Source organism: Artemia sp. Qi Xiang Cuo, chromosome 6 (assembly GCF_049724085.1).
Source record: "Artemia sp. Qi Xiang Cuo chromosome 6, ASM4972408v1, whole genome shotgun sequence".
Lineage (NCBI taxonomy): Eukaryota > Metazoa > Arthropoda > Branchiopoda > Anostraca > Artemiidae > Artemia > Artemia sp. Qi Xiang Cuo.
Genome location: NC_142799.1, coordinates 15,161,343 through 15,282,151, shown reverse-complemented (window position 1 = coordinate 15,282,151; position 120,809 = coordinate 15,161,343). Strand labels below are relative to the sequence as shown.

Here is a 120,809-nt window from a genome sequence, read left to right as displayed (position 1 = left end):
CCTGTAAAGCTCTTTTAAAAGATACAGAAACTACATATTTAACACAAAAATTTCGTTTTTAACGACCACCAAGTAAAGAAAAATCACACGGAATTGGGCAACTGAGTCTCTCAATCCCCTTAAAGATCTTTTAAAAGATACAAAAACTACTTATTTAACACAAACATATATAATGTAATTTCCATCAAGTAAATAAAAATCACACGGAATTAGGCAACTGAGTCTCTCAATCCCCGTAAAGCTCTTTTAAAAGATAAAAAAAATACTTATTTAACACAAAAATTTCGTTTTTAATGACCAACAAGTAAAGAAAAATCACACGGAATTAGGCAACTGAGTCTCTCAATCCCCCTAAACAACTTTAAAAAAGAAACAAAAAATAATTATTTAAAAAAAAAATTTTCAATTTAAAATTAATTACACAAAAACAAGGTTTTCCACTAAATTTTAAAAAACTGTAATTGATTCTTTTTTTTTTTTTTTTTTTTTTTTTTAAGAGGGGGAAAAAACACCAAAAATTTAATTTATTTTAATTAAAAAAAAACCGTGGTTTTAATCTTAAAATAAAACTATATTAAATATCTTTCAATATCATATCTTCAAAAATCTTCAACTTGTTATTTTTTTTTTGCCAGAATAAAAATAAATTAATATATAATTTAATTTTTAAATAAATCAAATTAGGAAAATAAAATTAAAATTTTTTTATAAAATAAAAGCTAAATTAAAAAAAAAAATAAAATAAATTAAATAATTTTTTTTTTTTTTTTTTTAAACTGAAATTAATTAGCGAAATAAAAAATAACATAAATTATTCCCAAAATTAAGGGGGCTGTCCCCCACCACATTGCATCGCTCTTTACGCTAAATTTTGACCTTGTCTCACAAATTTTTTTTTTTAAACAATAAAAAACTTTAGTGTAAAGAGCGAATCCTTATGATTTCAAATATATCAGTTTCATTCAGTCTAACTATACCGGTTAAAAGTTACGCGCATGAGAAAAATTTGCCTTGTTTTCGAAAAAGGGGGGAAAACACCCTCTAAAACTCATAGAACTTTAATGAAAATAAAATCATCAGAGAACCCTACTATAGAAGTTAAAAGCTCCTATCTGATCTTTATAAAAAATCACACCGTAATTTAAGAGGTGCCTGGATTTTTTTACAAAAAAATTCCTAAAAAAAAAGACCACTGATCTTGATAAAAAGGAAGCTTTTTTAACAATTAAAATATTTTTAAAATAGTTAACCAAAACTTGTACGGAAAGAATTTATTCATTAAATTATGTAAAAGACAATTTTTTTTTTTTTTTTTTTTTTCATACTGGGCTGGTATTATTTTCAAAAACACCCCTAAAAAAAAAGGGTCATTTATATTGATAAATAGGAAGCTTTTGTAACAATTAATACATTAAAAAATCAACATTTTATTCTAATCCCAAATTGCCGATCGAAAGCTGAGCACTTTTTTCAAAAAACATCTAAAAGACCCATTGATCTCGATAAAAAAAAAATCACACCGTAAATTTCAACCTATAAGAGAATTAGAGGTTTTTTCAGCTCCTAAAAACAACAGGCTTCTAAGTACATAAGTACCCTTAGTTCTAGTGTAAGGAAAGAATTTCTTCCTTAACTTAATGACAAGACAATTTCTTTTTAATATAATAATGAGAATATTTTTTACTCACCAAAAATTGCTTAGAATTATCCATTTTTCTATGTAAATGCTTTTTACAAAAAATGCCTGTAATGCTATCTCGAATATAATCAATACATTAAAAAATCAACATTTTATTCTAATCCCAAATTGCCGATCGAAAGCTAAGTACTTTTTATCGGTTTTCTGGTTTACCACTAAAAAAAGACACTGAACTTTTGAAATTGCGTAAATCCTCTTGACAAAGAGTGTAATGACCGAGTGTAATGACCTGTTTACCTACCAGAAAAACCGGAAGGAACGTAAAGGCCGCAAAGTAGTACCTTGGTATATACTAACGTTGAATTTCGTACTATTGAATAATTGCTCCTTTGTGGTTTCCTTTAGAATTGATTGGTGTGGTATGGTGCGTGCTATAGATATCCAAAGAGGTTGTCTCTACTGCCCAGATGTCGTCACCAAGAAAAATGTTTTTGGTAAAGTTTTATGACTACTGAATATTTCTAATATAATTCACTTGAATAACTAGTTAAGGCTCTAGTCTGTGGTCTTAGAAATCAAGTAGGGTAAATTCTGCTAATTAGGTCAGGAATGGAGGGACAACTATTCTAAGTTTTATTTGACCAGTCAAAAGTATTTCAAATAGAATGCGAAAAGGTAAATTAAAGGCTTCCAAAGTGAGCTGAAAACTCAGAATAACCACAATTGATTAGACACAAATTTATCAGTTCAACTCGAAACAAGGTATTTATTAATTATTTCTCTTAGTAAGAAAAAGTGCTCCTTGGACCTTAGGTTAACCTTAACTTCAACAGGGAATACCTTTGACTGAATTTCCCTAGACTGGAAAGAACTTTAAATTCTTAGCTTGACTAGTAATACTTCCCTTTTCTCTAGCCCCTCTGTATAGACAAAACGGTTACCTAGCTGTATAGACAGCAGAGAAAGGATTGAGGAGGCAAAAGAACGAGCTGGAAAGGGGGGTAACCCTTTTGCTCAGAATCCAAACTCCACCGCATAGACACCAGAGAGGGAATCTAGGAGGTAACGAAAAATCAGAGCCCAGGAAATCCCAATTTATATGTGTAAGATTTATTATAAATACTAGGCTCAAGTTCCAAGAGACACTACGGTGAGAAGAATGAGGGGTAAAATTCTATTAGCTTTCTGTTCCTTGTTGCAAGTTACCCGTCACGCTAGCAACTGGTTATTCTAAGTTAATAACAGTAATTTCAAGTTTCTGGAAATGAGCTCACTCGAGTTCTTAAGAAAGGGACGAATCTTAAGATTAATTAATTCTATATTGATCTTTCAATAATGCTATAGTTTTGACTGACCCTGCCCTAACTAACTAAAAGGGATAAGAGAAAATTAGAAAACCCACAACTAATCAAAGTAAAATTTAACAAGGACCTTGAGCTGTCTAAAGAGTTATCACATCTACTGCTGTGATCAGAATAGACTTTAATGTAATACGGTAATCAAACAGAATATCCAAAAGCTACTTTAAATTATCCGAGAGACTGAATGCTCTAATAAATCAAATGGGTAAGTCCTTCAAAAGGGAATATACAGTTCTGACTAAAGTTAGGGCCAAAAGCGAACTCAAACGATTTAGTTGACAATTTAGTTGAACACAGAAATAGGATATCTCGGTTTAAACAAAGTGACAAAAAGGTTTATATTATTATTTTAACTTTACATTTAAAGGAATTGACAAGGCAAGTGGTTGCCATAATCAGTTGAAGAAAGGTTACTTACCAAAGTTCTTCTCCTTTCTAATCTGATCTCCTCCAAAGACAACCCCTTTTTCTTTTAAATCTCTACGTTTTACTTGTTTAGTGTTTAATTGTGATTTGTTCAGAGACTAGTTTTGTTCCGTCCCTTCTCTAAACTTGTAGCCATTTGTAGCCATGTAAACTTGTTTGTAGCAATGAACCTTGCAAATTTGTAGCCATGTAAACTTGTAGCCATTTGTAAACTTGTAGCAAATTGTAGCAAATTGTGATTTGTTCCGGAAAATCAGCCAAATTTTCTCAGGCACGTAACTTTTGATGGGTAAGATTAAACTTAATGAAACTTAAATATTTGAAATCAGAATTAAAATCTGATTCTTTTGATGTATCTACTGGTATCAAAATTCCGTTTTTTAGAGTTTCGGTTACCATTGAGCCGGGTCGCTCCTTACTTACAGTTCGTTACCACGAACTGTTTGATTATTTTTTTTTAAAATTCCAAAAAACAACTTTTTGTAAGTAAAGTAAAGAGCCGAGTAAAATTTAAGATCAGCAGAAATGAATTTGCTTAATAACTTAAACAAAAAACGGTCAGATATTACTGTTATAGAATAAATGAAACCCAAAACGGAGAGAAATTAAATAAACGATTGTAGCAAACATAAATATAACACGTACTGACATAGATACATAAATAAATCTTGAAACGAATAAAAATTGAACTGAATGTTCAAGTCAAACTTAAAACAAAGAAAAATTAAAACAAACAGGAGATTGACTACTGCCCCTTTCCCCCTACCCTAACCGCACAAGTCTAAAGCCTGATGGGTTATTTGCGTTTTATTGAAAACTATATATATCTTAAACAATGGTGTTTCTGGCCTCTCTTGCACCCAGGACAAAGTCTTGATTAGCATCCCCTCTTTTCTTCCACAAAATTTTGAGGCCGAAATTTAGCAGAATTTTCATTTATTAATAAATATTTACAATTTATAAAATAATTAATAATTTGTTTTTTTAATTTATTATTTAAATAATCTAATTATTACTAATTATTCTATTTTAATTATTATATTTTTATTTTTATTTTATTAAATAATTTATAGTATATTAGTTATTTGTTTTTATTAACTGCGGACTCCACTATTAATATAGTTTGAAAAATTACAAAATGATTATAACGGTTAAACTATTTGCTTGAAATTTTGCGCCTCTAAACTTTCTTTGCCCGGGGAAAGTGCTTCCTCTGTCCCTCCCCTAAAATCGCCTCTGATCTTAACCAGTGTGTTTTGTTTTTCAAAACACCGACAACAAACAAACAAAACATCATTATAATAATCAATATGGCTGGTTCGAACTAATAAACATACTTTGAATATTTAATATATGATTATATTAATTCCTGGAAACTCAGCCATTCAATATTTAACTTCGCTGTAATTTATACTTCAATTTTAAATGTCAAAACATAAAATTAAATATCTTTAATACAATTCGTATTATTCTATGGTTATTTGTGAACTTCTTTACACGAAATCAAGCTGCAATTTAGCTTGTTGCAAACCATTTCTGAGCTGCACACGTGTTATTTTAAAAGAATTTATTGTTTCTTTACTTAGGAGGAAAGTTCAATTCCAAGCAGTATCCTTGGGAACAGGGACCATATTTACAAGGAGACATCAAATTGACTGAGGAGCAGGCAAAGAACGGACTCCTTAATGAACGCTACAGATGGGTTGATGCTACGGTTCCTTATGTCATAAGTGGTGACTATAGTAAGTCCTTTTATCTCAGAAACATCTTGAAATAGCATAGATTTTAAAGTAAATACTTTTTAAAGGATCTTAAGGACCTGAAAATAAAGTATATTGCAAATGTTTTCACTTTTCTTACTTTAATAAATAAAAAAATTATTAAAACTCTAAGGAATAAATATCAGTATATGTATATTAAACTGACAATCCACGATCATTTGTTGTTGTTTTTTTCATTAGAGTACAAATTATATTCTGGTCTTGAGAAGAAATGGCGGATTTCAGTCTTATAGGACTGAAATCCAAGACCAGAATCTCATGTTAATTTTTGCTATTGTTAATTTTGAGTTTGACTCGGTTATTTATTGTAATTTCTGTTCGTTTTTGGTTTCATTTATTTATTAATAGTGATTTGTGGCAGTTTTACACTTGGAAGATTATTTGACTTTATTTCTGCAAATTTTTGGTTTAATGGAGCTCTGTACTTTTTTTTGAAAAACTTGTTTTGCGGAAAAAAGTTTTTAAATTAGTTTTTGTTCGGTTTTTGTTTACATAGTCTTTTTCATAAGAAAAAATTAAAAATTTTATACCTTTTGGTTTTCTTTTGTAAGAATCCATAATTTGGCTTGCTATTTGTATGTTGGAGAAACTTTTTTTTACAATTTTTAATCTTGGCACAAACAGTAATGTTTAACTTAATTCTATACTTCCTCAAGTTAACCTTAAAAACAAAATTTAATACCATTCCCAAAAAATTCTATCTATGCTCTTTGACAGCCTGGAAGAGCTTACACTCTTTCATTTATTTAAGTTGTAAGAACAGAAGTAGCGATAGTAGTAGCCCGGAACCCCCATTCATTCTCGATATAGTAATGAGATGTATTTCTGGCAACCATGCACACAGTGCCTTTGGATTTAGTTTTAAATAATATTGGGCCAATTGCATAATTGTGGGGGTTGACATACAATATCCGTAGAGATATAGTTACTGGACCTTTCTACTATGCTGAACGAAATGGCATTCTCAAATTTTTGACTGAATGTGTATGGGAAACAATTGGGCTTGGAAGGAGGGCTGTTTGCCCTCCTATCTCTTTTGGCTCATTAAAAATTTTAATTTCTGATCAAATGATCTCCTTTAAAAAAAAAAATAATGACATTTTTACCTAATATAGAACTTCGCTGCCAATGATATAACTTATGTGCCCTTTTGAAAACGTGCATGCATATAGTTTTTTCGTTTCATTAAAACTCACCCTAAAAGATCTCTGAAAGTTTCACCTTAATAAACTCAGCGTCATTAGTTACAGTAACTGTAGTGGTAATATAAATAGTATACATGTAGTTTCTTCTGGCTAGTTCATAATTCGCCAGTACTTACCCTTAAAGGTCTAACTTAATAATATAAGCCATTCTTGAGATGTTGCTTTGTCACCCTTTTGAAAATCAATATGATAATTGTTCTTTTTAATTTAGTTATACATCTGTCTTAATATTCCTTGAAAACGTCACCTTCATACTCTTGGCTTGCGTAGTAGCAATAACTATAGTAGCAATAGTAGCAGTATGCACATATTGGTTTCTTCAACATCCCCTTCCCCACACGCTGAAAGTTTCAACTTAATACCATCAACCACCCCTGAAGAATTTCTGATACGTCCTCTTGACAACCTGTGTGAGAACAGTGTGTTTTAAATTAGTTCAATATAGTTTCAATATTTCCCAAACTTTTCCCCTTAATACCCTTAGTAGCAGCAGTAATAGTACCAGTAGTGATAGTACTAGTAATAGAGGCTGGTTGCCCTAAATTCGCTTTTTACCCTTGAAAAGGGCAGTAAAATTTCCAACTTCAAATCAAATGAGCTCCATCCAAAGTTTAAACGATCACTTGTTCCATAAAAACCTTATATATCCCGAATACCAACTTACAACCTTGCTCCTGGGATCTGGAGGGTTGTTTTCGCCCTGCAGTCATTGTTATATGCTCTTTGGGCTTTTGTGAACAAAAAATCTATTTAACAATTTCGATAGGATTTGTCTAAGGAAAAAAGGGTGTTGGGGGGGGGGGCTAGTGAACCTCCATGATTTTTGACTCTTAAAGGTAAACTAGAACTATATATTTTCCATCAAAAGAACCTCCTCTAAACCTTAGAAGATCATCCCTTCCATAAAAACCTTATATGCCCTCGGGAAATAAGTTACAGCCCTTGCCCCAGACTCTGGGGGTTATTTCAACTCCAAATTCCTTGTTATGTGATCTTTTGACTTTTGTTAACAAATACCTCTCTAAACATTTCTATCGGATGTATTTAAGGAAGAGGACGTGAAGAGGGGGGCATAGTTGCCCTCCGATCACTTTGACTCTTAAAAAGGGCAAATGGACTTTTCATTTCTGATCCAGTGAGTCCCCTCCAAAGTTTATACGATCACCAATTCCATAAAAATCTTATATGTCCCCTTTTATAGCCCCCTCGGGGTATATCCTACAACCCTTACCCTGAGGGCTTGGAGAGGAGGTTGTCATCCTCAAAGACATAATTAATTGACCTTTCAACTATGCTGAAGAAAATGGATATCCCAAGATTTTGATTGGATGTGTTTGGGGAAATGAAGAGCGTTGGAGGGGGGATGGTTGGCCTTTAATTTCTTCCGACTATTAAAAGGGCACTAGAAATTCTGATTACCAGCCCAATGAGCCCCCTCCGAAGCTTATGCAACTATCCTTTCTATAAAAACCTTATATGCCCCCAGGTATAACTTAGAATCCTGGCCCGGTGGGCTGCGGGGGGAGGGGGGTATCTTCCTCAAAGACAGAATTTCCAGACCTTTCAACTACACTGAATAAAATGACTGTCTAAAAAATTTGATTAGATATGTTTGGGGAAATGATGGGCGTGAGGAAGGGGGGCTGGTTGCCCTACAATTACTTTCGACTATTAAAAAGGGCACTAGTCCTTTCAATTTTCAATCGAATGAGCCCTTTTTGAAGTTTCTACAACAAACCCTTCTATACGAAATATCCTGGTCTATAAAAAAAAAAAAATAATAATACATTGTGCCCACGTCGCTCTTTACTTAGGCAGCGCTATTGCGCTGTCTATGATAAACTGCAAACTAAACAAAAGGTATACGAAAATAGAAATCCATTCAAATGGTGATAAAGACGTGTCTTCAAAAGTGGAATTCAAGAGAGCAAAGGGAAACATGAAGAAAAAAGACATGAGGGCATGAATGAACTAGGTTCTGGAAACTAAATGTTCTCATTTAAAACACAATTGGAGCAAAGGTAAAAAAAAAACTTATTTGTGAAGAGAATAAGAAAGAAACAGAAAGATGGAGAAAAGAAACGAGGTTGCAGTTAATGAAATTAAGCAAATTAATTAATTAAATTAATTAAGTTAATCATAAAATGTAAAAACAAATGTCTTTTTTAGCCCCTGAGCAGCTGGCCATAATCGAGGCATCCTTTGAAGAATACCACACCAAAACATGCGTCAAATTTGTACCTCGGACCGATGAGCGAGACTACATCGATATTAAAAGTGACCAGACAGGTTGCTGGTCATACGTAAGTTGTGCTTCATAATTACTTAATAGTAACTTTTTTTTTAATGTTACCCAGAACAAGTGTAACCATAATATTTTCCAGTAAAACCCTCCTCCTTATTCTGTTATTATTTTTTTATCTTATGTGACTACATAAAAAAGCATGATTTACTAAAAACATATTTCAAATAAAATAGTTGATTCGGGTGATTTTTCAGTACTTCCCCAGCTTGTTCATTTAAAACCTGATTATCTCTATTTTTCAGAATACAAAATTCCAAATTTCTACCAAATTGAAAATCCTATTTGTGCCAAACTCTGGCAGTTAGCTGCATAAAGTATTTTTCAGTAGGTTGCATCAAGACATGGCTAATTGTAGACAGAGAAAAGCCAAGACAGAGAGTCCAAGTAATTGAGAGGCACTTGCCTAGCGTAAGGAGAGGCATGATCTGATTCAAGAACTGCCTACTTACTGGGATACTAGGCTGTTTGAAAGCCACTTATATGACCATAAATATATATTTTTTTTTTTAAATATGTGTTTCAAGCATACTTCCCTTTCAGTTTATTTTTCTTGAAAAAAAGGCAAGTCATTTTTTTCTAAATATATTACTTTGCAACCAACAAGTCAGTGCAACGCTAAATCACTGGAGGCAGACAAAATGATAAACGTTCCTCTTAAATCCTAGTATGCTTAATGCTCTTTCTTTGGTGACTCCACATGAAAACACGTGAAGTTTAAATAGGGTTCACAAAAACTAAACACACAAAAAATGCGTGTTTTGCGCAAAAATTTTAAGACGTAATACGAAAAAGGTTAAAAAGTATCTTCATTTTAGGGTAGTAGGAGACCAAAACCCTGAGGACATTATTGTTGTGTGATTTTTGTGAATAATTCAATTTCTGTTTTGTCTCTAAAAGGTTAGGTGACAACAAATATCTAAATGTATTTCACCTCAGTTCTATGGTCACAAAAACAGATTGCTGACTTCTAAAACACTATCCAAAGAGCTAACTTTCCCTTAGTTTGGCAAAAGGGACACTTTGTGGGGATGTTTTCCACCTTGCTTTTCTCGCTCCTGTTCACTGCTAGGGCTTTCTTCTCACACATAAAGTCATATTTGTGTTTTGTTTTTCTTCTCTTTCAGTGATAATTTGTGCATTTTGAACCAATTAGTTGTTTTATGTCTTCACTATTTGGAACTTTCATAATATAGGTTGGACGAATTGGGTTCAAACAAGTGGTGAATCTTCAAACACCGGAATGTGAATTCTGTGGAAGCTGTGTCCGATACACTGGGACTCCAATCCACGAGCTTATGCATGCCATTGGTTTCCATCATGAGCAGACCCGATGGGATAGAGACGACTATGTAACAATTTTTGAAGAAAATATTGATCCAGGTATATAAGTGCTTGCTTAGTTTGGAAGCAGAGCCGTTCCTAGGGTGAAAACCGGGTTAGCTGCCCAGGGTACTGCAACGGGGGGGGGGATGTTGGCGTGGCGATTGCCCACTTTTACCGAATTTTTCACTTTGATTCGGCTTTTTTTGCTTGTATTTGAGTCCGGGGGAGGGGGCGCTGTAATTGTTTTTTCCCCAGGCACCATCAACCCTAGGAACGGCTCTGCTTGAAAACTATACCTCGCTCTTTTTAGATGCTGCTAAAAAGTTTTCCAGGTTTTCTTCTTATTAACTGTGCTTCAGCAAACCTTTAAAAGTTTTTGAAAAAAATTCAATTGAGTTTAATGTAAACTTTTTTTTTTACCAACCATATTCCTTTTCTAAGAATGGATTCCACGAAATGCCTATCGACATTGTATTCTTGTAGATCACTTTAGCTAGGTAGAATCCAATAATACTACAATCAGGAATGTACAAAAGATAATTAAAGCTTGTAGGCGTCTTAAAGCAATTGGTATTGCATGGAGATTATGCATTTGCGTCTCCAAGTAACGAAACAGCAAGAAGGGGAAAAAAGCTTACCATGCTTTAAAAAATTGGTTTTACACGCCCCGGCATGCAGGCAAAGGACAACTCTTTTAGACTTGCTCTCCTTTGTAGATATCTCAAGAGTTTTGTGACTTCTTCGACTGTCTTCTTCGACTGTCTTCTTGTGACTGTCGGTATTTTCTTGTGAACCACTTGTTTAAATGTGTTTTCAAGTCTGCTTCCCATCCGGATACTTTTGATCTCATCACAAAATGAATCTTTGCATGTGTACCTGTCCAGGTTTTCTGCGATACACGGCATCCAATTCGTTGTAGAGCCAGAATTGCATGATTTAGCAAAGGAAACACTGACGTTTTGTTACTTATTTGTTTGCTTAGTCTTTGCTAGAATAGAATTCCAAGTCAAGGAATCCAGTAGTATCAATTTTGAGGGGAGATCTTTTGCCCCCCCCCCCCCGCCTAAGATTAAAAAATTGGAAAAAATATTCTAAGGCCTAGATTTCGGAAAATACATTTTGTCCCCCTCCCTAATTGTAGGACCTTATAGGCAAGGTTTTTTTCATTTGATCTATTTATATTTCAAACCCACAGTTATAGATAAAGGCCATCCAAAATCACATCATATTGTTTGCAATAAATAAGTTCAGGGTGTCCTTTGTTTGAAACTACAATGTTGCATGAAAAATGATAGCAAATAATGTAGCTCGAATACAAAAACTAAAATAAAATATAGACATTTCATAAACATCACAAATAGACACAACAGGGTTGATAGTACATTTCGCTCCCATTCACTTTTTTTAATCAAAGTTACGTCATTTACGTTCTGAATTTAACTAAAGTAACTAATATATGAGGAGTTTTATACCAATGTATAATTCGATACAATCCTTACATAACCAATAGATACAAGAGGGTCAATGGTACATTTCACTCTCATTCACTTTTATTAATCAAACTTACGTCATTTACGTTCTAGATTTAACCAAAATAACTTATAATTAAGGAATTATATACTAATGCATAACCCTGATACAACCCTCACATATCCAATAGATATAACAGGGTAGGTGGTACATTTCGCTCTCATTCTTTTTTTTAACCAAAATTTACGTCAATTACGCCCTGGATTTAGCCGAAGCAACTAATATCTTAGTAATTCTATGCTAACGTATAACCCTGTTTTTACATGTAGTGTCACCTTGCTGCACAGTGAAGAAGTCAAATTAAACGGCCTAGTATGGAAACCAAATATTCCACACTCTTCGTCCATGTCGTCTTCGAAAAGTTGTAACGCAATAATATACAGCAAACCTATTTATCAGTTATAATTATTAGCCCTTATAATTTGTCTTTTTAGATATGCTCCATAACTTTGACAAGTATGATGAAACTTATATTACTGCTTATGGACAACCATATGACTGGAGCAGCGTGATGCATTATTCTGAGTACTCCTTCAGCATCAATGGAGAACCTACTATACTTTCAAAGGTAAAAATGTTGTCTGTAGCGTTGAGTGTCTCTGCCAACATTTTAAAACTTTTATTTAACTGTGTTTGTTTAAAGGATAAGAACTAATATCTTTAAAAACTCAAATACCGGTGCAAAGGTACGGTATTCGTGTACATGTGCAAGTATAATGTATGGGAATTGATAGTTGGAAGGAGAGGCAGGCGCGGTCTTAGAACGGATCTTACAAAACCAGTTTTTTAAAAAAAATAAGAAATGTTTTAAATTTTTAGAACTGGCTTATCTCTTATTTGGTAATTGGGCTCACATCTTATTTCGAATAGACTTGTCGTTAGGTGATCCCTCTCTTATTTGTAGCTATTTTTATTTGTTTTAAGTTTGGTTCGATAATCCAGTTGAATTTAGATTACTGTTAGGTCTTATTATATAGGCATGTTGTACCTTCGTTCATCTGGGTACACGCAAGAATTTTTATCTCTGTGATTTTAGGACTAAGGTGTCCCAAAACCACTCCAACACCCTGCCACTCCTGTTTACATCATTTGAGCAGAAGGTTACCCATGTTTCATCATGATGGAGTGATATGAGGTAAAAAGAAAAGAAAAATATGTTCTTTGTCCTTCCGACTCACTAGCCAACCTTTTAGCAGAAAATTAGGTAGGATGGGCCTTGTTTAAAGCAGAAACCTAAGAGGATATTGTGCATAATTGGACGCACAATGAAACCTTTTGGCGCTTTCAATACAACCTCCTCCAATCGCCACCTTAGCAAAAGAAGGTTTTGTGTAGATTCGTTACGCCGATCGGCCTGAAGTTTAGAGTACGTGACCGTTAGGGCAATGGAACATGAGAATGATGATTTTTCATCATTCTCATGAGATTGGTTAGTGGCAATAGAAAAAAAAATGAAACTTCGATCAGTTTATTGCAAGTATCTGAAATTTTTGCTGCGTCTACCATTATACGAACGTAACACTTGTCTCCTGAGCTCGTATAATTTGCGTGACCCGACTGAAGTACTGCCAGATCTGGAAAATCAGTCTAGAACAAGATCATTCGAAAAATTATCCGAGTTATTGCCGTTGCACACCCTTTGCGACTGTGCTGATTAGTTAGTGTGGTATTATAGTGTGTATGATTTTGATTGTTGTAGTTTCTTTGCTTTTTTCCTTTTTCTCTCTTTGTACTCCGCTTGTCATTTTTTGTTCATGAGCGGGCATAAATAAATTATTATTATTATTATTATTATTTATTCATGGTGCATTTTAAAAGTATCAAAATGAATTTGTTGTTTAGAAATAGAAATTAAAGCTAGTTTAAAGAAAAAACAGTGCATCTTAAAAATGTCTTCATGTAGCATCTCATCATTTTTCTAAACAAAACAATTTTATTTGGCCATAGCATTTTAAAAGTCTTGACAGGTATGACAACAACAGCGCTTGATCAATGATGAAAAACAAATCATGACTCCGACAAGGTGAAGCCATGTAATGGGTGCTGCTGCAGGGTGCCCAAGCAATGTAAACATAGTCGCTGTTCGTAGCTTCATTCGTGCTTGTTTTAGGTTTTAATATCGCTCATTTCTTTTTTTTAATGTTTAATTTGAAAATCATTTCGTAAATTATACCACAAAAAATAACAATTGGTGGCTTGATTTAGTGACTAGGATACCAAACTAAATTATTTGCGTTGATGAGCTATTGTTTAATATATTATAAACCTTTTTGTCAGTAGTTACTATCAAAAATCATTATATTTTGATAGGCCTTCATAGTTAAAAAAAAAACGAAAACAAAAAACTCTGGCTTTCACTATTCAAGTGTTGTATAACTCTGAAACGTAGACTATCGGAAAAGTTAAAAAGATAATTCATTTTATAGAGCAATAAATAAAAAAAGCATGTTTTTTTAAACTGAAAGTAAGGAGCGAAATTAAAACTTAAAACGAACAGAAATTATTCCATATATGAAAGGGGCTGTCCCCTCCTCAACGCCTCGCTCTTTACGCTAAAGTTCTCACGACTCTTATTTTTCTTAAAACAATGAAAAACTTTAGTGTAAAGAGCGAGGCGTTGAGGAGGGGACAGCCCCTTTCATATATGGAATAATTTCTGTTCGTTTTAAGTTTTAATGTCGCTCCTTACTTTCAGTTAAAAAAACTTGTTTTTTTTTTATTTAATTTCTGATCGTTTTTTAGTTAATGCAGCTTTTATTTTGGCTCACTGTCATTGAATAAGTAAACAAAATTTGCATAAAAATTTTACTTTTCTTTTGCTAAATAGATGTCTCTAAATTTGGTTATGACGCAATTTACAAATTAACTTACATAACTAACTTCTATATTCGTATATTTTTCTTCTGGCAAAAAAAATACAAAGTTGCAGATTTTTGCAGATATGAGCTTGAAACCTATGTAATAGGGTTTTCTGATACGCTGAATCTGACAGTGTGATCTCAGGCTCGTAGCCTTTGATGAGTAATACTAAACTTAATAAAATTTATATATTTAGAATCAGCATTATGAACCCATTCTTTTTATATATTTACTGACATCAAAATTCCGTTTTAATGTTTCGATTCCTATTGAGCCGCATCGCTTGTTTTTTTTATTGTTTTGTATTACGTATATGTTATTACGTATATAAGGGGGTTCGCCCCCTAGTCAATACCACGCTCTTTACGTTAAAAGTTAAAAAAAAATTTGATTCACAAACCCCTGAATCACAAAGGCCGTTTAATTAGAATAGATAGCTCTTTTGAAAGCACTAAAAAAACTGTAGCGTAAAGAGCAAGGTATTGACTTGGGGGAGAACCCCTCATATACGTTATAATTTCTGTTCGTTTTAAGTTCTAATGTTGCTTCTTACTTTCAGTTGAAAAAACTTTTTTTTTATTTAATTTCTGATCGTTTTTTAAATAATGCTTGAAAATCCGGTGCCCCCTTCATAGAAATGTCCCTTACCCCAAAGAAACATCCTCCACGGAAAGATTTTTCAGAGTAACCCTCTCCTCAACCCCCCCCCCCCCCCAGAAAAAATCCTTTCTGAAAATGTCTGTATACTTCCCAATAACCAATAAATAATGCTGGCAAGTCCGGCGCCCCCTTCATGGCAATTTTCCTTCCCCCATTACCACTTCCTTCATGGACCGATCTTCCAACATAACCACCGACCCAACCACCCCCCCCCACTACCAGAAAAAAAACCTCCTGAAAACTTCTGTATACTTCCCAATAACCAATACTATATGTTAACATTGGGTAAAGTTGATAACTTTTAGCCCTCCCCCTGGGGACTTCGGGGGATTAAGTCATCCTAAAAGACATATTTATCATATTTTTGACCATGCTGAACAAAATGGCTATCTCAAAATTTTGATCGGGTGACTTTGGGAAAAATCTCTAGCCTCTTGCTAAATAAGCAGTTTTTTCCGGTATTTTTGGGCCTTGCTTCTAAAAACTTTTAATGCCGTAACATCTTGCGATATTCAATTTAGTCTTTTGCAAAACTGGACTGAATTGGGTCTTATTTTCTCTTATTTTTTGCCTTCATTCATTTATTCCTGTCTTGTTTCCTTTTATTTCTTTTTCTTCTTTGTTGGCTTCAAGAAAAAAAATGGTTCAGTTTTGCTATCACCCAACTTGTTGAAAGGGTAATTTTACACAACCCACCAAAATGAAGTTGGGTTGTGTTTTTTTAGCCAAGTTAACCACACAACTCGTATAAAGGTTTGTTTTACACCACGAACCAAAGTGAGGTTGGGCTGGGTGTATTTTGGCTCGAAAAACAGTGTTTTCTTAGGAGCGGAAAATTTGATAAAAAGCCTACAGAAAATAAACGAAAAATATTCAAGGCTCTCGAAGCGTATCGCTAGCATGGGTGCCCATAGGGGGGGGGGGGCTCAATTATTACAGCTCAATTCTTTCAATAGTTTCTAATCTCTGGAACAAAGAGATGTCAATACATTTTACAATTTGATAATTCATTACGGCCAATATAAAAAGCGAAGGTATTCTCAAGTTAGGCTTATTTGAAATAGCCGGTTTATATTTGATTTATAGGACCAAAGGGGATTTCAACTTTTACCCAAAAAATGAGTTAAGAAAAAGAAGTAGACTTGTTAAGCATAATAATAAGGTATTCTTACACTAGCCTATTCCAATATTTCTTATCTTTACTGAAATTTTAAAGAAGACGTCCGTAGCATTTGCAAAAAAACTTAACTATCTAAAAAAAGAGATTATTGGAGTATTTTTTCTTTTGCAATGTTCACTAATTTGAAAAAGAAAGTCCAACGTAAATATTGGTTTGCGCTGACTTTCTCGATTTTTTAAAATTTAACCTAAATTACCCCATCATTTTTAACTTCTTCTTAGGACCATTTGAGATGGAAGTTTGTTTTTGTTTTCTACTACTACTATAGGAATTAGAGCTAAAGGAATTAGAGAGAGATAGACACCTTAGAGTTTATTCCACGTTACAAGATTTTAAATAATTTTTTCTAATAAAGGAAAAATAGTTTATTCATCGTGTATATGAAGGTCGTCTATAAACATATGTTTTAACGCAGAGGTTTTCGCATTACATATTGTTGGAATTAGAATCAGGCAAGGATTTATAACATGTATAACTAGACCTCTTGTATGTGTAAGCCCTCTCCATAGACGCTGGAAGGGGAACCAGGGTGGCAATATCCTGTGGTAAACAGGGAGAGATAAAAAATATATATAGAAATAGTAAAAAAATATTTTCATTGAAATTTTTTTTTTCGCTTTATTTTTCTTGAACTCTGGATTAAATTTCCAAAAATTTCCAAAATTTCCAAAAATAGAAGCAAGTCTTGCAGAGTAAAATAACAAATAATAAATCCTGGATTTATTACAGATAGTAATTCTCAACCTTTGTTTTCAAATATTTGTTTTATTATCTAAGTAAACAAGACGAAAAGTATAAACTGATTTTTTCCATTAATTTAGTATATTATTGCTGTGATCGACATACAATGTACAGGCTTTATTGGCTAACAGTTCTTAACTTGGCGTTTTCTCTCCCATTTGGTAAGCCTTTCAGTCACTTTTAGAGGCTCAGTCGACTTGAATTCTAATGTTACTTTTAGGCCTACTTTTTCTATTTACAATACCACTTCTTCTGCCGCTGCTAGTTGAAGTTGTAATACTACTATTTGTAAGATAAAAGAAAAACAATAACTTCCTTATCTATATAGTTTTACTAGGAAGCAAGAAATATTATCCATTGTTGTCATGTCAGGGTCATCTAACCAAGAAGTGATATTCTATTGCAACAAAACTTGACAACTGAAAGCTGAAAAACTAGGGGCCAGTGGTCCTGGAGAAACTGGAAAAACTGGGGCCAGTGGTCCTTCCATACCCCTAGTCCAGAAATTTAAAATGCTGATTTTCATTACGCAGGACCAAATTACAATTTTCAGGGGAGGTGGACCTTTGTCTAGTTTTTGTTGATAAAAAAAAGTTTAGCTAATAATTCTCATACCAAGGATCCTTTTGGGCCATGGAACCATCTAAAATGCCGTTTTATCTTGTAATTTAAACGCTTTATATTTCTTTTATTGCAACTTCATTACGGACGTGACTTGTCATGAAAACTTGTCATGGGGACATTTTAGCATGGAAAGCAACTGTCATCGAGGAATTGGTGTTCACATGAGCTAAGGATGGTAGAGCTAAGGAAGGGAGGAATTTTCTTCGATGGAGTAGAGAAGTTTTGGTGATTCATATGGTGATGACAGTACATAAATTCTGTAAAAGTCATTATTGTGACGATAACGATTGTAACCATATTATCTTTGACGTTATTGAACTAAACATCAATATGAGAAGGGACATATTTAGTCAGCTATAGTTGAAAATCTATTAATATATCCACTCATTTTTCAGAATTGGAAGGAGAAAAGGGATCACTATGACGTTCAAGTCAAAGAAAATGGAGTCACAAATTCTGAAATCAAGAATTTTTAAAAACAGAGTAAGAAGTTTCGAACACAAGTAAAATACGAACACAAAAAGAGACATCTATTAATCACAGAGTGGCTTGAATATGGCATACCACTTACTTGTAACACGACACAAGCTCAGTCGCCATCCTCAATTGCACGATCTGGTAGACTAGAACCACTGCGAGACGATGCAGGGAAGTGTCTGACTATTTTATATGAGCTAGAAGCAATTGTGACATTCAATTGAAAAAACGTTGAACTAGCTCTTTCTTAAAATTAAATAAAAAAAACAAGTTTTTTTAACTGAAAGTAAGGAACGACGTTAAAACTTAAAACGAACAGAAATTATTCCGTATATGAAGGGGGCTGTCCTCACCTCAATGCCTCGCTCTTTACGCCAAAGTTTTTTATTGTTTAAAAAAATAAAGAGTTGTGAGAAAGTCTAATTTAAGATTAGATAGTGAGGCGCTGTAGCGGGGACAGCCCCTATCATAATATGTCTCATTTCTTTTCTTGGTAAGTGTTAAAGTCGTTCCTTACTTTCAGTTAAAAAAACGTGTTTTTTTTATTTAATTTTTGAACGTTTTCGAATTAATGCAGGTTTTGATTTTGGCTCACCGTACATGAATAATTAAAACAAAATTTGCATATTATATTTGGTTAAATGGCTTTCTCGAAACTTGTTTAATTTTATTTACGAACGTTTTCATTAGTAATAAATATACGTAACTTAGAATTAACTTACATAACGAACTTCTATATTCATAAATTTTTAACACGTATATTAGGGGGTTCTCCCCCTAGTCAATACCCTGATCTTTAAACTATAATTTGAATTTTTTTTTCCAGTTCTTTAAAAATGACCTCTTAATCACAATCAGTTGATCAGTTGAAAAACTTGTTTTTTTTTATTTAATTCCTGATCTTTCTCTTTAATAATGCTGGGAAATCCGGCGCCCCCTTCATAGCAATGTCCCTTCCCCCCTGAAAACGTCCATCATGGACAGATCCTTCCCTATAGCCCCCCACCCTCGCCGTCCCCCCCCTCCCCGCCAAAATCTCCGCTGAAAAAGTCTGTCTACTTCCCAAGAACCAATAATATATGTTAACATTGAGTAAAGTTCATAACTTTCAGCCCTCCCCCTGGGGACTTTGGGGGATCAAGTCATCCTAAAAGACATTTTTATCATATTTTCGACCATGCTGAACAAAATGGCTATCTCAAAATTTTGATCGGGTGACTTTGGGAAAAAAATGAGCGTGGGAGGGGGCCTAGGTGCCCTCCATTCTTTTTCGTCACTTAAAAAGGGCACTAGAACTTTTAATTTCCGTTCCAATGAGCCCTCCCACGATATTCTAGGACCACTGGGTCGATACGATCACCCCTGGGGAAAAAAAAAAAAAAAAAAAAAAAAACAAACACACAAACAAATAAACACGCATCCGTGATCTTTCTTCTGGCAAAAAATAGAAAATTCTACATTTTTGTAGATAGGAGCTTGAAACCTCTACTGTAGGGTTCTCTGATACGCTGACTATGATGGTGTGATTTTCATTCAGGTTATATAACTGTTAGGGGGTCTTTCCCCCTTTTTTCGAAAATCAGCCAAATTTTCTCAGGCACGTAACTTTTGATGGGTAAGATTAAACTTAATGAAACTTATATATTTGAAATCAGAATTAAAATCTGATTCTTTTGATGTATCTATTGGTATCAAAATCCCGTTTTTTAGAGTTTCGGTTACCATCGAGCCGGGTCGCTCCTTACTTACAGTTCGTTACCACGAACTGTTTGATTATTTTTTTTTAAAATTCCAAAAAACAACTTTTTGTAAGTAAAGTAAAGAGCCGAGTAAAATTTAAGATCAGCAGAAATGAATTTGCTTAATAACTTAAACAAAAAACGGTCAGATATTACTGTTATAGAATAAATGAAACCCAAAACGGAGAGAAATTAAATAAACGATTGTAGCAAACATAAATATAACACGTACTGACATAGATACATAAATAAATCTTGAAACGAATAAAAATTGAACTGAATGTTCAAGTCAAACTTAAAACAAAGAAAAATTAAAACAAACAGGAGATTGACTACTGCCCCTTTCCCCCTACCCTAACCGCACAAGTCTAAAGCCTGATGGGTTATTTGCGTTTTATTGAAAACTATATATATCTTAAACAATGGTGTTTCTGGCCTCTCTTGCACCCAGGACAAAGTCTTGATTAGCATCCCCTCTTTTCTTCCACAAAATTTTGAGGCCGAAATTTAGCAGAATTTTCATTTATTAATAAATATTTACAATTTATAAAATAATTAATAATTTGTTTTTTTAATTTATTATTTAAATAATCTAATTATTACTAATTATTCTATTTTAATTATTATATTTTTATTTTTATTTTATTAAATAATTTATAGTATATTAGTTATTTGTTTTTATTAACTGCGGACTCCACTATTAATATAGTTTGAAAAATTACAAAATGATTATAACGGTTAAACTATTTGCTTGAAATTTTGCGCCTCTAAACTTTCTTTGCCCGGGGAAAGTGCTTCCTCTGTCCCTCCCCTAAAATCGCCTCTGATCTTAACCAGTGTGTTTTGTTTTTCAAAACACCGACAACAAACAAACAAAACATCATTATAATAATCAATATGGCTGGTTCGAACTAATAAACATACTTTGAATATTTAATATATGATTATATTAATTCCTGGAAACTCAGCCATTCAATATTTAACTTCGCTGTAATTTATACTTCAATTTTAAATGTCAAAACATAAAATTAAATATCTTTAATACAATTCGTATTATTCTATGGCTATTTGTTAACTTCTTTACACGAAACCAAGCTGCAATTTAGCTTGCTGCACACCGTTTCTGAGCTGCACATATCCTATTATTTTTAAATTTCAATGTGTGTTTACTTAGGAGGAAAGTTCAATTCCAAGCAGTATCCTTGGGAACAGGGACCATATTTACAAGGAGACATCAAATTGACTGAGGAGCAGGCAAAGAACGGACTCCTTAATGAACGCTACAGATGGGTTGATGCTACGGTTCCTTATGTCATAAGTGGTGACTATAGTAAGTCCTTTTATCTCAGAAACATCTTGAAATAGCATAGATTTTAAAGTAAATACTTTTTAAAGGATCTTAAGGACCTGAAAATAAAGTATATTGCAAATGTTTTCACTTTTTTACTTTAATAAATAAAAAAATTATTAAAACTCTAAGGAATAAATACCAGTATATGTATATTAAACTGACAATCCACGGTCATTTGTTTTTGTTTTTTTCATTAGAGTACAAATTATATTCTGGTCTTGAGAAGAAATGGCGGATTTCAGTCTTATAGGACTGAAATCCAAGACCAGAATCTCATGTTAATTTTTGCTATTGTTAATTTTGAGTTTGACTCGGTTATTTATTGTAATTTCTGTTCGTTTTTGGTTTCATTTATTTATTAATAGTGATTTGTGGCAGTTTTACACTTGGAAGATTATTTGACTTTATTTCTGCAAATTTTTGGTTTAATGGAGCTCTTTACTTTTTTTTGAAAAACTTGTTTTGAGGAAAAAAGTTTTTAAATTAGTTTTTGTTCGGTTTTTGTTTACATAGTCTTTTTCATAAGAAAAAATTAAAAATTTTATACCTTTTGGTTTTCTTTTGTAAGAATCCATAATTTGGCTTGCTATTTGTATGTTGGAGAAACTTTTTTTTACAATTTTTAATCTTGGCACAAACAGTAATGTTTAACTTAATTCTATACTTCCTCAAGTTAACCTTAAAAACAAAATTTAATACCATTCCCAAAAAATTCTATCTATGCTCTTTGACAGCCTGGAAGAGCTTACACTCTTTCATTTATTTAAGTTGTAAGAACAGAAGTAGCGATAGTAGTAGCCCGGAACCCCCATTCATTCTCGATATAGTAATGAGATGTATTTCTGGCAACCATGCACACAGTGCCTTTGGATTTAGTTTTAAATAATATTGGGCCAATTGCATAATTGTGGGGGTTGACATACAATATCCGTAGAGATATAGTTACTGGACCTTTCTACTATGCTGAACGAAATGGCATTCTCAAATTTTTGACTGAATGTGTATGGGAAACAATTGGGCTTGGAAGGAGGGCTGTTTGCCCTCCTATCTCTTTTGGCTCATTAAAAATTTTAATTTCTGATCAAATGATCTCCTTTAAAAAAAAAATAATGACATTTTTACCTAATATAGAACTTCGCTGCCAATGATATAACTTATGTGCCCTTTTGAAAACGTGCATGCATATAGTTTTTTCGTTTCATTAAAACTCACCCTAAAAGATCTCTGAAAGTTTCACCTTAATAAACTCAGCGTCATTAGTTACAGTAACTGTAGTGGTAATATAAATAGTATACATGTAGTTTCTTCTGGCTAGTTCATAATTCGCCAGTACTTACCCTTAAAGGTCTAACTTAATAATATAAGCCATTCTTGAGATGTTGCTTTGTCACCCTTTTGAAAATCAATATGATAATTGTTCTTTTTAATTTAGTTATACATCTGTCTTAATATTCCTTGAAAACGTCACCTTCATACTCTTGGCTTGCGTAGTAGCAATAACTATAGTAGCAATAGTAGCAGTATGCACATATTGGTTTCTTCAACATCCCCTTCCCCACACGCTGAAAGTTTCAACTTAATACCATCAACCACCCCTGAAGAATTTCTGATACGTCCTCTTGACAACCTGTGTGAGAACAGTGTGTTTTAAATTAGTTCAATATAGTTTCAATATTTCCCAAACTTTTCCCCTTAATACCCTTAGTAGCAGCAGTAATAGTACCAGTAGTGATAGTACTAGTAATAGAGGCTGGTTGCCCTAAATTCGCTTTTTACCCTTGAAAAGGGCAGTAAAATTTCCAACTTCAAATCAAATGAGCTCCATCCAAAGTTTAAACGATCACTTGTTCCATAAAAACCTTATATATCCCGAATACCAACTTACAACCTTGCTCCTGGGATCTGGAGGGTTGTTTTCGCCCTGCAGTCATTGTTATATGCTCTTTGGGCTTTTGTGAACAAAAAATCTATTTAACAATTTCGATCGGATTTGTCTAAGGAAAAAAGGGTGTTGGGGGGGGGGGGCTAGTGAACCGCCATGATTTTTGACTCTTAAAGGTAAACGAGAACAATATATTTTCCATCAAAAGAACCTCCTCTAAACCTTAGAAGATCATCCCTTCCATAAAAACCTTATATGCCCTCGGGAAATAAGTTACAGCCCTTGCCCCAGACTCTGGGGGTTATTTCAACTCCAAATTCCTTGTTATGTGATCTTTTGACTTTTGTTAACAAATACCTCTCTAAACATTTCTATCGGATGTATTTAAGGAAGAGGACGTGAAGAGGGGGGCATAGTTGCCCTCCGATCACTTTGACTCTTAAAAAGGGCAAATGGACTTTTCATTTCTGATCCAGTGAGTCCCCTCCAAAGTTTATACGATCACCAATTCCATAAAAATCTTATATGTCCCCTTTTATAGCCCCCTCGGGGTATATCCTACAACCCTTACCCTGAGGGCTTGGAGAGGAGGTTGTCATCCTCAAAGACATAATTAATTGACCTTTCAACTATGCTGAAGAAAATGGATATCCCAAGATTTTGATTGGATGTGTTTGGGGAAATGAAGAGCGTTGGAGGGGGGATGGTTGGCCTTTAATTTCTTCCGACTATTAAAAGGGCACTAGAAATTCTGATTACCAGCCCAATGAGCCCCCTCCGAAGCTTATGCAACTATCCTTTCTATAAAAACCTTATATGCCCCCAGGTATAACTTATAATCCGTGCCCTGCGGGCTGCGGGGGGAGGGGGGTATCTTCCTCAAAGACAGAATTTCCAGACCTTTCAACTACACTGAATAAAATGACTGTCTAAAAAATTTGATTAGATATGTTTGGGGAAATTATGGGCGTGAGGAAGGGGGGCTGGTTGCCCTACAATTACTTTCGACTATTAAAAAGGGCACTAGTCCTTTCAATTTTCAATCGAATGAGCCCTTTTTGAAGTTTCTACAACAAACCCTTCTATACGAAATATCCTGGTCTATAAAAAAAAAAAATAATAATACATTGTGCCCACGTCGCTCTTTACTTAGGCAGCGCTATTGCGCTGTCTATGATAAACTGCAAACTAAACAAAAGGTATACGAAAATAGAAATCCATTCAAATGGTGATAAAGACGTGTCTTCAAAAGTGGAATTCAAGAGAGCAAAGGGAAACATGAAGAAAAAAGACATGAGGGCATGAATGAACTAGGTTCTGGAAACTAAATGTTCTCATTTAAAACACAATTGGAGCAAAGGTAAAAAAAAAACTTATTTGTGAAGAGAATAAGAAAGAAACAGAAAGATGGAGAAAAGAAACGAGGTTGCAGTTAATGAAATTAAGCAAATTAATTAATTAAATTAATTAAGTTAATCATAAAATGTAAAAACAAATGTCTTTTTTAGCCCCTGAGCAGCTGGCCATAATCGAGGCATCCTTTGAAGAATACCACACCAAAACATGCGTCAAATTTGTACCTCGGACCGATGAGCGAGACTACATCGATATTAAAAGTGACCAGACAGGTTGCTGGTCATACGTAAGTTGTGCTTCATAATTACTTAATAGTAACTTTTTTTTTAATGTTACCCAGAACAAGTGTAACCATAATATTTTCCAGTAAAACCCTCCTCCTTATTCTGTTATTATTTTTTTATCTTATGTGACTACATAAAAAAGCATGATTTACTAAAAACATATTTCAAATAAAATAGTTGATTCGGGTGATTTTTCAGTACTTCCCCAGCTTGTTCATTTAAAACCTGATTATCTCTATTTTTCAGAATACAAAATTCCAAATTTCTACCAAATTGAAAATCCTATTTGTGCCAAACTCTGGCAGTTAGCTGCATAAAGTATTTTTCAGTAGGTTGCATCAAGACATGGCTAATTGTAGACAGAGAAAAGCCAAGACAGAGAGTCCAAGTAATTGAGAGGCACTTGCCTAGCGTAAGGAGAGGCATGATCTGATTCAAGAACTGCCTACTTACTGGGATACTAGGCTGTTTGAAAGCCACTTATATGACCATAAATATATATTTTTTTTTTTTAAATATGTGTTTCAAGCATACTTCCCTTTCAGTTTATTTTTCTTGAAAAAAAGGCAAGTCATTTTTTTCTAAATATATTACTTTGCAACCAACAAGTCAGTGCAACGCTAAATCACTGGAGGCAGACAAAATGATAAACGTTCCTCTTAAATCCTAGTATGCTTAATGCTCTTTCTTTGGTGACTCCACATGAAAACACGTGAAGTTTAAATAGGGTTCACAAAAACTAAACACACAAAAAATGCGTGTTTTGCGCAAAAATTTTAAGACGTAATACGAAAAAGGTTAAAAAGTATCTTCATTTTAGGGTAGTAGGAGACCAAAACCCTGAGGAAATTATTGTTGTGTGATTTTTGTGAATAATTCAATTTCTGTTTTGTCTCTAAAAGGTTAGGTGACAACAAATATCTAAATGTATTTCACCTCAGTTCTATGGTCACAAAAACAGATTGCTGACTTCTAAAACACTATCCAAAGAGCTAACTTTCCCTTAGTTTGGCAAAAGGGACACTTTGTGGGGATGTTTTCCACCTTGCTTTTCTCGCTCCTGTTCACTGCTAGGGCTTTCTTCTCACACATAAAGTCATATTTGTGTTTTGTTTTTCTTCTCTTTCAGTGATAATTTGTGCATTTTGAACCAATTAGTTGTTTTATGTCTTCACTATTTGGAACTTTCATAATATAGGTTGGACGAATTGGGTTCAAACAAGTGGTGAATCTTCAAACACCGGAATGTGAATTCTGTGGAAGCTGTGTCCGATACACTGGGACTCCAATCCACGAGCTTATGCATGCCATTGGTTTCCATCATGAGCAGACCCGATGGGATAGAGACGACTATGTAACAATTTTTGAAGAAAATATTGATCCAGGTATATAAGTGCTTGCTTAGTTTGGAAGCAGAGCCGTTCCTAGGGTGAAAACCCGGTTAGCTGCCCAGGGTACTGCAAAGGGGGGGGGATGTTGGGGTGGCGCTTGCCCACTTTTACCGAATTTTTCACTTTGATTCGGCTTTTTTTGCTTGTATTTGAGTCAGGGGGAGGGGGCGCTGTAATTGTTTTTTCCCCAGGCACCATCAACCCTAGGAACGGCTCTGCTTGAAAACTATACCTCGCTCTTTTTAGATGCTGCTAAAAAGTTTTCCAGGTTTTCTTCTTATTAACTGTGCTTCAGCAAACCTTTAAAAGTTTTTGAAAAAAATTCAATTGAGTTTAATGTAAACTTTTTTTTTTACCAACCATATTCCTTTTCTAAGAATGGATTCCACGAAATGCCTATCGACATTGTATTCTTGTAGATCACTTTAGCTAGGTAGAATCCAATAATACTACAATCAGGAATGTACAAAAGATAATTAAAGCTTGTAGGCGTCTTAAAGCAATTGGTATTGCATGGAGATTATGCATTTGCGTCTCCAAGTAACGAAACAGCAAGAAGGGGAAAAAAGCTTACCATGCTTTAAAAAATTGGTTTTACACGCCCCGGCACGCAGGCAAGGGACAACTCTTTTAGACTTGCTCTCCTTTGTAGATATCTCAAGAGTTTTGTGACTTCTTCGACTGTCTTCTTCGACTGTCTTCTTGTGACTGTCGGTATTTTCTTGTGAACCACTTGTTTAAATGTGTTTTCAAGTCTGCTTCCCATCCGGATACTTTTGATCTCATCACAAAATGAATCTTTGCATGTGTACCTGTCCAGGTTTTCTGCGATACACGGCATCCAATTCGTTGTAGAGCCAGAATTGCATGATTTAGCAAAGGAAACACTGACGTTTTGTTACTTATTTGTTTGCTTAGTCTTTGCTAGAATAGAATTCCAAGTCAAGGAATCCAGTAGTATCAATTTTGAGGGGAGATCTTTTGCCCCCCCCCCCGCCTAAGATTAAAAATTGGAAAAAATATTCTAAGGCCTAGATTTCGGAAAATACATTTTGTCCCCCTCCCTAATTGTAGGACCTTATAGGCAAGGTTTTTTTCATTTGATCTATTTATATTTCAAACCCACAGTTATAGATAAAGGCCATCCAAAATCACATCATATTGTTTGCAATAAATAAGTTCAGGGTGTCCTTTGTTTGAAACTACAATGTTGCATGAAAAATGATAGCAAATAATGTAGCTCGAATACAAAAACTAAAATAAAATATAGACATTTCATAAACATCACAAATAGACACAACAGGGTTGATAGTACATTTCGCTCCCATTCACTTTTTTTAATCAAAGTTACGTCATTTACGTTCTGAATTTAACTAAAGTAACTAATATATGAGGAGTTTTATACCAATGTATAATTCGATACAATCCTTACATAACCAATAGATACAAGAGGGTCAATGGTACATTTCACTCTCATTCACTTTTATTAATCAAACTTACGTCATTTACGTTCTAGATTTAACCAAAATAACTTATAATTAAGGAATTATATACTAATGCATAACCCTGATACAACCCTCACATATCCAATAGATATAACAGGGTAGGTGGTACATTTCGCTCTCATTCTTTTTTTTAACCAAAATTTACGTCAATTACGCCCTGGATTTAGCCGAAGCAACTAATATCTTAGTAATTCTATGCTAACGTATAACCCTGTTTTTACATGTAGTGTCACCTTGCTGCACAGTGAAGAAGTCAAATTAAACGGCCTAGTATGGAAACCAAATATTCCACACTCTTCGTCCATGTCGTCTTCGAAAAGTTGTAACGCAATAATATACAGCAAACCTATTTATCAGTTATAATTATTAGCCCTTATAATTTGTCTTTTTAGATATGCTCCATAACTTTGACAAGTATGATGAAACTTATATTACTGCTTATGGACAACCATATGACTGGAGCAGCGTGATGCATTATTCTGAGTACTCCTTCAGCATCAATGGAGAACCTACTATACTTTCAAAGGTAAAAATGTTGTCTGTAGCGTTGAGTGTCTCTGCCAACATTTTAAAACTTTTATTTAACTGTGTTTGTTTAAAGGATAAGAACTAATATCTTTAAAAACTCAAATACCGGTGCAAAGGTACGGTATTCGTGTACATGTGCAAGTATAATGTATGGCAATTGATAGTGGGAAAGAGAGGCAGGCGCGGTCCTGGAATGAATCTTACAAAACCAGATTTTTTATATAAGAAATGTTTTCACTTGTTAGAACTGGCATGTCTCTTATTTGGTAATCGGGCTTAGATCTTATTTCGAATGGACTTATCGGTGGGTGATCCCTCTTTTATTTATAGTTATTTTTATTTGTTTTAAGTTTGGTTTGATAATTCAGTTGAATTTCTGTTAGGGCTCATTTAGGTGTCATAATTTAGGCATGTTGTACCTTGGTTCATCTGGGTGCACGCAACAATTTTTATCTCTGTGGTTTAGGACTAAGCTGTCCCAAACCCCCTTCCGACACCTTGTCCCTCCCGTTTACATCTTTTGAGCAGAAAGTTAGCCATGTTTTATCATAATGGAATGATTTGAGGTAAAAAAAAAAGAAAAATATGTTCTTTGTCCTTCCGACTCACTAGCCAACCTTTTAGCAGAAAATTAGGTAGGATGGGCCTTGTTTAAAGCAGAAACCTAAGAGGATATTGTGCATAATTGGACGCACAATGAAACCTTTTGGCGCTTTCAATACAACCTCCTCCAATCGCCACCTTAGCAAAAGAAGGTTTTGTGTAGATTCGTTACGCCGATCGGCCTGAAGTTTAGAGTACGTGACCGTTAGGGCAATGGAACATGAGAATGATGATTTTTCATCATTCTCATGAGATTGGTTAGTGGCAATAGAAAAAAAAATGAAACTTCGATCAGTTTATTGCAAGTATCTGAAATTTTTGCTGCGTCTACCATTATACGAACGTAACACTTGTCTCCTGAGCTCGTATAATTTGCGTGACCCGACTGAAGTACTGCCAGATCTGGAAAATCAGGCTAGAACAAGATCATTCGAAAAATTATCCGAGTTATTGCCGGTGCACACCCTTTGCGACTGTGCTGATTAGTTAGTGTGCTATTATAGTGTGTATGATTTGGATTGTTGTAGTTTCTTTGCTTTTTTCCTTTTTCTCTCTTTATACTCCGCTTGTCATTTTTTGTTCATGAGCGGGCATAAATAAATTATTATCATTATTATTATTATTTATTCATGGTGCATTTTAAAAGTATCAAAATGAATTTGTTGTTTAGAAATAAAAATTAAAGCTAGTTTAAAGAAAAAACAGTGCATCTTAAAAATGTCTTCATGTAGCATCTCATCATTTTTCTAAACAAAACAATTTTATTTGGCCATAGCATTTTAAAAGTCTTGACAGGTATGACAACAACAGCGCTTGATCAATGATGAAAAACAAATCATGACTCCGACAAGGTGAAGCCATGTAATGGGTGCTGCTGCAGGGTGCCCAAGCAATGTAAACATAGTCGCTGTTCGTAGCTTCATTCGTGCTTGTTTTAGGTTTTAATATCGCTCATTTCTTTTTTTTAATGTTTAATTTGAAAATCATTTCGTAAATTATACCACAAAAAATAACAATTGGTGGCTTGATTTAGTGACTAGGATACCAAACTAAATTATTTGCGTTGATGAGCTATTGTTTAATATATTATAAACCTTTTTGTCAGTAGTTACTATCCAAAATCATTATATTTTGATAGGCCTTCATAGTTAAAAAAAAAACGAAAACAAAAAACTCTGGCTTTCACTATTCAAGTGTTGTATAACTCTGAAACGTAGACTATCGGAAAAGTTAAAAAGATAATTCATTTTATAGAGCAATAAATAAAAAAAGCATTTTTTTTTAAACTGAAAGTAAGGAGCGAAATTAAAACTTAAAACGAACACAAATTATTCCATATATGAAAGGGGCTGTCCCCTCCTCAACGCCTCGCTCTTTACGCTAAAGTTCTCACGACTCTTATTTTTCTTAAAACAATGAAAAACTTTAGTGTAAAGAGCGAGGCGTTGAGGAGGGGACAGCCCCTTTCATATATGGAATAATTTCTGTTCGTTTTAAGTTTTAATGTCGCTCCTTAATTTCAGTTTAAAAAACTTGTTTTTTTTTTATTTAATTTCTGATCGTTTTTTAGTTAATGCAGCTTTTATTTTGGCTCACCGTCATTGAATAAGTAAACAAAATTTGCATAAAAATTTTACTTTTCTTTTGCTAAATAGATGTCTCTAAATTTGGTTATGACGCAATTTACAAATTAACTTACATAACTAACTTCTATATTCGTATATTTTTCTTCTGGCAAAAAAAATACAAAGTTGCAGATTTTTGCAGATATGAGCTTGAAACCTATGTAATAGGGTTTTCTGATACGCTGAATCTGACAGTGTGATCTCAGGCTCGTAGCCTTTGATGAGTAATACTAAACCTAATAAAATTTATATATTTAGAATCAGCGTTAAAAACACATTCTTTTGATACATTTATTGACATCAAAATTCCGCAAAATTCCGTTTTTAAAAGTTTCTATTACTATTGAGCCGTATCGTTTGTTTTTTTTATTGTTTTTGTATTACGTATATGTTATTACGTATATGAGGGGGTTGTCCCCTTAGTCAATACCACGCTCTTTACGTTAAAAGTTAAAAAAAAATTGGATTCACAAACCCCTGAATCACAAAGGCCGTTTAATTAGAATAGATAGCTCTTTTGAAAGCACTAAAAAAACTGTAGCGTAAAGAGCAAGGTATTGACTTGGGGGAGCACCCCCTCATATACGTTATAATTTCTGTTCGTTTTAAGTTCTAATGTTGCTTCTTACTTTCAGTTGAAAAAACTTGTTTTGTTTTTTTTATTTAATTTCTGATCGTTTTTTAAATAATGCTTGAAAATCCGGTGCCCCCTTCATAGAAATGTCCCTTACCCCAAAGAAACATCCTCCACGGAAAGATTTTTCAGAGTAACCCTCTCCTCAACCCCCCCCCCCCAGAAAAAATCCTTTCTGAAAATGTCTGTATACTTCCCAATAACCAATAAATAATGCTGGCAAGTCCGGCGCCCCCTTCATGGCAATTTTCCTTCCCCCATCACAACTTCCTTCATGGACAGATCTTCCAACATAACCCCCGACCCCACCACCCCCCCCCCCCTACCAGAAAAAAAACCACCTGAAAACGTCTGTATACTTCCCAATAAACAAAACTATATGTTAACAATGGGTAAAGTTGATAACTTTTAGCCCTCCCCCCGGGGACTTCGGGGGATTAAGTCATCCTAAAAGACATGTTTATCATATTTTTGACCACGCTGAAAAAATTGGCTATCTAAAAATTTTGAGCGGACGACTTTGGGAAAAAATGAGCATGGGAGGGGACCTATTTACCCTCCATTTTTTTTGGTCTATTAAAAAGGGCACTAGAACTTTTAATTTCCGTTCCAATAAGCCCTCCCACAATATTCTAGGACTACTGGGTCGATACGATCACCCCTGGGGAAAAAAATTAAAAAAAAAACAAATAAACACGCATCCGTGATCTTTCTTCTGGCAAAAAATGCAAAATTCCACATTTTTGCAGATGGGAGCTTGAAACCTCTACAGTAGGATTCTCTGATACGCTGAATATGATGGTGTGATTTTCATTAAGGTTCTATAGCTTTTAAGAGGTCTTTCTCCCTTTTTTTGAAAATCCGCCAAATTTTCTCAGGCGCGTAACTTTTGATGGGTAGCACTAAACTTAATAAAAGTTATATATTTGAAATCAGCAGTGAAATCTGATTCTTTTTCTGTATCTGTTGGTATCAAAAGCCCATTTTCTAGAGTTTCGGTTACCATTGAGCCGGGTCGCTCCTTACTTACAGTTCGTTACCACGAACTGTTTGATTGTCAAAAAATATTTTAAGATACTTGTTTGAATGACTGCATTTCAAACAATAAGCTGAGGAAACACAGCGTCCGATTGAAGCGTCCGATTGAAGTGCATAATGACAAACAAGTTATGATGGTTAGATGAGAGTTCCAACAATGGCGACAATAGGCAGGGGGCTGTTCCTGTTCAAGATTTATTTAGCCCCCCCCCCATATAGATTTTGAAAGAAGATCGGGGCGGTGGAGGAGCTTGTATTCCACTGTCTGCTTGAGGCTACTTTGTGCTGTAATAAGCTGTCAGTAGTTGTACTAGCAGTATTTTTATGTTATGGCAAATGATTTTATTTTTATCTTTGCTTATATATATAATTTGGATATTTTTTCCTTTTAGCCTCAGGGTACTCCTCTTGGTAACGATGAAGGCCTAACAGATGTCGATGTTGCAAAAATAAACGCCATGTACAACTGCTAAAAGATTTTATGTTATAAAATAATAAATATTTTTATAGCATATGTTTATCATTTATACCATAAATAGGAGTGGGATTACCACCCCCTTAAACAGTCTGAAAGCTAGCCCCTGAAACTTCACAAGCCCTAAACACTCACAGTTTAGCAGAAGTGTTGATCACAGCAAATCCTTCCCAATAAAATTTTTACTCTCCCCTAAATTTCGAAAAGGAAACTTTCCTTAAAAATTGTAAAAGGTGCCCCCTTTAAATTTAAAGACGTATTTTGCCCCCTCCTCCTTGTTTCAGTAAATTGACGCCGTAATGTTCATTGAAGCAGATTACTATTTATGCTACCCAAAATACTTGAAGTTATCTAAATTTGGCATGGTGATTGCTAATTCATCAGCAAAATTTTTAAGATCGATTAGATAGCTTGGTCGTGGATACTTACACAAAGGAAACTGATGTCCCTAGTGGGGTGATCACTTACTAAAATTGTTATCCTAATTTTTCTGGTTCTGGTTCATACATTATTATTAAAAAAAAAACAACTCAATGTGACAACAAGTCGTACTAAAGCAAGAAGATGCTTGAAAAAGCGACCGGTTGGATATCATGAATACTAATTCAACACACCAAATAAAATGAAAAAAGGGGATAACAATAATAATAACTGAAAATAATGATAAATATATAATGGCACAAAATATTAAAAAAAATAAAAATAAAATATCTACAAAAAAAAAAAAATTCATAAAGAAAACATTTTGTAAGTGTTTGTAGAGGACTATTAACATTTTTATAAAAATTTTATATTTTTATTGGTTTGATAACGGTGCTTGGGACAAACTTTGATTTTATATTTAATATAAATTCAGAGTTTGTCCCAAGCACCGTTATCAAACCAATTTACCGCTTATAGGTAGTTCTCACCTAAACTGTAGGAACAGTTAATTTAACTGTTAAATTTAAGTAGAACATTTTGAAAATTTCACTTTGCCGGTAGTTGTCGCTTTAATTTCTCTTGTATTATGCTTGGTTGCTAGCACTTGCTATTGGGAAAGGGGACATGTTTGAGCATGTTTGACTCAACTGCCTGATTCCCGGCAGTTTGTTCGCAACTAGTATCTTAGCTAAAAAAGAGCCGAAGACTTTTTTCTGTGTGTCGTATGATAATTCAACGTTATAATCAAAATTGGATATACTACTAGTCCTCTGTAGGTGAATTTTAGCTGAACCCAGTCTTTGGGAACACCTGTATAATTAAATTAAGCTGCGTACCATAGGCCCTTCCACAGGCCAAATACACATTTTATGTAATAAAACGTTAGACAACATAAGATTTTATCGCAAAAGCCCATAGATAATAGCAACACACAACATGATAATCATAAAAAAAAAAACAGACCGAAAAACAAAAGCAGCCTCAAATAATACAAATCAAACAAACACAGCATGGTGAACATTTTTAACTGACAACAACAACCCTAATAAATTTCAACGTCTACACACCTTAATAGACATCACTCTCTATGTTTAGCCCCAGGACGAACCAACATGCACAACTGTTAAATAGGTCATGTATTCCTCTCAGACATTTGCTCAATTAACCAACAATCGCTCCCAGATACTCTTCCGAAACATTAATTCCGCATTTCCGATCAGCTCTTCACAATCACATCCAAAATGAAAAAGATCTAAATATATATAGATTATCAAACATCTGCTCAAATAATCAACATTCACTCCCAGACACTCTTTTAAAACATTAATTCCGCAATTTAGACAGCTCATTGCATAGCTACTGAAGATTATCTCTACTATCCGTGACTAGAGCTATGTCATCCGTGAATAACAATAGTGATAGCCTGAACCAATCCAAAGACACATTAGAGCAATGATTCACAACCACTTTTGGGCCATGCCCCAACTGAGCATTTCAAAAATCCTGATACTCCCCCCCCCCTTGATAATTAAATTGTGGTATTCAAAATTTTTTTATTAAAAGCATTCTTCAGGTATTCACCTGAAGGATGCTTAAAAGGCCATTACTTTGGTATTTTTTTTGTCGTCCTATAGGTATATTTCGTTTTGAAAAATATTGTCTGAATACAACACCTTTAAGGCAGTGTATAACATCATTCTAATACCATCATGTAAGCTCTTTAAATGCACTTGTTTTTTAAAAATTAAAACCCCATCACTGTTTGAAACAGTAAAAAAAAAAAAACACAATAAGATGCTCCATAAGCTGATATAGAGATTTTAGATTTAATATGCAAAGTTGAATAAAAAACACTTTCCAACATATCCCACGTTGGGAATCATGGCATTATAAGCTCAATTATTTTTCATAAAACTATCCAAATCGTTAATAGGCAGGGATAACCACTTCATTGTTAAATTCTATCACTGTTTCACTCACACACGAGACATAAGCCAGCTTAGATAATTTTACAATAGCCGACACAACAAACTTCGCCCTCCGATACATCTCTTTTTGCATTGCTGTAAAATGGTATGGCAGGCCTAATCCTAACAGAATTTTAATTAATAACTTCCTATTTACCAATTCGAAAGAGCTTTTCAAGTCTAAAAGTATTATGAATAGACGATCTTTCTTCCCTCTAGCATATTTCTTTGTCAATACCTCCAGAGTTAGAACATGGTCAACAGTTTTCAAACATCGACTCGAATCCCACTTGCGCCGGGCTAGGTGTATCCTCATTTTCAAACCGATGATTTAACCTAAATTTAAAAATCTTAGAAAATAATTTAATCACCGTATTCAAAATAAAGATAGGCCTAAAGATTTTGTGTTACTTCTTATCACCTTTCTTAAAAAGAGGTAATATATTAAAAATAAATAAATTATCAAACGAAGATAAATCCGTATATTTAGACAGTTAAAAAAAAAACAGATAAAAAAGTCCAGATATTTCGATCACATATACATTGATCGTCATCAGTAGAATTACTACAACAATATAATTGAGACTAGCATATTTATACACAAAAAATAAATAACTTTTCGGTTCATTCACAAAATAACGAAATTCCGGATTATTCACTAGATTATTTTCAGGGAGAGTTCACTGAAAAAAAAAATCATTCAAAGTCTTAAATAAATTTTCTTCTTTAATCCTGCCCAAAAGTAAAGCAAATTTTCCTCATAGAATGGCAGTGTGGTCTAAGAAAAGAATACCTAATTTAAGGTGTTACGTCGAAATTCACGTCGTATATCTGGGGAATCGAGACCAACCAAGTAAGTAACTGTAAACTCAAAATTTCGTTTGCAATTAGAAGACACGGAAGACTTTGCCACCTTTATTGGAAATTTGTTTTACTTTTGGGGAAGATTAAAGAAGGAAATTTACATTAAGACTTTGAATGAACTTTTTCAGTGAACTCTCTAAAAAATAATCTAGTGAATAATCCGGAAGTTCATTATTTTGTGAATGACCCAAAAAGCTATTTGTTTTTGTGTGTGTAAAATATACTAGTTTCAATTATATTACTCGTATTTTAGTAATTCTACTGATGACTATCGCTGTATATGTGATCAAAATATATGGACTTTTTTAAATGTTTTTTTTCTCTGTCTAAATAAATGGATTTATCCCCGTTTGAACATTTATGTGTTCGTCATAGAATGGCAATGTGGTCTGAGAAAAGAATACCTAATTTAAGGTGTAACGTCGAAAATACGTCGTATATATGGGGAAATGAGACCAACAAAGTGATTAACTATAAGCTCAACATTTCGTTTGCAATTACAAGACATGGAAGGATTTGCCACCTTCATTGGAAATTTGTTTTACTTTCGAGCAAGATTAAAGAAGGAAATTTATATTAAGACTTTCAATGAACTCTTTCAGTGAACTTTCTCTGAAAATAATCTAGTGAATTGAGTTTAATTTGGTAGTAAAGGACCTGATGTCAAGCTCCATCCAGGAAGACATTAAAAAGATGGTCAGTACACATCTTCAAGCAATGGACTTTTCTGGTAAAATTGCAGACATTGAAAAAAAACTTGCTGATCATGTTGCTGCTGAAACCGATCAACCTAAGCAGCAAGAATTAAAAAATCAACTCATTGTATTTGGATTACCTGAGGCTACTACATTTGACATCCCTGAACCTAACTTGTTGTCACTTTGCAAAGATAAGTTTCCTGGCATTAGTCTTTTGAACAGTGATATAATGTTTGTGAAACGTATTGGGAAACGAGTTGGTAATAAAAATCGACCAGTTATTATTGAGTTCTGCTACCTGAGAGCCCGTTTCTTGTTTCTCAAAAATAAAAAGGATCTGAAAGGATCTGGTGTGGTCATTAATGAGCCTTTGACTAAACCTAGGCTTACCTTACTTTCACAAGCTAAAGCTTATTGTGGCAGGAATAATGCATGGACTGTGAATGGTGATATTTTTGTTAAAAGTGGAAGTAGGGTACTCAAAATATCATCCATTGGTGACATTAATGCCCTTCCTGTTTTGCAAGAATCTTTTGCCAGTATTGTTTCAGAATGACTAGTGCTGCTTAACATAACTCTTCTCTTTACAACAAAATTTCATCTGCTTAGTTATTTTTTTTGCCAATTTTTCTGTTTTTTTTCTTTGGCTTGTCCCTTTTCCCTTGTCATCAAAATTATTACATGCAGTTTGTTTTTTTTAACTTATTTTCCATGCTGTATTCTTCCTGTCCACACACTAATTTAGCTTTATCTATTTCACCACTTTTCTAATATTGGATAATGAAAATGGATGATACTCAAGATTCTTTTTGTCTCCTAACTAAACTTTCTCTTCTACGTAGATTCAGTGTGTTTTGATTCACCTTTTGTTTCTAGTGATGATAGTGAAAATGATCCTCTGTTAAAATCTCTTCATCAGTCTGATTGTTGTTACCATTCTTGTCAACATTAGAAAAAGTGCTGCCCTCAATGTCTTCTGTTAAAAACTTTAATTGGTTTACTTTGAATGTGCAAGGTTTAAGGTACAAATGGGATAATGTTCTGCAATATATTGGTGGTATCAATTGCCCTTATGATGTAATTGGTCTCACTGAAACCCGGCTGTCTTAAAATGATGATATGTCTGTTTATGACATATCAGATTTCACTCCACGCCACTCAGCCAGATCTCTAACAAAGTGCTTTGGTGGTACACCCCTATTTGTCACAAGTAATCATAATGTTTGGAGACGTACAGATCTTCAGAAGATTTTTGCTCCAGTCATAAATAATGGAAGTGTGTATGCTTTGATTGTTGACCTGTCATGTGATACAGTAAGTTGTGACACTGTTTGTTTATTTTATAAGCCTCCACCTGGTTAATTGAGCAAATTGCGAAATTTTCTGAATTAATTGATGAAATGTACTCAGTTGATGAGCTTGCTTCACGAAATGTTTTTATGCTTGGAGGCTTTAACTGCAATTTATTGAAAATTGGGTGTGATAATGAGTCTGACCTTTCTTTTTAATCTATTTCTTCCTTTGGCCTTCTTCCTTGCATTTTCTTTCCTACTCGTGTTGATCCAGTCAGATCTTCTGCAACTCTGATTGACAACATTTTTCTGTCTTCTAAAAATGATATTAAATTTTCCTCTGGTATTATTTTCTCTGATCTTTCTGACCATTTTTCAATTTATTTTTCTGTTCCCAAATTGAAAATGCTGAGCCAAGAGGATACCAGAGGTGAGTCTTATTCAATAATTTATAGTCAGAGCAATGGTCACAACCTTATATCTGATCTTAGTGCTAGTGATTGGTGTTCAGTAATGAATTCTGAAGATGTTAATAGGGCTTCAGCCTCATTAATGAGTCGGCTGACAACACTAATTGAAAAAGAATTTCCACTAGTAAAATCTTCTAGTAAATATAAACCCAAGATGCCTTGAATGTCTCCTAGTCTTGTAAGATCAACAATGCAGAAGTCAGAGCTTTTTAAGCTCGCTTGCAAAAGCCTTGATCCTGATGATTTATCAAAGTATAAGCATTATAAGAATGTATTAACACTAACAATTAGACTAGCTAAGAAGAATTATTTTTTGTTGAAAATTCAGGAATGCAAAGGTAATTCACAGAAAGTTTGGAGTGTAGTTAATGAAGCTTTATCTCGTATGAAGCAATCAAAGAAACAGCCTACTGCCTTCAAGAATGCAGATAGTTCAACTATTGAAAAAGCAGCTGTACCTAGTGCCTTCAACTCTTACTTTACCACCCTACCAACTGCTAAGACCCCCTCCTTTCCTAAACTAGGTAAATCTTCACCAGCTGAGAGATGTATTTTTCTAACTCCCTGTATAAGCATAGAGATCTGTGATTTTACTTCATCTTTAAGAAGTAGTAGCATAGCTGATGTACTTGAACTAAAAAACCATTTGCTTAAGTCTGTTTCTTCTTTTATTGTTGAACATCTTGTACATATTTTTTATATTTCTGTTTCAAAAGGTATATAATTGCATTTGTTTAAGATAGCAAAAGTAATCACTCTTTTTAAGAAAGGGTGACCTCAGCTTAGTGTCAAATTATAGACCTGTATCAATTCTCCCAATTTTCTCAAAATTACTTGAAAAAGTTGTGCATAAGAGGCTTTTTTCATTCCTGTCTACTGGTGCTTCAATTTGAAGCGGTTCTGTTCTGTCTGATCACCAATATGGCTTCCGACCTAAACTCTCTACTGCATGTGCTCTAGTTGACGTTACAGAATTCGTGCGTGTTAACATAGACAAGGGTTGTTGTGTTCTAGGACTATTTCTTGATTTTTATAAAGCTTTCGACATGGTAGATCATTTTGTCTCACTGAGAAAACTGTCTCGGCTTGGAGTACGGGGAATTGCCTTTGAATGGTTCAAATCTTACCTGTCTAATAGATCTCAGCTTGTGTGTTACGATGGGAAATATTCTGATTTAGCTTCAGGTTTCCAAAGGGGTACCTCAAGGCTCAGTTTTGGGACCACTCCTCTTTCTTATTTATATTAATGACCTTCCCCCATCTCCCAACCTTGATACCCACACTGTTTTGTTTGCAGACGATAGTAATTTTTTTGTGGTTTCTAATGATCTGCCCTCTGCTGTTGCTAAGGCTCAGCTTCTGCTCAACCATGTGCGTGATTGGTGTGAGCAGAACGGGATGCTGTTGAATAGCTCTAAGAGTAGCATTATTCATTTTCGAACCCCATACCACATGTCTGAATTTCCCCAACAATCTTTGTTTTCTATGGTACTGATATAATTCCCCAGTGCTCTTATGTTAAACTTCTTGGTGTGCACGTTGATTGTTTTCTTTCTTTCAAAACTCATATTTCCTATACACATTCTAAAATTTTTCGTCAAGTGTCTATGCTTCATCGTGCCAATCAATTTCTTCCTCCCGGTGTAATGCTTTCTCTTTACTATGCATTTGTCCTTCCTTATCTTTCTTATTGCTGCACTGTATGAGGCAATACTAACTGTTCTTCCCTTCGGCAACTCCGAACAGCACAGAATAGAGCGGTGAAGGCAACTTTTCGCCTTCCCTGTCTCTATCCTACAGCTGATCTTTACAGTGATACAGGTCTAGATGCCTTTGATGTGGTTATCAAGATGCAGAACCTAAAACTAGCTCTTCGAGCCTTCAATTTCTCGCTTCCTCCAGACATCTTATCCTACTTTGATCTAGCATCAACACGTAAGTGCCAGACTTTGCTTCGGAGCTCTGTTCACCAATTTCGGCTGCCTAAAAGGGTATCCTCAGGAGTTCAGAGGTCACCAATTTATAGAGCAATTGCTCTTTGGAACTCTATGCCCAGTGAACTTTCTCTTATCAAAAACTCTTCTTCCTTTGCAGAAAAATATTCTCTAAGTCTTGAAGTAATTTCGTTTTTTTCTTTATTTCCTTATTCATTTTGCTTTATCTTTTTTTTCCGCTTTACTTTATATAGTTTTTTTTTCTTTTATTCTCTCTTGTTATGTTGAATTAGATTAAAACCCCGTTTTTTATTAATATTACTAATGGTTTGGAATTTTAATAGATTACAAGACATTTTAAGTTTGGATAAAATTAAGTAAAAGGTTAATGTTTAGCCGTCGTTGTTTTTTTGTTTTTTTTTCTTTGTTGATTTTTCTCGCATTGTGTTTATATTTTTGAGATACTGTTGTATTTTTTTTCCTTCCCTGAATTGTTTTGTGTGGATTTTGTGATGTATACGAGGTCCTCTACAAGCTATGCTTCTTGGGACCTCTAGCGCTTAAGTGTATTTATGTACTTATTGTAGTATTTAATAAATTGAATTGAATAATCCGGAAGCTCATCATTTTTTGAATGACCCGAAAAGTTGATTTCAATTATATTGCTTTAGTAATTCTACTGATGACGATCGTTGTATATGTGATCGAAATATCTGGACTTTTGTACTTGTTTTTTAACTGTCTAAATAAATGAATCTATCTTCATTTGATAATTTATTTGTCCATCATAGAACAGTAGTGTGGTCTAAGAAAAAATACCTAATTTAAGGTGTTACTTCGAAAATAGGCAATTTATTATATCATATATTTTTTGTCTGTGGCGTAGGCAAACAATACCATCGCGGTCCATCTGTTCTTAAGAACAATACCGGCTTAGATGGCTCCGTCAATATAAAACAATTGTTTACCTTTTTATATTTTAATTGTAAAAAAGGTAAAAGAATGCAAATTAGCAAAAGTTAAAACAAAATTATCCCATCCTGCTCAATTTTCCTAATTTCGTATTTGAAGTTGAAGTAAGTTCATTTTCTTTTGAACTTCTGTTCTAAACCTGAACTAGTTGGAATCAATAGGCCTACCACATTTCTCATTTTAGAAGTGGGTTTTTATCAGTAGGATTGAATGGGGGCAAGAGCACTATCTAAAATTTGAAACTCCTAGAACGATCATTGCTTTACTATAACTGTAATACATTAAAGAATCCAGATATGCATGGGTTGATCTAGGCCTAGTAGCCTAGTTAGGCATTGGGTAAATAGTTGCTTTCTGGACAACCTTCTCTGACATTTTAAAGAAAGCAGTTGGACTATCCTGGGTGCAGCTAGAGTAAATTTCTACCAAATCATATTATTGACTTACACATAAAGTGAATATACCACTCAATGCCTTTTTTTATGCTGATTATGAATATAGTAATCATTTCTATCAGAAATGAATTTTAGCCCGCCCTCACGCCCCTATATATGCCAATTCAGGGTATATATTTCTACAACCTAACCCTGAATTGGCATATATATATGGGGGGGGGGGCTGAAATTCATTCCTGATAGAAATGATTATTGTATTTGTACAATAACACAGGATTTGAACACAGGATTCATCCTATTGCTAGCAAGTGCAATTTAAGGTAATTTGTAATCAGCTTAAAAAAAAGGCATCAAATGGTGTATTCACTTTATTCCTAACTCAATAATATGATTTGGTAGAAATTTACTGCAGCTAGTTCTGAGATTTGATATTTCAGCCAATTCATTGAGGTTTAATTCACCTGAATTTACCACTAGATGCACTTTACTTTAAGCACCCTAGCCTGTAGGCCTATACCCAGAGATGGCCTTATTGGTGTGTAGGGTCTTGTGCAGTCACCAATGTGCAGGGCCTGACATCCTGGTCATAATGTAGCCCTCAGCAGGAGCAGTAACAATATGATTCCTAGGGTTCAGCAGGAATGTTGTGGTTTTGATAAGACAGCAATATTTACAGATGAGCCACCACAATGCATAATAGTCCATTATCTAATTAACCCATTTGGGAGAAAAATATTACACTAAACAGAAAAACTAGAGATTTCTAAGTAGAAGAAAAATGAGGGTGGGTGCCACAAGGAGTCCCAGAGAGGGGATGAATGAAATTAACAAAAGAAACCAAAGAAAAAGAGATTTATCTGGTAATCAGGGTCAAAAGGCCCTAACAAAGGGAGTTTTGACAGTTTTACAACCACTGGCCCTGCTCCACACAAAGGGGGGAGAGGCACATTTGGAAACCCCAGCCATACTGTCATCCCAAAAGGCTGGCACTGTGTATACATACCTCAAGTTTTACTTGTAGCAGCTAAAAATCATGATCATGTTTACTGTCCCATCCATACATAACAAGGTCAGGTAAATTCTAGATTATAGAATTTTTTTTGGGGGGGGGGAGGTGGGATCTATTGGAGTTTTGATGACCTTGCTAGTTAAGAGACAAACATATGGTAAGATACTCAGATGTCAGCACCACTTGAACAGTAAAATCTATTATACCTCTTATACAGTCTATTACTTTAAATCACACTTGCCAATAATTGGATGAATCATGTGTCCACCAGCTTCAGTGATGATAGTTAGTCCTCTGTGGGGCCCCAAGGTCCATGGTTTATTGAGCCACTCTGTATCTGCTGATGACTTGTACCCATCCACATGGGTAGGGGTTAAAGTTTTTTCATTGAGGGAGTTCCACAAGCTGACAGCTCTATTTGAGAAGAATTTGTTCCATAGTCTGGTATTTGCTTGTTTCCAGAAAAGCTTATGAGGGTGACTGTAATTTCTCTTTAAATTCTCCAGTTGGTAAAGGTCAGGAATGATATCCTCAGCATTTAGGAGCTTGTATGACATTATCACATTGCCTTGTTTGCATCTATACATTAGAAATTTTATTCTGAGCTTACATAGACAGGATGGATAAGAGGCATTATAGAGGTCTTTAATACATTTTGTTGCCCTCCTCTGGACTGATTCCATTCCTGCTTAGTCAGTCTTGTTGGTTGGGCATGCAACACACATTCCAAACTCTAGTTTTGGTCAAAGTAGACTCTTATTTACCTTAGTCATGATGGTTAGAGATCTGCTAGTGAACATTCTTTTGATTAAGCCAAGTGTCTGATTAGCCTTTGCAATAGCTGCTTGTGCATGAATATGGGAATTCAACTTGTTGTATGCTTACCTTTGTTATGATATGCTTGTGCCGCCTGTAATGCTCTCATTGTATTGCTTGCTATGTGCTTACGCTTGTTATTTTGTGTTGCAGGTCGGTTGGCTTCAATAAACTGATTTAAACAAATGTCTCTCATTGAACACAACATGGTGTCAGAAAAATAGTCAAGATGGACAACTCTACGCCTTCACCTCATTTTGACTGGGAAGCAGCCAGTCATGAGTCATGGAAAAAATTTGAACAACATGTGCGGCTAATGTTCACAGGCCCTTTAAGTGGAAAAACTGAAAAGCAACAGTGTGCATATCTACTTCTGTGGCTTGGTGAAAAAGGTCGAGATGTATACAGTACTTGGACATTGCAGGCAGAAGAGACAGATAAAATTGCTTGCTACCTAGAAAAGTTCAAGGAACATATTTCACCATCTGTCAACCCAGTCTTTGCTCGGTACAAGTTTCACAAACGAGACCAAAGTGTGCATGAATCAGTGGAACAGTATATAACAGCCATACGCATGTTGGTTAAGGACTGTGATTACCCAGTAACAACGATTAATGATATGGTGAGAGACAGAATTGTTTGTGGAATCTTATCACCAAAAATTTGGGAGAAACTTTTGTCAGAAGGTGGTACATTAGTACTTTCAAAAGCCATAGAAATTGCTAGAGCCCATGAGACAACCCAGGCACAGCTCTCAACAATGGCAGATGTTTCAAAAAATGTGAATATCAAACAGGAGATCGATAGTCTACATAAAAGGAAGCAACACCAGTCAGCATATGCTTCACAGCCTAAGCAGTGCTACTTCTGTGGAGGGCAATATGATCCAAATCACAGGTGCCCAGCAAAATGAAAAATTTGTTCAAGTTGTGGACGCTCAAATCACTTTGCCAGAGTTTGCAGAAGCAAACCAGTGCATGCTGTTCAAAGTGGAAATGCATCTCAGATCGACCAAGTATTCATCAATACACTCTTTGTGGGATCTGTCGGAAATATAAAAGGAAGCCAACCGACTGCAGAAATCATCGTGAACAAACAGGAATCGAAGATTAAGTTTAAAATCGATACTGGAGCAGAAGCCAATGTCATTCCAGTTGATCTGTTTCAGAAAATTGTCCCTAGACCTGAATTGAAAGAGACCAAGCAGATTCTTGTTGCATACGGAGGTACAAGAATCCCATACGGAGTACTCGGGATATGTATGCTGTCATGCACATACAACAAGGCTACCACAGGTAGATATGAATTCTTTGTTGTAAAAACCAAAGCCATGCCAATACTTGGCTATGAAGCATGCGTCAACATGGGTCTTGTGAAAGTGGCAGGAACTGTTGAGCAAAATCAGGAAACGCTGTTCATCCAGAAGGTAAAAAGACTTTGCTGACGTCTTCACTGGCATAGGCAAACTGCAAGGTGAGTGCACCATACATCTGAAGCCAGATGCTGTGCCAACTTTACATCCAGTGAGACGTATACCATTTGCCCTTCATGACAAGCTAAAAAGCGAGTTAGAACAGCTGGAAAAACAGGGTATTATACAGAAAGTTACAACTCCTACTGAGTGGGTAAACTCAATTGTCACCGTTGAAAAACAAGATGGGTCTCTGTGTTTGTGTTTAGATCCAAGGGATCTAAATAATGCTATACAATGACCTTTTTACCCCATGCCAACTTTTGAAGACATAGCTGCACGGCTTCATGGTCACAACAGGTTTACTAAGCTAGATGCCAAGTCTGGGTATTGGATGCTCAAACTGTCAGAACCATCGTCATTGATGACAACTTTCAATACACCGTTTGGAAGATATCAATACATGAGAATGCCTTTTGGGATTGTGTGTGCTCAGGACATATTCCAACAGAAAATGGAGGAAACGTTCAACAATCTAGAAGGTCTAGGTGTGATTGTGGATGACATAATAGTATCTGGTAAAGATGACGAGCATGATAGAAACCTTTTATGCGTGCTAGAGAGGGCCAGAAAGGAAGGAGTGAAATTCAACCCGGAGAAATGTATATTTAATGCTCACAGTATCCCTTATTTTGGCCATGTCATCACAGCTGAAGGCATAAAGCCGGATCCAAGGAAGGTTCAGGCTATAAAGGAAATGCCATGTCCTACAAGCAAGGAGGAGCTCATGACGTTTTTAGGAATGGTCAATTTCCTATCTCGTTACATTCCAAATCTCTCGACTTTGAACCACTCATTAAGAGAGTTAGGAAAGCAGGATACATTCCAGTGGACAGATGCTCACAAATCAGAGATTGAGAAGATCAAGGTTTCTATTTGTCAGAACCTAGCTGCATTCGATGCTCAAAGTAAGGAAGTAGAGTTGAAAACAGATGCGTCAAAACATGGCCTCGGGGCAGAGCTTTTAACTCACGGACAGATTGTAGCATTTGCCTCAAAAGCATTGAATGAGACAGAACAGCACTACTCACAGATCGAGAAGGAGCTGTATGCAATCATGTTTGGCTGTCGGAAATTTCACCAATACATTTATGGCCAAAAAGTCAAGCTGTACACAGATCACAAGCCTTTGGAAACCATTCTGTCAAAGCCTTTGTCTCAGGCACCACCAAGGCTGCAAAGGATGATGCTTCAGATACAGCCGTACGATTTGGAGGTTCACTACATTAGAGGCAAAGATATCCCAGTAGCTGATGCCCTGTCAAGACTTCACACATCTGAAGAAAGCGACGATTTTCAAAATGAGATTGAATTTCATGTAAACTCGTTTGTTAAGCACATACCTGTTAGTGATACAAAAATGGAGCAAATCCGAAAAGAAAATCAGCGAGATCCAGTCATGCAAACCCTCATCAAAGTGATCCAGGAAGGGTGGCCTGTCTTCAGAAAGTCTTGTCCAAGACCTGTTATCCCATACTGGAATTTCAGAGAAGAGCTAGCGGTTGTCGATGGCATCATCTTGAAGGCTGACCGAATTGTCATTCCTTTAGCCATCCAGCCAAACATTCTCCAGCAACTGCATGCATCCCACATGGGCATGGAAAAAACCAAACAGAGAGCGCAAACTGTGGTTTTCTGGCATGGAATGAACCATGAAATAGAAGGGTTTGCAAAGAGCTGCGAATCGTGTGGGAAATATTCACCAAACAACCCCAGAGAGTCTTTGCTTTCCACTCCACTACCCCAAGGCCCATGGGAAGCTATCGGTGTAGACCTTTGTCAATTGGAGGGCAGAAATTACCTCATTACTAGTGACTACTATAGCCGGTTCATTGAGATTGACAAGTTGAACTGCACAACTTCGTCGGAAATCATCACCAAACTCAAGTCACATTTTGCTAGATATGGCATACCGTTGAAGATTCGGTCAGACAATGGTCCACAGTTCTCATCCAGTGAGTTCCTTAGTTTTCTGCAACTGTACGACATCCAGCTCTGTACATCAAGCCCGAACTTCCCACAATCGAATGGACATATAGAAAAGGCAGTAGACATTGCAAAAAGAATCATGCAGAAAGCAGTTGACTCCAATTCGGATCCTTATCTTGGTCTCCTTGAGTAGAGGAGTACTCCAATCAGTGGATCTGCATCACCGGCTCAACTGCTCATGAGCAGGACTCCGAGGTCGATTCTACCAACTATCCAGCTGCGTCCCAAGGTAATACCTAGAAAAGAGATCATCAGGGTTCATGAAAGAAACCAGTGTAAGCAGAAAACCTACTATGACCGGCATGCGAAAGACTTAGCTTTGCTGAGTCCAAACAAAACAGTTTGGATGAAACTGTCAAAAGAAGATAAGCATTGGAAGAAAGGGATAGTTCTGTCAATGCCAGAGCCAAGATCTTACCTAGTACAAACGGAAAATGGAAATACTTACAGACAAAATCGCGTGCATTTGAAGCCTAGATTCACTGCGCCGGGGGAAACCGAAATTAACATTCCAAACGAACTTGTAGACTCAGATGAGAGCCAGTCCATTGCGCCGGGTCCATTACTTGAGGGTACTGAGTCCCCTGAAAAACTAGACGCTACCAGTCCGACTATTGCTACTCCACCAAGGTTTAGAGTTGATGAAAATGCTGATGTTCCAGCCACACCGTTTGCAACTCCGAACCCGGTTCCAGTGAACAATAATAGGAATTCTAATACGAACGGGACTCTATTTGGGCCACGCGTGTCAAGATATGGAAGGCCCATAAAACCAAGACAAATTTTCGATCTGTGAATAACTAAATGGAACTATGGTTATTTACGATAGTGATTATGATGCTTCAGAAGAGTTTTGTTTTTTTTTGTTTTGTTATTTGTTTTTTTTATATTTTGTATGTGAAGGAAGATGTTGTATTCTTATCTTTGTTATGATATGCTTGTGCCGCCTGTAATGCTCTCATTGTATTGCTTGCTATGTGCTTACGCTTGTTGTTTTGTGTTGGAGGTTGGTTGGCTTCAATAAACTGATTTAAACAAATGTCTCTCATTGAACACAACACAACTTATCATTTACCAGGACACCAGGATCTCTCTATGCATGGCTGCTGGAAATAGCTTTTCAGCTCCAATCACTATGATTTGTATGGTACTGAGTATGTGGGTTTTTTCTTCCCTAGGTAGAGAGTTACCTTTTGCTGCATTGAATTCAAGCTTCCAGATATTAGTCTAGTGAGTGAATGCATCAAGGTCTAGATATTACCTTAAATTGCAGCTCAGAGCAAATTTAAGGATTTTCATCCTTGTAATGCTCCATTATGACTTCTGTAGGTTGTTTGCCACATTTGGGTTGAGGACTCAGCAGCTTCCCAGTTGTACAGGGACTCTTGCTGTACTCCTTCTTTGTGAAGATTTTACTTGAATGCACTTGTTGAATCAGTAGCCACTGTATCTTCAGAGAGTTGATGCCACAAGTTTGTTACTGTCTTGCTGAAGAAATGGCTTCTTTCTTGGGTTAAGGAGCATTTCTTGAAGATTTTCTTGGAATGACCTCTAGTCACAGATTGTTCTGGGGGGTAAGGAGAACATTTTTGGAAATAATTTTGTGGGTCATTATCATGTTGCCACATTTTCTCCAGTTAGCCAAAGTAGGAAGCTTCAAGTTATGTAAACACTTTGTATGGCAATTGTTTGAGGCCTTCAGCCATTTTGGTTACTTTTTGTTGAACTCTTTTGTTATGTTGACTCAATATTTTCTGCTGTGTAGCACAGCCAATAAGTTTTGAGTCATCACCATAGAGGATTACTTTGCTATTAAGGATTTTTGGTATGTCATTTATATATGTATTGAATAGAGTTGGATTCAATACTGTGCCCTGGGGCAAACCACCTCCAACAGCAGCCACTTTATAAAAAAAAAAAACACATCCACCCATCCCTTCCAAATATTTTAACTGTCTGTTTCCTATCTGTTAGAAATTGCTTAACCCACTCTACTGCATCCTCATTCACCCCAAATAGCTTGGAGCTTGATTTGAAGTCTTTTATGGTAAAATTTGCCAAATCCTTTAGTATAATGTCAACAGGTACCCCATGGTCTAGATCTAGAAGATTGGAGACTTAATTTTAAGTATCAATCAGGTTTGTTTCAACCAACCAACCAGACCTATTACAATCTGTTAAAAGCTACAGTAAAATCTTCTATTATACTACAAATTGGATTGTTGTATCTTTGAATTTGTCTAGATTTTCTTAATAAGACTATTATTAACTTAAACATTCTAACTGTTTAAAATGCTGAGTATTTTAAATACACTGGAGTCAAATCTTGGACACACATTTGAAGCTTAATCCTGATCTTGGAAAGTGCTGTCCGATTTTGGACGCAGGGTCTTAAAATTAAAATAGAGTATTTGAATCACATAAAGACTTGATCTCAGATAAATTTAATCTAAGACAAGTGTTGGGAAGCAGAATAATTGTTTTTTGGATTTGACTAGGAGGTAAGGATGATTTTTGTCTCAATTTAAATGTAGAATAACAATGCTTCCATTATTGTAGTCAGCCAATCTCAACAACCTAAGCTTGTATGCATACAGGTTCCTAATTTCATGTCTGAAATCAAGAACCTGTTGTCCATGTTTAGAAAAGATACATTTTAATCAAGATATTTTCCTAGATAAGGCAATATCCAAGCACTAGGGGTCTTATCTTAGCCCTAACACTTGCTTTGCTGCTTTCTTATTCCAAATATAGCCTACTAATTACTATCCTCACTATAGCACTCCAGTTCCTCTCCTTATGGGACTAGATGTAGGCTATATACAAACTTTTTATATATTTTCCCTAGGCTATGTACAAACTTTGCTAATTTTGTGATTTTTGAGATGATTAGAAGCAAAATAGTTTAGATAGTATTATGAAACAACTGTTAATTAGAATTAAGTACAAAAATAATACTAACAGTCAACATCAGTTTTGTATCTAGTCTACAGCTATATCTAGCCCCATAAGGGGGGAGGGGAGGGGGAGCTGGAGTACAGGTAATTTCTAAAGGGTACAAGTGGTATATGTAGGGTCAAATTTATGAGGCACATTAAGGGGTATGTTCATCTTTTAGCTAGTAAAGTTGTCTAAGCACTGATACATTTACTACTTTCCGCTATGTTAGAAACTAGTTGACATAGGAGAATGAATAAGAAGCATCAATAGGGGGGGGGGGGCTGTTTCTTGGAATTTTGTTTAAAACATACTGTTTCTTTTTTTTGCATTGATATATAACTTTTGTGTTTTTATGGAAAAATGAACTCTTGCTAGGCCTGGAAACATAAATTTTGACCTACATTTTTGTGACTTGGATTTTCTTGAAAATCAAACTTCCAGGAATGAACTCACAGCTGAAATTGTGTCCTAGTAAGGTTTTTATAAGCTCTTTTCTTTACCTTAGACCTACTGCACCTCCAGAGGTGCTTAGGACATCCAAGAAGAGCTGCCAGTCTGATTTCAGGGGTCACACACATATTCCCATTTGGGCTGTAAATATGCTGGGAAATTTCAAAGGTTAGTGGTGTAGCTTTATTTGAGGGTATTCTTCAGTCCACTGATTAGAACTAAATCCAAATGGGTGTAAATTAGAGGAGAGTCTCATGAAGTCAAATTTCTGGCATGACACAGGTACCTTCATTTGGAGTATTTTATTGCATCTGTGATTGATAGTTGCAAATTTAATCTCTCTCATGGCTGTGTTTGTGACTTGCTTTGTCTAATGAAGGCTTAGGATTAGATGCAAGCAAATATTCTTGTATCCCAGTAGTACTCTGATTATTAGTTCAAGTACCAGTTTTGTGAATGATGAAACAGAGCCTCAGCTTGAAGTGCAGGGAGTATTTCTGAGAATTCTAAACTGAATGAATGAATTAGTTTTATTTCCCACTATTACTGAAGTATTCTAAAAGTGTCACTTGCCTGACCAATTCTGGTTCTTCTATGATGATTACATTTGCCAGTGTTTTGAATGATCTTTCCAATGTGCTTGAATTCAGTAACCTGTCCAACAATTTTGGGGCTGCACTTGATATTATGGGAGCCAGTATTTGCCATGTGTTTTGTTTTGTCAATGTTAATTATCCAGCCAAACTCTTATGCTGACTTTTTTTTCCTCTCCTGTTGAAGTAAAATTTTATATAGGAGGGTTTTTTCTATCTTTAAAAGTAGTTGACTTAGGTGAATGAAACTTTCAGGAATGTTGGCAGAGCCTAAACTATGACCTGGGAAAGCCTTTTGAAGTATGTAACTCCACCCTTCCCTCCTTCAGAGGACAGTAACCTTTAATGAACTTGGGCACACATTGTGTTACTAGAGCAAAACTCTCTGAAACCTATCTACAACTCACAAATGGCTAAAGAGAACTGTATTCTGCCTCATAACTTTGCCAGTCTTGATTCACAAGGTTCTAAAAAAACCTGGAAAAAGTATGTTTTGGATTTCAAAAAGAAAATTCCAGTATGGCTTGAAATCCTACTCAAATCATTAGGATTGTGTTTCCAAACATAGTGTCAAGAAGAGTAGACCCAAAACAAAATAAGAAATGGAGATGGATGCTTCAGAAGACTGTCCTGGGGCTTAGTTTAGGCTTTGGAAGCATCCTGAAAATTTGATTGCCCCTCATTTAGAATTTTAACAAAAGGTAAGCAATAGGAAAATTGTCCCACAGCTACATAGTAGAGAGCTCTTCTGCTCTTTTCTTTTCTAATGAAGCTAATTAATTTGTTAATATTTCTTTAATAGCAACCAGTTTCTAAAACATGATCAAACCAAACGCTAATAATAATATATAAAAGAGAAAAAGGATTCCTATCCCTTTTGTGTCCATTTCTTATTGATATAAGGTAATTTCCTAGTTACTAGCATTTGAAATTGTGGTTTTGACTTGAAAAAAAGATAGCTGAATTTGCAGGTTACTAAATTTCATGAAACATGTATCATTGTAAAGTCCATACTCTGGATATTTTGAAATTCAAATTTTCTGTGTAAAAAATATTCTTGTTTAGATTTTAATTGGTTAAGGGTGTATGTTCTCATGGACCACCTATCAGTAGCCACTAAAATTACCACAAGGCTACCAATAAAATAACCAACAACTGATGGTAAAGTGCCAGTAAGATATTGCCAGTGAAACAGCAGATAGCTGGTAATATGTACATAATCTCAAACAGTTTTTATCATCACTGGAAATTTAGAAAATACACAATTTCTGTATAAAAAATATTCACGATTAATCTTGAATCACCCTGTTCTCATGAATCACCTGAAATACCGCAAATCTAACAATAATTTATTAAAAACTGATGATTAAAAATTCCAGTATGATTAATCTGTCAGTGAAGTGGCAGCTAGCTAGTAATTGGCATATTATCTTTAAAATTACCTCAAACAGTATTTATCATCACAGACAAACAAAATGAATAGAGAGCAGTGAAATTAATCTTCAGCATGCCATTTATGAAGGCATTCAGAGGTCTTCCACTTGCTTTATCCAGGTTTCTTTAAAGGTTTTCAACAGTCTTGCAGATACACTCTTTTCTGATGGAATTGTAGAATTCCAGAACTCATGGTCAGATAACTTGTATAGTAATTGAAATTATATAGTAATAATATATGAAATTATATAAATAATATAATTATAAATATATAAATATTCATAAACATATAAAATATTTATATTATAATATATTATGTATACATATAATATAATTATAAATATATAAAATTATATAAGTATATTTGAAATTTCATAGTGATAATATATGAAATTATATATAAAATTATATAGTAATTACATAATTATATAGTAATCTGGGTTGGTCCCAGAGCTGTTCCTCTTGGTGCTCCCAATTCTAGTTTTACAATGTATGAGAGTACATAGTACCTAACTTCATTGATAAGGCACACTTTGGACATGATTTGGCAGGAATGTTGAAATTAATTTCGATCACAGCTAAAAATACATAACATTTGCTTTCTTAATTATTATTTGTTTGATAAGAAATGTCTTTTTTGAAATTTAAAGAAAGTAACTGAGCCAAATGAATGAAGCAACTGAATTTTTTCAGTTGATTCCCAAATGAATTTGAGGAATCAGCTCAAATCCCAAACATCTTTAAGTTTCATTCACTTAGCTCAATTGCTCATCCAAATGAGAGAGAAAGATTGTCTGGAGCTCCATTGCTTACTCTAGGCATTAGACTTTTATAGAGCTTAAGCTATATAGAGCTGTTCCATGTAAAAAAGATGCAGTGCATGTAATGATCCACAACTTTTGCTAAATCAACTCTTAAATTAGCTTAGGTATAAATGACAAGGCTGTAACAAGGAGCTTGAGAAGGAATGTGAGGGCGAGTCTAATAGGACAGTCTCTTCTAGCCCTCTCAGCTCTAACCCTGTTTGATCGTCATTATCCAAAAATATCATTAGATCCTAACACAATGGGTACTTTAATTGGCTGTAGAGCAATGGGGGGTTTTTGCCTTCTGTTCATTGGAAACCTGTTTGAAAATTGATCAGTATTGGTCTGCATCCACTTGATGTAATCTTGGGCATCAACAAAACTGGATTCTTCGGCATAGAATTGTCTTCTTTATTTTTCCTTTTATCAAGGACTGTGCATGATTAAAAGAGATGTTAAATTAGATTGGGCCCATTGATTTTTCTTGAAGCACTCTGTCAATGATCCTTGTGATTTTTCTGTTGAAAACTTCTTCAATTTTACCAAAAAACAACTTTGGCTAATTGATTTTCATTCTCCAAAATCACTTTGACACATTGTGAAATGCATCACAGTATCTTTTCTTTCGAGGAAATGGCAATGCTCTTGATGAAGTCATGATCAATTTGTTAAAGTAACAATAAAAAAAACCTAAAAAAGGAGGATATATGGGAACCCTCAGGGAACAACAAAGGAAGCTGGCCCTCTCCTCTCAGAAGACTAATATATTAGAAAAGCAGTGAAATTTTACAACATTTGGAAACAAAGGTTTTTCCTGATGAAACCAAACTCTTTTCAAATCCTCTTTTAATGTAATGAGTCCTAGAACATATTTATAACTAACTTGTATTTCCTGTTTTTTAGGTTTTAAAACAGGTTTCAAGGTTCTGGTTTTTTTGCTTTAGCTATTTGATTTCTGTTCTCCAAATCTCAGTGATACATTGTGAAATGTTGTTTGCTGTCCAATTACAGACATCATAGCATATATTATCTTATAATGCAGACTCTGTCTAAAGGCATTGTCATGTCTACACAAATACCTCTGCAATAACAATATATGGAAAACCCCAGAAAAGAATAAGAAAATCTCAATGAGGAAATTTCTTTTCCAAGTGAAAGAGAAACTATAAAAGAAAACGTTACTTTTGCCCTTAGGGTGCAAGCATACTATAATTTCTTGGTGTAAAAGACGATCTAAAGACTCATTCACAGTGAAATTTTACTTACACTGAGATTTAGCTAGTGCTAATCTGAGCCAATCAGATTTTTCAGAGAACTTTCTGATTGGCTCAAGCTAGTGTTAGCTAAATTTTGGTATTAGTAAAATTTCATTGTGAATTCGCCTTAAGGTAGTATGGAAGGCTTGACTTGGCAGTTCAAAAGTGTTGCTGCCTTTAAAAGGTTTTCTAGCAAAAGTATGGATTTCAACAGTCTTGGTATTAGTAAGACCTTGATGTGAATGGGCCTTAAGGCAGTGTGGAAGGCTTCACTGGGCAGTTCAAAAGTGCTGTTACATTAAAAGGGGTTTTCTAGCAACAATGTCGATTGCAAACTGATAACTTTATTGTGAAAATATGTCTCCCACCAACTATGTAGATTAGCAAAAGGCTGGTTCAGCAACAACCAAAATTGAAGTGCAATAATGTAGGAGCTACTGGCTGAAAAAAAAATTACTTTTGACTTTTATTAGAGGAAACTTAATTTCAGTCTTTGGCTTGAACTGAAGAAGCTTATGCTATTGTAAAGTGAAAACATGTTAAGATTTTGGAAATTAAGAACTTCCAAAAAAAAAAAAAACCAGTAATATCATCTAATTTTTAATTGTCTCAGAGTGGATATCGTCACTGAACTATCTACAAACACCTCAATAAAAATGTAAATTGCGAAGTTTTGAAGTAAAAGGCTAAATAGAAGTGGTGCATTCTGGTGATAGGTACCACCAAAGAGTATGAGTAATGTGCTAGAGTGAAAGTTGGTGGTTTTGTTGGCAAAAAAAAAAAAAAATCAACAGTGCCATCTAGCGTCAATATTCCTTGGTATGTTTTCAATGTCGTAATAAGGCAAAATTAGTGTAGTACAGTAATAAATTTCTGATCTCTGTTTCTGAAAGAAACACAATTACTAAGCTCGTAAAATGCCAAGAGATGCCAAATATTCAATGACATTTGTGATTTTTTTTTCAATATTAGGACCAGTTTCCACTCTTGTGAGTTACCCATGCTCTTTACATAGCATCTCAATCAAGGTGGCATGTCATTGACTGGCTCTTTACCATATCCTGATTGTACTTAATAGTATTTTGGTTACAAGAAGCAGTTTTATGGTTGTTTACATGTGTGGACATTCTTAAACATAGGCCTTTTTGATTGAGACTTTGATCGTCAAGTTTAATTTCTATTCACGGTCTAATTTTTTATTTTGATTCATAATCCAACAACTGGATTGTTGTTTGGATTACTAAGTTCATAACTCTATTGTAATCAAGGGTTTGGTTTTTGGATTAGCAGATTATAAGAAAAATCCAAAATCTTATAGGGTTTTTCAAAATCTGGATTTTTAATTTGCTTTCTTTTTAAAATTCTAAGCTAGAATCCAGATTTTGGGGATATAGAGAAAATATAATGACAATCATTATATGAAATTTGTGATTTTTACCCACATAGGAAAACAATGTCTGGCAAATAATAAATTATATGTTTAATACCTACATTGTTTACGCTATTATCATAGTCTAGGTAAGCCTACCCTCAATCCTTATCAGTGAATCAGAGAGGAAGAAAAAAGTTATGATCTGAAGCAAAAGCAATAAGGACCTAAAAAGATATAGTTTTCATGAGGAGATACATGGGTGTTCAGTATTAATTAGAGCTGATAGGCAAAGATGTGTTTACAAGTGGACTATATTAAGGACATGACAGGCATAGTGGACCTACATGTAGTAGGCCTATTTGGATGTCAGTAAATGCAATTCAAATGGACTGAGAATAAAAGTGCTTGTACTCTGATAGAATTAGAAGTCCAGCATTTATGATCTTTTCTGTATAAGACAGTATTTTTTTTAATTTCATTTTCAAAGCCTGTTAATCTGATCTTAAAATCGTATTTGTTCATCAATATAGATTTTCTTGCCATGAGTTTGTACATTTTTTACTCTATCAGTAATAATTGACTCATTTGCACTTAGAAAAACTTGACTACTTGCATGTTTCTTGTTTCAGATTTTCAAATTCTTGTCATTTTGTTTTTTAATTTGTTTTAGTCTGTTTTTTGTATTTTTTTCTATAAAAAAAATAACAAGTAGATAAAAACATGCAATATTTGTTGTTGTCTTTAATGCTTTTATCCCAGACGACTTCTCTTCCCCTCCAAATTTATTTCAGATAGTGAAGCAGGGTTTATACTTTTCATTGGCATCCCAATCAGATGTTCTTGAGATTATTGATTCTTTTATAGTTTCCTTCAAAAAATCAAGGGAAAGCCAAAAGGACCCTTCTTACAAAGGAAGGGACATTCACTCAAATTCACACAATGATATACTACTCCTTTTAACAACTTCAAAATGTTTGAGGGAGGTATGATCTCCTCTTTTTAAAGCTTTAAAGAAAACAAGAAAGCTTAAGTATTTTTGCCAATCAGGAGAGTTTCTGAAGCCTCTTGTCTTTTGCCCAGACAAAAGAATTCTTAGTATTTGCTCAAACTTCTTGTTTGAAATGTTAATCAACTGAAAATCTTTCAGAAATCTGAGCTTCTGTTGAAAGAAGAAATATGGATCCTGTGATTCGCAGACAAAGCACAAGTCATATTGCTCAGTGGTTCTGGGATGCTATTGCTGGCCTCAGAAAGCAAGGTGTTGGCATTGAACAGATTAGTAAAACCCTTTTGAAACAGCATGAAATGAGTGAAGGTAAGATATTTTAATGATCTTTAAAACTAATCTTTGCATAGCAGCTTATAAAAGTGTATACTGGTTCATCTCTTGTGAGAGAGAGGGGATGTTAGAACATTTATGGGAGGGGGGGGGGGCTCAAAGAAATGCGACTTTTGCAACTATTTTTTCTTTCTTTTTCAGGGTGGTGTTATGCTGCCATATTAAGGAATCACTCTGTCGCCTATGTACGAGTATTGTAGCCTACATGCTTGCATGTAGAGTCAGGTGTCAGTGGGATGTTCTAGAATTGTTTGGAAAAAAACAGTGGATTGAATGTATTGAAGATTTGTAAAGTGTATATCGGCCATTTATTTCCCCAGGCGTTGAGGGGGGAGGGGCTATACTTAAAGAAAATGTTAAGTTTTGCTCTGGGGTCATCTGGATCTGGGGTCATCAAGAAATTATTTCATCTCTTATTTCCGTCCTAGAACCATCCTTTCTTCTTTTTTGATGTGACTTAGCAGATCACTGTCATTTAATGATATTATAAGTTTCCTATTAAGTATTTTCTTTTCACGTTTAGACAAACACACGTTTTTCTGTTGCTTTAAAAGAAGCCCCTGTCAGGTTGAACACCCTGGTTTCTTGGTCCTGGCCATATCTTCCAGATCCATCCAAATACCGCCTTCCTCACTGTAAAAATTTTGGAAAAATGCATAAACTTGGATATTTGGCTTAAAAATACGCTCTAGCTATATTTTATTCTAATTCTTGAAGAATCATACTTATTGGTATATCATATACAGTAGACACCCATGTACAGGAACAGCCTGTCAAGTAATGCAGTGCCTGTTATTCGTTTTTCTTCCCTTTTTTTAGTTTAGTCACCATAGGTAGACAGTGGGACCTCATATCTGTATTTTTTTAAAACTGTTTAGGAAAGCAAAAAAAAAACGAAATTATGTGTAAACATCAGGAGAAAAAGGTTTGTTGGACCCATAACTTTGTAGTTTTGGAACATGGTGACTTGGTTTTTGGAGCAAGATACTCATTGATCTGGCCGGATTCTTAGTTGCGCCTATGACACCGTGTGCTCACTAAATTCTACTGTTCACAAGTTTGTTAATTTCTTGATATAATTTTGGGTATTAAGAAAAAAATAAACAGAATATTTAATTCTCTGTAATGTCATTTAGTAAAAACATTTATATATTTTCATTTTGATATATTTTATCTTGTGTAAGAAATTTTTCAATATACGTTTATATACTGAATATTAAAGTAGGTCTAATATTTTGTACTTTGTCAGCCTTTTTTCTTTTTTCTAAGCTTATCATAAAACAAACGTATTACCCCTACTAGCCACTAAGCGAAAATATTTGCGTTTTATAAATGTATGTAGTATGTTGAATTTTTTGAGATGTCTAAACTTTCCTTCTTGTATCAAATAGGGTTGCCGTCATATCTCAATAATAAAGTCTAAACTAAAAGGGAAGTTAAAAGTGCATATTTTTGAAGGTTTATTGTACATGAAGAAAAGCCAATGTAGTATGCCAGTAAGCATGGTCACAAATGATTAAATGTTCCAAAAGGGTCTGGGGATCATCATATTTAGCTTAATCCGATTCCAGTGAATACCGGTATGTCCTTCAGAGCTCTTAAAGCTTTCTGGGGTGGCTATCGGCTTCAATTTGCGCAACTTTACACCATATCTAAAACTTATACTGCTCTGACCTATGCTTAGAAAAATAAATGTATTATTTGTTTTATTATTTTAGAGGATGTCAGAACACATTTGGATATGTTAGTAGCTGATGGTCTGCTCATTTGTGAGAAGAAAGGAGGCAAATCTGATCATGACTCTTATAGAATGCCTAACATGGAGGTAAATAACTAATTTCGTATTTAAAAAAATACACGTTCGCAGTGACTCAGGCGTGATAGGCTGTAATATTTTATACAATGAAATGGAATGGAGAAAGTATCCTGATCTCTTAGCTTAGAAGAAAAAGAATAAGAAAATATAGCTGATCTTGTATATGTTTTTTTATTTTTATTAACGACTCTTCTACCCTAATGTTGAGATCTTACCACAATGCTTCTGTTCTTGATTATCTGAACTGTTTCAATTAACAAGTAAGTGTGGGACTATGTCTTTGGATGTGAAGCTTAAGCAAAGAGGTAACCTTTTGGACGAGTAAGAGGTATTTAAGAGAATAAGTAAATAGTTCCTCCTGGACCATTTGCAGTGCACAGGACATCCATAGATTTTTTTTTTGAATTTATTTAACCGATAGGCTCCCTTCTGTGTCGGCCATGCGGCAGCTTGTACCACTGTGGCAGGTTTATTCCACTGGCCTTGTATTGCCAGACTAAGATCAATCCAATTGGCCATCACAGACCAACTTAATTGTGTAATTAACGTAAATAGTGTGTGCTCGCCTTTTTTTCTACATTTGATATTTTATATCGTGCTTTAATTTTACTAAGATGGTTTGGCATTTAATTGTTGCCAAACTTTGGCCTAGCTTTTATTTATAACGTATTTATCACTAAAGTATGATTGATCATTTCTGCATCTGAAGATTCTATGTAATAAAATGGTAAAATAAAACCAAAACCTAAAAAGAAAAATAGCATTATCTGCCATCATACATATGTCTTCAGTACAGGATTGGCACAGTAGCAAACTAGGTTTAATAACAGAGAAAAATAAAAGAAACAGAGCCAAAACACTCATAAATACCAAGGCTTTCGTTCTTTGTTTTTATTTAGTCAATGTAGGATTTTGTGAATGCTTGGAATTAAGTTTTATAATCCAAGGACGTGCTAAATGCTACGGCTACTATATACAAGTTCAAAAACGGGATATTGAAGTCAGACATGCTTAAACTCAAAATGAAAATAAAGCTTTAAGGAAAATAAATTCATTTTCGTTTTCGTATTTTTATGTAAGACTTGTATAAGTTTTTGAATTTTAAACTAGTACATTCCCAAGACAAATTTGTTGTATGTACGGGAGTTTCTTTGTGTGACAACATTGGCAAAAATTTTTAGACTATTTTCTAAAGCAGTCTTTCCCCCTCGAATACTTTTTTACAAAAACTAAGGTAAAAAACTTCGAAGTACTGTGCCAGTATTTTTTAGAACAAAGCTTTTGGTAGACTTGGAAAAATGTCTTCAAAAGCCGTATTTGCCAATTCCTATGATGTGGGAACTTTTTCACAGGAAACTGATTATAGCTTCCTCATCTTGTAAGATTCTAGATTATCTCACCTCTTCAGTGGGTTGACCTTTTTAGCCAGGACTTGACTTCTGGCATAGAAGATGGACTGAAAAGCTTTTCTCCCAGTTATCTTTTTTGCCATTATGAAACAACTCAATAGATGGACCTGGCAGCTTGAGATCTTTCGGAGGTGTTTCCCCAGCTTTACTTTTCCCACCGTTCCCATGCCTTTTTGTCTAAATTCTATCCTTTTCTGAGGTTTCCGTGAGAATCCTGACTCTTCATGTGTTCTTTATAGACGTGAAGAGGTATCCTAACCAAATCTCTAAATAAGGTTAAGGATTGGACTCCTATCTCCTAACAGCAAAACAAATCTTTCCCATGCAACGGGAGGGTTTACAACATCTTTTTGCAGTGCAACAATTTATCAGAACCTAGGATCAAATACGGTGCTCAGTGATTAAGAGTATGAATGCTTGCAGAAACGATCTACGCGATCTAGGCTATCTTATGATTAACCCTGCGTTCAGTATAGCCTATTGCAATCAATTGCAAATGATTTTCATCGCTGACGCCCAATGAAAATCATTCGTTTTGAAAGAAAATGGTTTTCATTGGCTGTTAGTGACAAAACTCAATTGTAATCGATTGCAATAAGGTGTATAGAACGCGGGGCAAATATCAGGGGTAATTCTTTGAATCATTATAAGAACACACTGGCTGTACATGACGTATTACAAGCAAGGAAAATAATAATAAACGAATAGTGAAATTAAATAGCTGAGAAAACGAGGGTAATATCAGACAGTGGATAGAAAAGAAGTGAAAATGACAAATGAAAAATTTACGTCAAGCTTATTTAGTTGTGTAACTTTTTTTTGTTATGCAGTTTATGCAGAAATATATGCTTTTGTCATTTTCGCTTCTTTTCTGTCCACTGGCTGATATTACCCTCGTTTTCTCGGCTATTTTACTAGTCATTTTTATTCTGGTTTGTCATGCTTCTTTGTATCAAGAACCTTCATCTATCCAACCTTGTATTTTTTCATAGATGGAGCATATTCTGTTAACTGTCCGAAAAGCAATGTATCATCATAAGAATTACGACTGGATAATGAGCAATTCACTAGTCCTTGGATGTTCGGTTGATTAGTTTTCTTGTTTTATTTAACTGTTTAAGGTCTGATTTTATAATTGCACCCCTCCCGCGCCCGCTCGTAGTTGATTGCTGTTGCAATGCCACAAATAAAACAACTTACATAAAATAGAAAAAAAAGAAAAAAAAAAGTTTTGTTTCAACAGAGTATTTACTTATTACAGCAAGAATCTCATTAGAGTCTTAATTATATTTACTTTTTTATCTTGTTTTTAGTCAAATTAGTTGGCGCAAAAATTATTTCTTTTTCAATTACTTTTTGTTCTCTCAATTTATCTAATTTCTTTATACATTTAGTTATTTACTATGTATTGACATATTTCATGTATTAAATCTATTTCTATTTATTTAATTTCTGGTTATATTATTTCTATTCTTCTATGTCTATACATTTTGTATATATTTTCTATATATATGTATTTCCATTTCTTTGTATACATTCTATTTAATTTATTCCTATTTATGTCTAATAACTATAATATACGTATATCTGTAATATTTTAAAGGAAGCTGAGCAATCTCTGGACGTTCACGATTGGTATTGTTTTGAATGTCATCAATCAGGACCAGTCTACTGTTGTCAAGGATGTCATCGAGTATACCATGGGAACTGTCTTCCGTTGACGTACAAGAATACAGAGGGCACGGTTGTATTTCTTGACAAATTTGAGTGTCCCAAATGTCTTGTAAGTGACATTTTTCCGTTAAGTTTTAAGTGTCTTTAAAGATTAAGTGACGTATCTGGCTAATCGAATGCCATCATTGGGACAAATAGTATGGGCAACTTGTAAAATTGGAAACTTGTGCTAGTGTTGACAAAAAAAATCGCCACCGCCATCTAGTGTTTGCGTTTATTGGCATTTTTTCGAGCTTCTTAATTGCGTTTTTCTCAAAAAATGACTTCAGATACTTACTATTGCAGTATTTTTGCTGCTTATAACTACGTTTGCTTTATTTGTTACACTGAAAGGATGCCAAGAAACGCCAAATGCTAGATGTCGCTGGTGATTTTTGTCAACACTGACGCCAGTTTCCAAACTTAAAAACTACCTGTACTCTTTCCATTGGAAACAAAAGGACATTTACTTTAATGACATGAAATTGCCCTATGGGAGCACAAAACACTAATGCCACAAGAAGTCGTGTGTTGATCCATTGAATCAGAAATAAATGTATGTAAAAAGCATGAAGCAGCGACATAAGTAGAATAGCAGAGGTCAGTTGAATTGAAAATAAATGTCAAATTAAAGTCGAATTGAACTTCAGTCGAATAAAAAAAGGAATTGTAGGCAAAATTACAGTAGAAATAGAATTCGCTACTATCCTACTACCGTATTCAGAGTAAAAGTAGTTGATTTTTTTTTTTACTCAGTTCATCTGGATGGAAAAAATGATAGCTAGGCTCTATTTTTTGCTCAAAAGAAGATCTATAGTGATGATTATACAGGCCTAGTAACTGTTTAGCTTACCATTACTGATTACTTACCATTACTTGATATTTAAAAATCGTTATTTAACAGTAAAAATTTCAAAATCATTTATTGAATTTTTCCATTTTTGGCCAAAATTGTGTAAAAATTTTGGCCGTGTTGCCCTTTTTATTGTGGTAAACATCCATTACGTTGGTTCGATTGTATTTCTGGCTGGGTTAGTCTGCATTTCGTCTTCTAAAGGAGATGATAAATGTAGATTCTTAATAAGGTAAATATTTTCTTTGGTTGTGGCATGGAGGTGAAGCGGTGTGCAATTGAAGCAAAAAAGGTCTTTTAAAGTTTTTTTGCCACAACTTTTGCTCAAAATAATCAATATCTAGAGTTGAATTTCCCATTGCATATTTTTCTAAATTTAAAAGAGAGCTAACCACCCCTGGAATATTAAAGGAAGACAATCACTGTTTTAAGCGGGAATTGTTTCGTCGCTAAATTAGTTTAGCGTGGTTTTTTTCAAACAGTTCGTGGTAACGAACTGTAAGTAAGGAGCAACCCAGCTCAATAGTGACAAAAACTCTAAAAAAACGGAATATTGATACCAATAGATATATCAAAAGAATCATTTTTATGGTGGTTTTAAATATATAAATTTTATTAAGTTTAGTCTTACGTATCGAAGGTTACGAACCTGACAAATTTTTCCTAATTTTCGACAAAGGGGGAAACACCCCCTAAGAAACAAGTGATCATAATGAAAGTCACATCATCAGATTCAACGTATTAGAGAACCCTGCTGTGGTTTCAAGCTCCTATCTGAAAAAATGTGGAATTTTTATATATTTTTTTTGCCAGAAGAAAGATCACGGATGCGTGTTTTTATTTTTTTTTTTTCAGGGATGATCGTATTAACCCAGTGGTCCTAGAATATCGGGATAGGGCTTATTCGAACAGAAAGTAATAGTTCTAGCACCCTTTTTAAGTGACCAAAAAATTGGAGAGCAACTAGGCCCCCTCACCCGCTCCTTTTTTCCCAAAATTATCCGATCAAAATTTTGAGATAGCCTTTTTGTTCATCATAGTTGAAAGGCCCAATAATTATGCCTTTGGGTTTAGCTTGATCCCCCCCCCCCACAGCCCCAGGGGAAAGGTCTTTAAGTTATAAAATTTGCCCATTGTTTGCGCATAGTATTTGCTATCTGGATGTATGCATACATTTTCGGTTGGGAGGGGACAAATTTTCTCCTGTTTTTTTTTCCACGGGGGAATTTTCCATGGGGAGGGAAGTTCGAAGGGAGTGAACTTGTCAAGGGAAATTGTACACTGGGGGAATTTTCCAGAATTCTTATACAAAATTCTTTTTATATTGTATGTCTTGGTTTCTCTTTTCCGTCTCAATTGTACGCGCGAAGTGGTTAAAAGTAATTGTCTGTGGTAAGTTTTCACCGGGATTGAATTGTCTAGAGAATATTTCTGTGGGGGGGGATTTCTCCTTGGAGGTGGGCCCCGATTTCCTGGCATTATTTAAAAAACGATCAGAAATGAAATAAAAAAAACAAGTTTTTATCAACTAAAAGTAAGGAGCAACATTAAAACTTAAAACGAACAGAAATTATTACGCATATAAAGACGGTTGCTCCCTCCTCAACAACTCGCTCTTACGTTAAAGTTTGAATTTTGTCCCAATTCTTTAAGAATGACTCCTGAAGCAAGGGCCGTTTAATTAGAACAATAAAACGGTTTTTTAAAAGCACTAAAAAATTTTGGCGTAAAGAGCGAGGTGTTGAGGAGGGGGCAATCCCCTTTATATACAAAATAATTTCTGTTAGTTTTAAGTTTTAATGTTACTCCTTACTTTCAGTTGAAAAAAACTTGTTCTTTTTTTATTTAATCCTCTTAAAGAGAGGACATTTTATAACAGTGAATTTTCAAGCCCCCTTTCCCTCCGTCCCAAAAAATCATAAGATTCTTTGGTTTCCTCTGCAATATCCTATGTGTTTCGGCTTTTAGGATGTTTTGTTTTTGTGTAATCCCGGAATAATTTCTTAGTGGTATAGAGATATGTAATGCTTTTTGTCGAGAGTATGTGTAATGAGCCACTAAGCGTAATAATGTCTCAAAAGTCTCGTACTAGAGTAATTATATCGATAATGCTGAGTGCTTATAACGCTAGCAGTTTAAGGAGCTTTTTTAAAGGTGTTTTTTTTTTACCATAACTTTTGGTAAAGTTATTGTCTTCTTCTTTTTTCGTCTAACCAAAGAGTAAGAGAGATAATTTTCTTGTAATGGTAAAAAGCGTGTTTTACTTCATTGGTTTACATGTATTCATAGTATTTATCTATCTCTGGAGAGACGAACAACCCCACCTTTTTAAAAGCTGGTTGCTTTTCCCCTATGCAAAAGTAAAAGAACGAAAAGCTTTCGAGTCAAGGGTTTTTTCTCTTCTCTTTTTCCCTCTGTTTCTCTCTTTTTTCTTTTTACCCTCTATTTCTCTGTGGCTTGGCTTTGAGGAATGATCAAGAATTTTTCTTAAAGGGCTCCAGTACCCCATTTAATGGCTTCCAACTTTTGAATGGCCAGCTCCATAAAATGTTGAATTTTGGATTGTACTTGAAAAACAAAACATATTTTGTCTGGTTTATTTGGTAATTAAATAATTTTTTTGTTGCATTTTTTTTTGCCAAAAATTGATAAAATGCCCAAAGTATTACTGCTTACTCATCATTTTTTTTTATTTTATCTACAAAGATATTTAGAATTTAAAAATTTTCTACCATTTTTTCCACGTGGTGTGTTTTTAAAAACCCGGCAGCGAAATTTGGAAGCAAAATTTTTAAAAGTAGTATATGTTGAAAGTGACTAAAAATGTTAAAAAGAATTTCAACCAACTAGCCGAGGTGTGATTTCAAAGCGCTTTCAGAGCAATATTGAAAGGAGTTATTTTAATAAAGTAAGATGTAGCGTGTCTTATTTTCTTTCTATTTGTGGATTTTTTTATCCAAAGAAAGGAAACTATAATTTGCTAACTAAAAAACTGAACAGAAACTTCCCAGGAAACCGTTGAAATATAGAAGAATATAGGAACTGCTTGAACAGTGGTATTAATGTTTTTGAATTTTGTCGTACTGTTTCAGGATCGTTTCCCTTTCCCTTTTCAATGGAGTTCATTATGTATTGAAAACTAGTCTTGTTTTTACATCCTTTAAAAAATTGTTACAAAGATACTTCAAGTGATCAGATCTTGTGACCATTGCAAAATAATCTAAGCACCATGAAACTTACAGCCTAGTATGATTTTTAAAGCTGAGAATATTGCGATAAATGTGATGTAAATATCAAGTTTCACAATTTAAAAAAAAAACTAAGGCATCTTAATTTTAATGACACTAAAAAAAAAAAAACACGGGAAGCGTCAGATGATTTGCTCCCAACTACGCATTGCCACTCCCGTCCGAAGACATTGAGTCAGGAGTTCGGTACATGCGCAACGCAGACCATTGGTCAGCATGCGAAAAAGTTTTTTTTTTTCAATTTAAATGTCTAAAATCTTAAAAGTCCATGCCTTTGTGACTTTTTTGTGTTTTCCTTAAGATTGGTTGATTTCACTGTTGTTCACTACTATTGAACCCAATACTCATATCAATTTCGTTAATATATCGTATGACCAGTAGACTTAATATATGACCAGTAGTATGCATTCGTTTTCGAAAAAATAAAAGATAATTATGAAAGATATACTTTTGCTCAACTTTATCAAAGGGCATTACTTGTGCTGCAACTTGTAATATATATATATATATATATATATATATATATATATATATATATATATATATATATATATATATATATATATATATATATATATATATATATATATGCTCGCTTACAATAAAAATAAGAGAAAAAGCGGAGTACCAACTGAAGAAAAAAAGAAAAACATATGTAACACCAAAACTTAATTACAATCGTCAAATCACATAAACAGTTGAGTCAGCGGTAAATCATATTGTTTGCTGAGAGATCGTATTGAAGCTCTCCATTGTCAATCACCTTTGTTGAAGAATTAAAGGCTCTGTATATATATGAGATCCCGTGTTAGAAAACCTTGGTGGAAGTTTTAGCAAAAATTTTGCGTATCGTTAATAAGTGCTCTGTGTTTTTCGAAATAAGTAATAAGTTACTATAATATTTAGGTTGGAGGAATCTATAAGGTTTCCTTGAGGAATAAGGAATTTATAAGTTTCACCTTGAACTTGTGTATAGCACAAAAACGAAGCATGCGAAATCAGATCATGCGAAATCATGATTTTGTGCTTTCGCATGGTACTCCGCTTTTTCTCTTATTTTTATTGTAAGCGAGCATATATATATATATATATATATATATATATATATATATATATATATATATATATATATATATATATATATATATATATATATATATATATATATATATATTACAAGTTGCAGCACAAGTAATGCCCTTGTGTATTCCCTTCTTTTTCTAGGAGAAGAAGACGAAAGAAGAGTGTAATGCTATTAAGCGTAAAATGCTGAACCGGTTATTAAATTACGTGCACTACCGCCTAATTGGCCGAGTAAGTATATGATTTCTCTACTTAGTCTTTATAATCCAGATGTAATATTATAATTGTAATTTTTAGCGAGTCAGGCCCGTATTCGGGTTTGAGATTCAGGCCCTTAAGACCTATTGCCTCTACTCCCTTAATCGCGACGGCTTAGCTTATAAGGTCACACCATTGACCTCCATTCCAAAGATGTATTTACTTCTTTAATGAATTTCTATTGTATTTATATGTTAATATAAAACATGGGTACACCCTGGATTTCATTATTAGGGGAGGTAGTCGCGACATTTCCAAGGAGGAGGATCAAACTGAAAAAAATCTTCGTTTTTGGCATTTTGTAACCAAAAAGTGAATATTTTTGACGATTTTTGTGGGGGTTGGGGTATTAAATTGGGGTTCCGGTGATTTCCCCCGAGAAAATTCCCCCCCCCCCGGAAATTTTCCCCCGTAGGAGATTCCCCCCCCCCCCCTGTGATTTCCCCCTAGGAGATTCCCCCCCCCCCGTGATTTTTCCCTCTAGGAGATGTCCCCCCCCCCGCTGAAAATTTTCCCCTCCCCCTCTCGGAAATAATCGCCACCGGAGAATACCCTTGCCTCAGACTTATTTGTATCGGATGTCACCCATGGCTCGAAAATTGTTGCAAAATTCTTCTCTTTCTCGGCGGCCTAAAATATAAGAGCGAATGGAGTAGCCTACACTTTTTAATTTTAAGTAAATAGTTGGTTATACACGGAAATACATACACGGTTAAAACGCTGCACTTTAAAACTAATATTTCTTGCAATAAGCCTCAGGTACTCCAGTGTCCCGACGTTCCCATAGTTTCCCATATGTCGTAGAATTCTGGCATTTAAATCCACATACTTTTTCTTAATTGGTTCACTAGATTGTCCCGCATTTGCTTGAATCACAACCGCCCTGCTAAGTGCTTGTTCGTGCTTGAGGATGCCCAAGAACTTCCAAAGGCTTGGGTGATGAGCAGAAACTGAAGACTGCAGTCTTCTATTATAACCCCCAACATTGTTGTTGGTCCTGGGGAGTTCATCTTTTGCTCTGTCGAACATATTCCAGGCATGGGGCGGAAAGTTGCAAGGTACTCTCCTACTTCCACGCATTCTAGCGATGTAGTTATCTTCAAAGTAGGTGATGATTGGCCCAAACACATTGTCAGTATGTTTTGCTACGACAGCTGTGAATTCAGAATGCAATTACGGAATGAGCACTATTGCAAGAACAGCTAGCATTTGGACGGAAACTGCAAATTCATCACCGTCTCCATACCTCGTCGGGCAGCCAAGGTCTTGTACTTCCTGTAGATACTCTGGCTTATATGGAAAAAATAGCCCTTCACTTCAAATGGCTGGAAAACCTTTCCTGAAGGGATTCTGTGCTCTCAAATCAACATCAGATAATACTGTTGTTAGATCTCCGTTCGTCGAACGAGACTTAAGAGAGTAGCGTGCGTCTTGTGTTTAACTCGGAATGTTTAAAAAAAATTATTAGTCATATGTTATCGCTTATGTGGATGGGATAGGATATTACACATTTTTTTAGATAAAACCTAAATACTGCGTTTAGTGAAATCAAAAGAACGGATTTGAATATAGAAGAACACTACATTTGACATTAGACCCTTCGTTACTTGGCTTAGATCAGAATCAGGATGATCCAGATTTTGGATTGTCTCCAGAAGAAAGGTTGAAAAAAAACTCAAAGTATGAGTGTGCATCTGTTCCAAGCTCTGAGCATGTTGCAGAAATAGTTGGAAGAAATTGTAAGACGCTTACCTTCAGACTATGTTGACCAAGGACTGGGTTAGAATCTGCTGCCGGGTTTCAAGCGTCTCGGTTGCTTTTCTTTTCATGTGGTTGCGGAGTTCCTGTACTTGAAAGTTATACTGGTTAGGAGCATGTGAATGTTCGTTCAAACGCCCAGCCAAAGCACCATTCTTCCCTTGATCTTTGCCTTACCTTTCCTTCGTCTGTCGTCTCAACTCGCATTCGAAACTGACCACTCCAGCCGCTAACTCTTTCTGTTTCGTGTAAACGAACCCTTCGAAGGCAATCTTGTCCTCTCCACGCGTTGATTTAAAATATCCCATTATTTTACTAAACTTGACGTACTTCTGATGTGACATGAAAAAAAATGAACTGAACCAGTATGTCACAGCTTGGGAGCCAAAAAAGCTTTTGAATGGAATGATCCGGGATGGTTAAATGTTATGAAACATTAATCATGGGATTTAATTAAGAAGATTAAGAGATTAAATTATGAGATTTCAATTTCAGTTTCAAGGTCTCACAGACGTTGTGGGGCTAGGAGGGTCGGAATCTCCTACGGGGGGAAATCTCCTAGACCCGTTATATTGATAACCCCGCGGTCCTAGTATTCATTAAGAGCCCTCGAGTCAGTTGAAGTACTGGGAACCCTGGACTGTAGAGAACTTGATGGTCATTGTATTTGATGGCGTATTGATCCAAATGCTTTACTCTTAATTGCGAATATGGCTGCGCTTCTGTCTGATAGGACCTGCTCATTCCTTGACTTGATCGACATTCAACTTGTATGATCTAATTATTTTATGATCTATTCTTAATCTTCCGCCCCTAATTCCTCATAATCATTTTGGGTAGCAGTTCTGTTGGGTTGTATTGTTTATCGTATACCTCAATTCCGAGAATGGTGGCTTTGGCTCCAGTCTCCAGTACAGAGGCCAATGAAAATGAAATCTGATAGACTTGGTTAAGTGCAAACTTGCACAATCACATGTCTTAAGAAATCAGGGAAAATCAGGAACTCCATTTTTAATGTTAAGGATTTTCTTTTTTAATGTTACGGAATTTCATTTTAAATCAGGAATTTCGTTTTTAATGTTAAGGAATTTCATTTTATAAGTATTTATAAGTATGTCCCAATGAGAGCGCTACTCCGCATCCTATATAAATATCACTAAAAGCCTCTTTCACCCTTTGATACAACAAAGCTCTTTCCTCCTTCAGTTAAACTATGTCATTACGGTAAGTTAGTAATTAAAAATATTGTTCGGGGGCCTATCACCTGACAGATCCAAAACCAAATCTGTTGTAAACAATCGCTTTCTGGAAAAAACGTCTTTAATATTTTACAGATAACTAGTTGAGCTGCATAAATGGAACTTCCAGAGATCTTCTGAGTTTCAATTAAGCTTATTCCTAAAAAGCTTTATTTACAAGACTCTTCTACTTTCTTTAAAATCGAGGGGACACTGACTTCGCGCCACCTGGTCTACGTCTCGGAACGCCACGTGTGCCACGCAGTTCCACCACGCTTGGCACAGTCCCCACAACGCTTGGCACAGTTCTGCCACGCTTGGTACACGCCATCTGGTATGAATAATTTTTTAGAGGGAGCGACCCCTCGTTTAAAATATCAAAGGGAGTTTCCCAGAAAGCGATTGTTTACTTTTGGAGGGCGTTTTCAAATACCCACCACCTCTCCTTTTTTTCTCTTCATAATGGTGACTTTTCATTCCGAATTTTGGCTTTTGGGGGGGGGGGGAATTGCAGTTTAGCAGCTTTAACAAAATTCAAAAAATTAATTCCTTCTGGTGTCAAACTGGCAACATACTGTGCAAAAGGGAGACATGGTTACCACTACGCTAGAAATCCAATCAATGGGATTTTAGATAAACTATTTGAATACAGGTGATTAAATTGTAAGAATGTTGGAATTTGTCCCGCTTCAACTCCCCCCCCCCCCCATTCTTCTTGACTTTCATCTTCATACAAAAAAAGCTTGTGGGGTTTAAGATTTATAACATAACGTACTAAGTTAATCAATAACATCAAGGCAAATAATTTAATAGTTGAAAATCTTTGGCTTCCCTTCACTATTTGAACTCTCCTGGAATTTTTTTTTTTTAGGAAATCGTTTGTTTATCTTATGAACTGATATAGCTAAAAAGCAAAAAGAAAGGGTGATAGGCATTGGTACTAAAAAAGTGATTGAATGAAGCGAAAGCTATATTACACACATAATGAGACTTTACTTAGCAAATGGGTCAAATTGATTTGAAGAAATACGTTAAAGGTATCTTAAAGAATTTTAAAAAGCTGAGGCGGAAATATGAAAAAAATAAATCTGTTGTTTATTATTATTTTCAAAGTGTTTCGGGAGATATTCTATTTAATTTTGTTGGATGGTGGGTGTTTGGCTCTTTTTTGTTGGGGGGGGCAGGTTTTTTTGGGTTGTATGCTCTTTGCTGCAATGCTCTTCTAATGGTAGCCGTTTATATTACGGCTATACATCAATGGTAATCTGGTTGTAATACGCATAGGATGAGATTTTACTTAGTAAATGGACCAAAGCAAATAAATCAAGGAGAATTACGCCAAGGGTATCTTAAAAATTGAAAAAAAAAAACAACAAAAAAAAACTGAGTTAGAAATACGAAAAAAAGTCAATTGTTAGTTGTTGTCAAGATTCTTTTTTTATGAGGTGATATATCTTATTTGAGTTTAGTGGTTGGCGTGAGGTTCCTCGTTTTTTCGGAAAGGGTGTTTTCTTGGTTGTGTACGCTTGTCGGCAGTTTTAACCAGATTATAGTTTGTATTTAGATAGCTTTATAACTTAACATCAGTCTCTGTTCAAGTTCATATCAGTATTTAGCTTTTTAGAATTCACTAAATGGTTTTGCTAGGTAACGCTGGACTTAATTGTTTTTTCTTCTCATAAACTTGCTTGACTTTTCTTCTCTTAATAATTTTCATACTCTTTGGGCGAGTTCTAAGTCAAACCATGAACAGCTAAGAATCTAGCGCTCCTCCCTAATATTTTTTTCAACTTTGTCGATTTGTCTCTTTTCTGTCTGATGATAGTCCCAATTGTAACCAAAAGCTAAAATCTAGTTTTAAAGTATCCTAATTGTCAAACTTTTATTTGAAGGCTTCTAAGGAGTGATACAATTCTTGGCGCTCAATGGTGAGGTCTGTGGAAAAAAATGTGAAAAATTACATTGTTGTACCACAACTTTTGCTTTGGGGGAGGGCTTTGAGTAATTTTGGGGAGGGGGGGTCTTGGGAGTACGAAATAGTGTTTTAGTCATCTTTCAAAATTTTCAGAAATGAATAATCGTAAGTTAATATTAAATTAATTTATAGAATTCCAGACTTGTTATTTTTAAATCAGAAATGAATTTTTAAATTTTGGAAATAAAAGTAATCCTTACTTTCCTTTGCAGCTGCCATACCCAGTGATGCAAAGAGATCTGGCGATACCACCGATAGATATTTCAAAGACAAATAAGTCCGCTAAGAAATCTCCAAGTGAGTTATGAAGTGTTTGATACTTTGTTTAATGTAGTTTGTTGATAAGACTTGTTGAAACAGTCAGACTCATCCCATACCTATTCACGGATGTACAGGCTAAGGCAAAAGTATGGCCGTGTTGCATGGTCTCTGCAGTGCCGTTCTAAGCACTATAATAATTTAATTGTTACCTGCATTAAAATAAATAACGGTGTACAAAATACAATTAAAATACAAAAAACAAGCAAGAAAAGGTACACGGATTGAACAACACAGCTACAGAAAACGCACTAATTTACAGATTTCACGATCTGCTGGGACTGATGAGAGCGTAGTATTTAATTTTAAAAATAAAAAAAAAATAGAAGAATTAAGTTGTTAGTAGAATTAATTGATTAATAAAAAGCTTTTCCAAGTTTCTAAAAACTTTGAAGTTCTTTTCTAATTAATAACAAAATAAATAATTAAAAATTGATTACTATATATTAACTAATCCATTAATTAATAAATATTAATTTATTAACTAATTAAAAAATTAATTAATATACGGCTGTCAATGATAACTAACGATTTCCAAGACTCGCTTGCAAAAATATCCCGAAGTCTAAAAAAAAATCCCAAAATATTAAATAATAATGATAAATAAACTCAGCACCCTTTTTCAGGTTACTGTTTAAATACACTTTTCCCGATATTTCAAGCTTAGGATTGAAATTTAAAGATCCTGGAGAAAATCCTTAGTTCCCTGGGGAAGATCCTTAGTTTTTCGAAAAATCTTGACAGCTCTGGTGTAACAATTGCGTAGATACAACGTTGCTTCATAGTGCCTACATGCCAGGGGACCTAGAGAAAAACTAGAAAAAGGTATTGACATGCACTTCCTCAGAAATTCCGTCTAAAACTAATTGAATAATCAGTAAAGACAAAGAGAAGACCACCTTAACAAACCATAAGCTTGAAACCCTTGTTCAAAATAGCCTTGAGCCTCATTATAATAATTAGAGTCAAACCACGGACCTAGTTACACATTGCGCGGAAGTCAGAGGGGATTATAACACTGCAAGAGAAAACCTGCCATGCCTAATGCAAGTAGAAGGTTGCAATTTTAAGGGATAATAGGTTAATAAATATACTATTGAGAAGTAATTTAGGTCAGCTAGCTAATATGAGGATTCAGAAAAGAGTGTTCCAGACAAAAATAGATTATAGTCTATATTGTCGGTCAGAGGTTTGGGGTTTCGCTAAAGCGGCTAAGATAGAAGTATTTCAGCTAAGATATTTTAAGAGAATCTTAGGCCTAAAAGCATCCATTTAGTTCAGTGGTAATAAAAAGAGATTTGATTCTGTTTTACTTTAAAGAATGCTAGATTGATTAGAATTGTGGATTTTTGGGAGAAATTAATTAGGCTACCTGGAGTTCGGCTTTTTAGTTAACTTATTTGGAGAGTTTGGAGAGTAAGAACGGTAGACAAGATTCGTGGCAAAATCAGGTCGTGAAAATATTGGACCATTGTGGCCTGACGGAGATTTGGAATGAAGGAAAGGGCCCGGTGGATGAGAGCGTGTCAGTATGGAAGAAAGTCCAGCCAACCCTAAACAACCAAGAAATACAAGAATGGCTAACCCAAAAGGACGAATGAGGTTTTACTCCTGAGCTGAAGCGTGTTTGGGGGGGGGAGTTTTATTTTAAATTTGGGTTGAATAGGGAGGATTTGCAGAATTTGTTGTTGCTAAGGGGGGATAGTTTGGATATAGGAGAGAGAAGAAAATTTTTGGGAAAGTTTAGGCTACCGACCGGCCCTTAATTTTGCCCTGTGTGTGAATGAGAATCTTTCATGTTGCATCCGAGTGTGAAGAGCTGTTTGTGTTGCGGGATGAATGTTTTGGACGAGTGTCTGGGAGTGATTGTTGGTTAATAGAACGAATGTCTGATAGGAACGCGTATGCTATTAAACAGTTGTTTAAGTTCCTTTGTATAGGGATTAAATAAAGAGAATTTTATTTGAGGGGTGTCTGTTAACGTTTATAGAAGTTGAATTTTATTATGGTTATTGTTTGTTGGTAAAAAATGATGTTGTATGTTTTTTTTTCTTGGTTTGTATTACTAATTGACAACGCTGCTCTGTCTACCGCCCCTTATTTTAAAGTTGCAAGCAATGCTTTTCAAAGTGTTATTTTAGAACTTAATTAATTAGTTGATTTGTTTTCTTCCTGATTGAACTTAGATTTCATTTGATATTTCGATTGAACAGAAGAAGCCCAAGTTTATCTTCAAACTTTATTATTTCTTGATTCTACATCAATTTTGTATCTTTAGTTCTTTGTTATTTTTATTTTAATTATTTTATTACTTCTGAATTGGTGACAATAAGTGGAGCCAATATTCTAAAATACAAAATTCATCCAAAGAATTTTAGTGACTAGAGTATTTGCAATTCTTAATTATGGTGACGAAACGGAGGGGCTTGTCAAACTAACCTGCTAGTGACGTTGAGTGTGTCTGGTAGATTATTCCGAGTATTTGCAATTCTTAGTAATGGTGATGAAACGGAGGGACTTGTCAAACTAACCTGCTAGTGACGTTGAGCGTGTCTCTGGCAAATTTTCCTTAGTGTTTGAAATTCTTAATTATGGTGACGAAACGGAGGGACTCGTCAAACTGACCTGCTAGGGGTTTTGAGCGTGTCTCTTGCAAATTATCTTGAGTATTTGCAATTCTTAATGATGGTTATGAAACGGAGGGACTCGTCAAACTGACCTGCTATTTGTGTTGAGCGCGTCTCTGGCAAATTATCCCGAGTACGTGGGCAATTCTTAATGGTGGTGATGAAACGGAAGGACTCGTCAAACTGACCTGCTATTTGCGTTGAGCGTGTCTCTGGCAAATTATCCCGAGTACTTGTAATTCTTAATGATGGTGATAAAACGGAGGGACTCGTCAAACTAACCTCCTATTTGCGTTGAGCGTGTCTCTGACAAATTATCTCGAGTATTTGCCATTTCTAATGATGGTGATGAAACGGAGGGACTTGTCCAACTGACCTGCTATTTGCGTTTAGCGTGTCTCTGGCAAATTATCCCGAGTACTTGCAATTGTTAATGATGGTGATGAAACGGAGGGACTCGTCAAACTAACCTCCTATTTGCGTTGAGCGTGTCTCTGACAAATTATCCCAAGTATTTGCCATTTTTAATGATGGTGATGAAACGGAGGGACTCGTCAAACTAACCTCCTATTTGCGTTGAGCGTGTCTCTGACAAATTATCCCCAGTATTTGCCATTTTTAATGATGGTGATGAAACGGAGGGACTTGTCCAACTGACCTGCTATTTGCGTTGAGCGTGTCTCTGGCAAATTATCCCGATTACTTGCAATTCTTAATGATGGTGATGAAACGGAGGGACTCGTCAAACTGACTTGTTAGTGGCGTTGAGCGTGTCTCTGGCAAATTATCCCTAGTACTTGCAATTCTTAATGATGGTCATGAAATGGAGGGACTCGTCAAACTAACCTGCTAGTGGCGTTGAGCGTGTCTCTGACAAATTATCCCGAGTATTGGCAATTCTTAATGATGGTGATGAAACGGAGGGACTCGTCAAACTGACCTGCTATTTGCGTTGAGCGTGTTTCTGGCAAATTATCCCGAGTACTGCAATTCTTACTGATGGTGATGAAACGGAGGGACGCGTCGAACTGACCTGCTATTAGCGTTGAGCCTGTCTCTAGCCGATTATCCCGAGTATTTAAAATTGTTAACGATAGTGATAAAACGGAGAGACTCGTTAAACTGACCTGATAGCGGTGCTGAGCTTGTCTCTGGCAAATTTATGCCGAGTATTTGCAATTCTTAATGATGAGGATGAAACGGAGGGACTCGTCAAACTGATCTGCTAGTGGCCTTGAGCGTGTGTGGTAAATTATCCGGAATATTTGCAATTCTTAATGAAAGGTGATGAAACGGAGGGACTCGTCAAAATGACCTGCTATTGGCGTTGAGCGTGTCTCTGGCAGATTATCCCGAGTATTTGCAATTCTTAACGATAGTGATGAAACGGAGGGACTGGTCAAACTGACCTGCTAGCAGTGCTAAGCGTGTCTCTGGAAGACTATCCCGAGTGTCTGCAATTCTTAATGATGTTGATGAAACTGAAGGACTCGTCAAACTGACCTGCTATTTTCGTTGAGCGTGTCTCAGGCAAATTATCCCGAGTATTTGCAATTCTTAATGGTGATGATGAAACGGAGGGACTCGTCAAACTGACCTGCTATTTGCGTTGAGCGCGTCTCTGGCAAATTATCCCGAGTACTTGCAATTCTTAATGATGGTGATAAGCGGAGGGACTCGCAAACTGACCTGCTATTTGTGTTGAGCGTGTCTCTGGCAAATTATTCCGAGTATTTGCAATTCTTAATAATGGTGATAAAACGGAGGGACTCGTCAAACTGACCTCCTACTTGAGTTGAGCGTGTCTCTGGCAAATTACTTGCAATTGCAATTGCAATTACTATTACAAAATGTCTCTGGTAAGTACTTGCAATTCTTAATGATGGTCATGTAATGGAGGGACTCGTCAAACTAACCTGCTAGTGGTGTTCAGCGTGTCTCTGGCAAATTATCCCGAGTATTGGCAATTCTTAATGATGGTGATGAAACGGAGGGACTCGTCAAACTGACCTGCTATTTGCGTTGGGCTTGTCTCTGGCAAATTATCCCGAGTACTGCAATTCTTACTGATGGTGATGAAACGGAGGGACGCGTAAAACTGACCTGCTATTAGCGTTGAGCCTGTCTCTAGCCGATTATCCCGAGTATTTAAAATTGTTAACGATAGTGATAAAACGGAGAGACTCGTCAAACTGACCTGATAGCGGTGCTGAGCTTGTCTCTGGAAAATTTATGCCGAGTGTTTGCAATTCTTAATGATGAGGATGAAACGGAGGGACTCGTCAAACTGACCTGCTAGCAGTGCTGAGCGTGTCTCTGGAAGACTATCCCGAGTGTTTTCAATTCTTAATGATGGTGATGAAACGGAGGGACTCGTCAAACTGACCTGCTATTTTCGTTGAGCGTGTCTCAGGCAAATTATCCCGAGTATTTGCAATTCTTAATGGTGGTGATGAAACGGAGGGACTCGCAAACTGACCTGCTATTTGTGTTGAACGTGTCTCTGGCAAATTATCCCGAGTACTTGCAATTCTGAATAATGGTGATAAAACGGAGGGACTCGTCAAACTGACCTCCTACTTGTGTTGAGCGTGTCTCTGGCAAATTATCCCGAGTATTTGCAATTCTTAATGATGGCGATGAAACGGAGGGACTCGTCAAACTGACCTGCTATTTGCGTTGAGCGTGTCTCTGGCAATTTATCCCGAATACTTGCAATTCTTAATGATGGTGATGAAACGGAGGGACTAGTCAAACTGACCTGCTATTAGCGTTGAGGTTGTCTCTAGCAGGTTATCCTGAGTATTTACAATTCTGAACGACAGTGATAAAACGGAGGGACTCGTCAAACTGACCTGATAGCGGTGCTGAGCGTGTCTCTGGCAAATTATCACGAATACTTGCAATTCTTAATGATGGTAATGAAACGGAGAGACTCGTCAAACTGACCTGCTATTAGTGTTGAGGTTGTCTCTATTAGATTATCCTGAGTATTTACAATTCTTAACGATAGTGATAAAACGGAGGGACTCGTCAAACTGACCTGATAGCGGTGCTGAGCGTGTCTGGCAAATTTATGCCAAGTATTTGCAATTCTTAATGATGATGATGAATCGGAGGGACTCGTCAAACTGACCTACTAGTGGCCTAGAGCGTGTGTTTGGCAAATTATCCCGAATATTTGCAATTATTAATGACAGTGATGAAACGGAGGGACTCGGCAAACTGACCAGCTAGTGGCCTAGAGCGTGTGTTTGGCAAATTATCCCGAATATTTTCAATTCTTAATGACGGTGATGAAACGGAGGGACTCGTCGAACTGACCTCCTATTTGCGTTGAGCGTGTCTCTGGCAGATTATCCCGAGTTTTTGCAATTCTTAATGATGGTGATGAAACGGAGGGACTCGTCAAACTGATCTGCTATTTGTGTTGAGCGTGTCTCTGGAAAATTATCCCGAATACTTGCAATTCTTAATGATGGTGGTAAAACGGAGGGACTCGTCAAACTGACCTGCTATTAGCGTTGAGGTTGTCTCTAGTAGAGTATCCTGAGTATTTACAATTCTTAACGATAGTGATAAAACGGAGGGACTCATCAAACTGACCTGATAGCGATGCTGAGCGTTTCTCAGGCAAATTTATGCTGAGTATTTGCAATTCTCAATGATGATAATGAAACGGAGGGACTCGTCAAACTGACCTGCTAGTGGCCTAGAGCGTGTGTTTGGCAAATTATCCCGAATATTTGCAATTCTTAATGACGGTGATGAAACGGAGGGACTCGTCAAACGATCTGCTATTGGCGTTGAGCGTGTCTCTAGTAGATTATCCTGAGTATTTATCCCGAGATTATCAGCAGATTATCCCGAGTATTCGCAATTCTTAACGATAGTGATGAAACGGAGGGACTCGTCAAACTGACCTGCTAGTGGTGCTGAGCGTTTCTCTGGCAGACTATCCCGAGTATTTGCAATTCTTAATGATGGTGATGAAACGGAGGGACTTAAAAAACTGACTCGCTAATGGCGTTGAGCGTGTCTCTGGCTGATTTTCCCGAGTATTTCCAACTCTTAATGATGATGATGAAACGGAGAGACTTATCAAACTGACCTGCTAGTCGCATTGGGAGTTTCTCTTGCAAATTATCCCAAGCACTTGCAACTCTTAATGATGGTGATGAATCGCACGAACATATCAAGCTGTACTGCTATTGGTGTTGAGTGTGTCCTTGGCATATTATCCCGAGTATTTGCAATTCTTAATGATAATGATGAAACGGAGGGACTCGTCAAACTGACCCGCTATTTGCGTTGAGCATGTCTCTGGCAAATTATCCCGAGTACCTGCAATTCTTAATTATGGTGATGAAACGGAGGGACTCGTCAAACTGACCTGCTTTTTGTGTTAAGCGTTTCTCTGGCAAATTATCCCGAGTACTTGCAATTCTTAATCATGGTCATGAAACGGAGGGACTCGTTAAACTGACCTGCTAGTGGTGTTGAGCATGTCTCTGGCAAATTATCCCGAGTACTTGCAATTCTTAATCATGGTCATGAAACGGAGGGACTCGTTAAACTGACCTGCTAGTGGTGTTGAGCATGTCTCTGGCAAATTGTCCCGAGTATTTGCAATTCTTAATGATGGTGATGAAATGGAGGGACTCCTCAAACTGGCCTGCTATTTGCGTTGAGCGTGTCTCTGGCAAATTATCCCGAATACTAGAATTCTTAATGATGGTGATGAAACGGAGGGACTCGTCAAACTGACCTACTATTAGAGTTGAGGTTGTCTCTAGTAGAGTATCCTGAGTAATTACAATTGTTAACGATAGTGATAAAACGGAGGGACTCGTCAAACTGACCTGATAGCGGTTCTAAGCGTGTCTCTGGCAAATTTATGCCGAGTATCTTTGCAATTCTTAATGATGATGATTAAACGTAGGGACTTGTCAAACTGACCTGCTAGTGGCTAGAGCGTGTGTTTTTTGGCAAATTATCCCGAATATTTGCAATTCTTAATGACGGTGGTGAAACGGAGGGACTTGTCAAACTGACATGCTATTGGCGTTGAGCGTGTCTCTGACAGATTATCCCGAGTATTCGCAATTCTTAACGATAGTGATGAAACGGAGGGACTCCTCAAACTGACCTGCTATTAGCGTTGAGGTTGTCTTTAGTAGATTATCCTGAGTATTTACAATTCTTAACGATAGTGATAAAACGGAGGGACTCGTCAAACTGACCTGATAGCGGTTCTGAGCGTGTCTCTGACAAATCTATGCCGAGTATTTGCAATTCTTAATGCTGATGATGAAACGGAGGGACTCGTCAAACTGACCTGCTAGTGGCCTAGAGCGTGTGTTTGGCAAATTATCCCGAATACTTGCAATTCTTAATGATGGTGATGAAACAGAGGGACTCGTCTCACTGACCTGCTATTAGCGTTGAGGTTGTCTCTAGCAGGCTATCCTGAGTATTTATAATTCTGAACGATAGTGATAAAACGGAGGGACTCGTAAAACTGACCTGATAGTGGTGCTGAGCGTGTCTCCGGCAAATTATCCCGAATACTTGCAATTCTTAATGATGGTGATGAAACGGAGGGACTCGTCAAACTGACCTGCTATTAGCGTTGAGGTTGTCTCTAGTAGATTATCCTGAGTATTTACAATTCTCAACGATAGTGATAAAACGGTGGGACTCGTCAAACTGTCCTGATAGCGGTTCTGAGCGTGTCTCTGGCAAATTTATGCCGAGTATTTACAATTCTTACTGATGATGATGAAACGGAGGGACTCGTCAAACTGACCTGCTAGTGGCCTAGAGCGTGTGTTTGGCAAATTATTTGCCAAATATCCCCAGTATTGTTGTTGAGCATGTCTCTGGTAAATTATCCCAGTATTTGCATTTCTTAATGATGGTGATGAAACGGAGGGACTCGTCAAACTGACCTTCTAGTGGCCTAGAGTGTGTGTTTGGCAAATTATCCCGAATATTCGCAATTCTTAATGACGGTGATGAAACGGAGGGACTCGTCAAACTCACCTGCTATTGGAGTTGAGCGTGTGTCTGGCAGATTATCCCGAGTATTCGCAATTCTTAACGATAGTGATGAAACGGAGGGACTTGGCAAACTGACCTGCTAGTGGCCTAGAGCGTGTGTTTGGCAAATTATCCCCAATATTTTCAATTCTTAATGACGGTGATGAAACGGAGGGACTCGTCGAACTGACCTCCTATTTGCGTTGAGCGTGTCTCTGGCAAATTATCCCGAGTATTTGCAATTCTTAATGATGGTGATGAGACGGAGGGACTCGTCAAACTGACCTGCTATTTGTGTTGAGCGTGTCTCTGGAAAATTATCCCGAATACTTGCAATTCTTAATGATGGTGATGAAACGGAGGGACTCGTCAAACTGACCTGCTATTAGCGTTGAGGTTGTCTCTAGTAGAGTATCCTGAGTATTTACAATTCTTAACGATAGTGATAAAACGGAGGGACTCATCAAACTGACCTGATAGCGGTGTTGAGCATGTCTCTGGCAAATTATCCCGAGTATTTGCAATTCTTAATGATGGTGATGAAACGGAGGGACTCGCCAAACTGACCTGCTATTTGCGTTCAACGTGTATCTGGCAAATTATCCCGAAGACTTGCAATTCTTAATGATGGTGATGAGACGGAGGGACTCGTCAAACTGACCTGCTATTAGCGTTGAGGTTGTCTCTAGTAGATTATCCTGAGTATTTACAATTCTTAACGATAGTAATAAAACGGAGGGACTCGTCAAACTGTCCTGATAGCGGTTCTGAGCGTGTCTCTAGCAAATTTATGCCGAGTATTTACAATTCTTACTGATGATGATGAAACGGAGGGACTCGTCAAACTGACCTTCTAGTGGCCTAGAGCGTGTGTTTGGCAAATTATCCCGAATATTTGTAATTCTTAATGACGGTAATGAAACGGAGGGATTCGTCAAACTGACATGCTATTGGCGTTGAGCGAGTCTCTGGCAGATTATCCTGAGTATTCGCAATTCTTAACGATAGTGATGAAACGGAGGGACTCGTCAAACTGACCTGCTATTAGCGTTGAGGTTGTCTCTAGTAGATTATCCTGAGTATTTACAATTCCTAACGATAGTGATAAAACGGAGGGACTCGTCAAACTGACCAGTTAGTGGTTCTGAGCGGGTCTCTGGCAAATTTATGCCAAGTATTTGCAATTCTTAATGCTGATGATGAAACGGAGGGACTCGTCAAACTGACCTGCTATTAGCGTTGAGGGTGTCTCTAGCAGGTTATCCTGAGTATTTACAATTCTGAACGATAGTGATAAAACGGAGGGACTCGTCAAACTGACCTGATAGCGGTGCTGAGCGTGTCTCTGGCAAATTATTCCGAATACTTGCAATTCTTAATAATGGTGATGAAACGGAGGGACTCGTCAAACTGACCTGCTATTAGCGTTGAGGTTGTCTGTAGTAGATTATCCTTTGTATTTACAATTCTTAACAATAGTGATGAAACGGAGGGACTTGTCAAACTGACTTATAGCGGTGCTGAGCGTGTCTCTGGCAAATTTATGCCGAGTATTTTCAATTCTTAATGATGATGGAACTGAGGGACTCTTCAAACTGACCTGCTAATGGCCTAGAGCGTGTGTTTGGCAAATTATCCCGAATATTTGTAATTCTTAATGACGATGATGAAACGGAGGGACTCGTCATACTGACCTGCTATTTGCGTTGAGCGTGTCTCTGGCAAATTATCCGGAATACTTGCAATTCTTAATGATTGTGATGAAACGGAGGGACTCGTGAAACTGACCTGCTATTAGCGTTGTGGTTGTCTCTAGCAGATTATCCTGAGTATTTACAATTCTTAACGATAGTGATAACACAGAGGGACTCGTCAAACTGATCTGATAGCGGTACTTAGCGTGTCTCGGGTAAATTGTCCCGAATACTTGCAATTCTTAATGATGGTGATGAAACGGAGGGACTCGTCAAACTGACCTGGTATTAGCGCTGAGGTTGTCTCTAGTAGAGCATCCTGAGTATTTACAATTCTTAACGATAGTGATAAAACGGAGGGACTTGTCAAACTGACCTGATAGCGGTGCTGAGCGTGTCTCAGGCAAATTTATGCCGAATATTTGCAATTCTTAATAATGATGATGAAACGGAGCGACTCGTCAAACTGACCTGCTAGTGGCCTAGAGCATGTGTTTGGCAAATTATCCCGAATATTTGCAATTCTTAATGACGGTGATGAAACGGAGGAACTCGTCAAACTAACCTGCTATTGGCGTTGAGCGTGTCACTGGCAGATTATGCCGAATATTCGCAATTCTTAACGATAGGGATGAAACGGAGGGACTCGTCAAACTGACCTCCTAGCGGTGCTGAGTGTGTCTCTGGCAGACTATCCCGAATATTTGCAATTCTTAATGATGGTGATGAAACGGAGGAACTTGTCAAACTGACCCGCTAATGGCGTTGAGCGTGTCTCTGGCTGATTATCCCGAGTATTTCCAACTCTTAATGATGATGATGAAACAGAGGGACTTATCAAACTGACCTGCTAGTCGCATTGGGAGTGTCTCTGGCAAATTATCCCACTTGCAACTCTTAATGATGGTGATGGATTGCACGAATATGTCAGGCTGTCCTGCTATTGGCGTTGAGTGTGTCCTTGGCATATTATCCCGAGTATTTGCAATTCTTAATGATGGTGATGAAACGGAGGGGCTCGTCAAACTGACCCGCTATTTGCGTTGAGCATGTCTCTGGCAAATTATCCCGAGTACCTGCAATTCTTAATGATGGTGATGAAACGGAGGGACTCGTCAAACTGACCTGCTTTTTGCCTTAAGCGTTTCTCTGGCAAATTATCCCGAGTACTTTCAACTCTTAATGGTGGTGATGAAACGGAGGGACTCGTCAAACTGACCTGCTATTTGCGTTGAGCTTGTCTCTGGCAAATTATCCTGAGTACTTGCAATTTTTAATGATGGTCATGAAACGGAGGGACTCGTCAAACTGACCTGCTAGTGGTGTTGAGCATGTCTCTGGCAAATTATTCCGAGTATTTACAATTCTTAATGATGGTGATGAAACGGAGGGACTAGTCAAACTCAACTGCTATTTGCGTTGAGCGTGTCTCTGGCAAATTATCCCGAATACTTGCAATTCTTAATGGTGGTCATGAAACGGAGGGACTCGTCAAACTGACCTGCTATTTGCGTTGAGCATGTCTCTGGCAAATTATCGCAAATACTTGGAATTCTTAATGTAGGTATATCAATCTAGTTATAACCAATACGGTGCTTGGTCATAAAATGGCTCATAAGGTAACATGGTATTCACGTGATGGTAAGACAGCAAACCTTATTGATTATATTATAGTAAACCGAAGACTGGCAGGATCAATACAAGATACTAGGGTATATAGGAGTGCTGTTATTGATGTTAAAAGTAATGATCACCATTTAGTAGTGTTAAAGGTTAACTTAAAGCTGAAATTTTGGAAGGATACCTGCCTCCTGGAAAGCTATGAAGTTAGTTTACTTCATGCTCAGATTTTGAGAGGAACTTTCAAGGAACAGTTGAATACTAAACTTGAGGGTTTTAATTTTGATAATGTGGAAGATGGTTGGAATAATTTTAGAAAAATAATTTGTGAAGTTGCTGAAGGTTTATTAGGGAAGAAAGCTAGAACTGCAGCTAAGAATATTAGTGAAAAAGCTTTATGTTTGATAGAAAGGAGAAAGTACTTGTACAAGAATTATCTGAGTGATAGATCGTATGAAAATAAAAGAAATTTAAAGAAAGTGGAGAAAGCATTAAATTATGAACTAAGGAGGTGTGAAGTGGAGGCCATGTATAAAATTGCCGAGTATCTGGAAGATGCAGCTAGGCGGCATAATAGTAAAATATTGTACTGGCATGGTAATAAATTGAGAGGGAGTAGTCAATGCGGACTTATCCCAGTTAAAGATAGGAATGGGGTGACAATTAGTGATAAGGAAAAAACTAAAGCGAGATGGGCCGAACATTTTGAGAATTTGCTTAACCGAGATAGAGTTGCAGGAAAAAATATAGAGGAAAATGAAAAATTTGTGATGCTTTGGATGTGAAGGAAGTTTTGTTTTGTAAGGAGGAATTGGCGACAGTACTAAAAGGATTAAAAAATAATAAGCTTCCAGGTGCTGACTGGTCATTTAACTATTCTATCAGATTTTGTGACTATTATGCCAGAAATAATTTACTTATGATTCTGAGTATTATTTTTTAAAAAGGGGAAGTACTTATCGATTTTAGTAAAACCTTAATTAAGCCACTTTGTAAGAAAGGTAATAAAAGTGAGTATGGTAATTATCAAGGCATCATCCTAGTCCTCGTTGGTTGTAGCCAACTTAGTATTGTGATACTTTTTAAACTGAGAGATGCCGTAGACAAAATTTCGAGAAAAGAATAGTGTATTTTTAGGAAAAGCTGGTGTTGCGGCGGCCACATTCTCATCCTTTGACTAATAATTGAAAAGTGGCCGAGTTTTCTAACACCTTTGGTCCTCAGTTTTATAGATTATGAGCAAGCGTTCGATTCTGTTGATAGAAGAGCTTTAGCAAAGATCTTGTCCTTGTATGGCATACCAGACAAATACATTAAAGTGATTAGTGCTATGTACGAAAATATCATTAGTGCAGTTAAGGTAGGAAATTAGATTATAGCTGGTTTCGTATTGAATCAGGAGTTAAGCAGGATTATGTTCTATCCACCTTTATATGAATTTTTTTGATGGACTTTGTTTTAAGGAGCACAGGAAAGGCAATGGGAGACCAGGGAATCAATTGGGGAGGAAAAAGTCTCCTGGACTTGGATTATGCTGATGATTTAAGCATCCTAGATGAAAGTGTGAGCAAAATGAATGAAGTTTTAGAGGTTTTGCGAGCTCAGGGTGCTAGAAATGGTTTGAAAATTAATGTTTGGAAGACTAAGTCACTAAGGCTAGGAATAAGTGAAGATGAAAAGGGGACGTTGGGTAATGAAAAGATTTATCAGGTGGGCAGCTTCACTTACCTTGGTAGTATTATTAGTAAAGATGGTGGGAGCAGTGAAGATGTTAAAAATAGAATATCCAAGGCTCAGGGTGTTTTTTCACAGTTAAAAAAAGTCTGTAAGAATAGGAAGATAAGTCTGCAAACCAAGATTAGAATATTAGAAGCTACAGTGATGACAGTGGTCAAATATGGCTCTGAAGCTTGGGCGCTCCTAAAAGTGGAGGTAGATTTGCTAGACGTTTTCCAGAGAAATTGCTGAAGGATTCTTCTGGACACTTGACTGACTGACCGTGTGTCAAACCGTAGGATGTACAAAAAATTCGGTTCAGTACCGCTTTCTAGGGCTCTAATAAAAGACAGGTTGTGGTGCCTAGGGCATGTTATGCGGATGAAGGATGACGGGTTGCCGAAGATTGTTCTTTTCGGCCAACCATCTAGGGCTAAACGGAAAGAAAGATGTCCCCGTCTGAGATGAGCAGGACAACATAGAAAAAGATTTAAAGGAAATGGGAATTTCTTGGGAGGGTGTAAAAGGGAAGGCTTTAATAGATTGGGGTGGAGGAGGAGCGTGCGTAGCTGTGTTGGCCTCAGGCGGCTTGGTGCTGCGGTGAGTTGTTAGTAGTAGATAGTAGTTAATGACGGTGGTAAAACGGAGGGACTCGTCAAACTGACCTGCTAATGGCGTTGAGCGTGTCTCTGGCTGATTATCCCGAGTTTTTCCAACTCTTAATGATGATGATGAAACGGAGGGACTTATCAAACTGACCTGCTAGTCCCATTGGGAGTGTCTCTGGCAAATCATCCCGAGTACTTGCAACTCTTAATGATGGTGACAAAGCGAACGAACTTTTCAAGCTGTCCTGCTATTGGCGTTGAGTGTGTCCTTGGCATATTATTCCGAGTATTTGCATTTCTTAACAAATTATCCGGACAAATTGTTTCCCGCAAATTATCTTTTGTTTCCTTGTGTGAGATAACCTTTGTTTAGAAAGTGATTGCATTATGTTGGACTGTGGAGTCCATCTTTTTGGACAATGGATCAAGAGTACAGAATCCCTATGGTCAGTAGCGTTAATTCACGATCAATCAATGTTGGATCATCAATGCTGGAGGGGAACTGTATTTTTCAATTTCTAGGGGGTTAAAATTTGTCGTTTTTCCTATATTTTTCTCAATGAAAGTTCCAAAAAGCGTTTTTCGATGAAAATGCCCCATGAACGGTATTTCTGAAAATCTGAAAAGGGGTAGAAAATCTAGAACCCCTCCCAACTACCACCATTGCCTTAAATACATCTCATGGGGAAAAGGTTAACGAAGAAGAGATGAAAGGAACAGTTGAAAACTTTAATTGGTCTAAGCGTTGTTTGAATTTTCTGTTGAGGCTAGGTCACTTTGCTGCACCATTGGTTTGAGTTTCGATTTACAGATTTGAAAAAATTGAGAGGACGTATTTTTACAGCAGTAAGTTTGAGCCCTCCCCCCACACACTGGGATTTTTGCGATTCTACGCCCGCTCCCTTATTTTCCCATATAATTCCTGTACAATTCGCCTGTTTTTCTGGATTATTTGTTCTATAACCATAATTGTGTTTTAAACCCGTCAAATAAGAATTTTTTTAGGAATAAAAAAAAGGGGGAAGATGGTTAGTGTAAGTCATTTTGAAATTCGATATACCTAACCCAATACCACTATCCATTACCTTGTTTAGCTGAACATGACACATATTTTCCCATAAAAAAATTTTGATCATTTACTGGACTGACTATGTATTGTGTATTTTTTAGATTCATTCCCTTGTGAAGACGATTACCTTCGAGTTAAACTACTCTTAAAAACTCCGTTGGAGCTTCATGATATTAAACGGAAGGCTGTTTTAAGGCGGTATGAAAATTTGACTGAATTCTTACACGATGTTCAGACTGTGATGCATAATGCTGCTGTTTATCATGGAGGTGAGAACTAGGACAATTTTTAGAATATTGACAATTGAACCGTTCAGTGCTCAAATTCACCAAGTCCATAAAATAATCAACAGTAATTTTGAAAGAAGATTTACCGCTAGTTTTGCTTTTTTTAACGCTATTCTTCTGCAAACAAATGCTAGTTTTGATTTTATAGCGTTATTATTCTACAAACAGATGCTAGTTTTGATTTTATAACGCTATTCTTCTGCAAACAAATGCTGGTTTTGATTTTATTGCGTTATTATTCTACAAACACATGCTAGTTTTGCTTTTTTTTAACGCTATTCTTCTGCAAACAAATGCTAGTTTTGATTTTATAGCGTTATTATTCTACAAACACATGCTATTTTTGATTTTATAACGCTATTCTTCTGCAAACAAATGCTGGTTTTGATTTTATTGCGTTATTATTCTACAAACTCATGCTAGTTTTGCTTTTTTTAACGCTATTCTTCTGCAAACAAATGCTAGTTTTGATTTTATAGCGTTATTATTCTACAAACAAATGCTAGTTTTGATTTTATAACGCTATTCTTCTGCAAACAAATGCTGGTTTTGATTTTATTGCGTTATTATTCTACAAACGCATGCTAGTTTTGCTTTTTTTAACGCTATTCTTCTGCAAACAAATGCTCGTTTTGATTTTATAGCGTTATTATTCTACAAACACATGCTAGTTTTGATTTTTTAACGCTATTCTTCTGCAAACAAATGCTGGTTTTGATTTTATTGCGTTATTATTCTACAAACAAATGCTAGTTTTGATTTTATAGGGCTATTCTTCTGCAAACAAATGCTGGTTTTGATTTTGTAGCGCTATTTTTCTGCAAACAAATGCTGGTTTTGATTTTATAGCGCAATTCTTCTGCAAACAAGTGCTAGTTTTGATTTTATAGTGCTATTCTTCTCCAAACAAATGCTAGTTTTGATTTTATAACGCTATTCTTCTGCAAATAAATACTGGTTTTGATCTTATAGCGCTATTCTTCTGCAAAAAAAAAAATGCTAGTTTTGATTTTATAGGGATAGTCTTCTGCAGACAAATGCTGGTTTTGATTTTATAGCGCCATTCTTCTGCAAACAAGTGCTAGTTTTGATTTTATAGCGCTGTTCTTCTGCAAACAAATGCTAGTTTTGATTTTATAGGGATATTCTTCTGCAAACAAATGCTGGTTTTGATTTTATAGCGCTATTCTTCTGCAAACAAAATGATGGTTTTGATTTTATAGCGCTATTCTACTGCAAACAAATGCTAGTTTTGATTTTATAAGGCTATTCATCAGCAAACAAATGCTGGTTTTGATTTTGTAGCGCTATTCTTCTGCAAACAAATGCTGGTTTTGATTTTATAGCGCTATTGTTCTGCAAACAAATGCTAGTATTGATTTTATAGGGATATTCTTCTGCAACCAGTTCTAGTTTGGATTTTATAGCGCTATTCTTCTGCAAACAAATGCTAGTTTGGACTTTGTAGCGCTATTCTTCCGGTAGTAAAAAGGGAAAAAAGCTTAGGAACTGTGGATTTTCCTAATGTACTCGAATATGGACAATGTTTCAAGAGCATTTTAGTATGTAAATGGTCAAATTAAATTTAAAGAGGGTTAGATGAATAATATAAATAGCAAGTGTTTAAAGACAATACGTTCTTTGTCATTTTTGGTGTTGATCCTTAGTTCAAAGGAATATTCTTGTCCCTACTCAAACTTAAGGGCGTTTTGACGCTAAAACCTTTAAGAAAAAAGTCTTATCTATTTAAATAGGGTTTATAGGTAATTCATAGGTAAATATAGGCAAAAATAAACATCTTAGCAGATGTTTGTTCTCCAATGGTGAACAGCATTTTAGTTAATGCTGGTCCGCCCACAAGCGATATCCCCTCCAGGAGCCTACCGGAGCTATTATTAAAAACTACAATTTTTTCCAACGGGGGGGATAAGCTGTATGAGGGGAGGGGGGTTGAAAACTAAGCGGGAGACTTTATAGAAAAGTCAAATGGAAGCAGTGATCTTTCTTCTGGCAAAAAATGGAAAATTCCACATTTTCGTAGATAGGAGCGTGTTTAGAGACACGAGGGAGAAAAAAAAAGTTATTTTTCTCCTAATCAGTTTGGTTTTTTGAGTGGTTGATCAACAGAGCAAGCAGTGACTTTTGCCAATAGTAGCCAAAACTCTAAAAAAGGACTAAAAACTCTTAAAAAGGGATAAAAATATATACACTGAAATAATTGTTTTTTTATGGTAATTCTAAATTCGTTAAGTTTAGAGTTACACACCGAAAGTTCCGAACCTAGTTCAGAGGAAATTTATACCTATTTTAATTATACCTATTTTAACTACCTATTAGAAGTAAAAAACACTTAAGGTTTATTACTAGAAAACATTTGCTGCTTATAGTATGGACTTTCAGGTCCTTACTATCAAAAAACTTGTGTGGCAAAAAGTTAAAATGTTGAAATGCCGAGGCCAAAATCTTGCTTTTGATTGGTTATAACCAATTTGATGTCATGCTTAATTTTACCACTTGTGCTCAGTATTAGAGGAGTTGAAATTCAAAACAAGCAGATGTGACGAAGCAATTATTTTATCTTTCAAAACGCGGTATATCTACTGATGACGGTCACTGCCCATGTGACCAAAATATACAATATTTTTTGTGAATTATCACTGTCTAATAAAAAGGATTTATCCCTATTTGAAATTTTATTTATCGTCATGAAGGCAGTGTGGTCTTCGAAATTATCTACTGGATACTGCTTGAAATGGAAATAGAAATATTAGATAGTTAGAAATACTTGGAAATAGAAAAATATAGAGAGAGAGGCGTACCTCTTCGATTTTATTTATTACTGATTTTGTTATATTTTGTATATATTATTTTCTTATTACTGATTTTATTATTTTCTTCCCATTGATTTTATTAAAACATTATATTTTATATATATTATTTTATTATTACTGATTTTATTATATTCTTCCCATTGATTTTATTAAATTATTTATTAATGATTTTATTATATTTTATATATATTATTTTATTATTACTGATTTTATTATATTCTTCCCAATGATTTTATTAAATCATTTATTAATGATTTTATTATATGTTATATATATTGTTCTATTATTACTGATTTTATCATATTCTTCCCAATCAGCTCCATAGTATTGACTATCTGCTAGGTCAACACTTGAAGTGACTTGCTAAAGCCAAGTATTTAGTGAGTAATTCCTTCTGGAAGCCATAATCCTACCATGAAATGTATTATGAACTTAATAATAATAAATAAGTAAATTTGAATCCCAGTTTGAAATTTAGGAAGTAATGGCACATGAACCCATTCTTTCGAACAAACTGTCTAAGCTAACAAGGACGGATAACGCTAGGAGTGACTATTTTTGCCCGAAAATGTGCCTTTTTGATTCTAGTGCGCAGGAGCGCTAACTTACGGGGGGGGGGGGGAGGGGTCAAATTTCCGCCTAGATTTTCAAAAATACCACTTTTGGTATCTACATTTAAAAAAAGCCAAATTCTCCCCTTTATATTTTGAAAAATATATTTTTTTCATCTTCTTCTAGAAAAGAGACAAAAAAAATCCGGCCCTACCCCTTACATTTTTGCGAATTGGTGTCCCTGCTAATATGACTCCTTATGCTTATTTGAAGTATCAGAGTTTTCTGTCGCCCGTAAATTTTTGCAATTATTTTTAGTTTTTTTTTTGTTCCAAATTTGGGTGTTTGAACTAAAAAACTAGTTTACTAGTCTACTAATGGGGTTTTAAATAATGAGGAAAAAATATTATCAGATTTTAGACGTCATGAAATGTCTTTGTCTAGTTTTTTTTGGAAATCTTTTTCGTTCAGTTTTTGGTATTTTAGATTAAAAAAAAACTTAAAAATACTCTTGTACAAGTGCGAATGTGGACGGTGGAGAGATAATATTTTTCTTTCTAGTGTAAAGGGCTTTATTAAGATTACATATTTTAGTTCTTCTGCCCAAAGATAGTTCCTTAGTGTAATTATCATTACTGCATTTAAGTGTCATCTTATTTGCATTCCAAAAGAAGGAGAATAGATTTCTAAGAAATTACAAAATAATTTTTGGGTGAAATTCTAGACGAGTTACTTTTCGCTATCTTGGAAAGTGGTTAGGTTAGGAAAATGAATCTTTCGGGGATGGAGATACAGACCAAAGTATGTCCTGGGAAGGTATTCTGAAGTACCTACCTCCACTCCTTCTCCGTCTAGAGAGCACTGACCTTTGATGACCTATAAAAATCTCTATTTTATAAAAATGAAACCTTGCAAAATCGATCTTCTGCTTAAATGAAGTACCAGAAAAGTACATTAAGTTTCACAACTTTGCTCAATCCCAATTTATGAAGTTTAAAAGATCTGCAAATACATTTCTTAAATTCAGAAAAAAAAACACATTGACATGGTTTAAAATTTTACTTAAATAACAGAAATTGTATTTTCAAAACTAAAACCAGAGAAAAAGAAACTAAAAATTAAGGTATAATGTTGTTTTGTCAAAATTCCAATAGATCAAGTAGGCAAATTTCTAAGACATAGTAATCAGAAGAGGGTTAACATAGTTGCTTGGCAATACCTTCCCGGAGTGTGCTTTTGGCCCTGGATTCAATACTGAAAGTTTCATTTTCCTAACCTAACCACTATCCAAGATAGCAAAAAGTAGCTCGTCTAGAATTTCACCAAATTGTCTCATTTAGTTTTATTTGCTAAATTCAAAACCTTTCTAGATTTACAATAGTAATATTAGTTTTTTTTGTAACTTTTTTAAAGCTGATGAATTCGTTAACTTTCCGTAAAAATCAAATTTGAAGTTTTCGCTAAAGCCAACTTCAAAAATCAATGCACAAAAAATCGATGTTAAAAAGGAAAGCTATCCTTTCCATTGAATTACTTTTAGAAAATTTCATTGCACTCGTTGTTGAAAAAGTTTCATGTTGGAAAAAAAAGAAGAAAAATAATGACAAAAAAACTATGATTGATGGAAAAATTGTGTTTAATTTTTGACTTCGGTTTAGATACATCTATTAGAATAATTTTTATCGTAAAAAGAAAAAAAAGAATCTTTAGATGAATAATGTTTATCGCCAGGTTCTGGATCCACCTCTGTACTTAATTCAAAGAAATTAATCTTTAGCTGAAAAAGGATGAAAAAAAAACATATTTGCTTAAATTAGCTTAAGAAAACATCATATTTCTGTTTAGATTAGAATGACATACAATTAATCTATATACAGGCTGTGTGTGTCTACTGTAACAAGTTATAATATATATTATAATTTATTTCTAATTTATTTATAATTTATTATTTTACTTATAATTTATTATTATATTTATAATTTATTAATAATATATATTATAATTTATGCAATTTATTTACATAATATGATTTATTTCTCTAGTGAATTCGATTTTTGCCGATGCAGCTAGAGCTATGATTCGGGACTGTGCTTATGACATAAATGAGATCAGACAATGTCGATTTTGCTACCAGGTTTCAAACGAAATGAAAACAAAAGATTGGTTCTGTGAGCCGTGCTATCCCAAGCATGAACTTGTTTTTGCAAAACAAAAAGGATATTCATTTTGGCCAGCTAAGGTGAGTTAGATTTCTGATCTTCAATTAAGATCTCTGTCTTTGAGCAGTCCTTATTCTTAAAAAAAGCGTTCAATAGTTTACGGAGAAATACGCTGGACTAGATTTGGAGATTAGATTTTGGACACTTCACCCCCTTAAAACAACGTAAGTTTTATAGGTTCGGTTTTTCTCATCATATTGGGCCTTTGGTATGTTTAAAAAAATACTTTTTTTCGAAATTACGTGTTGTTCTGTTTTCTCACTAACCGAAATAGTTCGAAATCAGAGCCTTTGATATCAATATTTTTTTCGATGCCTAACACATTGTTCCTTTTACATATAACTTCTTCATAATATAAGTCGAAAGACCTAAATACATTTTTCAGTTATTCCGCTCTCCGGGTAAATTTGTGATGACTAACATACTTACTCACTTTAGTTTTAGCGAGAATCAGATGAAGGCAAGGCCGTATCCAGGAGGGTAGGAGTTTGAACTCCCCCCGAAATTTTTTTCCGAGTCATAAAAATGCAAAATCGTATATAAACAAATTCTTGATATTTTTTGAAAAGTTTTTAGCTACCCCCCCCCCACAAAAAAGAAAAGAAATTCGGTCAGTCTTTGCCCTATCTCTGGTCATAAGTCCAGAAACCCTCTCATATAGCACCTTAACGTACGGATACACACTTTACCGTAACGTGGTAAGATCAGACCTTACCACCTTTTGAATTGCTACAACCAATCTTTAGTCAGTTCTTATATCTTTTTTTCCTATATAGGAAAAGAGGAGATAGAAATCTCATAAGAGTTTTCAGTAAAGCTTCACTGTTGTATTACAGAGAGCACAGATTGTCTTATTCAAGGAATTATTTTCAAAGGGCACCTATAAGTAGGAGGTAGTCTCTATACTTCGTCTTTACACCACCACCCCATTTGTTGTTAAAAGGGCTCTTTTACCAAAAAAAGTTCTGATATTATTTTATAAATTGCAATTTCTGATTTCTTCATCGATGCCACAATAAATTACTTTTCCATTAAATTAAATTAGTTAACAATTTTATATTAAACCAAAAATAGTTCAGGGAAGTCACTTATCCAGGATAGCCCTTGGACGCTTTGTAGATAACAGCATTGGCATGCAGAGATATAAACCTCATGAAGGTTTCCAATAATATACAAAACTGTATAGGTCGTATTGCTTCTGTATCACAGAGAGTACAGATTATGTGTGATCAATTTGAGAACTGAAGGGTACTGCGGTCAGGGTTGCCATCCTTAGTGATTTATCTCTATTTCTACTGATTTTCATATTGCCTAAACACGAAATTCACTAAATCAGAACATACATCAGTAGAATACTGAAGGAAATCACTAAATCAACCAAAAATAACTAAAATCTAGTGATTCATTTTCTTACTTGATGGCACCCTTGACTGAGGTTGCATCAGATATTACATGTGGTCAACATGAGATTATATGTAGTCGACATGAGAGCACTGAGATTGTATTAGTTATAAAACACTGGATTTAAGCCAGAATTGAATAAGGTAACTATGTGTTTGTGGGTTGTATTATACCTCTATGACATGATTTCTTCTTAATTAAGTGTAATTAAGTAAGATTAGACTTAATTAAGTCTAATTCTTAAGTGTACTTTATATTTGCAGGTGATAAAAAAAATACAAAACTCGTATGATGTGAGGTTCTTTGGAGGTCAACATGAAAGAGCCACCATTGACCATAGTAACATTCGACCTATAGACACAGACCTTCCAAGTTTAAAAGTGAGTCTCTTTTGCATACTTGTAGGTTTTGTGTTCTTTTTTAGAGTTTCACGTTGCAACTGTCAACCTGCTACTTGTAACATCGTAAACCAATATAGGTCATTGCTTGATTTTACTCATCAACTATGATCGCTAGGTTACCCTACAAGTAGTGTTATGCTATTAAGTTTGTATCACAGTTTATAGACAGTAAGCTTATCGCAGATCATTTCTGGTCATCGTGAACAAAAAGCTCCTCCCACTTCTTTCTGCCTTAGCTTGTTTAGCCTGTTGCTGAATATACCAGTAAGCTTATCGCAGATCATTTCTGGTCATCGTGAACAAAAAGCTCCTCCCACTTCTTTCTGCCTTAGCCTGTTTAGCCTGTTTCTTTCCACTCGCACCCCTGTCCGGGTTTTTATAATGGGAGAGATAGAGAATGATCATACTGCTATATTCTGTCTACTGTGGTTTGTATTAAGGTGTGTTAATAGTAGCTTGCATTAATAGTACATCAAGTAGTATTAGTCTATTTTATTTTTATTATTTTTTTATTTCCTTATGTAGAGTTTGGAGCGTGTAGAGTTTGGTCTGAAATAATAATAATAAAGATTAATAAATAAAAAAAAAGAAATAATAATAATAATTAGACGGCTACTAAGTAGTTTTAAGAATTATAAAAGGATATAGATTGGTTCTTGGTTTTGCTCATAAACTGCGGTCGCTGAGATATCATTCTAGGAGCCTACTCTATTTAGGCTAATTTTGTTTGCATATAACAAAACTGTGGAAACATTGATGAAATTCAGGTTTATGCAGAAAAGAATAGAAAAAATGTTCAATCTTACGCCACTGTTCTATCAGGAAGGGAGGGTAGTGGTCTCTTTTGAGGGAAGGGATGTGTATAGATATTGCTGCCCACGGGTCTGATTCAGAGGGAAACGAGTTTATAGACTTCTGTTTTTCAATGTCTCTAAGGGGTTTCCTCTCCCTGTTTCCAGGAATATGTGAATATACATAGGTGTTTACAGTTTTGATCTTTCTCAGAGAATTTTTATGGTATATGGGGAGCAGGTCAATATAGATAGAAAAATCCTGCGTTTGGGATGCTTGTTTCAATCTTTTCTGGGATGAGGAGGACTGTCCATCGCATTGATGTCTAGGGTAGAAGATTTCTTCCTTTTTTTGCATGCAGTTTTGTTTATGTATATACTGACATATCTGAATTTTTAAGACCCTGCCGCTTAAGAAAGAAAACATGTTGGTGGGCTGTCACCTCACTGTTGTGTTTATGTCTCTGAGGCTCTATCTTTACTCGAATGACAGATTGTCTCTTTAACCCTGTAAACGTTTCGTTAACATCACTAAACATTGTATGATGAAGCCAGGAAAAGTCAAGAATTTGGACAATTAAGGAGATCCGTGTCTGTGTAAATCTATATTAAAATAAAGGGAGGAGCAATTTAGTTATTCCACTTCCTAGAATTTTTATTTTTTGTTCATGACGACTTTGATCGAACTGGGTCAAACCTATATTTCATCAGACACAGAATTGTAATGTGTATTCTCCCCAAAATTTTTGCATATTCTGTTTGGAGAGTATGAACTTTGTAGTCTTTGTATATTTTGGCTGTTTTCTTTTGTGAATGTGAGATGATGTTAAATTTGCAATTGCAATTTTTTGTGAGCTATTCATTATTCAGCGGGATAAATTCCCCTGTCAGGAGTCAAATTGACCAAATGTGCGTTTTATTTTATTTATATTTTCCATAGAAGGTGCTTGAAAGACGGAGATACGAAAGGGGGGCGTGAAAAAGAAAAAGAGCTTGAATGTAATTCAAGCTGTAAGCATAGGTATGGCCAGAATTTTGTTTGGGGAAGATCTTTGTTTTACACAGTGAGCAAAGCTTTATATGGCATTTTGATTAAATAATTTGTTTAGATAGGTGGAAGAGGAAGGGGGGGGGGGGTCATCGAAACTTGGCTACACAATTAGCTTGAGGTTCCTAGCCGAGTGGTTGGTGCTCTTGATTTGGAATCCTTTGTTCGAAGGGCGGGGGTTAGATTCCTGGCGTGGCCGACTATTTGGTTTAAGACGGGAGTCAGTGGCGTGACTATGTAAGCTCAGCCAGAGTAATCCCAGCTCTAAATGCGTGCCTAGAGAAATCTGGGGAAGGTAAGCAGGAACGGTGTATGAAAGCACAGGATGGCCCCCAACCCCCGCTGCACTTTTTGGCTGAAAGACCTTGAAATGGAGATCAGCCCCGCCGGTTTGGACTTAAGGGTCTTGTGCCGCATTCTTTACCTTTACCTTTTTTTTAGCTGGAGGGTATTTTTCTTCTAAAGCTGTTCCATTACTTTAAGAACGTAATAAAATTTTTTTGACTTTTCATCCAGATAAAAAAGACGGCGTTGTGGACGAAGGCATATCAAGAATTGAAATTACACCAAGAGATGCTTGTTAAGGCGCCCACTGAACCTACAGAACCCGATGGTGACGATGAACCAATCCCTTCTGACGAAGAAGAGGTATTTTTTTTATTCTGTCACTAACGAAAGGGTTGTGAGCTGTGTGAATTATTAACTTGTCACAATCACTCTCAGACACTGAACAATCACTTGCCTGAATTGTTCTATAGTTACTCTCACTGTTTTAGCCCGCTTGATCAATCTGGAATAATTTCTAAGAACGCCCAAATGCTTTACAACTAAAGCTTTGCGATTAAAGGATAAGCTATTCTCCTAGAATGACCCACAAATAAAGGTTAATTCTGGTCAATCATCTCTCGAGTTCAGTGTAAAAAACCCTTATGCCATTTTGCATTAATATGGGTTTTCCACTCACTCCTCACCGCTTGATTCTACTGTCGATTGTGTCAATAAAACATTATTTTAAAGCACATTTTCTTACATCAACAAAACCCTCGTTTTCATTTGTATATTACCTGTTTGATCTGATAGAAACCAGAATGAATAGGATCAACCAATGAAAAGTCTATCGTATAAAGCCCTGTTTGCTTTTGGCGTTTTACGACGAAACGAAAAGCAAATCAACCACTGAAAGCAGGCCAAAAGTGAACTTTTAAGCTATTGCAATGGAAGTGACTTTCTTTTTGGCTTATTTGTTCTGCTTTTCGTCTGTGACACTCCAAATGAAATATTTCGAAGACTAATGGAGAAAACTACTCTCTCGATTGCTAGTTAGTCTGGCGTTTTGCCCGTGAAAATTTTTGGGGAAACTCTACAGTTAACAATTGAGGGATTCTATAGTTGTAATGTAAATTGTAAAAGGTCGCAATATAGTTTCAAGTTCCGTTGTAAAAGTTGCAATTTCAAAGTGCATTGAAAACCAGTTCCTTCACGTCATTTTGCAAAAAGGTCGTCTAGAATGGGATGGGAAAAGGTCGGAGTAGTCAAAGGCAAAATGATTTTTTTTTTAATCAGGGTCTTAGACCTACTGTTGATAAGTGGGCGCAATAACCTTTGGAGCGGTATCTTAATCCCTTCCTGGGAGGTGGTAAAGTGTGAAGGTTGGAATTGACTGTAGTGAAGGAAGAGCGTGTGCGGGTTTTTTGGCCTCAGGTGGCTTGGTGCTGCAGTAAGTTATTAATAGTAGTTGTATTTTGCAAATAGTATTTAAACTGTAGTATTCGAGCCTTTATTTTGTGAAAAGTTGTACTGTTTAGTCGTTTGGAATATTGAATGAAAAATATGAGTGTGCAGAGAAGGACTGGGGGATAGAATGAATATTTTAAATTACAGAAAACAGGTATATAGAAGAATGAAATCCATATAAGAGAGACAAAGTAAAATAGGATTACTAAAAGAGCCACCCGAAAACGCCAACAGTACATAAATACACCCTGGAGTACGCCCACTAAAGGAACAGTACACACTAGTTTGGTTTCCCTGAGAAATTTGGAATTTTGTGAGCAGCCTACAGCTGTAACTTTTGTCGAAAAGACAAGATACATCTATTATTCGACTCATTAATTTCAGGTATATCCATACACTGATTTAAGACTTGCTTTTTTAATCTTGACTTGCTTTAAACAAGGAAAATTTTCTTAGTTTTAAATGTTTCTGAAAAACTTTTTCAGTCTAAAAAGAAATACAAACCATATTCTAAAAGTGTAACATGGTGAACGAATAAAGCTGAATCTCAGCTTCATTTATGCGTATGTTTTATGCTGCTCGTCTGATAGATGCCTATTTTTTATTCTTTAAAATAAAAGAATAGCCTATTTTATTTTTTATGTCTGTAAGTCCTTTATTTCATGCACTTCTGTTCACCTATTGATGCTGAACAATTATATAAGCTGTCGACGGACGTTAGCTTCAGTTACTTGAAATCTTTCATAATTACCTTATAGTCGGTGAATGCTTAGTTTATATCTTCCAAGTTTGTAGTTTCGTAGGGTTAGGGTCAATTTTATGAACATATTCAGAATCATCCATCAAACTGATAATGCATACCCCAGTATGTTCTTCAGATTTTCGCATTACAGATCTACTAAACAACAGCTTTACAAGTTGTATCCCCCAGAAGTGAATAGAAGAATCGACTCGAACAGTTTTTGTTTGTCGAGTTTGTGACCGTTGGAATCAACTTTCGGAGGATATTGTATGTTCTAAAAGTTTTGGACGATTTAGGAGCTTAACGATTTAGTCGTTTTTACTAGTATAAATAGGAAGATTCTCGGTTCTGTCTGGAATATGAAGTTTTTGTGTGTTTGTATTTAGTTATATTTGTTACTCCGAGTGCTATATTATATATTTGTATTTATGCGTGACAAGCGAAAGCTTTCTGAGTTGTAGTAATAATGAATAAATATTTCCTGGGGCGTTCCAGATGCGAGGGGTAAATATCATTGTAATATATTGGGGGTGTCGGCCTGCCTCCCCCCAAATTCTAAAATTTTCCGAATTTTCGGGCACTTCTTATTCAAATTATTAACTAATTTTAATACCCGCCCCCTCCTCAGGTCAATCCCCCTCCTCAGGTCAATCCCCCTCTTTTTATCATAATCAATAGTTAGCACTATTCTAACTTGGTTATAGCACCGCCCCATTTAATTTTTCTTGCCAAAAAAATCTATTGCTTGTAAAAAATTACAAAGAAAATTACCTTCTACTTAAAGATCAAACTTTTCTGTCGAACTTAAAAGAATTTCAATGTCATCACTGGAAGGGAAAACTGAATTCTGAAATAAAAACTGAATTGAAAACTCGATAAAAATATTTAAAATGAACGGTAAAACATAAACAAATGTGCGGAAGTTAAAAAAAAAAAATCTAAGCGTCTGACACCACTGCTAAGGTTGAATACGAATACCATTTGTTGCTTTATTTTAAAGTGTATTTTGCCTTTCACTGCCAAGAATGGGATCCAAACTAATATTTTATTCAAGAATTTTCTTCTTAGAAAATTCTATAATTTGTTTTTGCCGCAAAAATTTGGTAGAAACATTGCGCAGCTAAAGACAGAACCAATTATTCAACAAATGACTCGTCTACAGGGAAAGTATTCAGAAATTTTCTTTTTATATTGCTCTGTTTCTTTTTGAGCGTGAAGAATGTATTTTTGCACATCTGTTAATTTTTGCACATGTACCAAATTAAGATTCAATCGGGTGCAATGACTAAATTCTAGAAAACATAGACTCGGTAGGTTTGACCTCTGAACAGCTCGACTCGCATGACGACATAATGATCAGTTATGAAAGCTAAAATATTTCTGCATTTGTTGCTTTTAGCTTATCAGCTTAATTGACTGCTCGAAGTTTTTCGATGCCATGTTTTTACTAATTAAATTAATTACAAAAAAACGAACAATAAAAAGATTTTGCTGTATTTCGCTTTAATTCTCTATTTAAAGATTGATTTTCTTTTTGCCAACTGGCAAATGGAAATATATGTTGATCAGGCAGTTACTAAGGAATTTGTGTTTCCGGTTGACGAATTTGTCGAATAACTAAATATAGACAACTTATATGGCAACTGTGCATTTATATTGAACAGAAACACGTGTCACGATACTTTTGTGTGGGTCCTTTCTCCACCCCTTAAATACATCCCTGATGTTTATGTTTCATATACTGAAGCCTAAATACTAATAGCCTGCAATGAGGTTTGCCCTGCAATTACCTTTGTGTTCTACCTTTTACCTTCTACCAATTACCTTTGTCCTACCTTTGTCATACCTTTGTCAATCTACCTTTGTTTTATTTGAATGTGTCATGTCCTCATTTCTTTCATTTGTTTCTGAACTGAAACAATAAATTTAATATTTGTACTTTACGTGATATTGGTTAGGCAAAAAAGTGATATTTTGGAACGAAATTTGGAAGGGATAAATATGATAAAAAAGGATAATTGATCTTTCAAAAAAAGATACCTAAAGTTATAGAAAAGTCAACAACTAATAATTTGAAGCGTTGAATAATTTAAATAATAAACAAGTTAATGCCTAGGTTAGAGTTTTAGCTATTTCATGATACATACACTTCTTTCCAATTCCAATTTGTTAACAAGATGTTAAGATTAGCCTATATTTTACTCATCCAATTACTTGATTTTTAGCCAGTTTACTGTCAATTAATTGTTCTGTTACTTCTATATTTGCTTATTTCTTTTTTTGCCTTTCATTATAAGAATTCCAGTCGGTTCACTCAAGTTTTTCAATGATTTAGGTTTTAGCATCAAAGCTAGATTGAATTAAATTTAGGTGGCTCTTAAGAAAATTTCATTAGAATAAGGATTGGTGCCGATAATGGTTTCGCTGGAGCGAAGGAGGCTGAAGCTGAGTATGAATTTCGGAAAAAATGTCTAGATAATAATAAACACCGTGATATCCTCCCCTCAGATTTTAACCCTACACGACCAACAAGGGTTGTCCGGGACCAGTCCCGATGCTGGCAAAAATAAAAGCCAAGCATTTGCGGTATGATAGAACGTTTGTTCCCAGTTTCGTGAATGAGTAAAATGTTACCCTCTAAAAAGTAGCATCTTTATTCATGTTTATTTGTGTATTTTTAATGTATTTTTATGTATTAATATGATGTATCTTTATGACACATTGACCAATGATATGTATTTATGACGCACACCGTAATTTGGCAATTGCTATGAAAGTGGTTTTAGAATAAAATGATTTGATTTGAAAGAGACGAAAATATTAGCTTTAGCATAACTTTTTTTTTAAGCCTATTGACTACCTTTTTAAAAAATTGTACTTGAATACATTCTTTATGCTTACACTTAATCAATATCTTAAAAAAAGAAGAAAAAAAAACATTAGAGCTGAAAAAGAGAGAGCGAATTTAATCCTGTTTAAGAAATGATTGTGTTTTTTCTACCGTGGTTCTAAATAAAGTTCTAAAGAGTTCTAAATAAAATCCTGTTTAAGAAATGATTGTTTTTTTCTACAATGGTTCTAAATAAAGCGAACTGAATATTCGCCTATATTTTTTTTTCATTGGGACAGTGACGCGAATTCGTTAAGCGAAATTTGGCTCAAGTTGGGAATTTTGGTTTGTAAGTTCATATTTATAGGAGGAATTGAAAAACTTGGATCTTAGTCCCCCTTTACCATCGCTGTCTCTGACAATATACAACAAAACACCCTCAAAAAAGCCGAAGACTCCCAAGAAGGAAAAGATCCCCAGTTCTCCAGCTCCCACTCCATCCCCAGTTATGTCAGTCCGAAAAGTGCCGCCCAAGAAGATCAAACGGGAATCAATTGCTGAATATATAGTGGAACTAGATGACGATGTTAAGATACCAAAGAAGAAAAAGAAAATTGCCCCAGTGAATGACTCAAGAGTAAGTGTGTCTTGTTTTCAGGGGAACCAATTATCAACTTTTTTTTTTATCTCCTAACCTAATGAAATGTTAGCTTAATGATCTTTTTTTAACAATAAATTGTGGCGAAAAGGGAATTAAGACTTTTTGCATGAATTCTAAAACCAAACACTTATGCTCCAAATTGGATTAAAACTGTAAAAATTAAATTAGAAAATACAAATTTTTACATTAAGACAATTAACACAAAATGAAAAGCAGAATAGTTTAGGATATTTACCAAGGATGAGAGTTTGCTTGAAGCAAGAAAATTTTTGTGGATAATTTTTGGTCCTCTATTGAAAGCTACAAATCAAGTTTGTATTAATATAATTTTGTAATATTATGTAATTATGTAAAATGTAACATTTTGTAATAATAATAAAGTGGGGAATAATAATCAAATAAGATGCCAACTTGGTGTTTAACTGTTGTTTCACAGATAAATTAAAAGAAAAAAAATTCATAGGTAAATTTTTAAATTTTGTGCTCGGATTTCAAATTAATTAGAAACTTTGAAACATAAAACTTTGACTCTTAAGTTATAACTTGCAATAGTTACTAAGTTTAAAGCAGAATATAGTGGGCATACTTCCATAATAATGTAATTTTCTTTTATTATTATTATTATTTTTCCATCTCTAAATTTGGAGGTCTTGTTTACAATGTAGAAAAAACAAGAAATAAATTGGTAAATTGTGTGGAATATAATGGATGAGCCGTAACAATCTTGATATATCGTGTTGGGTACCAAAGAATTTTAAACCTTGTGAATAACTCTGAAATGGTATAACATGGTACTTGGTTTTATAACTTTCGCCGCCTGAGTTTAGGTATTATATACTAAAGTAACTGTAAAGATTAATCGGTCAGGGTCAACATTTAGTCAAAATTGAATTTTGATCAACAGATTTTTGAATTTTGATCAACAAATTTCTGTAATCAGTATCCATTAATAACAAAATAGTAAAAATTACAATTAATTACGACAAATATTAGTTAGTGAAAGTACTTGAAACTATGATTAATTAGTGAAACTCCCAACGTTGATAGGCGTACCCAAAATTAAAGGGCTTCTCTTAGACCTTTGTAATCTAACAGAGGGGCAATTTTAGCAGCGCTTAAGTAGACTCTTTTTCTTTCTATTGATTCTTCTTCTCGTCTCTGAAATTTTTATAAAATAGAAATTCCTTTTAGTTTGCCTCAGTTTTGATTTAAAACCATAAATTGGGTCGTACATTATCAAACTACCCTACTTGTAGGTAACGCTCTTTTACACATTTTAAAAAATGACTAAATTCTTCGGGTTTTGGCAACTTTTTTTTCTTTCTTTCTTTCGTCCTTTATTCTCTTGAATTTATAGTTGTTTCACGCTTTCCTTTCTGATGTGCCTCTTATCTGTAGTTTATATCATTATGTATCTATAAAGTTTTGGTAGTTGTACTTATTTCGTTAGCGGCATTTTTTTACCTGCCACTGAGCCTTGCAAGGGAGAAGACTTAATCATTTTTTTTGCCTGCCACTGAGCAGGCAACCTTTTTACCTGCCACTGAGCCTTGCAAGGGAGAAGACTTAATCACTTTTTTTTCCTAAAGTTTTTTTTTATTTAAATCAATTAATTGATTGGGACCAAGATTGGTACCAAGAAGTTATTTTGAAAAGCTATCAAAAGAGGAAAACAAGAAATACTCCCATTTAGAGTCACCCTTCATCACAGTACTGGAGAAAATTCTTCGTAGCGTTCTTAAGCGGAATCATGGTTAAGCTCTTAACACTGAACATCGGACCCAAAATCAAAGAGCTTCTTTTACATTTTTATGCCACCGCTTGGTAGCCGTCAGTGACATGGGCCACTTGCGCCTATAAATAATAATACTTCTTTAAATAAGATTTGGGAGAATATTCACTCAACGCACTGTACACAAATTTAATTAAAAGTGATTCAACATATCAAATGACAAAACTAATAGTTAATACCAATGAGCTTGTATCAAAAAGACCTTAAAGGCTAGCGACAGCTAGGAAGCAAAAAAGCAAGGATTGCGTTAAAAACATGCTCCTGATTTGTTCTTATCTGAATGAATTCCCTTGTTTCATGTTTGGTTTTCTGTCCTGGTTGAACTTCCTTGGAGTGATTATGCTAGGACTGTGTTATTTAGTTTTAATGGTCACGTATTTATTGTATGTCTTATTTTAATTAATTAATTAATTTATTTATTTTATAACCCAGGTAAAGAACATGAGGCAGAAAAAGAGCAAAGTATATTTTCACAAGGTGCCGTCTACAAAGATTAAGTTATGATTCAACTGCACGAGCATAAGCATTGCGGATCTTACGGTCGGTTCGGGCAGTAAGTAATTTCGAGTTGACTTCAGGGATGTACCAATGGGTAAGCCAAGGTACACAAGCTCCTGCAATGGTACAACATCAGAATCACCAAGTTTACTCTATCAGGGGTTTCAGAACGGCTAAAATTAAATAATAACACTTGAAACTTAGCCGCATTTAAAGAAAGACCAATCTCATTATAATTCTTAGCAATCTCGCTAAAAGATTTTTCCAAACTAGACATAGCCCTACTTAGGTTAAAAGCGTCATCTGGTCAACAAATAGCAGACATACTAAAAGTATACAATATATTTCTAGGTGATGGATTTCCTTGGGCTCTTAGGGTCGCGTTATTATAAATAGTAGGACAGGTTATGGCCCCTTGTTTAATTCACACGGAGTTCTGAAGGAAGAAGCGAGGATTCAATCTTTAAACGTCCACGGAGGTGTCTATACATACAATAAAGAAATTTTGTATTTGTCTGCGCTTTGTTGACGACGGCTCTTAGATACAAAGCCGAAATATTCATTTAGAAAAATTTTCACTGTCTTAGGGAGGAAAAGGGAGGCTTTGAATAGATTAGGATGGACGAGGAGCGGGCATAGCTGTGTTGGCCACAGGCGGCTTGGTGCTGCGGTAAGTTGTTAGTAGCAGTAGTAGTTTCACTGTATTAAAATAGTTCCTTGTTGTTTTAGCTTTTCTTATTTGTGTTTTAGTTGTTATTTATTTATTATTTACAGCAATTTTATTATTATATTAGTTTCGTGTTTGATTGTTGTTTTATTTGTTATTTTTGTAGGCTGGATCCGAAGACTTAGTCACATCTACGTCACAAGAACTCGCGAAGGTAAGCTTTTGTTTTGTATATATTCTATGCTTAGATTTACTGCGCAGAACAAAGCAAAAAAAAAAGAAAAGAATGTATTAAAAATTGGCCGAAGAGAAAACTGTTCCAACCTCAAGTAAACACAAATAACTAATTCCTTTAGATTTGTTTTTCTTTGTAGTGCTCAGGTATTTAAATATATTAGTGGATGTTTCAAACGCTAAAGAACATTAAAATGGACTGCCTATGTCTAGGAAACTTTTCGTTGGGGTAAAAAGTTTTGGGTCAATTATTGCCGTTTCCATTTGTCACTGAAAAAGCATATGCGTCCCAACGAGCAATATATTTAAAATGGCTACATTCATTGAGAAGACTTTAAAATACCTTATATATGAAAAACATTCCCTAATCGTACACTAAATTTATATATTTTGTTATGAAGTAGGATAACATCTAACTTTCTATTAAATATAAAGATTAGCTTGGTTAATATGAAATTATTATTTTATTATTATTACATTAATTTTAATGTGATTAATGTAAGGATAAGAGATTAATTTAATCAAATTAAATATAAATATGAATTGAAATATATATATAAATAAATATACAAATGATGGTAATTGAATCTGTTCTTCAATGTTGTTAAGGGCGTGCGAAAATTGCAGTTCGTCAAAAATCAGAAATGGGCAATTTATTAAAAACTATATAAAATTGCGGGATTGTGGTAAAAATTGCGAGACTTAAAAGAAAGTATAGTTAATGGCTCTCAATAGGCTAAGATAACTGACAACAAATAATTCAGTGGCAAAAATTCGAAATGAATTCAAATCTAGATCGAAAAGATTGGCTCTTTATTTAATTGGATTCGGTATTGATAAATGTTTGAGATTTGCAGCGGACGGATTCTGAAGCACAAAGCAAGACCTAAATTCACAAGACGTTCTCTGCAAAAGAAAACTTTTGGTTAGATCAACTGCAGCAATCATGCTTCAGTATTTTGTGACATCAGCAAAATTCGTAGACGTCTTCTTTTTTTTATTTCTCGTCTAAAACATTGTTTTGTATTTCTTTTATTTCCGGTCTTTTTTTTTCTTTTTTTAAGAGCTTGAATCTTTGAATTGACTCAAAATCAATGTATTAAATCAACTGTATTTTCAGACTAGGTCTCCTTTATATTCTTGAATTAGAGTGAACAAAACGCGATTAGCGTGAATAAACTTAAACTTCAAACTTTTTCGCATGCAGACTAATGGTCCGCATAGCAAAAATATCTTATCTCCTGATTGTATACCTTCGGCCGGAAGTGCTATGCCCGGTTTAGGGTAAAACATCCGACGCAACCCGTGAAGTTGTCTTTAATATTAATGTTAAGTTCAAAAGCCACTGCGACTATGGAGGTTACGCCACTGACTGGATTGATGACATATTAGAAAAGAAAAATATTCTTTATAGGGGCTGAAAAGTTTGGGTCAGAACCTCCTTTTAGTCTAACCGAAATTTATTAATGTAAACGTATTAATTTATAAATATATAAATAATCAAAATAATAGTATAAATAAACAATTTAATCTAGGTTAGTTTAAATAGTCTCCCCTAAAATTATCTGCAACAGAGGTGGAACAAAGCTATGAATAAATCAAGGCAATATCAGAATAATGGTATTATTATTATTACTATTTATGAGTCCCCTCCAGAAATATGTGTTTTTCCGAGTGGTTGATGCACGAGCAGGTATCTACAAGAAGAGGAAAGATCAATTGATCCAGCCACTTTTTTCTTGAAGTTTGGACACTCTTTTTTCAATATTTGCTACTCAAAAAAAAATCCTTGAAAACATAAAATCCAGTATAGTTTGCCAATATAAGCTCAGTCGGCCGTTTGCCTACAAGTCCAGTAGACATTTCGCCCATTAGTCAATCCAGAATTCTCGCTCACTCCCGCTAAAATTCCAGTGGGCTATCCCAGTAGCCATAGCTCATACAATATGGAGAACCTCAGTCGCCCACTCGGCTCCAAGTCCTGCGGACATGGTTGGGCATAAATTTTTTAATAATTTTTGGTCTCCAATTGCCTTCAAATGGCTCACAGAATTGATAGACTATTTGAATTACCCTTAATATATGCCTATCTACCTTAGTTCTGGCCTAGGTTGATCGACTATAATCAAGAAGTGAAAATAATTATTTTTATACAACTTTGAAAAAGTTAGGCAGCTTCACCTCTCACAGAGACTATCCTATCTTTCCTTTGTCTTGACTTTACTCTTATTAGGCTGGCTCTCACTTCCACCAAGTTGATTTAAAACTCGCCCAGTATAGATGAATGGGTGTGACACCGGAAAAAAAGGGGAAGATGAAGCGAAAACAAAATAAAAGCGGCTAAAACAGCTCTCCTTCATAAAAATTGCTGTTTTCTGTTTTTCCATAAAAGAAAGAACAGACCAGTAGCATAAAAAAGAAACAGAAAAAAAACAGCACAGACAGCAAAAGCGGGTCAGCTGTTTCTGACGGACATGTTTCTGTTGTTATTCTTTTTTTTATTTATTTTTTTCATTTTTTCTGTTTTTCTGAAAAACCGAAAAACAGTGGCGATACTTATTTATTACCTTGGCTATGAATGATCAAGGTAATGAATGAACCTGTATTTTCAAACTGGAGCGCTGCTGTGTTCTAGGATTAAAAACTAGATTATCGTGAACAGGCTTTCAAAAAAAAATTAAGTTTCAGGACTCCCGATTGAATTAGATAGGATTAAATAAGCAGGTCTACAACACAGTGGCGGATCCAGGATTTTTAGGGGGGCACAAAATAGGTTGATCCTATAAACTTGCTTTAGGAGCAAGTTTAATTAACGCAAATTTGCGTTAATTAATTAAATTGCACTACTTTAGACTATGTTAGGGAGGTGCACGTCCCCCTCCCCCCCCCCCCTGGATTCTCCACTGCTACAACATAAAATGACCAGTAACTATGCAGTTACTTAAAGGAATTCATAGCTCTCTGAGTATTCAGTTCTTGATCCATAGGGCTATTTAGTAAACTCATTGAAGATTCAAGCTCTAAATTCCAGGTGCCTTGATTACAAAAATATGTCAATCAGCTGCTCATTATTTACGCTCCCTTCATATAAGAGCCATAAAAAGTATCCAATTTTCAACTTGTTGTCAATCTTTTGCTTGATTCATTTTTCTGATTATTTGCACTCTTTTAAGTTCTTTGTTTTTGTCTTTGTTTGCTATGCAGTCCTAAAAAAGTGGACTAATAGGACTGAAAGGTGGCACTTGTAATCCTTTCTGGTTGGAAAGATCAATATGGGGGGTATTATGCAGTTGTAGCGCATGTGAGCCTCTCCCACAGGATAAGATGAAAAAAGCGTGGTATTGAGCTTATCTCATGAATTTGTTTTGTAATTGTATTTCGTTTCAACCGCTTATAGCACATGTAGAAGATGAGCTTCTATTATTTTATTACATTTGACTTGGCACGTAATATTAAATACTAAATTTGATAAAAAATATTACTTGAAGGACAATTTTTCCAACATTTTACTTAAATGTACACACCCTCCATACTCAAACAGGGAAAAATGTAGGTTTTATTTTGTATATATTAAATATCTTTTTCTTAAAAATTTAGAAAAAAACTTTTTTTGAATCTTTTTTTTTCAAATTTTTCTGAACTATAGAAAAATAGCGTTAAAACTAGAATTTATAAGAAAAACTTTGCTAGCACCAAAAGATTAATGCTAGCATTTAAACACAGTAATTTCAGTTTTTTGGATGTTTCTTTCTATAAGATCAGTCATTTCGGCCAACTTAGAGCTCATTTAATAGCGGGTAAATTACCATAATTGGAGGCAATTTTACTTTGTTTTTCTTTTACTTATTTGATGAATTTTGTAGACCCGACGAGATTCTACAAATGATAAAACCCAGTCCGAGTTGAAGGAAGAACTAGCCAGGCTGAAATCCAGATATGAAAATGAAATCAAAGATCTCATTGAGCGCCACAAAATCGAAATAACTGAAACCAAGAAAAGGCAGTGGGTAAGTTGAACCTTATATTATATTCTTACCTTATAATTATATTCTTTTATAATTATATTCTTACCTTATAATTATAATCTTATAATTATATTCTTCTCTTTCATTTTTATTCAACCATGTAGAACGTCACTGGGTGAGTGCAAGTAATTTATTGATTTTTACTAGAATCCTTTTGATTATTATCATGATTGCAGCGAAATTGCTGCGAGAGCTGCAACCTAGTAAAGAACTAACCACTGCCAATAGTAACCAAAAATTTAAAAATGCGTTTAAAAAAAACTATCTAGAGAGAAATAATTGATATCTGTAGCTTATTCAGAGTGGTAAGTATTATTTCGATTGTTCTTGATAGCAAAAGTTTATTACGGAAACAAATTTATGGGAGTTTCAAAAAAATTTCCTGAAAATCCAGGAAAATGGTGTCAGGTAAGAAAATGGTGTCGGGTGAAAATTAAAATTTTCCCATTGGTATTGTCATTGTCGAAAACCCTAAAAGGAAAACTTACTGCCCCCCACCTGGTACGACGACAAAAAAAAATCACTTTTTTGTATGGGTAGCACTGATGTGTCATCATCTTTTTCCTTTTTAAAATAAAAGTTGAATATTCCAAATTAGTATTTAAAAAGCAACGAAAGAAAACTAATTGAGCAGTTGATGAGAATCTGCTTGAACTTTTGTAGCTGAACCTCTCATTGCAACGACCGGTATGAAATTTAAACAGAGCAAATATTGTCTGGATTTACATCATGTCCCTAACTGTACTGTGCTGAGAAGCGGACCCCCTTTCATATCTGAGTTTGTCGTTGTATTTAGCGCCTGGCTAGGGGAAACAGCTACAGGCTGTGTCACCTGCCAGTCTTTGTTGAGTGGTTTTTCCTTTGTAATATGCCAGCAAAAGACCCAACTACCCTTCGAAGGTAGTCCTCTCTAATCTGCAGCATGATAATGGTAGATGGTAATAAGCTTACCTAAGCTATGGATGTCAGGGCTTGATTTTCTTCAAACGATAATTTCGACAGGACCTGTGCCTGTCATCATCAGGTTCAAAATCAAGAAAACTGCAATAAAGTATGAATGGTTCAGGGTAAAGAACTGTTGTACTTTATTTCACAGTCTTTTTTTTCACCTTCAGACTGGCGTCCGAACATCTGTTGTGCCCTTTACAATTGGCAGGATTAGGCGTAAAAAATAGTAGTCTCTTTATTTTATTTAGTGATATTATATTCTGGCAAGAGACTTGATTTTGAACCTGATGATGACAGGCACAGGTCCTGTCGAAATTATCGTTTGAAGAAAAATTAAGACCTGACATCCATGTCAGAGAATATATAATCTGCAGCCTGTCTAAACTTTGGCGAGGCCAAGATTTGCCAAGTTACTATAGAGCTCTCGGTGATAGTACGTACATCAATAGATAAAAAAAAACAACTTTATGTATTATACCAATGCATTTCATACTCTACGATGTCGTTTATCGTTGTTTGATTAGTTTTAATTCGTGATTTTCCTTTCAGTAGTTCTCCTGTTTTGATTTTTTCTTTCTTAGCGGGTTGATGATCCATGTGCAATTTTGGGTATGTTATTCTTCTGCTTTCATACGGTTTTAATGTATCAAGGAAAGACAATAAATTTTCTATCATTCTATAGCTGAGATCCAGCTTTATCTATCTGCCGAATTAGATTTTTGAAATTTGGTTTACATGGTTTTTTAGATTGAAAATACAGTGAATATTAGTTGCAAATTGTTGAAATAAAATTTTGGCATGGTCAATGGATAGTTCTGAGACTATTGAACCTAATGATATGAGTACCTTGTGCTTTTGATGCAAGTTACAGCTGCAGGCTTGTCGAAAGGTCGCTTGTTTTCAGAGGGAACATATGGCTTAAGGTTTGTTAGAAATGTAAATAAAGAGCAAATCCCTCTGCCGTGTGTAAGTAGTGTTTTTGACAAACCCTAAGAATGACGGAGTAGAGCTTGGCTATGCACTGATATAGCAAACATAGGTTGGTTTGGTGGCTGTGTAAGAGTAACTAGCCTGGCCATCATTATCAATAACTTGAAACAATCCAAATGACCCTTCTCATCTTCAATACTAAAACAAGGCTTATTTATCTCAACTGCCAGATTCGCAGTGACCTCAATACACCAACAATTACAACAATATCTTCTCATTTTTTGCGTTCTTTGTTGGATCAGGGAGTGAAGCAATCATCGAGTAAAGTAATAAAGTGCCGGTTCCGCCCAACAGAACCATTCCCGGAGGGACCAACGGCGCGGGCTTTTTCGAGAAGTATATGGCAATTGTGGATACCTTTTTTTCACCGATTCTTTGTTTTTTCGAATATACCATATGTGTTAGCGCAGCTTTACAGTATAAAGTTGGCGTGAAAAGAAGTTTGAATCTACCTAAGCGAACAATTCTTGGCTTTTCAATCGATTTAGTTGTTAATGAAATTTTGTGACTCCCCTAACAGGATCTTAACAGGAGCAAAAAAACTGCATTTTTTTCCAAGTTCGACCAAAAGGAACGAGGGAACATCTGGGATTTGTAGCTTACTAAAAGATAACTTTTCTGGACATCCCACTGTACATGCCTGGTTGATAAATGAAATTCGTTGGTTCAAATTCATAAAAAGATACGATTCAGAGTTGAATTTTAAATGAAGTCGCTAAGTACAAAACACTATTCTATAAAACATTTCAAATCTTGACCAACGTCAAGGTCTTGCCACAAATTTTAACAGTATATTTCAACAGTATAATTTTAACAGTTGGTATGCAGAAATCCGTTACTTAGTTGAAATTGTTGAAGTTCATTGTGTCAGATCATTCTTGTTGTTATAACGCACCTTAAATTTACGGAAGGAATAGTTTATTAGTCGTATTTTTTCTAGTGCTACAATTGTGAAGCAGAAGCAATATACCACTGCTGCTGGAACACGGCGTATTGTTCAATTGAATGTCAGCAAGTCCATTGGCAGAAAGAACACAAGAGGAGCTGTCGTCGCAAAACAAGAGCCAATCAACAGTCAGAAAGTAGCCAGCCCAATGAGACCACCTAGACTGCTATTGAAATTTTTCAGTTGTTTTTAATGTAAATTTTGATCAGGTGATTGCCACGCGTTTTAATTTGTCCTAAGCTTTTTCCTGTTTTTCGCTTTTCCAAAATCAATACAAATTAAGCACCGATATTATTCGATGTATTTAATAATTTCTCAGACGACAACAATCGATCAGGTGATTGCCAAGCGTTTTAATATGTCCTATGCCTTTTCCTGTTTTTCGCTTTTCCAAAATCAATACAAATCAAGCACCGAAATTATTCGATACATTTAATAATTTCTCAGACGGCAACAATCAATAGAGTAGGATCGTTGAACCTGCAGAGGGTGCCAGACTTTTTCTATTTCGTTTTGTACGAAAGTAAAATTAATTATAGGCCTGTTTGTCGTTTCAACTGTCTAACAATTTTGAGCTGTCACAAAACAAGGGTCGGTTAATAGTCAGAAAATATCCTCCCTAATGAGAGCACATTAACTCCTCGTTAATTGTCTTTATTTATTTTAAATGCTCATTGGAGGTATTTGAAGCCTCTTGGGAAACATAGTTAATGTGTTTTTTGTTAATAGTTGAAGTCGTTGCTCAATTTTCCTTGAGCCTTCTCACTGGGACATTTTCGTGGGGTCACTAGTGGCTCATTACCGTGCACCTTAGCATGATTTACTGGGTACTATATGTATGAACTTACGCGCACTGAAATCCTTGGGTAAAAATTAAATTCAGAACTTGGACTTTTAGTCCAAGTTTGTTTATTAAGTTTCTAATATTTATTTCATCACCTGTAAGCTTTATAGTTTTAAATAATGGACATTATTGTAGTTTTGATGTTATTATATATACAAACTGATTTGATATTACGATATTGTGTCCATTCATGATATTATCATTATCATATAATTCATCAACAATTTTCTCTAACAAGAATTTACTGTTGGCTCTTGTAAACGCAATGGTTCGTTAAATTCTTTTTAGCAATTTCCAATTTAGACGGCGGAAACATGCAGTGGCGCCACAAAAGTATAGGGGAGAGGGAATGCATTTTTCAAAATCTAGAGGGTGGATTTTTTTTGCAATGAAAATAACAATGAGTGCTTTTCGAATCTAGGGAGCAGATCTAACCCCACTCAATTGACGCCTCTGTGCGCATGCATCATAAAACGCTGCCTACTAAAGTATTTAATATCTAATATAGGTAACTCTAAAGACACTATCGAATTCACCTTTTAGAACTGACAGACGCCTGTCCTAGCCGAGGCAATGCACTCGCTATTTCACTTTAGCAGTCTTTGGGCTTGAATGATTCTTTTCTGGCACCAAAATATTTCGGCGACACATAAAACTAGTATCTATATAACTACATTAGTATCGAACGCTGAAATCCTTTTGTGCCAGAAAAGCCGAATGCGATTAGCGTAAACCCCCGTCTATTTGATCCTGAGTAAATATTTAACATATCATTGATTGTCGCAAGATTGTACGTCATGACGGCTGATCGGTTGTTTTGAAATATTTTAAATTGACCATTGACATAAGCATCATTTTTTTAAATCAAGAAAAAAAAAGAACTTCTGGTACCATAAAGCCCAAGTAATTGCCGGGCCATCTTTCTGATTTCCTAATTTTATTGTTTGATGTTACTTCCCACAATTCATAGTTACAAAGTTAATGTCTTAATTTTGGCAGGCCATTATTATTGTGGTGGTAATTCTATGGATCGCAATAGGGAGAATTCACGTGCTTTTACTCGACTTGCATTTTCTTAAACCTTTTCATGTTCTTATTTTACGTTTTTATTCTTGAGGAAAACTAAGGTTTCCCTGTTTTTGTTTTTAAAAGCTCTGATTATTTTGAAGGCTTTGTTTTTTAATCTAAATAATTGTTTTGTGACTGTTTGTGAAATAATTTTGTATGATAATATTGAAATAATTAAATACTGAATAAAATGTTTAAATAAAATAATATTTTAAGAAATCAAATAATTTTGTGACTAGATAAGATACTTGTTTTAAAAAGTTGCTATCACAAGCCTGGAAGGGGCGAATTAGAATTTCTAGGTCGGTAAATAAAAACAGGACAAACAAAAACTAAAAGACTGGCAAGAGAACGCATAAGGAAACTTTTCAGAATAACAATTTATTCATGAGTTCAAAACTGAGATTTATTCATTGATTCAATTTAAGATTGGTCATTTTAAAACAGGATATTTTCCAAAGAAATGGAAGAAGGGGTTGATTACTCCCATTCCAAAAAAAGGAGCAGTTAATGATTTGTCTGGTGTCCGGCCGATCACAGTTACGTCAGTTTTTAGCTGAATATACGAAAGCTTTGTTGCCGCATGGCTGAAAAAATATCTATTTGAAAGTAACTGATCGAAAGCAATTTGGTAACATCCATAAGTGTTCGACAGTTCATTACCTCGTTAATTTAATTGATTTTATTTTAAAACACCTGGATGAACCTGGAAAATGGATAAATTTAATTGCAATTGATTTCAGAAAAGCATGACCTTGTTGATCACAAAATCCTTTTAGAAAAATGGCGGAAAAAAATATAACCAGCTTTATTATTAAAATCATCAAGAGCTTCTTAACAAATAGAGAGCAAATTGTAAAGTATAAAGACCAATTTTCCACTTCTCTGCCAGTTTTTTGTGGAATCCCACAAGGAACTGTGATCGGGCCGCTGGGCTTCCTCCTCATGATAAATGAAATTGCTGCTGAGTTGGAGGACAGATGGAAATACGTTGACGACTTTTCCTTAACGGAACCTAAGGATTCGAAGAGCAATGCTGCTGGTTTCATCGACCAAGTTACCTCAGAGGCGGCTGAACTAAACATGGTCGTGAATAAAGACAAAATGCTCGGTCGCGACATTTTCTTTTCTTCAGAATACTCAACCGTCTTTCGAATCTCCTCTTGCTTCCAAGCTAGTAAGTGATAAAATAAATTCACTTGACATGATGATTTATTCTGGCCTCTCGTGGCGGGATAATAAAAAGAAAACTGTAAAAAAAAAGCTAACAGCGCAATCCAAATTCTTAAAACATTGAAAAAATTTTGATTTATTAAGGACAAGCTGAAACTAATATTTTACACTTTCATAAGCCCCTTAGTTGAATATACTTGTCCGGTTTGGCACTTTGCCCTTACCCAGGATAAAATCGATAAAATCGAACGAGTTCAGAAGATATAATTGCGAATCATTTATGGCGGTTCCCCTCTTCCTCACTCCTTTTACCTAAAAAAATCTAAATTTGAATCCCTTTCTTCCCACCAAGAACAATTACGCCAAATGTTTCGCTACTCCCTCCTTCAACATCCCATCTACTGATCATTCCTTCCCCCACCTTTTATCCCTATAAGATCCGGTCCCCCCAGGGAAGTGGCTGAGAAGGTTCCGAAACTAACCCTAGTCCACTGTAACACCATGCGCTACAGTAAAAGCTTTGTGAAATATTACAATGATCTATAGGGTTTTTATTCTTTAGTTTATTTTATCCTGACGAAGTTTTGTCACACAATTTTATACTTTGCTATTTATGACTAAGAGACATCATATTTGGGCTGTGCCCACGAGAGTTATGTCTTGTTTTTGAATTAATTGAATTTGAATTTAACATATTTAAAAGATAAAAATAAGTAAAACTCAATACCCAGGACTAGATATTATACTTCAACACGACAAGTATCGATACTCCGTTGAGAGGTCGATTATTATCGATACTTTCGATATACAAATATTACCCTTGTCTAAACCCAGTTTTGTAATAGGAACCTCAGGTACTTCGTATAAAAAAAATTTTGACTTCTTTCTTAGAACTCCTTGAAGAAACATGAAATCACATAAATAAAAGAACCAAGAAGAAGTGGAACATATATCCCAGCTAAACTCATTTCTATTGTTATCTAGCATGTGATGATGTCACTTGCTAATGCCATCGCAAATGTAGCCAATGACGAAACGGTTGCACTTTTGTCTGGACTGGCGTCCGGTATGCAGGGCCAGATTTAAAATTGTGACGATTCTCTAGGCCCAAGCGTTTTTGTCGCTCCGTTTTTGCGATATTTTCTGGGAAATCCCCGAAAATTCGGGGATAGTGGAAGCACTGAACAGAACGCAACTGATGAGCCATAAGTGATGAAATAGAGGTGATACCGAGCTCTCAGCTGCGATTCTTGGGAGACATCTGACAGTTTATAAGTGGCCGCCGAATTCGTGTTGTTTCGAAATCACATTTCTGTGAATAGGCAGCGTGGCGGCGGAGTGCACCTAGCACTTTAACGATAAATCACATCAGTCCAGTTTCTATTAAGAAAAAATCACCCAGTGATAATTTTTTGCGCCCCTAGCCTAGTAGTAAATCCTGGCCTGCCGATATGACATTGTTTTACCCTAGACTAAGTTAATCTAAATCATACGCAAGTAGGGAATCCCTTAACTCCGAAGTTGGTCAAAACCATATTTATTCCTCAGCTGAATTTTGGAAATTACTTGAAATAGTTAACAGATTTATTGAGGTCTATTTAGGCGATACGGACGACAATTTCACAACAGCACCAACTCACAGGATTTTTAAAATAACGTCTTTTTTATTGAAGCACAATAAAAGTTATTATTTTCTCTTCTTATTTAAGATACGATACTGTTTTTTTTTTTTTTTGTGTGTGTGTTTTTTTTTTCAAAACAAAGGAAACAATCTATCTAATACACGAGAAAGAACTAAAGTGAGGGAAAAGGGTAAGTCCTGTAACTGGTAAGAAAAACCCGTATATTAATAAGTTGGGAAAGGCAGTCTGAAATTAGAAAGACAACTTTCATAATGTTAAAGAAATTGAACAGGCTCATAAGTGTATATTGAGCAGAAATTATGAAAGTATTTAATCATATTTGCTGCCCCCCTCCAAAAATCTACCGATACTAGCTACAAATTCATAGGCATAAACTTTCGACTAAGGATACAGTTTTAAATTTAATTATTCTAATTTGTCGTGTTTTAATGAGGACGGTCAATGTTGATGCTTGCGGAGAAAAGGAAGGGCCTCGACCTTTCGATAAGGGGTTAGACTGGTTAATATTTTACTGGTTATATTAATATTATATGGTTATATTATATTAATATTAGACTGGTTATAAGGTTCAACAGTATTAAAAAGTTGTCTCAGAATAGCAGTCAGCCAAATCAGGCCTGGCAGAAAACCAAACCCATTCTGTCTTATAGGGCCAAAGTTGTAAAATCCGAAGTAATATTATAAGCTGACTATTAAGAAAGTAAATGTTATGTTTCTCTGATGTTTTATTCCAGATAAAATGGAAAAGGTGATTGGCATTCGTAAATCTGCTAAAGAATTTTTTCCTAATTGTCAATCAAAGAACTGTGTTCGACGTATTTCCATACTTCGGTAAAGAACAATGAAGTTTTTGTATAGAATATTTTGGAGTTTGCAAAAAAAAAAATTGGGTTAATAAGGATAATGGCTAGTTAATCAAAAAAAGAAAAAAAGGGAATGGTGAAATGTGATTCTTGATGATGTCTGTAAAGAATCAATTACTGTAGAAGTTTTATGTGATATTGGGTGCGAATACAGAATCAAAATATGCATTTGTTGTTAAACTTCAACACATAGATCAATTGTTTGTCCATCTTAGAAGACATATACTTGCAATGCACTGAATAACTAAAGAGAAAGACCTGCCTTTCTTACGGTGATGAAATTCTCATATAAAAACATAGACGTCAAATATAAACATAAAAACATAGATATAAATAAAAACCAAGACATATTGCCATTTAAGAGAACGTACATTATACAACTTGCAATGTCCTAAATAACTAAAGAGAAAGACCCACCTGTCTTAAGGTCATAAATTCCATTAAGGACATTTAAAACCATAGGCATCAATTGTAAACATAAAAACATAGACATATTGCCATCTAAGAGAACGTGCATTATACAACTTCAAAGTAATAAACAACTAAAGAAAAAGACCCACTTGCCTTAACGTGATAAATTTCATTGAGGACATTTAAAACCATGGACATCAAATATAAACATAAAAACACAGACATATTGCCATCTAAGAGAACGTGCATTATACAACTTCAAAGTAATAAACAACTAAAGAAAAAGACCAACTTGTCTTAACGTGATAAATTTCATTGAGGACATTTAAAACCATGGACATCAAATATAAACATAAAAACACAGACATATTGACATCTAAGAGAACGTGCATTATACAACTTCAAAGTAATAAAAAACTAAAGAAAAAGACCAACTTGTCTTAACGTGATAAATTTCATTGAGGACATTTAAAACCATTGACATCAAATATAAACATAAAAACATAGACATATTGCCATCTAAGAGAACGTGCATTATACAACTTCAAAGTAATAAAAAACTAAAGAAAAAGACCAACTTGTCTTAACGTGATAAATTTCATTGAGGACATTTAAAACCATGGACATCAAATATAAACATAAAAACATAGACATATTGCCATCTAAGAGAACGTGCATTATACAACTTCAAAGTAATAAAAAACTAAAGAAAAAGACCAACTTGTCTTAACGTGATAAATTTCATTGAGGACATTTAAAACCATGGACATCAAATATAAACATAAAAACATAGACATATTGCCATCTAAGAGAACGTGCATTATACAACTTCAAAGTAATAAACAACTAAAGAAAAAGACCAACTTGTCTTAACGTGATAAATTTCATTGAGGACATTTAAAACCATGGACATCAAATATAAACATAAAAACATAGACATAAATATAAACATAAAAACATAGACATATTGCCATCTAAAAGAACGTGAATTATACAACTTGTAATGTACTAAATAACTAAAGAGAAAGACCCACCTGTCTTAAGGTCATAAATTTCATTAAGGACATTTAAAAACTGGCATAAATATAAACATAGAAACATGAAAGGTGCATGCAAACGATACGTTCTAAACTGAATTCAAGCCCCAAACAGC

At 35.3% G+C, this 120,809-nt stretch overlaps 4 protein-coding genes across 4 annotated transcripts in view; all 4 read left to right on the top strand.

Moving 5' to 3' along the window:
- Positions 1-12,225, top strand: part of LOC148950906 (astacin-like) — a 15,092-nt gene extending 2,867 nt beyond the window's left edge. The window contains exons 2-5 of the mRNA XM_089090944.1: positions 4,991-5,168; positions 8,582-8,715; positions 9,911-10,097; positions 12,005-12,225. Of these exons, the coding sequence (XP_088947070.1) occupies positions 4,991-5,168; positions 8,582-8,715; positions 9,911-10,097; positions 12,005-12,225 (720 nt within the window). The remainder of the gene's footprint in view (positions 1-4,990; positions 5,169-8,581; positions 8,716-9,910; positions 10,098-12,004) is intronic.
- Positions 12,226-17,068: 4,843 nt separating this feature from the next.
- On the top strand, positions 17,069-32,559 carry LOC148950905 (zinc metalloproteinase nas-7-like). The gene is made up of 6 exons (XM_089090066.1): positions 17,069-17,171; positions 21,025-21,180; positions 24,592-24,725; positions 25,922-26,108; positions 28,012-28,145; positions 32,440-32,559. The coding sequence occupies exons 1-6, from the start codon at positions 17,117-17,119 to the stop codon at positions 32,518-32,520; spliced, it is 747 nt and encodes a 248-aa protein (XP_088946192.1). The 5' UTR covers positions 17,069-17,116; the 3' UTR covers positions 32,521-32,559.
- Positions 32,560-36,469: 3,910 nt separating this feature from the next.
- On the top strand, positions 36,470-37,030 carry LOC148950904 (uncharacterized). Its single transcript, XM_089090943.1, has one exon. The coding sequence runs from the start codon at positions 36,470-36,472 to the stop codon at positions 37,028-37,030; it is 561 nt and encodes a 186-aa protein (XP_088947069.1).
- Positions 37,031-41,111: 4,081 nt separating this feature from the next.
- LOC148950903 (zinc finger MYND domain-containing protein 11) lies at positions 41,112-115,720 on the top strand. Its single transcript, XM_089090509.1, has 14 exons — positions 41,112-41,246; positions 56,821-56,988; positions 58,731-58,837; positions 61,841-62,020; positions 67,276-67,365; positions 72,576-72,660; positions 88,159-88,326; positions 93,770-93,966; positions 95,611-95,727; positions 98,104-98,235; positions 103,261-103,530; positions 106,678-106,725; positions 110,609-110,752; positions 113,649-115,720. The coding sequence occupies exons 2-14, from the start codon at positions 56,850-56,852 to the stop codon at positions 113,814-113,816; spliced, it is 1,845 nt and encodes a 614-aa protein (XP_088946635.1). The 5' UTR covers positions 41,112-41,246; positions 56,821-56,849; the 3' UTR covers positions 113,817-115,720.
- Positions 115,721-120,809: the final 5,089 nt, after the last annotated feature.

Coding starts and splice junctions, on each gene's coding strand:
- LOC148950903 (XM_089090509.1), top strand. CDS start 56,850: ATGGATCCTGTGATTCGCAGACAAAGCACAAGTCATATTGCTCAGTGG. Junction 56,989..58,730: donor ACAGCATGAAATGAGTGAAG/GTAAGATATTTT, acceptor TTATTATTTTAG/AGGATGTCAGAACACATTTG. Junction 88,327..93,769: donor TGCTGCTGTTTATCATGGAG/GTGAGAACTAGG, acceptor TTATTTCTCTAG/TGAATTCGATTTTTGCCGAT.
- LOC148950905 (XM_089090066.1), top strand. CDS start 17,117: ATGTACAGGCTTTATTGGCTAACAGTTCTTAACTTGGCGTTTTCTCTC. Junction 21,181..24,591: donor TGTCATAAGTGGTGACTATA/GTAAGTCCTTTT, acceptor TGTCTTTTTTAG/CCCCTGAGCAGCTGGCCATA. Junction 26,109..28,011: donor TGAAGAAAATATTGATCCAG/GTATATAAGTGC, acceptor TTGTCTTTTTAG/ATATGCTCCATAACTTTGAC.
- LOC148950904 (XM_089090943.1), top strand. CDS start 36,470: ATGGTCAGTACACATCTTCAAGCAATGGACTTTTCTGGTAAAATTGCA.